This window comes from Rhodamnia argentea, chromosome 2 (assembly GCF_020921035.1).
Source record: "Rhodamnia argentea isolate NSW1041297 chromosome 2, ASM2092103v1, whole genome shotgun sequence".
Lineage (NCBI taxonomy): Eukaryota > Viridiplantae > Streptophyta > Magnoliopsida > Myrtales > Myrtaceae > Rhodamnia > Rhodamnia argentea.
In genome coordinates this window covers 32,501,572-32,627,031 of record NC_063151.1, presented here as the reverse complement: position 1 = coordinate 32,627,031, position 125,460 = coordinate 32,501,572, and the positions used below count along the sequence as shown (strand labels likewise).

At 40.1% G+C, this 125,460-nt stretch overlaps 13 protein-coding genes, 1 long non-coding RNA gene and 1 other non-coding gene across 33 annotated transcripts; 3 read left to right on the top strand and 12 right to left on the bottom strand.

Annotated features, from left to right (window-relative positions):
* Positions 1-7,012: 7,012 nt before the first annotated feature.
* On the top strand, positions 7,013-19,346 carry LOC115754671 (protein GIGANTEA). The gene is made up of 15 exons (XM_030693813.2): positions 7,013-7,231; positions 7,579-8,010; positions 9,138-9,209; positions 9,357-9,411; positions 9,524-9,666; positions 9,855-10,123; positions 10,632-10,687; positions 11,943-12,183; positions 12,279-12,429; positions 13,579-13,788; positions 13,924-15,465; positions 17,337-17,405; positions 18,055-18,273; positions 18,471-18,563; positions 18,804-19,346. The coding sequence occupies exons 2-15, from the start codon at positions 7,927-7,929 to the stop codon at positions 19,098-19,100; spliced, it is 3,501 nt and encodes a 1,166-aa protein (XP_030549673.1). The 5' UTR covers positions 7,013-7,231; positions 7,579-7,926; the 3' UTR covers positions 19,101-19,346.
* Positions 19,347-19,919: 573 nt separating this feature from the next.
* Positions 19,920-23,182, bottom strand: LOC115755054 (transcription termination factor MTERF4, chloroplastic). Of its 4 annotated transcripts, none has more exons than XR_004017051.2 (4): positions 21,295-23,182; positions 21,095-21,146; positions 20,852-20,957; positions 19,920-20,525 (listed from the first exon to the last, which is right to left on the bottom strand). XR_004017051.2 is itself a non-coding variant. In XM_030694466.2 (2 exons), exon 1 carries the CDS (start codon positions 22,857-22,859, stop codon positions 21,339-21,341), a length of 1,521 nt encoding a protein of 506 aa, XP_030550326.1. In that variant the 5' UTR covers positions 22,860-23,182; the 3' UTR covers positions 19,920-20,525; positions 21,298-21,338. The 4 variants fall into 4 exon arrangements, 1 of the variants encoding a protein (XP_030550326.1); XR_007197582.1 differs by having other exon boundaries at positions 20,852-20,958; positions 21,097-21,145; positions 21,298-23,182; XR_004017046.2 differs by lacking the exon at positions 21,095-21,146 and having other exon boundaries at positions 20,852-20,958; positions 21,298-23,182.
* A 7,162-nt stretch (positions 23,183-30,344) lies between these two features.
* On the bottom strand, positions 30,345-31,015 carry LOC115755383. Its single transcript, XM_030694792.2, has one exon. The coding sequence runs from the start codon at positions 30,915-30,917 to the stop codon at positions 30,654-30,656; it is 264 nt and encodes an 87-aa protein (XP_030550652.1). The 5' UTR covers positions 30,918-31,015; the 3' UTR covers positions 30,345-30,653.
* Positions 31,016-34,143: 3,128 nt separating this feature from the next.
* Positions 34,144-42,201, bottom strand: LOC115755214 (histone-lysine N-methyltransferase ASHH1). Its single transcript, XM_030694564.2, has 9 exons — positions 42,029-42,201; positions 40,124-40,280; positions 39,434-39,520; positions 38,978-39,062; positions 38,798-38,891; positions 38,422-38,620; positions 36,656-36,690; positions 35,565-36,042; positions 34,144-34,986 (listed from the first exon to the last, which is right to left on the bottom strand). Exons 1-9 carry the CDS (start codon positions 42,109-42,111, stop codon positions 34,705-34,707), a joined length of 1,500 nt encoding a protein of 499 aa, XP_030550424.1. The 5' UTR covers positions 42,112-42,201; the 3' UTR covers positions 34,144-34,704.
* A 9,140-nt stretch (positions 42,202-51,341) lies between these two features.
* Positions 51,342-53,588, bottom strand: LOC115755307 (ethylene-responsive transcription factor ABR1-like). The gene is made up of 2 exons (XM_030694683.2): positions 52,963-53,588; positions 51,342-52,459 (listed from the first exon to the last, which is right to left on the bottom strand). The coding sequence occupies exons 1-2, from the start codon at positions 53,585-53,587 to the stop codon at positions 51,603-51,605; spliced, it is 1,482 nt and encodes a 493-aa protein (XP_030550543.1). The 5' UTR covers position 53,588; the 3' UTR covers positions 51,342-51,602.
* A 16,763-nt stretch (positions 53,589-70,351) lies between these two features.
* Positions 70,352-71,083, top strand: LOC115737444. Its single transcript, XR_004015028.2, has 3 exons — positions 70,352-70,410; positions 70,505-70,541; positions 70,923-71,083. It is a non-coding gene; the product is annotated as an uncharacterized LOC115737444 (long non-coding RNA).
* Positions 71,084-75,274: 4,191 nt separating this feature from the next.
* On the top strand, positions 75,275-80,482 carry LOC115734367 (protein LIKE COV 2). The gene is made up of 7 exons (XM_030665118.2): positions 75,275-75,507; positions 76,271-76,323; positions 76,410-76,519; positions 77,593-77,760; positions 78,196-78,293; positions 79,375-79,501; positions 79,979-80,482. The coding sequence occupies exons 1-7, from the start codon at positions 75,358-75,360 to the stop codon at positions 80,077-80,079; spliced, it is 807 nt and encodes a 268-aa protein (XP_030520978.1). The 5' UTR covers positions 75,275-75,357; the 3' UTR covers positions 80,080-80,482.
* A 742-nt stretch (positions 80,483-81,224) lies between these two features.
* On the bottom strand, positions 81,225-85,373 carry LOC115734355 (methionyl-tRNA formyltransferase). Its single transcript, XM_030665107.2, has 11 exons — positions 85,148-85,373; positions 84,973-85,035; positions 84,477-84,611; positions 83,811-83,913; positions 83,569-83,639; positions 83,385-83,489; positions 82,676-82,709; positions 82,129-82,229; positions 81,945-82,004; positions 81,683-81,886; positions 81,225-81,475 (listed from the first exon to the last, which is right to left on the bottom strand). The coding sequence occupies exons 1-11, from the start codon at positions 85,277-85,279 to the stop codon at positions 81,386-81,388; spliced, it is 1,098 nt and encodes a 365-aa protein (XP_030520967.1). The 5' UTR covers positions 85,280-85,373; the 3' UTR covers positions 81,225-81,385.
* Positions 85,374-87,030: 1,657 nt separating this feature from the next.
* Positions 87,031-90,101, bottom strand: LOC115737985 (5-formyltetrahydrofolate cyclo-ligase-like protein COG0212). The gene is made up of 6 exons (XM_030670467.2): positions 89,592-90,101; positions 89,049-89,139; positions 88,688-88,914; positions 88,224-88,299; positions 87,539-87,664; positions 87,031-87,412 (listed from the first exon to the last, which is right to left on the bottom strand). Exons 1-6 carry the CDS (start codon positions 90,033-90,035, stop codon positions 87,249-87,251), a joined length of 1,128 nt encoding a protein of 375 aa, XP_030526327.1. The 5' UTR covers positions 90,036-90,101; the 3' UTR covers positions 87,031-87,248.
* A 950-nt stretch (positions 90,102-91,051) lies between these two features.
* LOC115746282 (polypyrimidine tract-binding protein homolog 3) lies at positions 91,052-101,982 on the bottom strand. 9 transcript variants are annotated; one of them, XM_048273664.1, is made up of 15 exons: positions 101,966-101,982; positions 96,783-96,853; positions 95,962-96,033; positions 95,788-95,864; positions 95,494-95,575; positions 94,051-94,174; positions 93,549-93,613; positions 93,402-93,451; positions 93,235-93,276; positions 93,096-93,147; positions 92,930-92,987; positions 92,653-92,675; positions 92,396-92,503; positions 92,134-92,277; positions 91,052-91,608 (listed from the first exon to the last, which is right to left on the bottom strand). In XM_048273664.1, exons 2-15 carry the CDS (start codon positions 96,837-96,839, stop codon positions 91,219-91,221), a joined length of 1,344 nt encoding a protein of 447 aa, XP_048129621.1. In that variant the 5' UTR covers positions 96,840-96,853; positions 101,966-101,982; the 3' UTR covers positions 91,052-91,218. The 9 variants fall into 9 exon arrangements, with proteins under 9 accessions (XP_048129621.1, XP_048129618.1, XP_048129616.1 ...); XM_048273661.1 differs by having other exon boundaries at positions 101,962-101,978; XM_048273659.1 differs by lacking the exon at positions 101,966-101,982 and adding an exon at positions 97,212-97,443 and having other exon boundaries at positions 96,783-96,858.
* LOC115750384 (60S ribosomal protein L3-1) lies at positions 98,550-102,111 on the bottom strand. 4 transcript variants are annotated; one of them, XM_030688110.2, is made up of 6 exons: positions 101,986-102,111; positions 101,202-101,296; positions 100,901-101,011; positions 99,845-100,149; positions 99,295-99,704; positions 98,550-99,005 (listed from the first exon to the last, which is right to left on the bottom strand). In XM_030688110.2, exons 2-6 carry the CDS (start codon positions 101,284-101,286, stop codon positions 98,747-98,749), a joined length of 1,170 nt encoding a protein of 389 aa, XP_030543970.1. In that variant the 5' UTR covers positions 101,287-101,296; positions 101,986-102,111; the 3' UTR covers positions 98,550-98,746. The 4 variants fall into 4 exon arrangements, with proteins under 4 accessions (XP_030543970.1, XP_030544741.1, XP_030547021.1 ...); XM_030688881.2 differs by having other exon boundaries at positions 101,202-101,304; positions 101,986-102,106; XM_030691161.2 differs by having other exon boundaries at positions 101,202-101,287; positions 101,986-102,055.
* A 1,285-nt stretch (positions 102,112-103,396) lies between these two features.
* Positions 103,397-103,486, bottom strand: TRNAY-GUA. Its single transcript is given in 2 exon segments — positions 103,397-103,432; positions 103,450-103,486. It is a non-coding gene; the product is annotated as a tRNA-Tyr (tRNA).
* A 2,056-nt stretch (positions 103,487-105,542) lies between these two features.
* On the bottom strand, positions 105,543-109,702 carry LOC115753348 (abscisic stress-ripening protein 3-like). 5 transcript variants are annotated; one of them, XM_048273673.1, is made up of 4 exons: positions 109,524-109,702; positions 106,589-106,649; positions 106,134-106,258; positions 105,543-105,970 (listed from the first exon to the last, which is right to left on the bottom strand). In XM_048273673.1, exons 1-4 carry the CDS (start codon positions 109,581-109,583, stop codon positions 105,788-105,790), a joined length of 429 nt encoding a protein of 142 aa, XP_048129630.1. In that variant the 5' UTR covers positions 109,584-109,702; the 3' UTR covers positions 105,543-105,787. The 5 variants fall into 5 exon arrangements, with proteins under 5 accessions (XP_048129630.1, XP_048129629.1, XP_048129628.1 ...); XM_048273672.1 differs by having other exon boundaries at positions 106,589-106,664; positions 109,539-109,694; XM_048273671.1 differs by lacking the exon at positions 109,524-109,702 and having other exon boundaries at positions 106,134-106,382; positions 106,454-106,729.
* Positions 109,703-111,152: 1,450 nt separating this feature from the next.
* Positions 111,153-114,840, bottom strand: LOC115737011 (protein SET DOMAIN GROUP 41). Its single transcript, XM_048273658.1, has 6 exons — positions 114,091-114,840; positions 113,956-113,995; positions 113,744-113,844; positions 113,108-113,206; positions 111,423-112,013; positions 111,153-111,316 (listed from the first exon to the last, which is right to left on the bottom strand). The coding sequence occupies exons 1-6, from the start codon at positions 114,808-114,810 to the stop codon at positions 111,287-111,289; spliced, it is 1,581 nt and encodes a 526-aa protein (XP_048129615.1). The 5' UTR covers positions 114,811-114,840; the 3' UTR covers positions 111,153-111,286.
* Positions 114,841-115,392: 552 nt separating this feature from the next.
* LOC115741465 (sterol 3-beta-glucosyltransferase UGT80B1) lies at positions 115,393-124,579 on the bottom strand. Its single transcript, XM_030675423.2, has 14 exons — positions 123,472-124,579; positions 122,351-122,496; positions 121,840-122,082; positions 121,033-121,144; positions 120,729-120,899; positions 119,709-119,772; positions 119,501-119,558; positions 119,225-119,402; positions 118,052-118,182; positions 117,425-117,527; positions 116,989-117,065; positions 116,648-116,695; positions 116,200-116,349; positions 115,393-115,885 (listed from the first exon to the last, which is right to left on the bottom strand). Exons 1-14 carry the CDS (start codon positions 123,707-123,709, stop codon positions 115,685-115,687), a joined length of 1,920 nt encoding a protein of 639 aa, XP_030531283.1. The 5' UTR covers positions 123,710-124,579; the 3' UTR covers positions 115,393-115,684.
* Between the last annotated feature and the right edge of the window lie 881 nt (positions 124,580-125,460).

Sequence of the window (125,460 nt, the reverse complement as noted above, 5' to 3'; positions counted from 1 at the left end):
GCATTTCGAAGGCCAACAATTGGCTCATGCGCTCAATCATGGTGCTTGGTGGGGGGCCCACACTGAGCTGCCACTTCTGTGCTGCCACGTGTCTCTTGGCTTTTACCATCACTTTACTGCATTTCATTTCATGGCTGTCTCAGTCTGCGTGTTACGGCAGTTAAACATCCGAAACCAATGCCCTCGCGACACATTCATTTCAATTAATTTTCGCCTCATTAACAAAAAAAAATGCAAAACCTTTAATAACATTTCGTCCGATGTCGGTACATCTTGGTTTTCAATGTCGGAACTACCGTCGTCCACATTAGATTCGTCTTCCGGTTCTTAGCCACCCGCGATAACATAACACGTTCTCATTTTAGCGCGATTTCTAATGGGATGCTAATGGACGGAAGATTTGGATTGAGGCACCGGTTTGTGATTTAATAAATGCTTCACGGAGTATCGATGTAGGATTTTCTCTTGTTTAGAAATTAAGTTCGCTCTTTTTCTCTCACAACAAGTAACCCGATCGCATTTGGGTAAATTCGAACCCGTAAAGCGCTTCAACAATTTCGTGATTAGATAAGACGGAGAATCAAATCTCTCGCCGGACATTTCAGGATGCGATTTGTATCCGAGGAAAAACTTCAGGTTAAGAAACTCGTTTTTTTTTTTTTTTCCTTTTAAAACTTCAAAGCGTGCACAATTTCTTCGACCGTGGACACGGCTTTCGGTAGCGAGTCAAATTATTTGAAATCCAAAAGATTAATTCGAGAAAAAAAAAGATTTCTTTCATCCCATCTTAATTTTCAACCGTGTTGGCTTTAATGTGTCGCTTTCGTAATGAACTCTTTACTGAAAATAATTTGCCCCTACCTGCTATGATCATCATCATCGTCATCATCACCGACGGAGAACGTGACCCAATTGATGTTTTCCCTCGAATTTTATAGTCCGAGTGCTCAACCGACTTCCACGTCATCGTTTGACTTCTCTCCACTAGCGAAGGAAAGCTTTACCAATGTCAGCTCTTTGGTTTCTGGATTCTTCTATTCGACCAGACTCTTACCCGAGTTTCGTATACATTCCGCTGCCAGCCCAAAAACGAGGTCCCGCAATTGTCGTGCAGCCGTTTTATATCGTTCTCTCCCGTGTATATCAAGGACGAATTAAAATTAGAGGGAGTACTGAAAATAACCTAAGCCATGGGATTATATCACTCGGCTTTATTTATTTTTGAATGATTTGAAAAATACTTTAAAAAAATTATCGATTATATCTCTTACAAAAATTGAATGGACGAAGGGTAAATTCACAATCGACGAAAATCCTCGGCTTCGAAGACGAGTGAATGAACAAATAGTACAAATTGAAATGGATAATCATTAAGACTTAATCCATGATTAAGGATGTCGCATAGTGGTGGTTTGGTGACTGTGAAACTCGGTGGACGTCACTTGTTTTCTTTCCAAGTAGCATCCCGCGGGGACTGAGAAAGTAAAGATAAGGTTTTCGGAAATGGACGGTAATCGTCTTCGACACGGCACTCCTCGGATGGCATATGCCATCGATGCGCATCATCATCATCATCATCATCATCATCATCATCATTAACATCGACTCGCGGGCCCCACAGCACTGGCCTCGGGGGCTGGGATGGTGGGGTGGGGGCCCACCCGCATCGCGGGGGCAAGTGGGAGGAAGAAGAGCGAAGAACGGGAGCTGGATCGGACGGTCGCGAGCCGCGGGATTTAAATCTCGCGCGAGGACGAGCCACGTGGGTGATGGGTGAGATTTCGGGAATATATCAAGAGCTCGTCTCTCATTGGTCGCGAAATATCTACTGGGGATATGCGCGTTTTGGCACGAGATATTTGTGCCCTTTGCCCCGCTGAGGCCTGCCCGTCGGTTCCAGCCACCCAACGCACCACGTGGCGGACGCGGGACGGGCCTGGTCCTTTTCGGGCAGTCGATCCGCTGCCCGTGGCCTCCGCTTTGAGCTGGTCTCTCTTTAGATTGGTGGAACCCGAATTTTGCTATGAACACGAGTTGCTTTTCTTTTTCTTCTTTTTTTTCTTTTTCCTTGTCGAATTTTAGATTAATATGTATAGTTCATAATTTTAATTGAGGGATTATTGGAACTTTTTTCATTTTATTGACTATATGGAAATGTAATTTTTGCGAATATAAATGGGCTTTTTTTTTTCCAAATGGCATCCTTACACCCCAAGATAGAAGTAAAGTAGTGATCATTGTTCCAAAGTTCTCAATAGGTACGATCAAAGGTTGGAGCATTAGGTTCTTGCGTGTCGCCATCGACTGTGGTGATATGGATATGTTTTTGCAACAAAGACTCGTCGCTGCCGTCGAAAGGCAGCAAAGTAGTTCTAAATTACAGGACTCACATTTGCTACCGCCATCGATGGCGGTGCTAATCAAAGTCGTACAACTTAGATTTACGAGAATCTAGGTCACATTCTCATATTTCTATTTCTTTCTTCGAGTTTGGGTTCTATATGGGCGAAGACTCGGCAACCCTTGTTAAAGTTAGGAAAAATTGTAAAAAAAGTCATAATTCAATTACAAGTATGCCAATTCAACCCTAATTTTTTTTGTTGATTCAGTCATAAACCTTTTGTAATCGCGCTAATTCGGTTCGTCCGGCGAATTTTGGTTAGTTGACGCTAACGTGGTCGCCAACGATCTAGTATTTTAGTAAATTGTTCAGAATTTTTTTTTTTTTTTGCTCTTTTCTTTTTTTTTTCCTTTCCATGTTCTACCTCTAGTAGATCACTAGACCTGGCGATTAGCTGGAGGATGACCGGTGAGGCTCTCGCCCGCCTCACCATGGCCGGGTGAGGCTTGATCTCACCGTGTGAAGGGGCAAAGGGGTGCCTAGCATCACTGGACACAGGGGGCAAGAGCACCAAGTTGGGCGGGAAGTCGACGTCACCATTCCCGGGCATCTCCATTTCCCGCCGCCAAGCCTTCACCCCCAAGTGCTTATCTAGCATGCTCACCATCTCGGGCACCATCATTGGCCGGCGCTTCTTCCCGCTCGACTTGTTGCTCTTGCATGTCGTGTCTAGATGCCAATCACCCCGCCACACGGCGAGATAGAGCCTCACTAGTTGCCCTCGAGCCGGTCAAGGAGGTTCGACAACCGGCTGGAGGTAGAACAATGAAGGGGAAGAAAAAAGTAAAAAAATTTAAAAAGCGGCCACGTCGGCGCCGGCTGTCAAAAATTCATCGGATGGATTGAGTCGGAATAGTTGTAAAAGGTTTATGACCGAATCGACAAAAAAAAAAGGGTTTATGACCGAATTAGTACAATTGCGATAAGTTAAGGATTTTTTATAATAATTTTCTTGCTAAAGTTGTACGACATAGAATCTAGGTCACATCATCATACTATGCTACAAAAATTCATATATCGGTGAAGTAATCTATATTAGTTAAAGGAAGGGAAGGGAGGGCTTGGCCAATCTTTTTCTTTTTCTTTTTTTTTAATCTTCGCTCCATACTTAATATAGCCGGGCATTTTGTACGAACTACTGAAAGTATAAAATGTCTCCAGTTTCATTGTCGATAACATAAAAGAGAGCAGACAAGTAGACAACCAATGCCAGGGCTCTCGGCGAGCAACGAGCATAACCGAAAAAGCACGTCGAGACGCTTCAAATTGTTCGGATGACTCGTGACTACTTGGCCCAAGGGTTGGGTCCCACTACAACAACTGCGTAAAGCGGGGAATGGAAGCCGTCCATCTTGCATCGCCAGATGATCGTGCTCGGGAGCACCGTCACAAACACAATCGGTTACTAATGGATGTTGGAAACCAAGACCAAAAAAGATTTTAAACCTATTGTAATTATGCTAATTTAATCATTAATCATTTCTTTTTTTGGCCAATTGAGTCCCGAACCTTTTGCAACCGTATCAATTCAATCCATTTGACCGGCCGAGATTGATGTGGCAAAATTTTAATATTTTTCAAATCTCCAACTATTTTTTTTTATAAATTTTTAGTAAATTTTCTGTCTTTTTTTTAAGGGTTTGGGTTGCGTGGCCGTTGGAAAAGGGCCTGCGAGCCCTCGCGCAACCACGATGTGGGTTGCGACCTTCGCTAGCCGTTAGGGCTGCGAGCCCTCGTCTAGGGACCGACGGAGGTTGCCGATCGGCCCAAACCCTACAAATAAAGAAAACAAAAGAAAGGAGAGGAAAAAAATCAAAAAAATATTATTAAATATTTGCCTTGTCGTTGCCCCGAACTAAATTGATATAATTGTAAAATGTTTAGGACTCAATTGGAAAATAAATTTAGAACTGGATGGGCATAGTTGCAATAAACTTAGGAATTTTTTGGTAATTTTATCAACCTTTTTCATTAAAAAAACTCAAGCATTTTTCATTAGGGATGATTGATTTCTGATCTCATTCGGTTCTCGGACAGTCCAATCATTGGACCAATCACTTCTTTCTTGTGATTTGTCGTCAAACTTTTCTTGTTAGCGGCATATTTACCGGATCACCTCTCACTAATTAAGTCTATTTGGCGGGCTGGCACTAATGTGACAAAATTTTAATATTTTTCAAATCTCTAGCTAATTTTCTTTATATATTTTTAGTAAATTTTCTGTCTTTTTTTAGGGTTTGGGTTGCCGGGCCGGGGGCTAGGGGTCACGAGCCCTTGCCCAACCGCGATGGGGGTTGCGACCTTCGCTAGCGGCCGGTGAGGGCCGCGAGCCTCTGTCTAAGGACCGACGGAGGTCGCCGATCGGCCCAAACCCTACAAATAAAGAAAAGAAAAGAAAATAGAGGAAAAAATAAAAAAAATATTATTAAATATTTGCCTTGTCGGTACCTTGAACTAAATTGATACAATTGTTAAAGGTTTATGACTCAAGTGAAAAAAAAATTAGAACCGAATGGGTATAATTGTAATAAACTCAAGACTTTTTTGATAATTTTACCAACCTTCTTCGTAAAAAAACTCAAGCATTTTTCACCGAGGATGATCGATTTTCGATTCCATTTGGTTCCCGGACAGTCCAATCATTAGACCGATCTCTTTTTTCTTGTGATTTGCAATCAAACTTTTCTTGTTAGCGACATATTCAACGGATCACCTCTCACTAATTGCATCGCAGTGTCTCTAAATCTATAAGTCATACTAAGCATCGTAAACATCATAGGTTTAAATTTAGGATTTTTTTTTATCAAAATATTATTCGGTCCGATCCGGTCCAACCCGGGTGGTCCTATTCTAGGTGAGAACGGGGAATTAGATCGGAGCCTCCGAGACTGGACCCAACCAGTTAGGTTCGGTCTTGGCCATTTCCGATTTCGTCGGTCAATTATGCTCAATCCTATTTTTCACAATTCTGGTCTTGTAAAAGGAAATTATAGAGTCTGTCCGATCTCTTCATCACGTGACGAATAAATATTGCTTATCGATACGAATAGTTACTTTTTCGGTCCCTCGATAATCTTGACCAGGTGCGTGCTCCACAACAAGTGGATTGCTGTATGCTGTCTACTTCAAATCCATTTCCGAAAGGAAAAAGATGCACCCAATCGCAACCGAGGCTTGCCCAAGTGGCTAAAACCCTAATTCGGTCAAAAACATTGCACGAGGTGGACAGACCCGATCGAACGTTTGTCACACGAAACTCCACCGAAAATATCTATCACAGTACTCGACATATCTATCCTTATTATAATTTCTTGGGCGCCACCATGTTCCCAACCATTTGACCTCCTAATTTCGCAATTTAAATATGACAATAATTCAACGTTAGTGCTCGTCCGAGTCACTCTTTCTCGACTTTATTCTCGTCTTCTAGGGTTTGACGAATTTCCACTAACGGCAGCCCACTGACCAAAAGTAAACGTTATTAAAATGTAAGTCTCATGACTTAGGGTGTTCCGATTCTTTTTCAAACTTCAAAGGGTTCGGAGGAGAAATTAAGGGGCATTGTTCGTTACAAGAAAAGAGAAAACTTCAAATTCTAAGAAAGTTTGGATGTTTATGCATCAGATATTCCGATTCTATCGTAACTTCAAAGGTTTCGAAATATAAATCGAGGGTCATAGCTAGTTACATAAAAGCAAGCTTCAAATTCTAGAAAAATTTCGATTGCTTATGCATTCGATATTCCGATTTTATCGTAACTTCAAGAGTTTCGGAGCGCTAATTAAGGGTTATAGTTCGTTACAAAATATCAAACTTCAAATTATAAGAAAATTCGGTTGTTTCATGGATCAAATTTGCGATATTGTGGTGGCTCGATTTTTTCAATTGTTTAATTTTCTTAATCATTTCAGGATTCATTTGTTTCGCGAAAAGAAATTACTTGGAAAGCATTTTTGAAGAGTGTAATTGGTCATATCTCTTAAAAATAACCAATGACAAATGTTTCAATCACCGACAATAGTTTATGCCCGAATAGTTTTATGAATGATAAAAATATCTATCTTTCTTTTATTTTATAACTAATACAGGTGACCGTTTTATGAAAAATATTTTTTAAATCATGAATTTTCCTCTTTTATGAAACATTAGCACTCGATTCTATGACTCCATTTGATTTGTGAAAAATCGATGATTTGAAAACTATTTTCCCGACAATGATCGTTTGTATCGCTCTAAATAATTAATCAATGAAAAATATTTTTATTATTAGCAACACTTTATATTTAAAAAAATTTCGTTGACAATAAAAGCGATACAAATTATTAGTGTTAAAAATTTCAAATCATTCATTTGTCGCTCATAATTTGACAAGATATATAATGAGATTGAAAGAGCAGGTGACATTACTATCATGCCCCTTGGTGAATGGAAAAAGGCCAGCGAATGGGGACCACGGGGGGCGTAGGACATGTACAATGCCATGGGGGCATGGGCATTGGCATGGGCATGGGTATGGACATGGACATGCACTGACATGATGTGGCACTAGGCCTCTCACGCGAGAGGAAAATATCCTTGCCACGTTCGCAGCGATCTCGAGCTCACAGGCTTGTAAAAGATCTTCTCGTTCTCTCTCTCCTCTGTCTCTCTCTTCACCACCAGAAAACTTCAGTAACCCCCCCACCCCTCCTCCTCCTGATAATGATGAATATTTCAACCTCCGCTCTCACTGCACGATACAGGAATTTCGGGTGAAGTACGCCTTCTCCTTTCCTGAAGAAGCACACGCTCTTGTTGAGAATTTCCTTCTTCGGAGCACGAGATTGCGAGGTCAGCTTATGCTGTGGCTGAATTTTTTTTTGCGTTTTTTTGGGGGTTCAGTTTTGGTGGTCTGGAGCTCGACCTATGCTGTTCAAGTCTACGTGTTTCGAGTGTTCTTAGGGGATTGAGCCGGAAAATTTTCGATTTTGGGTGAAGATGTGCTCTGGTTTGGTGTGAGGATTCGTAAGCGAAGAAGGGGGAAAAAATCTGATGGTTTTGGGGATATTTATTCTGGGCTGACGATTTTAGATTTCGTAGTCAGGCGGAAAAGGAATTTGTCGGTTCTGTGCTGATCTTGCGTTTGTTTGCATTTCTTCCGGCTGAACTTCGTGATGATTGACTGGTCTTTTCTGCAGGAACTTTTGCGTTTGATTTTGATTTGATTTCGGTGGTCTCTAGCTACCCAAGACCTGGAAGTTTGAGTGTTGGAGACTCGGAGCGGAGACCCACGCATACTGCGGAACATCAGTAATTATCTGGAATTGTTCCACCATCGATTCAGGTCATCTTTGCTGAATAGCTTGTTCGCTGATATTCTTTGTGGCTTACCATTCTATCCTCAATCGGGGATGTTGGATTACCTTGTCTTGATTCCTGGTTGGCAGCCCACAAATTGAAGACATGTTTTTTGCACTGGTTCAGTTTCGTGCTATCTCCTGCGGCTGAGGGTTGGTTGGTTTCCTTCAACGCTTTGTGACCTTCTAATGGCTGCATGTGAGAGGTGGATTGATGGCCTTCAGTACTCTTCTCTATTCTGGCCTCCTCCACAAGATATACTGCAAAAGAAGGTGCGAGATATCTCAAGATTTCCTTGTTTGGTTCTATAGAACTAAGTTCTGTAGGCAATACATGAGAAGGTAAAGCACTGGACACGTGGGCTGCATCATATAATAGTACATATACTGTATCAAGTCGAACAGACTGCTTTTATGCCCCTAGACCTGGGTGGCTTATCTTCCCATAACTGACTTGACATAAGCTTGGACCCAACTTTGTGCTTGCTTTAACTGCCAGAGGATTTTATGGTCCTCTTGCATGAATGGAAGTTACATGTCATAAGATAAATGTGTTGCAAGGACCTGGCCTCAATCTCATACATGTTAGTGAGTCCTAATCAGCTCTGTCCTGAAATGTCCTTGACATGTTTTGATGGTCTAATCCCAGTTGTCTGTCATACTGGATTCATGCCTCAGAAAACTTAATCTCATCTAATTCTGTTACAGTGAGATCCATCAATCATTTAGCTGAATCTGACATGTTAATAATTGTCACAGTGATCAACAATGGTAAGGATATTACAGAATTTTTAAAATTGCTTGAGGAGATTCCATCACGTGTGCCCGAGTCATGTTTGCAATTCCAGGAATCATACTTCCTGGTTTGGACAACCCTTTCTTTGACATTAAAAGAAGGGCAATTGTCGGAGATGGGTTAGAAACTTGTGTTGGTAGGGGCAGACTCCAGAGTTCCTTAGCAGATACATGATTGAAGTCTATTGAAGTTCCACTAATTGATACGACAACTTTGCTTAAATATTCAGATAATAAGTATAAGAAGCGAGATTTATTTAACATGTGGTGACTTTCTGGCCATGATTAGATGATTGTGCATTAAGTTGGCTGGATATGTGGGGCAAAATGCAACAACATGTCAAACAATAGCTTTGGGAAGTATTTTCCATGGATTTTTGTGGGGCACCAAACAAGAAATCCTTAAAAGTATAATACTAGTCTTTGACTTGTTGTATATAGCAGCAGAGGCAACTAAAATGATACTTAACAGTATCTCACGAACTCTTCAGTGTCAAACTTGGTTTTCTTCTAGCTTACCTGAAAGTAATCTACCAGTCTGTTAATTATTGTCTATTCTTCTTGGCTATCTTCCCCATTTAACTGTTATGCATCCTCATTTGCAGGCTCAGGTAAATGCTTATGTTGAGCTTTTTGGTCAGTTCACGTCGGAACAATTTCCTGATGATATTGCTGAGGTATGCCCTTGTCTGCTTAAACTCTATCGGGCTTCTCAATTTTTGAGATATGATGTATCACTTACTGTACTGATTATTATGTGTTCACCATTTTTCTCTTATTTGGAATTAATTAATCTTGCTAATTGACGTGTATTGTTGCAACAGCTTATCCGAAGCCGTTATCCATCGAAAGAAAAGTGCCTGTTCGACGACGTATTGGGTATTGATGCTATATAAGTTCGTTTGTGTAGTATCCACTACAACCATTAAGCATTAAATAGCATTGCTTACCTTTTGACAGAAATTTTGATATTGGTTTTTTCTATTGCCAGCAACATTTGTTCTTCACCATCCAGAACATGGTCACGCTGTTGTTCTTCCGATAATCTCCTGCATTATTGATGGTACACTGGTGTATAATAGGAATGAGCCTCCATTTGCCTCTTTCATTTCTTTGGTCTGTCCAAGTAGTGAGGTATGATACCATACCAAATACTTATTGCAGGCTTCATTTTCGTTCTTTTATGAGCCAGCATTAATCATTCTCGATCTTTAGTTTTATGAAACTATAGGTTGTTTCATTTCATTGGTCTGCTTCTTAACTTTATAGTCTCTAGATTGGATTTACAGACTTGAATGCTATATTTCTCCTTTTCATCACAGAATGAGTATTCTGAGCAGTGGGCTCTGGCATGTGGGGAGATTTTGAGAATGTTGACCCTCTACAATCGTCCGATATATAAATCGGAACATCAAAATGGTGAACCAGACAGAAGCAATAGCTGCGGCGGTGCCTCAACGAGCAAATCTACAATGGGACAATCTGTTCCTTTGGTTCAGCAGGAAAGGAGACCTACAAGGCCTCTATCTCCATGGATTACTGATATTTTGCTTGCCGCTCCTCTTGGAATCAGAAGCGACTACTTCCGATGGTGTGTACACTGTCTCTCACCGACAATTCCCTACCGTATCACAGAACTTGAGACAACATGTAGCTTTTTTTTTCATTAAATAATATAATTTTAATAGGAAATAATGTTTGGGACATGAGGAATGTACGCGCACATGTGTGTGAGAGAGAGAGAGAGAGAGAGAGAGAGAGAACTTCACAGAGGCTAGGCACAATACAATCGCTCAAAGCCATCTTCCTCAACATAGACTACTAGGCGGCAAGCCTTCACTGTTAGACAACTCATGCATGTTCATCACCTCCTTTCTTTGAACATTGTATCCAGTTGATTATTAAATTCTTGACAAGTTCCCTGGCCCAATTTGGTGTTATAATGGATAATATCTTGTTTCGGTGTAGCTGTCAACCCCATCCCTTTTCTTCGTACCCACCCTGCACATAAACAGAAATGAACTAGTCTTGTAGCAGAAATGTAATGTGCCAAGAAGACCCTTTCTACAGAACTAATGATTTATTTCATATAATTACAGGTGTGGTGGTGTTATGGGAAAGTATGCAGCCGGTGAACTTAAGCCTCCTATAACTTGTGAGTAATCTTATTTTGGTTTATACAACGTACTGTCACACTCAGTTGTGCAGCGCAGTGCATACCAAATGATATTACATAATCATGTAGGTAGTATGCTTTTTGGAGGTTTTCTTGTTTTCTATAACCTAGTGAGGGGGAACCTATTTAGCTGGTCTGATGCACTAAGTTTTCGAGAATTTGCAGAGAAAGGCTTGTCCAAACTTAAAAATGGTTTAGGCTCTTTCGTCCTTAGGATGTTGGATGCCACATTGCTTTAGCAATTTTAAGTTTAGGTAACTTTCACTTGTGGTCACTAACCTGGGTTTTTGTTCATTGAGGTTACTGAACCTCAGTTGTATTTACCTGACTCATTGAACTTTGATTTACTTCCAGTCATGCACTTTGACTGGTTTCCATTTAATTTTCTGGTGAAGAGGTGTTAAGTTGTCTTGTGTGGCAAAAACACTTAAAAAAAAAAAAAACATACATATCACAGCAACCTTAAACTTCAAAAACGGAAAAGGGGAAAGAACAATAGAGGCTGGGGAAGAGGTAGGAGACATTTCAAAGAAGTTAAGAGGTGCTGTGCTAGCATTTTTTAGATTGGGTACTAATTTGCAAGAAAATATGTAGATTAGAGGGGTAATTAAGAAAAAGTAAAAGAATCAAGGATGATTGTAGTTGATGGCACAACAAAAGGAAGCAATATTTTAACAAAACAACAAATTAAGACTGGTAATTTGAGCGAAACCAAAACAAATTTGGATCTATCATCTTAACAGTTTGGTGAAGTAGGATTCATATAGTCAACCCCATTTCATGAGATAAAGCTTGTTTAGGAAGTCTATTCTTGATCTTCAGTCTGCTATTTTGTTGGATAAATGAACTAAACTTTCTCATTACTTCTCTCTCTCTCTCTCTCTCTCTCTCTCTGTGATGCTTGGGTGTGCACATAAGACGGACACAGAGCTGATCACAAGCAAAGACGCTGAACACATCAAACTTTGTGCAGTGTGCTCCCACTTTATCGCTGTTAACCCCCTTTCTGCTTGATGTAGAGGTTCCTACGTAATGGGAAAAGAACAAGCATAGATATATCTTCCAGTACCTACTGTAACACAGGTCACACTAAGAATTTAGGCGTCTTCTGCATGTTTTTCATCAGTTTATTTCAGCTAGCTAATGGTGGATTTGCCAAGTGAATCTCACTTTTATTTAGTCAAGTGTAGCATACAACATTATGAAGATAATCTGACTTGGTTTCTATCATTAGCTACTTCTCGCGGATCTGGAAAGCACCCTCAACTCATGCCATCGACCCCAAGGTGGGCAGTTGCAAATGGTGCAGGTGTGATATTGAGCGTTTGTGATGAGGAAGTTGCTCGCTACGAAACTGCTACTTTAACAGCAGTTGCAGTTCCTGCACTATTACTCCCTCCTCCCACTACAGCTCTCGATGAGCATCTAGTTGCTGGCTTACCGGCTCTTGAGCCATATGCACGTTTATTTCATAGGTAGCTTTTGCAACTAAAGTCTTTAACAGGGTTTCTGTTTTTCCTGTTTTGTTGAATTCTTTATGAATGCTGATTCTTAAATCTGCATATGTTAGATATTACGCAATTGCTACGCCAAGTGCCACCCAAAGACTTCTTCTGGGACTTCTAGAGGCACCTCCATCATGGGCACCTGATGCACTTGATGCTGCTGTTCAACTTGTGGAACTTCTTCGTGCAGCTGAGGAGTACGCGTCTGGAATGAGGGTATGTTAGATATAGAGTTGGAATTGATGTGTTTGATTGGATATTTTCATAAAAGCTTATTGTTCTTTGGCATTCCACTACAACGCCACTTTAGTAGGAGCTCGTGAAGTTGAAGCTCGACATACCGATCTGGATTAGGAATACAAGCAAAAACTTATGAACATTTAGAAGTTGCAGGAAACTCTTATTCATCCTGGTATCTGTTGTACAAATGCTTTAACCAGGCCAAGTCCATCAATAGATTCTTTATTGAGGGGCATGAGGTTAGTAGAGGAGGATGGATCTTTATATTCGGTCAATCTGTTTACAGTGGTAGCAGGCAGCATTGCAAATGCTTTGTGGTGGCTATCTAAGAATCATGGATTTCATCTTGAGATATCCTTAGATTCCTAATTAACTGATGATAAAAAGTATAAGCCCATAGTTCTTCTAATTCGCTGTTTACTCTGTAGGATAAAGATCTTTAGCTTGTATTGATAGTCCTACTTTTGTATACGATGCCTACCATCTTAGGCTTCTCTCTCTCACTCTTCTTCTTCTTCTTCTTCTTCTTTTTTTAAATCGGAATCTTAGGCTTTGTTTGTCATGTGATGTCCCATCATATTGTGATGTCTTTGTTTACTGGTAGTTAGCGAGTTTCGTTTGTCAGTTCAATGTTTACCTTGTTCCCTTATTTTGAGTGAGGCATGCCTCTGACACCGTTACTTAATTAAAAAAGTTTTATGCCCCTATATTCTACGAATGGCTATTCAGAAAGCTAATTCTCCATGTAATGAGAGTTGAACGTGATATACTTGGAATCTTCTCGCTATTCGGTCATTTTCAAGTTGGGCATGTCTCTTTTTCCTTAAATATTTAAGTACTTATTTCCCTCATAGCTTATCTAGGACTATGAAGAAAGCTCACTCATGAATGTGACCTACTGGAAATTTATCACAGAAATCTGTGGCTTGTATCAAATTTATTCTGATCAATAGTCCACACAAGTTACTTTAATTGAACTATTCTATAGCTGAATTATCCACATAGGATGTATCATCCTAAGGTGATTTCTGTTGTAACTGATTTCATTGATTTACGGAACATAGTACATGCGGTTCTTGGTTTTCTGATTGACATATTTTTATGCATTTGTGTTTTTTAATGTAGCTTCCTAGGAACTGGATGCATTTGCATTTCCTGCGTGCAATTGGAACTGCAATGTCCATGAGAGCAGGTGTAGCTGCTGATGCTGCGGCTGCTCTTCTGTTTCGCATACTTTCTCAGCCTGCATTGCTTTTCCCTCCATTGAGGCAAGTTGAAGGGATCGAAGTCCAGTATGAACCTTTGGGTGGTCATGTCTCATCCTATATGAAGCAGGTGATTGTTGTTCATATCTTTTTTTTTTCTCGTCATGTTGGTTATTTGTTTCATTTACCTTTTGTGCGGATCTGCAATTTTCTTGAGAGAATGATCTATTGAACTAACTTTTGGCGTGATTTATACTTCAAACAGATAGAAGTACCTGCTGCTGAAGCAACCATAGAAGCTACTGCCCAAGGCATTGCATCAATGCTCTGTGCCCATGGCCCTGAAGTTGAATGGAGAATCTGCACCATCTGGGAAGCAGCTTATGGCCTGATCCCTCTAAGCTCTTCAGCAGTTGATCTTCCAGAAATCATAGTGGCAACGCCATTGCAATCTCCCATTCTGTCATGGAACCTCTACATACCTCTCCTTAAGGTCCTGGAATATCTCCCTAGAGGAAGTCCTTCGGAAGCATGTCTCATGAAGATATTTGTTGCTACAGTGGAAGCTATTCTTCAGAGAACTTTTCCGCCTAACAGATACCATGAGGAAACTGTACGGACACGGCATCTTTCTTCATTAGGGTCAGCATCCAAAAATTTGGCTGTGGCTGAGCTTCGAACTATGGTTCACTCGCTCTTTCTAGAATCTTGTGCCTCAGTAGAACTAGCTTCTCGCCTTCTTTTTGTAGTATTGACTGTATGTGTTAGCTATGAAGCTCAATCCAGTGGGAGCAAGAGACCGACGGGTGAGGCTTTCAGTACACAGAATGAAAGCTCTGAGGATTCTCAAGTCTCATTAGAAAATAGAAGAGGAAGGAAAGTTAGAAAGATGAAGAAGCAAGGGCCTGTAGCAGCATTTGATTCTTATGTTTTGGCTGCTGTATGTGCTCTTGCCTGTGAGCTGCAGCTGTTTCCCTTAATCTCAAGGGGGAGTAATAACTCAAACTGCAATAATATGGATGGTCTAGTCAAGCCTGCCAAGATAAATGGATCTACTATTGAACTTCAGAATAGTTTTGACTCAGCTATTCACCATACACACAGAATATTAGCAATTTTGGAGGCGCTTTTTTCCCTTAAACCATCATCAGTTGGAACATCATGGAGTTACAGTTCAAATGAAATTGTTGCAGCAGCTATGGTTGCGGCTCATGTCTCTGAACTGTTCAGGCGTTCAAAGGCTTGCATGCACGCTCTTTCTGTCTTAATGCGATGCAATTGGGACAGTGAAATTCACAGCAGGGCTTCGTCCCTCTACAACCTCATTGATATCCATGGTAAAGCTGTTGCATCCATTGTTAACAAGGCTGAGCCTCTTGAGGCGCATTTATTGCATGCCCCTGTTTGGAAGGATTCGTCTCTGTGTTTGGACAGAAAAACAAACAACTATGCAAGTAATAGCTGCTTTGAACTGGGGCAATCATCCGTCCCTATGCATGGAGAATCAGTCAATGCAAAGTGTTCAGTGAATTGTGGAAAAGCGTTGGATTCTAGTGATAGTTCTGCAAGTCCGCTGGGTAAAAGCATTGACAGTTTCCCTTTGGATGCTTCTGATTTGGCCCATTTCCTCACCAAGGACAGGCATATAGGATTCAATTGCAGTGCCCAAGTTCTTTTGAGATCAATCCTTGCAGAAAAACCTGAATCATGTTTTGCTGTTGTTTCACTACTGTGGCATAAATTGATTGCTGCTCCTGAAATGCAACCAAGTGCAGAAAGCACATCTGCTCAGCAAGGATGGAGACAGGTAGTCTCTTGTTTCTGAAATTTCATGCTTTTAGTTTTAACTCTTGATTAATTGTGTGGTAAATCTTACTCCTGATGCATAAGAAATGTCAATGACGTTATATATCTGGACCAACTGCTTCGTACATTGTCGCATATTTCTGTTGAAACTCCTAAAATAAAACTGGATCACTTATACCACACTTCTGGAGTACATGGAGAGTAATAACGAGGCCTTGACCTTACCAAAAAAAAAAAAAAAAATAACGAGGCCTTGCTATTATGTAAGGAGATCTGGCTGTCTAATTTCTGATAAGGACGAAGTTGACATCTGAACTTCCAAAAGTTACTGATGCATTAAGACATGGTGAGTCACGTCTGATGCTCTAGGAGATGATTATTGATTAAGGAATGAAGTCATGATGTTTTTCACTACGAATTTTGGATCTGTGATTGGGTGGTCAATTTGAGAGGCTACTATTTCATAGATAATATGGAGAATCATATAGACAACATAAGAAACCTTGAGATTTTAAAAGTCTACCAGGGGATTGACAAAGTACATGTGGAAAGGGGTGCTCATCAATTTGAGGATTATAGTAATATGGAGTGAGTTCTAACAAATGATATGTTGGTATTTGTAGAATGGAGAAAAATTTATTTTTGATGAACAATTGCTCAAAAACTGCTCTTCTAGTAGGATGGTATTTCGTGGGCAGTTGTGTTCAAAGAGTGATGAAATAGGTTCTTGGGGACTAAATAGTTTTGCTCTACATAAAAATAAGTTGCACATCAGAAGGAACTCTGAAGATTATTGTTATGTAAGTCAAAAAATGAAATATATGGAATATGCTTTAATAAATGAAGATTGGGGACCAAAAAGTACCAGAGGACAGTCTAGCAGTTCTGATACTTTGGCCCTAATTTTCAAGTTGGAGAGGTTAGGAGGAGATTCTAATCTAGGCAGAGTAAAGGAAGTGAGGAATTGTATTGGGAATAGATATACAAGATGAGTATGAGAGAAGCGAAGAGGCCCTTTAGAGGAGATATGACTAGAGATCAGTATATTTTTTAGACTTGTTGGTGCAACTATGATTGGGCTGAGCAGTCTTTGAGTTGGCTTTGACGATGAAAGATGATTTCTGGACGCAATAGGAAGACAATGCGTTTATGATTGGAGTGAAGGCTGGGTAGGGAAAGATCTACGACAGCACGTGTGAAGGCCTGAGTCCTTGAATCTTACTGAATATTCGTACTTGATACTTCATTTGCAGATTCTTTCAGATATGGCAGGTAGAACTAGAAAGTTCCTCTTAAATGGCTTTGAAACTAGTACTGGTAGAAATTACATTTGTAAGCAAAGCTTAGACACGTCAGGCTGAGATAATTCCATAAGATTTGTACAAAACTAGCTGCCATAATACGTAGTGCCAATACCTATTCTTCTAGCTAGAACATAGATTTACTTCTTATTCTTCGAGGATGCCTCTGCTTTAGTGAAACGAGTTGTCATAAATTTTGAATTACCTGTATGGTTTGCTAGCAAGCATCTTTTCTATTAGTCGCTTCTCCCATTCCCTCCTTTCTCTAAATAACTCACTGTTGTCGGTTGCCATTATGCCAGTGGCATAGAGATCACGGTTGTATTTGGAAAACCAGGAGGTGTGGTGTTGGATCCCCACAATTGGGTTGGGGGTAGGGGTTGAAAGGATATTTAGCCCAAAAAAACCATTATTACTGGATTTAACCACTGGCTGTTAGTATTAAACTCAAAATGCCTTTGTACTTGCCATATAGTATTGCCAACGATATGGTAGAACACCAGTTTATGCTGCTTTTTATTCTTGTCTATTCCTGAGATTGCCCTGATTTCTTCATGTCTGAATATGTTAGGTAGTTGATGCTATGTGCAACGTCGTATCAGCATCACCAACAAAAGCAGCTGCAGCCGTTGTTCTTCAGGTCCAAATTTTGCTTTACTTGTGAAGATGTTGCTTGATCTAATGTTTTTGCCGTTGCTAGTTGTTCGATGTTAAATGATATATATATAACTTACGTATTCAATAGATTGTGATTTTCAATTCTCTAAACATTATGAAGTAGTTGTTTGATGAAATTAACTATTAGGCATACTTATATTAGAAGAAATGAAACATTGAATCGATCCAAGTGATCCTTTCTTATGACTTTATATTGTTATGGGAGCGGAGCATACTTCTTTGATTTATCGAATTATTAAATAAAAGAATCACTATTTAAGTGAACTTTCTCATGAGAGACGCTAGTTCTATTGACAGTTGCAAATCTTGGTGTAGATTATATCAAGATAATATTCATGCACTAAACTCCACTGTAAATTTCTTTTCTGCGGTACGATTTATACTAAGATAGAATTAGTAATTTGATGAAAACCTTCCTTCATTCAATTTAATGGGAGATATTTTCTGGTTGTTCTATTCAACGACGAAGCTCCATCTTCCAAGTTTACTAGATATGCTTAGGCTAAATACAAACTTACATACACATTTTTGTTTATGGAATGTGCATATCACATTATATATGCCATGTAATTCAGCGGTTTAATCACTTTATGGCCATGTTTGCATGTCAGGCCGAGAGGGAATTGCAACCATGGATAGCTAAAGATGACGATCAAGGTCAGAAGATGTGGAGAATCAACCAGCGTATCATTAAACTGATAGTTGAGCTAATGAGAAATCACGAGAGGCCAGAATCATTGATGATCATCGCAAGTGCTTCAGATTTGCTTCTTCGTGCCACAGATGGGATGCTTATAGATGGAGAAGCTTGTACTTTACCACAACTTGAGGTAATACCTCGGAAAGCATTTGCTTTTGTCATTGAATGGTATGTAGAGATTCCTGTGACGGAGTGCTGCAGCTATGTATATATGTGATGCTTGCACTTTTAGCCTGCTCTATTTTTTTCACTCCATATGGGTCCAAAGTCTTTTTGGGTGAATCTTTTATGCAAGTACGTAATAACTAATCTCCTCAAATTGAGCAGTTACTTGAGGTGACGGCTAGAGCAGTGCAACTTATTCTGGAATGGGGTGAATCTGGGTTGGTTGTTGCAGATGGCCTTTCCAATCTTCTAAAGGTAAACTGAAAAATCAAAAATGTGTTTTATGATGCTTCTGTGTCTTCCTGGACATGTATGTGTGTACATGTAAGCGCACTCAATGGAAATTGCCGCATCCTTGTCTTGTGTCTTGCATGTAATACCACATATCTGTGAAACAGTAATCAAACCAAATATTTTCATGATATTGGATAAGCATTCCATTCCAGTTTGGATTCCATACTTTTCTCACTCGATCGACTGGTCTAACACATGCAGTGCCGTCTACCAGCTACCGTCACATGCCTTTCTCATCCAAGTGCGCATGTTCGTGCTTTGAGCACGTCCGTTCTTCGTGATATCATGCAGACTGGTTCAGTTGATTCTAGACAAAATCTAAGAGAGAGAAATGAAATTCATGGTCCTTACCAGTACTTTAATTTGGACGTCATCGAGTGGCAAGCCGATATCGAGAAATGTTTAAGATGGGAAGCTCATAGCCGGCTTGCAAGTGGAATGTCTATCCAGTTTCTTGACATCGCAGCGAAGGAATTAGGCTGTGCAATATCCTTATGACATAAACCGGCATTTTTTTTAAATATTAGGAGAAAAATGCTTATGAAGCCCATCTTACTTTCGGTTCTGTTTTTTACTAGCTGGGACTAGCTGATCATAGGAGTCATCATTTGGTTTGAAGATCTGGTGACTGAGAAGCATCAGTCTGTTGTAAATTGTAACCTCAACTTCTCATGACTGATCGTCCTTCGAGCAAGGATGTGTACAGTGAGAAAGTCAATGGCCATAATGAGGTTGATTGTTTAACGGCAGTTGGTTTTTTCATATTTCTTACTGCTTAAGCTTGAAATGTTAGTGCCATGGGAAAGTTTATTTTTCACTGTTTAGAAATTCTAGGGGGTTCCACGACGAAGCAACTATAGCTAAATTCACGTCTCTCTCTTTTGAACTAATCGTGGATCCTCTCTATGGTGTTACAATGCTTTTTGCTGCTGCTGTCCTAAATGCTGATGCCCAATCTCATCAGATAGGAGAAAGCTCAGCTTCTTGTTGGAGGATTGTGATGATGCTAGTTTCTCATGGTGAAATCTTTTCAATGGTGTAGGGAACAAAAGAATGTTGAAGCCAGCTCCCAAAAAAAACAAAAATGTGGAGAAATCAGGCTGACATTCATCGTCACTCTAGAATGGTTAATCGACGCAAATAAACAGAAAGCCCTGGACCTAAACGTGCAGTTTCTGATATTCTCCACAAATTCTTGGTAATTGTTGAAATTGCTTGAGGTGATACAGAACAGATGCTTTCCAATTCACATACATAATGCAAGTGAACATTAACCTCGTTAGACTAACAGAGGAAGTAAGTCACGAGTTTATTATGAACAAGTGAAATGAAATAATGACATTCCAGAGAGTATTTTCTTACAGCGATTCATTTTACCTCATTCTCCTTATGATCTACGTTATACAGAACACATAATGATTGACAGACAAGTACCACTAACAGTAACCCCCAATAAAACGGACAAGGCAACAATTACTTCAAGTTCTTGATGAACTCGCACCACCGCCAAAATCATGACCTCCGAGTTCTTCCATCCAAGCATTTCCAACAGGTTCCAGCAAGGAATCCATGCCAAATGGCTCACTTTCTTCGAACAGGAGTAGCTCCAGAAGTTCATCCTTTATCTGCTCATTTGGGCCGAGCTGCCCGTGCCATTCTTTGCTTTTCGTATTGATGGTACAAAAAGTCACGTCCATATGAACTCTGGCTGCAGGAATCCAGCAGACCCATTCCTTTCAAAATAACAGTTGCCCACCATGTGTTTGATCAAACCACGCTATGCCTATTATGCCTAACGTCCACAATTAGAAACTCTAGAGTCAGCCTGGGATCAATCTCCAGCAAAAAATCCTCCACAAGACATAAATCCACAAGTACTTGCAGTGACATCTCTAGCAATATTACTCGAGGGCATGATCATCCCTGCAAAAGTATCAGTAGAAAAGCAGAAATGAGTGGGGCCAACTATTTTGAACGACAACAGCTACTAATCATTAAGTAATTTAAGAAATCTTTAGCTTCAAACACGGATTGCATCAAAACTGAAAAATACAAGTGAATTTGGGAGAGGCCAGAATAAAGTGCGGAAGGAGATGGCGAATAATTGATGGTGGAAGAGGAGCATGACATAGATCACATTTTAGAGAATCCACTAATCAGGTATTCCTGTCCAGCCATAGACAGTATAGCTTCACTTTCCATGTCTGCCATAACAAATCCAAACATTCCACTGGTAGATGAGTCAATACCATGAACAACCAGGCCGCGAAAAAAATGTTGTCATTCTTGGAACTACAAGATCAAGGAACCCCAAAAACTTACATAAGACCTCGTCATAAGTGGTGACCTAGTTAACCCGCATGCATGTGCAGTTGCAATTTGTCAAGCCACACTTTAATATCTCGTAAAAAACTAGAAAATTCAATAGCCAATCAAGTACAAATAAATGCATAAATGACAAACTCACAATTCACAACACAATAATGAAGCAAACCTGGCCAAGATAGACCAGCATATAAGACTCTTAGAGCAAAAGCAAGCACCTCAAAAACATTTTAAATACCAGAGTTAAAGGCTTAAGCAGATTATCAGATCTTCAAAACAATGGCACATGCAGGTCAAGAAAAGTAAACTCAAATTTCAACTGCAAGACAAACAAGAGATAATCTAATATCTCAAGTTAAAAGGGAATAACCTCAAAAGGGACGCTCCTTTTTAGTCACACCAGACAAGATTTTAAAGAGAAACTGTTCTTCGGTAAAGTACTTCATCATCACTCTCAACTTCCTCATCTGAGACTATCTGACCCCCCGGTAGCTCTAGTTTTCCTCCAATACAAAAAGATGGGCCTTCAAAATCTCTTTCAATATATTGAGCCTGCATCCGCTCCTCAAATCTATGGTCACTGCAATTAAGAAACCAATTCAATGAAGATCTGATTCCCTTGCTTTGTAACCTCTGATACCTAGGCTTTATCCTAGATTCCAAGCTATAAGTGAAGTATTCAGGAAACTCGACGAGCTCTTTCAAAGGTCTCCCTATATCGCTCTTGAAGAAATAGTAACTGTTCTTCATGAGCTCAACCCGCAGGGCAACTAACTGAGGACACTTCACAATCATCTTTGCCACATCCTCAGAGGGTATTCCTCGGCCTAAAAGGAACTCTACAGGTTTCATGATGACATTTTGGTTAAGGCTAACTATTTGTGGCATCTTCTCTACTACTTCAGCAAATCCCTCTGGGTCAATCTTGAGCTTTAAAGTAAAGAAGTATTGCTGCGAAGACAATTTAGCTTTCAAAGGAAGCCCAAGAATTTGTGGGTATTGAGCAATAACCGATGCTAGAGATTCCCTTTTTATACCAAAGCTAATCAAACAATCAATATTAGGTTTAACTGTCTCTTCAAGATCATAGCCAAGTATATATGCTCGCTTCTCCAACATCCTTGCAACAATTTTCTTCGGCAAACCCAAAGAAACCAGGTAATCAACCAGAGGCTTAATCACCGTCCCAACTCTCATCCCCAGGAAATACGGATACTGGGTAACCATTGGACCGATATCTCTAGGACTAACTCCAATGCTGACAAGATAAGCAACCGAAGTACTCATCGTTCCCTCTAGCTTAAACCCCAATAGTTCCGGATATTTCTGCAGAACATAACCGATATCTTGTTTCTCCACATCAAGTCCTCGGAGAAACTTCACAACCGGAGCTAGCTCAACAACCACACTGGCATGTAACACCTGCGGGTAATTCTTCACAAATTCTCCAAGCCTCGGCCTCTGAATCCCAATCTTTTCGAGATAGCCAAGCACCGGTATCATATTTTTGCGCACACTACAACCAAGCATCAGAGGGTATTCATTTATGTCATCAACTGTCAAGCCCAACTTCTGCAGGAACTCAACACGCTCCCTCATTACCTCAACAGTCGAGGGCAGCTCCAGATTCTCCAATTCATCCGGAATTATCCCTATCCCCTTCAAGTAATCGCATATTATCACGCGCGAAACAAGCTTTTCTTTGCGGCCCTGCACAACACCCCAAGTCACGGAAGGCATTTCGTATTCAGGGTATTTCGACGACCGCGTCGAGAACGAAGGAGAGAAGCGCAAAAGCCCGGCACATCTCCGGAGAGTGTGATCGTGGGTGCATAGGGCTCGGGAGGTTTCAACAGAGACGAGTTTTGGGATGACAATGACAAGACCGGAAAGGGTCTTAATGGATTTCCTCGACGCCGAAAGGGGGCTCATTTCGGACGGGTACCAAGCTCAAGAAGTTTGACGAGTGGCAAGAAAATGAAGAGATCGTTGCGCTTGAGTACTGCGAGCAATGAGCTGCGACAAGTCGCTTACTTGGGAATCTGAATTTCGTACCCTACACGCCACTGTTCGAAATCCATGGACGGATCAGCAGGTCCAGCAGTTCCCTGGTCGCGTCCATTGCCTATCTCGCTTCGCTCGGGCCTCGCGAACGCAGACGCAGAGAAGGGGTTTAGGGTTTTAGTGCGAGCCATTTGGGGGGAAGAGAGAGAGAGAGAGAATCACAATACACAATCGACATGAATTAGGTCAAAGATTCCATTCCATTTTACTACGTTTGTGTCGTGTAATTCGATTAGCGCTATGCCAAAAATTTAGTCAATCGATCTCATTTTCCAGAATTATCAACTAGACAATTTTTATTTTTTTTTGGTTGGTTGGGTCAGAAACTAGAGAACTTAACTATAAAAACAAAAGAAATTGAGAGAAGATATAATTGCACCATAAGCAAAGTTAACCCATCAAAACCGAAATAAAAAACGAAATTAGAGCTTGAAAGAGAATTAAGGGTCTGTTTATTTGAATGAAAATTATTTCTGAAAATCTATTTTTATTTTCGAAGTATTTGGATGACGGAAATATAATTGATTTGGGATCCATCAACAAAATATGACAAGCCTAGATGATGAACAACAATTTCCTATTCTGGCAAGAAAGAAACCAACAAAAAAGGAAAAAAGTAACGATTTTTCTTGAAAATAATTTTTATGAAAAATATTTTCCTTTATCATGAAATTTTTTAGTCAAACAAATGCAAAATTAGAAAAGAGAAATAAATAATCAATGATAAAAAGGTATCTACTAAACTAGTTTTCTTGAAAACTTGAGACGCCGAAATCAAACATGAGTTGAACAATATTAGTTAGCTTTTTCCTTAAATTTACTTAAATTAAGTATTGAACATGTCATCACCCGACGATTATGCTATATAAAGCCAAACTATATATAAATTGCTGAATCTAGACTTAATACCATAATGTTTTCTTGAAAAGAATAATTTTACTTTTTTGGGTTCTTGGGACATGTCCTTTTGGAAAAGTACAGAAAAGTTTGGAGAGGGCCAAAATGAAAATCTTTCAATAATTATTGTTGTCGTGGATCAAGTTGTTTTCGAACCAGTCCGGCCCATTTATCTAGTTAGTATCGCGGGATAAAGAATAAATGGAAATTTGTACATGATATTTCTCGAAGGATGACAAAACTTCAAGGTGAAGTCATCAACAAGAGCCCCAAAGTTTTTCGACAAAGTCATCGATGTCGACAGTGAGCAATTGACACGAAGGACCCTTATGATTTCATTGTTTTGACTTAGATAACCGTTTGGTAGTTATATCTATATCTGTTAATTTAGAATTTGTGTAACTTCTTTTGAACAAGTGTTCGTGAAGAACTATTGGTAATTATTGAAAGAATTAAGGAATTGTGTAGCCGCCGTTTGTAACTGTCTAAAGAGGGTTATAAGTACCCTACGTACATTTTTGTAAACTCTTTGCCTAAGTCAATAATAGAACTCAACGTTCTCGCAAAATTATTTTCATCTTCCCCTCTTTCGCAGTTTAAATATCTTTCAATTCTCGTGCTTTAGTCGTAATTTCATATGTCTCATTGTTGATTAAATTCCGATGTGTATCTTAGTTGTAGTTTTCATATCTTTGTCATCGATTAAATTCTAATTTTGTATCTTTATCATCGCACTTTGTGGTCGATTAAATTCGAGCAAAGCTTTTTATGTCATCGGGCTTCATCGTTGCTTGAATTCCGTTGAAACATATTTGTTCCTTGTGTTTCATTCATACAACTCATGTTCGGCACATAACTTGTCTCAGTCTTAAAAAAAGTCTAAGAACAAATTTCGATGAAAGATACTTGTCGATGATCCAATTTCGGGGAAATATCTTTTTGGCACACCCGAGGGACAACTCATGGTTTGATTTAAGGAAATTCAATGCCAAGAATGAGGAATCATCCGGAGACCGACAATGTTGCGGGTAACAATCTCAATGGCAATGACAGGGCTGCATACTCTGAATCTTCAGCCGTTAACCGAGCGAAAGAAAAAAGTCAATGTGAGGGGGAAGAACTTCCCCAAGGTCTAACTGAACAACAATCAAGAGAAGATACACAAATCCTCATATGTTGGCCATAATGAAGAGATTGTTAGAAAAGTAATGGAATGATATGGCCAGTTACATTGTGAGTCACATGTTAGACATGATGATGCTGGCCCTCATTAATGTCATAAATGATGTTTTCTCGAGGCTAGGATTGTCCAAACAACCACTACTATCTATTCTAGTGGTAACATGGTAAATTCCTAGTCCCTCTTCATTTAATGACGCCAATAATGTGAATTAGAATAGTCACCCCCAATAAGAATGATGAATTAGTCAACCTCTATAAGAACTAAGGTCAAATTACGAAAAACCTCAAATTGGTACACCTTTTACAAAATTACCTCAAACTAATTTTTGGACTTAAAAAAAAATCCTGAACCGGTACGCTTGTGACAAATTTACTCTAAACTAATTTTTTAAGCACAAAAAATCTCGAATTGATACACATGTGACAAATTATCCAAACTAATTTTTTTACCATGAAAAACCCCAAACTTGTACACTTGTGACAAATTTACCCTACGTTATTTTTCGTTAAATTTTACTATCAAATTGTAGAGTTGGATGACTTATAGCAGTTGACAAATGTACTAGTTTGGAATTCTTAACCTCCGTTTATCACAAATATACTAGTTTGAGATTATGTGTGGTATTAATACAATTTAATGAATACTAACGGAGGGTAAATTTATCACAACTGTACCAATTTGAGGTTTTTGATGACCAAAAAATTAATTTAGGGTAAATCTATCACAAGTGTATCGGTTTGGAGTTTTTCGTGGTCAAAAAGTAAGTTTGGGGTAAATTTATAACACGTGTATCAATTCGAGATTTTTCAATATCAAATAATTAGTTTGGAGTAAATTTATTATAAGTGTACCAACTCAGAATATGTTTAGTTCAAAAAATTAGTATGGAGCAAATTTGTTAAAGGTGTACCAATTTATGATTTTTCGTGGTGTTAATCCTAAGAATCATGCAACCCAACCATCGGTGGCTGTGATGGTTTGAGTCCGGTTCCTTTCACGAGAGGTCCCGGGTTCGAAACTCGTAGGTGTCGGTGATTTAAGCGGAGGGTCGTGGTGGTGGGATGCTACGTTAGCCCCCTCGAGATATAGTCGTGCTCCACAGCTGGTTTGAGTCATAGCTCACCGGCTGCGCGGACACCTCGGTTACCAAAAAAAAAAAAAAAACCTAAGAATCATGCAAAGGCCTAAATCTTCGAACTAATGTCACAATGATGAGAATAATCATGCTAATGTTGGTCAAAATAACCAAATTTCTGACAATAATTTGGCAAATCAAACAGGTCAATAGGCCATTCAATTGCCGAATGTTGTAGATGTAAGGCCAGTTCCACCAAATGTTAATATTCCTATTAGGCTTAATATGCCGATTAACGTTCATAATCTGGCAAGACCAGCACTAACATTTGGAGGGCAAAATGGCCAACCAAATCCACAATTAAACCTAGCACAGTTTGTCGAAGAAGTTCGATAAGATTGGGATTAGCCAGGAGTGTTATCATGCCTATTTTTACGAAACCACATCCTAAATGGGTCAATAATCAACCTTTTTCAAGAACCTTTGGAATCCCTCAATTTGTCATTTTTATTGGTGAAGTTGAATAATTGGCCATTGAACACACTGGTCAATGTATAGCCCAACGCAAAGAAGAAGGGACAAATGAGTTTTTAAAACTTATGTTGTTTCTTTTATTTTTATCGAAAACTACTTTTACCTAATACATTGATTCACCACCTAATCTGGTGTATAATTCGGCATAAATGGAGAGACAATTCCATTCTAAATTTTATAGAATGATAACTGAGGTTTTGATTGATGATTTAGCCACACTCTATTAATACAATTATGAGTCTAGTAGATCAGTTGGTTGCTCAATTAAAAAATGTTAGAAATAGATGCCTTACTTCATTCTTAGAGAAAAAATTGCAAATTTGGCTTTTAATGGATTAAATTTAATCTTAAAGAAAAATTTGAAGGTCAAATTTTTGTCGATTTATTGCAAATGGCATTGAGGGTATCTAAGTATGAGCAACTATTTAAGGACGGTAATAGAGAGCCACATGAAGATTTTACACAAAGCTTGATTTTTGTGGAAAAACATGTGAGATGAGAAATCTGACCAAGATAAGAATTGACAATGAAAAATCAAATTTGGCAATGACAAGAGGGCGCATGACTCCTTATTATCTAATGTAAAAGAGCCGAATGAAAATCATTCGATTATTTTAAAAGGAGCATATGCTTACACAAAAAAAGGACTAACTTTTAGTTATTATCAACAAGTGATAGACTTAGTAGATGAAAACAGAGTTTGGTTAGTTATTAACAGAATTATCAATAACTTGAAAGAAATTGACAATTCGCCGATGAAGTCATTGACAACACAATATGAAGTTATCAACGAGAGTTTGGAAATTTCTCAACAAAGTCATGGATATCAACTGGGAGCAATCGACACGAGAAACCTTGTATTCTTTAATAAGAGATTACATTTTTTTTTCCCACTTCTATCATTTCGAAGAAGATAACTGTTAGGTGCTTATGTCCATTTCCTTTTCTGTCTGAAGAGGGTTATAACTACCCTAAATTCACTTTTTGTAAAATCAATCACACAACTCAACATTCTTGCGAATTATTTTTATCTTTCCTTTTTCGTAATTTAAATATCTTTTGATTTTCCTACTTTAGTTAAGTTTCAAATATCTCGTCATCGATTAGAGTCCGATATGTATCTTTATCATCGCACTTTATCTTCGATTAAATTCCGGCAAAGCTTTTTATGTTATCAATTCATCTTCTATTAAGTTATGTAGAAACGAATTTGTTCGTTGTGTTTCATTAATACAACTCATGTTTAGAATCGCCACAGAACCTGCCTCAATCACTTAAAAAAGTCGAAGAACAAATTTCGGTGGAAGATACTTCGTCGATGATCCAATTTCGGCGAAACAGACATCGAAGGAGTCGACTCGCTTTGATCAGCATCCTATTCTTGCTTTACTCTCCAAAGTCCTGCCGAATTCCTGAGGCAATGGATCCGCCGAGGCTACTCAGTTCTATTTTGGAGGCATTCGTCTTGCTCTATCATATCACGGTGGTAAAGGCTTTCCCAGCAGGGGCCCGTATGGTGCTACTTGATACCAAGTTTCTTGATTACCAATGTGTTTGCATTGGGATAGTTGAAACCACTCTCAATGCAGGAATAGTTTTGTAACGTTGTTTCCTAACTTCAGATCCTCATCTCCTTACAGCCTTAAAGGTTCAATTTCAAATTCCTGGACCTCCCGAGACTCCAGGCTACATTGCAGCAACCCTCGTACGAGATTCTGAACTAAGCCATAGAGCTGAAGAAGCCCTTTTCATCTCCATGGACAACAATTAAGCAAACTTTGTGTCCATATTCCGAGACAGATTTCTTGTTCAGAGTTAGTCAAGCTTCTCGGGGAAACTTAGGTGACGAACTATGAAAAACTCCATCAGAGTAGTCGGCTTACTCAACCTTCGAAGTCAAAGTCCACTAAAAAGAAAGACGACCGTGTGATTATCAAATTTGATCACTAACAGGACAAAGAAAAAAGTTCTTCTACGTTCCCTACCATTTTGAAGATGTAGCCATCCACGCCACAAGATGAAACGAAGGAGAAAGGCTTGAAATAGATTCTTTCAACTGTAAAGGACATGCTCTTGGGTGTTTCAGGGATCCCCATACGGGTCTTTGCCCTTGGGACTTAGATCGTGTTGGAAAATAATCGAAGAAGACGAAAATAAGATCAATTATCTAAGGCGTGCAAGCACTGTCCTTGAGGATAATTCTGCCCCTCAAAGTATAAAACTCGGTGCGACAGACTCTGGCGACTTTGCGCCTAGGATACAATGGACTTCCTCTTCATCCTAAACTGAATAATGAAAAGAACAGAAACAACCAAATCATATCTAAAACCCAGCAAAGAAATGGAAGGAGAAGAGAGAATTTTTCTTGTTGAGGTATATATTTTTTGGTTTGTAGTTCGGAGGTACTAATTGTGGGTAAATGAAAGAAAGAGTCCTCTTTCCTTCAAATTGATGGGTATCAAAACCGTCACTGAAAAATGGTTTCATTTTTATGGCTGTCATAACTTCTATCGAAGTCCTCACGCTACAATGGCTCTTAACTCTTCTCAGAACTGTTAGATTTATTCAACAGAATGCTTATGCAAACTTTATCTAGCCCCTGTAGAAGGAGAGGATGATAGACCTTCCGAGAGAAAAATGAAACCCCGCTCCACTGAGCATGAATTCTTTCAGGAATGGAAAGATGGTGATCCAACTATTGAACCCCCTTAAAGAAGATGGTGTTAAGTACCATTATCTGGTATCTTACTCAACAACCTGAACATTATACACTCCTTGAACTTTCTCCACCACCATCACCACCAAAACACAAACCAACTTCTCCACCAGCCAAACCCACCTCCTCCCTAAACCGGTTTTTCCTCATTTTCAAAATTGTGTTACTAAAACCCAACCTCCTCCTTTCCGATCTCCAGATTTTCCTCCACTGCGAGAAACTCGGGATAATTCATCCTTTCCTCCTCCAGAAGAACTTACTGTTACACAATCTGGATCCAAACGCATGTCAAAAGCGCCAAATCCAACTGGAGCGGAAGAGCATGGGAAAGCCAAAAAGATGAGCCCTGCCGAAGCAGTTCTCAAACTGGCAGACAGAAAATGCATTTGCCCAGAATGAAGTGCTCGTGTCGATGGATACAAAGCTATCTGCTGCATAGCTGCGACTTCATCGTGTCCACCGAAAAGCGGATCAAACAGCAGTAGCTACCAATGCTACCAAGGAGCTGCTTCTGAGTCCTACAGGATAGGCTCTAGAAGATAGAAACTGGGGTCATCTATATTGAACCGGCAAGTATTTTTATGAAGCGTGTGCAGTATGCAGCCTGCTCTAAAACTTATTACCGCCTAATTCTCAAATTTGCGGTATACCGTTCAAAATTCTCGGTTGGTACTGAGATTGTGGAAACAAGCAGGTCTTTCATGTGGTTATTTCAGTGATGACAAAAGGTTGAATCATTGGCCACTCAAACAAAGAGATGGGGATTCATTTGATCAGTTCGATCTGTGTATGTGCGGATCGTTTTCTCGCATGCTTCCAACAAAAGCAAAACACATATGGCTTAGTGAAACGATACAAAATTTGTCGGATCCGAGTTCACTCTGTGGTAGCCTGGTTTGGACATGAGAACCAAATGCTTTTCTTGTGCTTCCATTCTCAAACCAGAAATGGAAGAATTCCATATGATGGTTGACTGTACTGTGCATGGCATCAACACATTTACACATGCATATGCAAGTTCCAATTTCTTTTCTTTGGAGAAAAAAGATGCACAAACTAATATACTGCCCCAATACTCATATTTTCCATGCATGGTAGTGTTTTCTGATGGCGAAAGCTAGAGTTGTCCTCCGCATCACACTTTATAGAAAACCCCCCAAGAAAAAGAAGGAAAAGAACACAAGTTCTATACATGGAAATGTTGAAACAGCTCCAGATTGTTCGGATTAGAAGGTTTCCGTCGCCAAAATCCATCCATCACTCGCACACATCGTAGCGAACCTCGTTCAGCTTGCCCTTGATCCACTTGAAGCTGTTCCTGAGGCTGGACTTGAGCTTGCCTTCCGCGGCGAACACGTTGTAGGCCGCAATCCGCTTCTTCCTCTTCAGCTCCGGATCGCTGGACGCCACGAACCCATTGCCTTTCGGCCCGTTGAAGCTGTACGAGTTCGATCTCTCTTCGGTGTCGAATTCGCCTAAGTATGCAGCTGAGTATGCAGGGTAGGACTTGTTCTTCTCCATTCGTTCATAGGAGAGCTTTTTTTATCTTACTTTATGGATGACAAGGTAGAGAGCACAAACCCTTTCATGTCTCCAATGTCACATTTATATTGCCCCAAAGGGTGTGTAATGATAAAGGTGAAACTTTTTATGCAACGGATGCGTGGCTTTGTCAAGATTAATTTGATAATTAATATATGATTTTAAGATGAAAATCTAAACATTGAGGTTTTGTCGCTTTGGTCCCTCTGGGGTCACTTGTGAAAAGAAGTCCCAACTTGGAACCTAAGTGGAATACGTAAGAAACCAGATATTATTTCGTGAAGAACTGCTACACGGACATAGGAGGATGAAGGTCCTCTGTCTCCTGCTGGCGTCCTGACATTCTCAATTGTTGGTGTACTCCATCATACATCTCAAAGCAAATTATGTTCACCGCAATCGACGGTTCAGATGATTAAGACGAGTGAACGAATGGAGATAATCCTCATCCCGGATGAAATTTTCGACGGGATCGAATGATCAATACAGGGCATTCTAGTGACAATAGTAAGGGTGTGTGTAGAAGAGTAAGGTGGGTGGCATTCATATGACTGAATCAAACTCAAAAGTCCAGATGGTGGGTGATGTTGGTTGGAGGAGGATATGCCTGGTGCTGCTTCCTACTTTTTTTGTGCTTTTAATTTTTTATTCTTTTGCTTTGTGTGGGAATCATGAGAGCCACCGGTGGTGGTGGGGTGGTGGTGGTGGGTGGTGGTGGGGGCCATCCTATACGGCGGGGAAGGAGGTGGCCGAATTTATCAGTCAGTTCACTCGGGCCGTTGATCGGTCCTCTTCAGGAGGGTTGAGTTCTTAGTTCAGCACCAAGTGCGAGACGGGGCCAGGCATTAGACGAGCAGAACACGTGATGACCGCTCGGTCGGTGAGATCTCAAAGACTCGGGACAATCAGGCGCTTGAAGGATGGGAACCGGGCTTCGACGGGTCGTGTGTGCTTATGTGCAGTAACTTTGACAAAATTTCATTGAGCTAGATGCACAAATCCAGTAAGATGATCAAGAGAGACGCAAACTTGAGAGGTCAAAAGAAAATTTCTTTTTTACCTAGTAAAATGCGGATCCTTTTAACGGGACACCTTAGTTTACTGCAGCATGTACTTCTCGATATCATGTGCAAAATGGACCGAAAGAGAGGTCAATCGTAACAGATTGAAAGACGTGAAATTTTAGTCAGGTTAGTAACTTTACCTTTCATGGAAGTGGATGGAGATGGAGATGGAGATGGAGTCATCTTTCCACTTTGATGCTTCTGCTGCTGCTGGTGGCTCAGTGGAAAGTGGGCCTCTGGTGTCCAACTGTTGCACCTTATCTTGAGGCTTTTTCCCATTTATGTATGTGACCATTTCTATGTTCATGAACCACCCACGAAACTAAAGTAAAGAACAACTGGGTCCACCGAGGGCTCTAAAGAGATTGAGGCGTGTAGATTATGAATTACTTACAGTGTAACTGGCTTCTTAACATTTGCCCTTCATCCAGCCACAGGTTTGTAGTTAATCATTTCGATAAATCTGGTCTGACTGGGTAGGGCCATGTGAACACATGTCGCGCGCCGAGTGGACTCGTGTATAGCCGACTCAGCACAGATCGGGTAGCCAATATTTTCTCGATGGAGAAGGAGAGAATAAGAGGCCGAAACTGTGGTTGGGGCAATAAATAAAGATGAGCAGGGCCATTCCAGGGGTGATCCTAGCCTTGGACCAACCTGGCAAGAAGAGACCCACCAAACATGTTTGATATTCACAATCACAGGAAGCAGAATACTGTGTCTCCAAGCACGTTGGTGTTCCTTGTTTGATATTCACAATCACAGGAAGCAGAATGCTCTGTCTCCAAGCACGATAGTGCCGAGACAATAACACTCTCCTGAGCATTCTTGTCTAACTCACTAGACCATACACAAGAGACAATATTTCTGGTGCTTTTTTCTTCTACTTCTTTTCTTTTTTTTTGGCTTCATGTTGAGTTCCCGTTATCGTATTTCACGGTTGTGCTGCATCCAGCATATTATGTCACATAAAATCGATCGTACCTCATGTGGGAGAATCAAACAAAAGTCACTCGATTGGTAAATGGCATGTCTAAGATCCCTTGGTCACCGTCCGTCGACCCAATTTGTCATCCAATTCACTGGTTCGAATCACTGGATTAGAAGATCATCACATTCCTGCGTCTTATCATATCGCTTTACGTTCTGGCAATTAAAGGTCGCACCTTTTCAACACATGCTAGAGACAAGGATATCTCCATGCAGAAAGGCAAAGGGCAAGGGCGTGACTGGAATCTAGTCACTTCACTTCCCGTGCCAGAAAATTTCATAGTCACTAGCGATAGTGGGTTGGGTATGTGTCGGTCCCAGTTAATACTATGGAACACAATGATGACATTTACGGCGATGCAATCGTCGACTATTTCACTTTTGTTCAACCTGCAATGATGATGGTTGCTTCACTTTTCCAATTCGTTCCTCAAGATTCATGACCCTGAATTGGTCAAGAGGTGATTGATTACACAGTCCACTCGCAGCATCTGTTCTGCATTTTAAAACATTTAGTGTTTGGAATCATCTCAGATAAAAACCGATAAGTATTGTATTGTCCCACATCAATCAGATGCTTGTAAACAAGATTTCCCTCCTAATTACATGCATTTCAATCAACCACGCTTCAGAGAAGGAAAGGAAAAGAATAACCAGCGTGACATCCACAAATTGACAGGGTACGTATTAGCCTCTGAGAATAAGTCTACAGCCAATGCTGATGCATCTCTAATAAGCCTGGATAACCACTACTAAGCTCACGAAAAACGGATTTAGGATGAACATATGAGACTGAAAATAAATCTCTAATAAGCTTGGATAACCACTAATAAGCTCTTGAAAAACGCATTTAGGATGGACATATGAGACTGAAAATAAACAACTGTTGTCGCTAATAATAGCCTCTATCAGAGAATCATGACAGATACATCTCTCTCCACTCAGTTTCTTTCATCAATTTATCATGCTAAGGGTACACGCAGTTTGCTTGCTAATGTAACTAGAATAAGTTTCGCATACCATTAACCGTAAGCTCAACCAATTACTCCATTGCTAATAGCTCTTCACCAACATAAGAAAGAGGGTGTGACTAGTATCAGGAAAATCCACATACCATTTCGGATCCACTCAAACTTTTCACAGGCAACATGTACGAACAACGCAAACTGGACATTCCGGCTCAATCAAATTGGGATAACTGAAATTGTCAAATTAAACTACTGCCCCTATAATGCAAGTTTTACACCAACGTCAAACACAACATGCCAACGCACAGCCACTTGTGGCTTGAAATTCATGTAACAGTTGACAGCAGATTAATGAAGAGCTAAAAACTCACGACAACATCTACAGCAGAGCCTGAACATACCCTGTACTGCTGAAACAATTTCTATATATACATCCCGCATCCAAGGCTATAATCAGATCAGACTAAGGAATGTCCTGAATGACGTTCTGATACAGCGAACAACAGACTGAAAATCCGTAATCAGATGCACGTAAATTAACTTGTTTATCCTGTGAATTCGCTGAGTCAACTTTCAGATATTAACCTGCAACTCAAGGTGCAGTTGCAGTTGCCACAGGATCAGCTTTAGTTTGTTGGAAGTCGACTATTGACTTAAAAGCTTCAACTGGATTCCGCTATTGCCCCTTGGTATTCTGACTGTCCAGCTCCATCACCTTGTTGTTATATATTTACAAACGCAGAATTAGCTGGTGAGATTCTGCGGTATATCATATTCCAGAGTCTTCTGCTCGTGATTTTCGTCAACCTCCAATGGTTCGGCTTTCCGTGGTGTAAAGATTACATGTTTAATCAAAGACGAATAAAGGTCAAATTCAGCCTTCAGCTTCATACAGGAGGCTTCTATCCATTTTTCAGCTACACTAGTAGCTACACTATCTTGGCTGTCCCTCTCATGTTCTTCAATTGCTGGACGTATTTCATTATACAAGCAATCGAGCTGAGAATTGGCTTCATCTCTCCTTTCCTACAAAAGTGTTTTCCTGGGAACTTAGACGATATGTTTGTAGACAAGACAACTACGTTTTCATCATAAAAAAGCACAATCAAAGCATCTGAGCAGCAATGATTTCAAATTTTTTTCCCAGGCAGAACAGTGGATGATAATACTTCACTGATGCAGCTAGATGAGGCATTTCCTTCGGATATGTGAGATCTCACCATAAGAAATTTAAAACTTTATGGCAACAAAAACAACCAACTTTGGGCATTTCTCATACAATGTAGTGCAAGAAATATCTCTAGCATGGGATGATAATGTCACTATCCATCACTAATTCTGACAAAACTGTTATAATATCTTTCACTATATTATGTCAGTAGTGCAGTGATGAAGAAAGACACTACTTAATCATGTTAAAGTACATGCACATGCCACTCAGATGCTACATTTCAGCAACACCTCCATCAAACGTCCGGACAAAGACTGCACAATGGTTCAGCTGCAACTTATAAGACAAAAAGAAAAGGAACCTCAGCTTAGAAACAGATATAATCATGTCATGTTGCACAGACCAGTATAATACCAAAGAGGACAATTTATACCTCACACTTGAGAAGTTCTTGTGCTTCTTTTGAAGGTAAGTGTTGAGCAACCAATTTGGCATCATTGCCATTTGGCAGAAGATGCTTTGGCCTTCCATTCAATACCATCTGTGACCTTTTCTTTGAAAGAGGCCCAGGTCCAATGTGATAATTCCGGTATGTGCTATTACTCTTAATTCGAAATATCATTGCATTCTTCTGTGAGAATATCTTTTGCGAATCGTGAGGATAGAGTACAGCTTCTTCGCTTATTTCAGCTTTCACAACAGGTGATACCGCATCTTGAATTGGCACTAAATCTTGAGGTTTCACAAAAGGAGCAGTAGAATTGACCTGCTCATAATCATTAAACTGAACTGGGGTTTCAACTATTCCATTTGAGATGTACTCCAGATCCATTGGATCATGAGTCTTTTGGAGCTTAGAGGTAGGCTCATCCTCTGCAGAATCATATAGTGGAATGTTTTCAACGGAGTACCTGCAAAGAAACATGACTGAGCATTTCTATGAAAAAACTTTTACTGACATTCATTTAAAGATACGGACATAATTAAATGCCAGAGAAAAGAAAAGGTGCACAATGAAGTCCTCAAAGTAAAAACATGCCACTCTAACATAAATGAGTTTGAATCATACAAAGAAAGTATCAGCTCTATAAAGGACTATCAGAATATGACAAAGAAGAAGCTGCTTTGTGTCCTAAACCCATTGTGTCCTAGATGCGTTCTTCCTTAAGTTCAACTAATCCACACATATGGTTTGATCTTTCCACGTGAATCTCCACAAAATACATTCCCCAGATATCCATCATCTTATTGTTTGGTGCAAATTCCCCATCAACCAAGAGCGTGGCAGGACCTATAACATTTTCTCTTGATAAACATGGAAAGGAACATCAACAAACTCAGCAAATGCATGGTGCGGAAAAAACATACGAGATAGGTGGATCCCATGAGGAGGAGTGTGCGAAGATTATAAGAAGACGAGTAGCAATTGATAAGAGATTTAGTATCTAGATAACCAATCGAGAATTCAGATAACATCCAAAAATGATTAAAATGACTAGCAGCGAAATATAACAAAAAGAATACCTGTCATCATCATCTTCCCATAGATAAGTATCTTCCTGTAGAGAAAGGTATGATATCGGGGAAGAGAAACATCAGAGCTCATTCATGTGACATGGAGAAGGAAAAACAAGAAATGGAAAGAAGGTAGAGAAACATTACTAGTTGAATGCTATTATTTTGCACCTTTAATATTACAGGCAATCACTGGAACTATGAATAAAAACCTCAGATGGTTTGATGAATATACCTAACTAAACAAGTTCATAACTTGTGTAAAGTTTTTCAACTATTAAGCCCAGAGGGAGTCCTAACTTGTAGAACCCATTGCCGATTTCCATTGTTGACAGATTTTTTTCTCAGAGACTCATCATTGACTGGTTTCAAGATGCTAAATTCAGTGACTGCAGAGATATGGTACTTGCATCAGCAAATGCATTGGGTGATATTACCCACTGTTTGCTTTACAACGATATTGAGCGCCATTTTCATTATATTACGTTAGCGAGGATCTATGGGACTTCAAGACGATTTTTCTTTTCTTCAGTTTTTTAAGTGAGGTTGGGGCTTTGGTGGGTAGGCATTCCCTATAATTATCGCTCCTTCACTGCTTCAATAACATTCAGAATTCACTTTTGTCCAAGGGCCCTTTGGGCAGTCATCATGCTTGTGCCAAAAGACATCAACTACTGAGTTAATCAACTCCTAGTCAAAAACATCCCAAAGGGGCACAAAACTACCAATGCATCAGCTTGATCGATAGTCGAACTCAAGATTGTTCAGTATACAGCTAAACTCAAGATTATTGACAGCATGAACAATCTCAGGCAGCCGAGGTAACAAAGAATTTGAATCTCTGATCTGTTAGATAGCAATTCCATGAGGTGATGCTTCCACCCAGTAAACTCCTCCAGGCACATATCAGGGCCCAAAATTCCTCGGTCCAAAAGCAAAGCATCAGAGTATTCACAAACTTTTTTCTGCTCTTTTATATTTGTTGCAACAACATGGCCTCTCCTTTGAAGATAATCCAAACTTTATAACTTCGAACATGGACAGCATATAGAAGAAACCTCCAAATGGAGTTCACCTTTGAAAAGACAAAAACATGGCCTCTACTTTGAAGTTTGAAGATCCAAATTTAATGATTCCAAATGTGGACAGCGTATAGAGAAGCCTCCAAATGAAGTTCACCTTTGAAAAGGCAATCTTCATTTGTATGACCAAGACAGCCCCCTTTTATGGATAGGTGAAACAACTTTAAGAGCAGAATGACACAGATGGATTCTCAGCCAACCCAAGACAGCTTTTTGGGTAATAATATTTCCAAAACCAAAATAAGTTTTAAAAGCTCCCTCCATGTGTGCACAAGAAGAGACATGAGATGCACCCAATTAAAAAGTAACGCAACGCTGATAGTCAAATTAACGTTAGACAACCCCCAATAACCCCATCTTTCCCTTCAAATCAATCAAACAGTATAGAAGTAGCCCAAGAATCATCCTCCTTGGCTCAGCCAAAGTGACTCCAAACCAAACCACTCGCACAGCGTGCGAAATAAGGCCACATCTCTCACTCCTCGCCACACATAGAAACCCCATAATACTGGTCAAGTAGATCAAATGACTCCTTTAATAAAATCTGATTGCAACTCACCAGAAGAATACACAAGAAGAATGGAGATCAACGACTCAACGTATACGAATATTCCAAAAAGTAGCTAGGATAACATGCGCATATAACCATCAGGAAAAATAGAAACAGATTCATTACCGAGCCATAAAAATTACCTGGAAACCACGGGATTTTGCACCCAGGAAACCAGAACAGCTAGGTGCACCACAAAGACAACGAACCTTGGCTCCACCATACCACTCAAAATTGTAATCATATGACAATTCAGTTCCGGCAGGAATGTCTAGCTTGGCAAATATGCCAACTCTTATCTCCCCCAATACATTCCATTTCCTTGTCTCGCAATTTGGCTGGCTGTTTGAAAACAAGACGAATCAATCGATGATAAAGGATTAGCTGGCATCTGTTAGGGACATAGAAGCTATCTGTTGTTATACGAGCAGCATGTAGAAAAATTTGAAGTTCAATGGCTAACACTATTAAATGTACAGTTCTACCCATCCATAAAAGAGAAAAACTTATGTGGCTAACCATGAATGATTTATGAACCTAGCAAGGCTTCCCTTTTTAGTTGCATCAATGGACTCTGCGGCATTTAGATATATGATAAATGCATCCTTCAGACCTGCATCATAAAATAGGAAGTTGGAAAAAGCCTTTGGAGGGTAACAAAGATTGTGAATATTATATTAATCAGCTGTTATACATCACCTTGAGTTTCATAAGTTTGAGACCTTCGTTTTGCCTCTCTCCATGATATTACCTCTCCACAATATTCAATTATGAATTGCCCTGCCTGGATCAGGCCATACAACAGCTATTACTTTCAAGAAAAGCCTTTTATAGAAGACAATAGCTAATACGAATCTCATTATCAGGTATTTGCAAACTATACAAAAGTACAGTTGGAGGCCCATAATTTAATCACAGAAACCGTAGATTCCATTAAATCCTTTCAAGCTGACTATGAAGTCAACAATTAAGCACATATCGAGTGACAGAGGCGCACTGGATTGTCTATGGCTTCACTAAACCTGTGTGAGCTATGCAAAGTGCAGGAATATCTCATGTTGAAGCTCCTGATTAAAGTTTTACCTTATTGATTATCGATGAAGTGCACACAACCGGAAAGGAGATATATTATGGGAGAAACATGCTGATTCATACCTTAATGTCCTCATCAGCAAGAAGACCCCATCCTCGGCCATCTGTCTTAAACAATTTTGTTCTAGCATATTGACATTTTTGAAATCTCTGTCAACAATGATCACACAAGACATCAATAACTGATTACTCTGATACACACAAGTTTAGAAATCACATTCTTCAGCAATGCCCATTCCCATTATTTTGCGATATTGAACAAGCAAAAATTTAGCTTTGGGAATGGAGCAAACCGAAACCTGGCATTTTCAAGACAAGAAACAACCTCTAAACGTGCACATTCATGGGGACAGTGCATTGCACCCGCATATGCGAACCCACCAAACTCTAGAGTCTAGACCGTTGAAGAAATTGCAACTTCATGTCAACTATTGTTGGTTGATATATTTTGAAGCATGAACATCTAAGTTTAGGGAGAGTAGATGTGCTATACCATCAAGCTGCGAAAAATTTAGTTGCGGTTTCTCACAGGTATGTCTATGAGTTGAAGTATGGGTTTACAAAATTAAGCATCGTTGCAGAACAATCTCATCATACATACATACATACATGAATAAAGGAATAATAAGAACATTAGAGTAAGGAATTTACTACTATCGTGGACCAACAGTACAACTATGATGCCCAAATTTGCACAAGTGGAAGCACTTCAACATAAATATATACATATGAGAATGCATCATGTGGCTGTACCTGATTCCTACAATACAAACTGCAGGGGCAATATGTTGGAGTACACTCTGTGCTGGTTAGGACATTCAAGCATCTCTCTGCACAGGCACTGTCAGGATCACTTGGATTGAGCTTGCATTCACAAATAGCAATATCCTCTTCTTTCTGCTTCTTGTGCCTATTTAGCATTCAACCAAAGAACATATAATTTATAGACTCAAAAACAAGGATTCGAATGCTAGGTGGTATTTCAACTTTAGCATTCCTTCATGGGAATACAATTCAAGGTTCCAAATTGCAACAAACTCACTTAGTTCCAATAAATATAATCACAAACAAGTTAAGGAGAAACAACTATGCCTCAGTTATCAATCACCCAAATAAAAATTAAAAATCATTTCAAAATCAAGACAAACATCCCTATTCTTGCTTAATAATTAAAAGGATATGCACACAGGGCTCCAAAATTCAGCAGTTTTTTGGCAGTATCAAACCACCACTCCAAATGGAATCTAACTGCTGGACCATATGCCTGGGAAGTGCAGCATATTGTAGACTAATTCACAAGTTTGATAATTAAAAGCAGTCATTTCATTTTAAAAGCTTAAAAGCAACACTGATGGGGTAGTTTGGTCACTAAGCTTTTCAGAAACCACCACAGAGAAGTAACTTGTGTAGCGGAAAACTGACACAGAAGTAACGCGCTTGATCATCAAATAGACAGTCATTGTCATCAATTAGCAGATATTCTTATGAATCGGAGGTCACTTTTCAGTAAGTTCCTGAAGTGAAAATAGGGATAAAGGCACCAGAGGTCCATGAACTATTGCAAAATTTTCAATCAGGGTCCTCAACCTTTTTTTGTGCAATGGGATCCCTGATATACTTCTTTGTTCGAGTTGGTTCTTCCTTTAAAAGATAACTGGAGATTGCAGCAGCGAGGGTTGCTGGATCCTAACCAACACCTAGGTGGTGCCACACCAGCATCCCTTCCAAACTTCGCCCTATGGTTTTCTTTTTTTTCTTCATTTTTTTTGTTTTGTTATTTCTTTATAACAAGTCAACAATGAGTCAACGAAACGTGCTGATGTTTCATTGATGTCATCTGCCATGTCAGTGATGCCCAACTAGAACAAAAATTGTGTAGTTCAGGATCCGACTACACAAAAAAAAATCAGGAACTTGATTGAACATTTTGCAACATTTTGGGGACGTCCAGCACCTTTACCCCATGAAAATATATTTTCGATGGAATTTAACAAAGAGACAACACTATAATGTTTGAAAAACCAAATGACATGCCGGTCATCATCACAAAATGACAGAATCACAGCAACTATCTCCAGTGTACCTGCACTACGCCAATATTATAAACATTGCTCCTCGTTCTCGTAATTTCTTCACGTAGCAACTAATTCCTCCCGCAATGCTCCTCGTTATCGTAATTTCTTCACCCAAACCCTAATTTTTTTATTTATTTTTTTATAAACATTCCCAGTCTGGGAAGTGAGAAGAACTGTTCCTCTTGTGGTATTTCTAAGCCGAAAACTGGATGGAACTCGACTCTTTTGCAAGAAACAACGAAGTCATTCTACTTTCCGCACAAAATTCATGAAGTCCAGAACCGAATCAATGAACTATCCTAGACCTTTACTCCTCCCTATGTACGCGAAAATGTCACCTTGAGCCCATTCACCACGACGACTCTTCCACTCAATGTCACACCGCTCGCTAAACGCGACCAAAATCCGAAATTGCACAATCAAGAGCCACCTCCTGATTAGGCTTCACGCAAATCACATTGTCACATCACACGCACGCTCGACTCTGCTTCCATCGAATCATCCTTTCCGGACACAGAGCACCAAAACAGAGCAACGAGAGGGGAAAAAAAAAGGGTGCGGATAGAAGAGGCCGAAATCTTACCTTCTGTGGACAAACTCGTTCTGATTGATGTGGGCGTAATCAGCGAGTTCTTTGATGTGTTGATCTTTCAAGAAGATGGACATCTTCGTGAGCCTAATACGCGATTCAGCATCAGAAAATTCGCATCCGCATTCGCGGGGGGTGTGAATCGGGTAACGGTTTCGAATCAGGTCGCGACGATGAAGAGGATCGAAAAGGGTCAAGGCCCAAGCCCACTGCGAGAAATTAATCGGGGTCGGTTCCTAACGAACACGAACAAAATCGGTTCATTAGCGGATAATTGCAAGAATTATCCTCAAATTTGTCAGTCATATTCTAAAACCTACATTTTAACTTTTACGTCTCCTAAACCAAAAAGACCTATTTGCCCTCATGCATACGCAAAATCTACCCAAACCCCCTCGTCCACTATTTCCCCCATATCATTTCTCTCTCCTCACACCCAATCCATCACTCAACGCCACGACCCCGACCCCGATGTCTACAACGATACCCTCGCCCTCGCCTATCATTTGTGACCGCCCCCCGTCTCTCTGTTTATGGTGAGAGCGGCTCACGATGGCGAGGCCACATGAACTTGGCTCGAGCCTACAAATAATTTGCCGAATTATTTGGGAAATGTAAGCAGAACCCAAAACTATGCGCACCACGTTCATTTTGAAGAAAATCTTAGTAGTTTTTACCTTTTTGTTGGTGAGTACTTAACAGAAAAAGTACTATCCATAACTTTCTCTTCGAAGTTTGTAGATGTCGTCCTATCAATTTCTCTAGTTTCTCTCCGACTGTCAATATGCATATAATGTTGGACTCGAAAAACTGCATAAGGTGGCCAAAAGAAAAGGAAAAAAAGAGGGAAAAATGGTTCTCTCCATCTCGCAATGCGATATGACAACTTTACCCCCACTCTACTCAAGAGAATATTTTGTCTTATGGTATATTGAACAATTGGGGGATGGGTATCGATATCGAATTCAAAAGTTGGCATCAAGAACATTTTTTTTATGCTTAATAATGAAATTATTAAATCAACGTGGGTGAATATTTCACACGGGAAGCTGCTAAGCTGACTATCCCCCGCATACTTATGGTGGGACGATCAATTTTCTGCCACAAGTTTGTTTTAGCCACAAACTTAGTTTCATTTTCCATAACACGTTTGTCGCAGAAAGCTGACCGTTCCACTATGAGTTGGGGAACTGTTAGCCCAGCATTTTCCTTTCAATAATACTACTTCTAAAAAAATTAAGGATAATTGTTCAAGAGTCCCTTTGAACTTAGGCATCACCGTCCAATAGCACTCAAACTCTTTTTCTTTTTTCTTTTTGGGTTCTCATACTTAATTTTTTAGAAATAGTATTATTTGAAATGAAAATGCTGAGCTGACAGTTCCCCACAAACATACCGAAACTTCGAAAAAGTGCAAATTGCCCTCCTAAACTTTGGCAGCGTTGTACAATAGCCCCAAAAATTGGAAAAGTTACACATTATCTTCCTAGACTTTGATTTTTGTTTCAGACATTGGTTTTTCCATATGCATAACTTTTAAGTGTCGCGGAAAATGGGCTGACTCGTTAATATTTACCAAAATAATATTTATAACATGGAAATTGAAGTTATAAAAAAAAAAAAAAAGAGGGTGATGCATATTTAAAGAAGTTAAGAAATTTTAATAGAAGCTGATAAAATGATTGGGAGGTGGGGACGCTGGTATCATAAGTATAGGGTTCGACTCTCGCGCTCCGCTAAGAGGTAGGGTAAAAGTCAGAAAGAAGAGAGTTAGTGAATAGGACATACAAAAAAAAAGTATTTGCCAATTTAGTCATCAACATTTTGATGATATGCCAATTTAGTTATAAACATTTTGCTGATTTACTAATGTAATCCTATTGGCCTAGTATTCAAATTATAAGTTAGGACTAAATTGGCAAATCTTTAAAAGGTTTAAAGCTAAATTGACACAAAAAAAAAATATTCATGACATAATTAAAAGGTTTAGGATTGAATTGGCTGTCATACAATATGTTTGAGAAAATTGCAAAAAAATCCTAAACTTTTTATGCTTTTGCGAATTGAGCCATAAACCTTTTTATCTTTTGTCAATTCGGTCTTATTGGCCGAAAATCGATAAAATGTGAAAAAGTTAAGGACTGAATTGTCAAATTTAAAAGGTTTAGGACCAAATTAGCCAAAGTCTAAAAGGTTTAGGACTTTTTTTTTTTATAAATTTCCTCAATGAGTTTAGGAATTTTTTGGACAATTATCCCGAGGGAGTTATTCCCATTTTAGATAATACTTAATGATTAGGCAAACGGAAAAGCTAGTAGCGGTCAACAAAATTCAAAATTTATGGAGTAATTTATAGCTTTTCAAAGTATGCAGGCATCGCTTGATGGGGGGTTAATCCAAATTTGGGTGCTAATTATAAAAAGAGTGAATGACGAGCATTTCCATGACTAATCGAGCATTCCGATGAAATAATGTAACGAAAAGACTGATGATGAACATATCTAAGAAGGTAAAGGGATTATTATTTCGAGAGAAGAAGGTACGACACTGATTTTCAATCTCGAGCAAGAACATGGAGACCATTAATGACATGATCCGTTTTTTATCGTACGACATCATGCGCAAGAGTGTTTGCATAGAGCGATTCATGTGCCCAGCATCACTCGCGGCACATGATATGGTTGCACTTCTGCAATGTCTAAAGGCACCACTTCATGTGCAAATTTTGTCCCCATTCGTTCTAGTCAAATTGTGGGCACTCAAGGAGGGTTTGATCTTGGAAAAGAAACTTATTAGACCTGTGTTTTTTTCATCGTCGAAAGAAAGATTACATTCATTAATCAGAATGATGCTCAAGAAGTGCACAAAAGACGTTCAAATCTAATAAATTTCAAATAACTACAGAAAAAAGCAAATGTCATAAAACAAATAACAAAAGCACGTTTTATATCTAGAAACGCACTCTTATCTTTCAAGAATAGATTTGTCCCCGTAAACGTCCGGCGGCCAATCACCGGATTCGGTGATGAGCACATGCCGAGAACTCCTACACCATTTACAACGGATTGCGGTGCGCGTCTAGATTTGACGTCCTCATCACCGTCGCCAAACAGTAATACTCACATCAATATGTTGAAAAAAGCACAAATCAAATACCCGTAAAAAAAAAAAAATCTAAATCTATATCTATATCTAGATCTAGTTCAGCTTCTTTATCTGACCGAAATAAAGTAAAAACTTGAAAGACAGCAGATGGAAACCTAGAGAAAGAGTGAGGTTTTGTAGGTCTCGTTCAAAGGACTCGCAAAAAAAAAAAAAAAAGGAGATACACGTGAGTTTTTATTGGACATGCATTGATAATGCGACAAGAGCACATTAAGAACATGTCCAATTCAAAAAGCGATACGAAATTTAGGGTTCTCTCCTCTCCCTCTTATCTTTACACAACGATCTTCTTCGACTTTAATAAAGGAGAGGGTTTGAGTTAGATCTTTCTCTCCCCTCCTTTTTTCTTGTTCTTTTTCTTATTTCTTAGGCTAATTTGGTTCTTTTTTTTTTTTTTTGTATTTTCCTCTCATTTTAATGAGCTTTTTCTCTTCCGATCTAGTCTAGATCCGGAACATTCTCTATCCCGTTTCAGGGAGATTTCTATCCCAATCTAGGCTAGATTTGGAAACTTTTGTCTACATGATTTTAGGGTTTCGATTCTCTTGATTTTCGTTAGTGTACAAGTCTAGTTTTGAAGGATTTTCGTGAAGATTTCGCTATCATAGATGTTAGATTTGTGCTCGTTCAATCTTATTACTTTGAACAACGATGATATTACGGAAGTCGAACCTAGGCGTGCGCCGTCGGAAGGCGTAACCGTGGCAACAGTTGGAGATATAGTGTGTGGTTAGTACTTAAGACAAATTCGCTTATCGATAGCCAACTTCGATTTGAAGAAATTAGAGGATTGCTATTTAAGCGTATGACCCGTAACATTGTTCCGATCATTTATGTTACCTGGAGTTCTTTTCGTTTTGAAGTTATTTGGATTTGTCTTAATTTACAGTTGGACTGCGTTATTTCTCTCTTGTATTACAAAAATTCATGAAATATCTTCTCAATGTGCTTATTTCAGCAACCGTCATTAATTCTATGCGGGCATCTCGTACGAGTTCGACTTCCGAAACTACCCCTAATGCGGGTGGGATCGGCTTTCGTACGCCGAGAGATTCGCCAAACGCAGGCCTCACGAACAAACTGTCTCGTATGTTGAACTTTCGACCGATCGAGACGACCTGTCTAATACCACATGGAATGACTCATTCCACAAGCAAAGCCTATGAGAAATTCGTGCGTCTTAACTCGAATGGAGAATGATTGATCCAATCTGGAAATGTGGATCCTACCCCTTTTCAAGCTTTCGAACAACAGACGGACGCCAAACGTGGACCAAGAGAGAACCAACCGCGATTCACCAAACAAGGCTCCGTGGCCACGCAAGTTCTTCTCGATTAGGCACCAAACCTCCAATGCTTTGACAGGGTCCAGGCCCCAATTCCGCATCCACAGAGGGAAAGATAATAGACCTTTGGAATATGTTTGGATCTTGTCATTTCCAATTGACCGATGCCCGATCGAGAAAGAAGTTCTGGTTCCGCCGATTTCTTCCGGATGTCGGGAGATCGTCCATTTCGATTTCTCGAAGCAGCAATGCACAGTCTCGACCAAACCTCCCACGTGATTTGCTACTAGTGTGTCCGACGGACTCGGGACATGAACCCACCCCCGATTGCAACGGCATAGAACTCCTCGAACCGAACCCGATTCCCACTCGGTTTAAATTTTTTTAGGAATTTGCCGGTATAACAATTTTCAAGCGACTGTGAGAACAACAACATGTTGTGTATCACAAATCATTGAAGGAATAAGTGGACCTCATAATAATTTCTAGTTTATATATTTTTTGTCGTGGTCTAGAACATGTGGTTAATCTCCCAGCAGAGTAAGGATAGTGATATAATCATTTCTCAAATTCTTACGTGTCCTCGACATTGAAAAATCTTCATGTCCGGTTTTGCCGGGGGCCTTTCAATAGAGACGCGAGCTCGAATTAACGAATGTTTTTGTAGATTTAGTGGTTTGATAGGACAAATTAAATGTCCGATTGAAAAGAATATATTTCAGACGACCAAAATCATGGGGACAGACTAGACTTGGTTATGACACGAGTCGAACGTTCCGTAGCGGGTATCAAATTCTCATGGTAAGACCAAGACCTAGATAGTCACGTGCGGTGATTATCCTTTCTCACTCTTTTGTTAAACCGATAAAGCAAAAGTTTAACGCGGCAATCAAATCATATTTTAACGGTAAGAAAGAGGGTGTCTCACGTTAACTTTACCGCGTCATTCTTGATTTTTTTTTTTCAATTATAATCCTATTATTTAATTATTTATTTTGCGTATTTCATTTCCCTACGCGATCCTAACATTCCTTTATTCGCCAAATGTGCACTTGGCCTTACTTTTTACCTTGCGTCTCCTAATGGCAGGTGAACAAACCGGTAGCCCCGCCCCCTTCACGCAATTAGCATCCGTTCAAGTGTAGGGTGCTCCTTTGATCTTATTTAAATACCGAACTTGTGTTTGGCAGTCGCCAACCTCTCTCGTACGTTCACCTCGAGAACACGAGTTATATTCTTCCGTGACTACTCGATTTATCGATTTCGTGGTGGGTCGGTTTTCATCCCGTAATAGAGAATCAGATTGGTTGTCGGTATGTGGAATCGGGACCGATCATGTCCACTTGAGAACCGACGATGTTATTTATTTATCTTTTTTTTTTTATAGTTTCTTCTTTAAAAAAAAAACAAAACAAAACAGACGAACAAGGAATCGAAACCGGAGACATACTACTCGATCAATAATTTGTTTATTTTATGATTTCCAACATAGAAATGAAAATACTTATTCTGGGCTCAATTCCTCCCTAGAAACTAGCAATCGGACCGGTTATTCTCGGTTTCAAAAATTTGAAACCAAAAACTGGACCAATTCTCACAGGAACCACTCAAAACTGGCCGATCGTGTCCGATTCTCAAGCCGGAGCGAAACCGATGCACATCCCTATGTATATGAGATGTCCGTTATACATTATAAACCCTCAATTTAAAAACTTAAGCTAATAGGTTTGGGGAGACCGCACGTATAAGAATTGCATATAAACAAACGAGACAATTTTCTTAGATGAATCTTTGTTAGAAAGTTCAATTAAAAAGCCAATTAGGGTGGCCGCTCGCTAAAAATCAAAGTATATAAAAAATCGATGAAAAAATCTATGTTTCGAGAATGTAAACAATTGAGTGGGAAAATTTAACTTTCGAAAGACATATATTGGGTGCGCGTGACAACATTTCCGCTTTCGTGCAAAAGATGATCTAAAAGTAAAAAAATAAAATCGCGTAATCGAATGGATTGCCGTTCCAGAAGTGTTGTCATGCGCGCCTCCAACTACTGGAATTCGACATGAATAAAACCATTTTTTACGAGTTATAAGGGCATGAAATTTGCCATAAAACGATCTAATTTTCTGGAGCGGTCCCGACTCGGTTTTAGTTTTTATGGCGTAACATTGATCGTTCTCCGTCTTTGTCGTCTATAGAAGTCTTTACGACATTTGGATGTCTTCTACAGGAGTCGACGTGATATTATCGCCTATTAAAATAAATAGATAAACTATAAAAAAAAGTCTACCTTCAGCAATGAATTACTAATGAGATTACGTCATGCTCTATGCTTTACCGCGTCGGGTACCACACGTGGCTCCAGTGGGTCCCGCGTCGGCACTCTCGATCATGATCCGTCGATCATATCATCTTTAGAGCTTCGCGTCACGTGTGCCTCCACGTGGTCCATTACCTCAATCTGAGCAGAAGATCATCTCTGTGGGGTCAGAACCACCCGAGCCGACTCTATCTCATCCGTTGGACGACATGGGCCCCACGCCAGAACCCCTGATCTGACGGTGAAGATGGAGTGGAGCTCACGTGAGGTTAGGTGACGAGTTTATCTTTGTACATCGTGCCTCGTGCCGAGGCATGCCGCAGAGAGAGAGAGAGAGAGAGAGTTGAGGGGGACGAGGCTTCATCGAGACGTGACCATTGATCTCAAGCAACTCTCGGTCTTACATTGAATATCATTTCCGACGAGTTTAACGTGTTCAAATTATTGGAGTGCTTTGTTTGAATAACTAATTAATTATTGTACCGCCCATAATTGTATATGAACTTCGTACCGATCCACTCACCCTTCATTTATTTCTTTTATTTTTATTATAATTTAAATGCACGAAGTGAAGGTCCGATCTCCTACTGGCCCATGAAACATATTCCAGCTCACTTGAAGGATGTTGGGATGCGGTTCATATTTCCTATTGACAGGAAGGCATGTGGGTCCCACTCCACGCCGAGCCGGCGGGAGTCCGGAGGAGTCGTCCGAGGGTAGCGCCCCTTGGATAGTAAATAGTTTTTATAGTTTGAGCTTGTAATTTTTTCATTAGTAGTTTGAGCTTGTACCAATGAATAATTATTGTTATACATACTATTTTTCGTTTGTAATTGAGTGATATAGCCCGCAGTCCACCAAGAAGGGCCCCCCACTTAAGTCCGAGAAACGCGTTGGGAGAGTTTCGACCCCTCGAATATGGCTTACGCCGGCGCCAAAAAGTTTGATTCTCACCAAACATGTCATGCCCATAGTGGGTAATTGCATCAATAGTTTATTCTCTCTTTAATGTATAATTAGTGTATAAGGAATAATCTTCTGCACGATTGGTAAGTCATATCCCGAGTTTCATTTCGTGTCTTTCTGAATCTTCACAAGAGGGAACTATTTCGGAAAGCTCGAGCTACTCATTAAGAATTCATCAATGCGCTAAACGGAACTCTTATGGATTTGTGGATAGCAAATCCCCGAACAAAAATTTGTCCAGAGGGACACCTGAAAGACAGGAGTCGATTACATTATCTTTTTGTATTCCGAAAGAAAAGCGTGACTCGGAAAAAAAAAAAAACCAATTCTCTTTAATTTCCTAATTTCGAATGACTCGACAATCTTGTCATGAATTCTACAAAAGCGGGAAGAAAAATTAAACATATGACGAAGAAGGCTTGATCAAACTAATTGAGCCACTAATCAAGTCACGTATTTCAATCCTTTTCCTCATTTTTCCCTACATATATATTAGAAAATATGACAAACCAGGGTGTTGGAGTACGTCTCCCGTTGTATATGCTATTGCCAAAACTTTCGAAAGAGGATATTCTATGGTAAAAGAAAAAAATTTTACGGGCGACCTTTCTTGTTTAGATTTTGCATATCTTTTCTAGAGAAATGTCTTCGGAAAATCGATATCACCTTGCATATTTAGTAACATCAGGACCACAGTCTTCTTATTATTATCGGGTTCAACATTCAAATACTGCAAATCACACCCACCTAGTTGTGAAAAAATTAGAATTGGACACGAGATGAGACTAGGATCATTTCCTAGTCTATTTGAAAATCTTAATTTCGAATTGTCAAAAATACTATGAATCCTTGATTACTATCCAAAGTAAAATGACTTTACGCTCTTATCGTGAATTCTACGATAGCGGAAGAAAAATTAAAAATGTGACGAAGAAGACTTGATCAAACTAGTGGACCCCATAATCGAGTCCTGTATTTCTATCCTTTCTCCCATTTTCCTATATTATATATACAAAAAAAAAAAAATACAAGCAACCAAACTATTAAAGCATGTCTCTCACCACATATCTTCTTGCAAAAAAAAAAAAAAAGAGTTCTCGAAAGAGAAAATTCCTTTTTACAAAATCTTATTTCGGGCTATCTTTCATTTTTTAATTTCGCATAACTCTTCGAGAGCAATTTCCTTACGAAGTCGACGTCATCATCCTCGTACATATGTTCCGATATTTAAAAAAAAAAAAAACAAACAAAGTAACCCTAGAAATTTTTCTAACACCGCCAGTGCGAACGCCTGCTCCTGAAGATAAGATGAAAACCGCACCTACTGGCGACGATAAAGGAAGGTGACATACCATCGTCAATCCAAAGCAAATAACAAAATATTTTGTCACATAAAGGAAACAGCTTTCTTTCCTTTCAATAATAATTAAACAAAAAACAAAAAAAATTCACGAAAGAAGAAAACTTTTGGCTGTAAAGCAACGGGGAGACAACATCGAAAGAGACGACATGCTTCTTCTACATGTTTCGATTTGATGCTTTTGTATGGAGCTAAACGACATATCGTAATCAAATCACAACCTTAATTTCGACATTACCCTTTTTCTTAGTTTGTATTCTCCTGTTATATCCGTTCCTTGTCTTTCTGTCTTTTACAATACAATCTGCTATGAGAACAAGGAGCAAAAGATAACAAAACAGACAAAAAAAAAAGAGAGAGAGAGAGAAGATACAACAGGGGAGCCTAAAAACAATCGCCTAAAATTATTCTGTGACAAGAAATTTTTTTAGCTTTTTTGTTAATCAAAGAATCCAGTATATGATTAGGACCGTCACGAGCTGGGAGATGAAGGGTGTTGGCCCGAACCGGGCCATGGTGGTGGCGGGGGCGGGAAATCCGAGCCGCCGCGCCCACCCTGGTCTTGATTCTCCGGCGGCGGCAACGGTAGCTGCATCGAGTGGCTGCCTCGCTGATGCCGCCCGGAGTAAAGCAGAGGAAAAGTAGCAGGAGGTGCTGAACCGGAGGGCGCGAAAAACGACGGCGGCTGCAGCTGAGGCGGCGGCGGCGGCATCGGCGAGGAAGATGATAGCGAGGACGAGGATGATGGAGTGGAGAAGGAGACCGAGAATGACGATGGGGATGCGAATTCGGACGATTGAAGCTGGGAAGTGTACAGCATCTGCTCCAACAAGCTTGAAGGTTGTCCCTGAAGAAGCCTCGAATATTCCCAATAATCTCTGAACATATCGGTGCCCTGAACAGGTTGGTAGGCCGACCGCGATGGCAGCAGTGGCGGCTGCGGCGGCCGCGGAGGAGGCAATGGGGCTGCCGCCACTCTCGGAACGGCCCCCACTGGGCCTGCGAAGTTTTGTGGCATTGGCTGCGCTACTCGGGCGAGCTCAGGGAAGTTGAGCTTGGCCCGGTTCCCACGGAAGCGGAGGGCAGCTTCGTCGTAGGCCCGGGCGGCGGCCTCAGCTGTGTCGAAGGTCCCAAGCCACACTCGGGCGGCCTTGTGCGGGTCCCGAATCTCCGCCGCCCATTTGCCCCACGGCCTCTGCCTCACTCCCCTGTACTTTCTCCTCCTCTCTCCACTCTCGTCCTGTGCCGCCTGCTCGGTGGGCGTCGCCGGTGGTGCCGCTGTGACGGCGGCCGCGGCAGGCAGCATTACAACTGGCTTGGCTTCTTCGGCTGCACGAGCAATATACACGGTCATTCCATCGTTTGGAATGCAAAACATGTACAGATGCATACAACGGAAAACGGAAATCAAGAACGGCATTGTGTTGAAACTTAGAAAGTTAATTCCATAAACAATTTTTTTGACATAGCATGTAACATTGCACGTCGAATGCATTTGGTCTGAATAATTTTCAAAAATAAAGAAAACAACGCATTAAACATAATTACGGAGGAAAAAGAAATTGGTGTCTGACGTTTCTAGCTTGAGAGGGGCAATGCCAGAAGGCCATTAAAAAGGACTGTTCTATTAAAAACAAGAAGCATCCCGATTTTCCGACCAAAAAAAACAGCTCCACAAAAAAAAAAAAAAAATCTCATGGGAAATATCCGTCCTTGTAAAAATCATCTGTCCGAAAATGTAAAATAGAAAAATTTAGGAAAAGACTAATTTTTTTTATTTTTTTTTGTGTGGGGGGGTTGGTGGTTGGGGGTGGGGTTTAGGAAACACTAACCACCGAGAGCAGAAGAGGGCTCAGCTTGTTCCGACGAACCACCTCCAAAATCGCCATAAACCCTACAACTCCTCGGGATAGACTCCAGCAACTGATGACCCGACGAGGACGAGCTCTCCTCCTCGCGCCTCCTCTTTTGCCCCGCCCAAGTACCCGAACCCGATTCCCCCGAGATGGACGGACCCGGCGATGGAGCGAAAGGTAAATAAGTCGCGAAAGGTGACGAGGCCGAGGACGAGGCCGAAGATGACGGAACCGCAGCAGGAGCGAAAGCTTCCCCGAGCCCGCCGCTCCCGCGATGCCCCGCCGACACGACCTGACTCAGCGCCGACACTATCGCCGTCATCTCCGTCTCGTAAATCTGCGGCTCCAGCGCGAGCCGCCGCGGCACGGAGGAGGCGCCCCCTTGCTGACGCGTCGCCGCAGCTGGGGCGAACGCGAGCTGCTGCTGCGGTTGCGCCGCTTGCTGGGTCGGCAGCATCAAGGGCGTCTCGCGTGCATAACCGGCCAATTCGCCTCGGTCGTCATCACCGCCGCCATCGCTGCCGCCTTCATCGCCCGAAACATGTCTGCCCGCGTGGTCCCCGGACTCCCCCTGGTTAGCCACCTTCAGTAGTATGCACATGAAAGAGGGCACAAGAAAAGAAAAAAGAAAAACAAATCGGGACAAAGATGAAGAAGGGGGGGAGGGGGAAAAAACAAGGAAGAGAGTAAAAAGGCGGGTGGAAAAACGAGGATCGTGTATGCGAATACCACCGGAAGGTCTCTCAGGCTAAATACGAGCGACGCTTTCTGGGATTCTTTGATGATGACAAGGTGTGTTTTTTTATCGTCGATAGAGAATTCAAACTTGGACAGCCGCCATTGATATAGTAGTACTAGTGCCACCACGCACCACCATCGGGTAACCCCTGCTTTTTTTTTTTTTTTTTGACAGACGGCTTGCTTCTTCTGTTTTTATTTCGCTGCTAAGGAAAAAAAAAAGAGGAAAAAATAAAATATATTTTCTGGGGGAAATGAAACACATGCCGATACGCCGGTTTCACCTCCGCCGTTCACACGTACACGAACACGAACAACCAACGGCAATCCGAAGAGCACAACTCGAGAGAGAGAGAGAGGGGGGGAGGGTTCGTGTTGGATTTGATGTCTGTTGACCGACATGAAATTGGAGTGGGTTAGATCAATTTTTTTTTAATTAGTGCGCACGGTGACTAATCACTAATTTTGGGCTGGACTAACCTTTTTTTTATTCTTAATTTTTTTTTTCGGTACCAGCCCATGCTTAATCTGTGAAAATACCCAAAGTGTTGTTTTTGGGGGCTGGGGGAGGGTAGCTAGCAACTTGCTTAAAGCCGAACCCTGACCCTGCCTTATTTCAATTTCGTTGGTAATTCCGAGTGAGATCTTTTTTTTTTTTTTTTTCTAGGTTTGGCTGTTTAAGACTGTCGAAAAGGAAGGGAAGAAGTTTAGGACCGCACGATTCTCTCTGGCATTGAATGTTTGAACTCTTCGGGGATGGGGAGACGCGACAAAACATTAATAAGTTCGAGGGTGTGAAACAAGAAACTCTGCTCAATCTTGATCTTGACCACTTCCCCTTTTGGGATTTGGATAAAACTTTGACTCTTAATTTTCTAATGGAGGGGAGAGTTAGCCGCTCCCTTTTACTCAACGGCCCCACGACGGTTCAACGCTACAGCAACAAGATTAAAGGCTACTCTTGTAGCACACCCAGCGCATAATCCTCGTGAATCCTCTAATTTTCGATCGTACCGCCGAGTAGATCTGTCGCTTGATCTGTATATGATCGATTGAATTATTATATTGATTAATTATATTCAACAAATTAGTCTTAAATGAGTTTAAGCTTATTTAGTTTCAGTCTACCTTTATGGTAACTTATTTAATCTCGTGCTCGCTCATTTCGCACTCTTTCTTCAGTTTGGATATGAATTTTTTTTATAAGTGGATTAAAGAGAAAATTGTTTCGAAAATATGGACGGAGTAGAGTATAGGTAAATAGATTTACATTGCTATAAAATGAGTCATAAATGGATTAAATTAATCTATTTGGATAAGACTATCTATGATTCGATCCATCTATTTGACGGGTCTCTCGGCAAGCTTCAGATAATTACCACGCATTACCTCATTAGAGAATTGCGTGGAGACTAATCTAAAAAAAATTCAAAGTTTTTAAATAACCATCTAAGACCTCTCGAGCGAACAGGGTAATTCCCGGCGGCTAAGGAACTCTTGGTTTTAGTGTACTTCTCCACGTCGTACTTGGACTCGTTCTTGTCAAAAGAAACGACTTATCTTCGCGAACACAATATGTTGTCAGTGCCATGACCGAGAGAGATGCCATGCCGTCTTCGTCTCTCTCATGCGTATTGGAGTAGCTGCCGAACGATTCGGCCCGTGCATGGCCGTGTACGTCGACCGACTATAGTCGTCCGATGGAATCGACAACCATTTCGCCGACCGGCGTGCTCGGGTCGGGACGAACGTACGAGCTCGCTCTAGCTCCTTCGAGGCCAAGTCTTATCCTTAATTTCGACGAGGTTTAATCGGAGTTGTTATAGCTGGGGAAGCAATTTTGGACGTTTGTGGAATGCTTTAGGAGGAGGGGAAGGGATGGGATAGGGGACAGGTGGAATGGAACGCCTTATTCGTCGATTCGGTGCAAATTGTCCTTTCGTGACGACCCGACCCGATCCGATGGATCCCGAGAGCTCGAAACAGTCCCAAATGGAAGACGACAAGGAAAGAAAAAAAGAATTTGGAGGGAAAGAGATTGAGTTTACGTCAGCGTTGGACTCTGGTCAACCGCCTTTCTGGATCACGATTGCCCACCCACCACGCCCTTCTCTTTCTTCTTTGCTAATCTGGCTTTCTTATCTACGTGCTTCACAATCGACATGAAAATGACGATTCAAGAGGGAGCTCAACCTTGAGACTGGGAATTAATCATGTACCGCACGATTTTCGAAATCAGCATAATTAGTCAAAGAAAAGATACTGTGATTGCAATTAAGAAACGGGGTTTTGTATGTTAAAATTATACGAGACCCGTATTCGCGAGAAGCGGACTCCCGACAAAGCCGAGAGAACTATTCGGGTGCAACTCGGGATCGTCGTGCGGTATCGAATCACTTGATCGGGAGAGATTGTGGTGCAACACATTCGGACCGTCGAAATTTTGGCGGGGTCCACTTCGATGTTCAATGGGGTTGTTGGGTACAGGGACCCGACCCGACTGCCTTAATTGGGCAGTGATAATGAAGTTAGACGCGAACGGAGGGTTGATTTGGTTCTCTTGTTTGGATATGGATGAAAGGTACGGGGCTTAGGAATATCCTCCCTACCACCTATAATTACTACTAGTACTAGGGTAGGCTTACCGGCCATTTTGTTCCGGAAGAATTGACCCGTGAATTCGTACCCGCCATGATTAATCTTTCCTTAGTTTAATTAATTGCTCTGGAAATTTGTTAAACGTCCTCCCGTCAGATCAATCCACACTTTGGATATGGCAGAAGTACGATTTGATTGATAGAGAGATCTGCACCAGCCAATATAGTAAAATAAATAAATGAAATAAAGGAGCATTGTTTTCTTATTTGCATTCTTTTTTTTTATTAATTTTATTCTCATGGACACCAGCGAGAAAATGTAATTTCAGTGTGCTCATTGGTACGAAACGAGGGAAGATCCTATTCGAAACTTAGAATTCGCGGAGATATTTGACGGGATGGTTTCTCGATAAGTTACGAGACTTTATCTTGACAATGCATTGATATTTCGAAAACTTCCGTTCCATTTCGCGACTTTCGAACCTCGCGTGAAAATACAGGCGGGGGAAGATTTCACGAGTTTTGTTCGTCTTTGATGCACGAGCTTTCATACTTGGCGAGCGTTCCGTACCACGTGGCTGTCGAGGCGGTGACGGGTGAATTTATTCTGAAGACGCGTGGCTTTGAGGTGGCGCTAAGCGGCGCACGCTCTCCCTCTCTCCCTCTCTCTTAGCAAAAGGATCGAGATCAAGGATTCAAGGTGTAATTTTAATTTCATTGTACCTTACATAGTACAATAGCACTCCACCAATAGCCCGGCAAGATTATATCGTTTATAAGAAAACTGAGATTGGAGTGCTATTATACTACGGATATTACACTTATCACCCCCATAAAATTCGAAATAGTTGCAATTACACCCTTCTAGCCCAAAGTGGCGACACGCTTGCGAGAGATATGATGCTTCTTCCTGCCCACTTTTTTTTTTTTGCCACTTTTGGTTTTCCTCTTTTGCTAAATCTCCCTGCTTTTCTGGCGGGACAAGATTCCCCAGCAAGAGGACAAAAATTGCCGCACGGAAAGATTAATTATGTCACGGCAAAGGCGGTCGATGAATGATTCTCTTGAGCTGAAAAATTGCATGACATGTGATCACGAATTACTGCGATTTTCTTAATTGTGTCTTTTTCCTCGAACTCTTCATTTATTTATTTATTTATTTTTGCCGCCTTTGCTTTGCTTTGCTTTCGTGGCTTCTCTTGAACCCCTTTTCGTCTGCCGACTAATTGGAACTAAAAAAGGGCATATGAATTTATCAGAAAACCCTCTCGAAAATGGAGGTTAATACCGGCGTCCACGTCGATTACGGAAATGACTGATGACCAATTCATAAGTATGAAAAAGTCTCGTCCTTTGAACTAGCGAGCTTTTGAGAAATGAGAAGCTCAAGACGATCCAACACTAATATCAGAACCCAATTTATTAACAAATTTAGATTCAATAGTCACAAGGAAAACAATACGGATTGTTGCTACTCCGACACAAGGTCTTGACACAATCTGAATTCAATAGTCACACAGAAGAAAATACGGGCTCGACGTGTGAGGGGGAGATTGTTGGATTTATAAGTGCGAGGGGGCAAAAATTAAACGTGGGTTTTGCAAGCTCAATTGAGTATTGTCGGGAGCACATCCGATTCTCACCCCACAATAATAGGATTTTTTTTTTATTATAAATTTATTCTCTTTCGTTCAATATTCTAAAGGTGTAAATAGTATGTAAAGCTTCTCACGGGTGCACGAGTTAGGTCGAAAAAGGAGATAGCAAAGGTCCCACTTGGAGGAGTTCCCGCAGCAAAAGCCTTTTGTCGAGAATTTATCAGCTCGGAAAGAATGCCCTCTCGTAAACAATAATAACCATTAAAGAAAAGAAAAAGAGAGAGAGAGAGAGAGCAATTGCTTCGAACTTATTAGAAAAGTACAATTCGAGGAGGACATCATTCCCTTTTTTTTGTGTTTCTTAGGTGTGTAATGTAAAACAGCCGGAACTTAATGTCTGAACAAGAATAAGATGGGTTCAATGCATGTCATGTCAACTGTAAGTTATAAAATTAGGGTTAAGTAAAGGAGGAAGAGCATAGTTTTGTGCCGAATTTGCCCAATTTTGACCCAATACTGAGATAAAAGATGTGGGTTTCTTCTTATTTGCATGTTTGAATTAGAATACCATCTCTTATTTCGAAATTCAAACGCTGTTACTCGATGAAGTCCCAACACTTACGTTTTGCACCATTGAGTTTTGAACTCTCCTCCGCATTATTCCTTTAAGTGTCTTTCCATGGCGTTTAAACTTTAAAAGTTCACGGTTTGCATCATCTTTGTCATTCTTAAGAATCCGATGATGTTAACTTAGATAATTCCCTTTCGGAAAGAGGGAGAAGTATAGAGAGAAGCAATACTAAGAATCTTTAATGGAGTGATTGAGTGGTTGGGCACCGACGCCGATACGTCGGTTTCCTTTTTCAACGTTGTCCATTTAAAACAATCTCTTTGTCATGATCCGTAACAACATGACTGTACGTGGATAATGTGAGGTTACACGAGCCGAGATCACAAACTGATTCGACACATTCTTGTTAGTGCTAATATATGTTGATCACCCATCTAAAAATATCCACCGTCTTGCAAAATCAGTGTCGGTATACTTGCTGGGCCAATGTGAAAATAAGAATAAAAATGCTGAAAAACGAAGTCCAATTCACATGATGAGGGGATTCCAGTTGATCGAAAAGCAAGGTAAAGCGAGTGGCTACGCTTTGGCTTTCACCACTTGGAGGAAAATCTCTTCCCACTTGCGGTGAGGACACTTAGAAAATTTCCACTAGCGGCGAGGAGTTGCTTTTTCAAAGAGCAAATAAAAGGGTAAACTATAGTCTATCTTCTTTCTCACTGCTTTCCTAGATTGATGAGCATCACGTCCTGTCAAACTTAGAGCAACTCGATGGTGAAGGAAGCTAGGAAACTAACCAGGTGCATGAACTCAGCCAAGTTCTCCGCGTGTGCTAGCAAGAAGTGGATAACCACAAAAAGAGTGGGCCAATCGCCATACTTGAACTTTATCATTATTCTCTTACGACGAGGATTCACTCTCACTAGGCCTTCGTAAAAAAGAACTCGTGACCTATACGGTGTCCCGAGTTTTCGATAGTACGATGAACCTCACGGATCATGAACGTTCTACAGATATCAACGAATAGGGTCTCTTCATTTGTTTGGTTCGAACCTATTTCGGGGATGACCACAATCTCCCTTGACTTCTTTACGATAGTTAGAGATATGCTTCGTTTATGTCGGGAAAAATACTAAAAAACTTCCAAACACGGTTGTATTTATGACAATTCAATCCTAAACCTTTCAATTATACCAATTTAGTTCTAAAGTTTTTCATGCTTTGTCCATTGAGCCTTCTGACTAATTAAGGTCGAAAATTTCTAATATAGATGACAGTCTTCTTAAATTGCGAGGTCGGCGCCGACGTGGATAATTTTTGAAAATTTTCTTTTCTTTTCCTTAGCTTTTTTTTTTTTTTTTTGACCGAGGGCCGCCAAGGGTTGTCGAAATGGATCACCAACACAAGGCGAGGGGATTGCGGCCCTCGCCGGGCGCAAATCGGCGAGGGCATCATGGCCCTTGCCAGATTTGGGCGAGGGACCACGCGCTCTCTCTTTGGCCGACAAAGGCGTCGAGGCCTCGCTGTGGTCGGTGAGGGCATCAAGAGAGAGAGAGAGAGAGAGAGAGAGAGCCCTTGCCTAGTCACTGGCAAGGGTTACTAGCCCTCAATCCAAACAAAAAAAAAAAAATAAAGAAAAGAAAAGAATAAAAAATCATTAAAATTTTGTAAAATGATTACGTTAGTGTTGGTCGTGCCACGTAGAACCGTCGGGATTGATGTTAGTGATTTTTGGCCTTAATTTGCCGAATGGATTTGATTGGAAAAAGAATACAAAAATGTCTAGGACTAAATTGACATAAATGTATTAAGTTTATGGGTTTTTTGGTATATCTGTCGCATGCATGATTCTTCTTCTAACTTAAGTCTCCCACGTATACAATTGGTAGTTGTAGGGCAAGTTCTTAAAATTGCAATACTCTCTTTTCTAATCGCCCGTGCCCTTTTTATCGCTCATATCGCTTAAAATAATTGATCGATGAAAAAAAAAAGATGAATTATCGACGACAATTTATGCCTACATATTTTTGTGAACGATGAAAAAGTTTATTATTCATTCGTTTTTCGAAGCGATATAAGAGATCATTATTTAAAAAACGCTTCTCAAATTATTGCTTTTTCGCGATACGAAGGACGGAGTCTAAAAGCTAACTTCTCAAGAAAAAACTAAGGAGAGGGTCCGAAAGGGACATGTTAATTAGTTCATCACATGTTTAATTTGAGCAAATGATGGTTATTGGAAAATCATTGCCACCACGCTCCATCTCTTTTTCCTAGGCATGCTCGATGATGAACGAGCTCCAATCATCTTTCTCTTGTCGTTACCTGCTTAATCATGAATATTGAAAGAGAAGAAAAAAAAAATATTTGTGTTAATGTCGCGTGGATATGGAATGAAGAAAAGACCACTTCGTTTCTAATTTAGTTCGTGACGCAAAAAATTTCCACTTTCAACTATCGATCCAAGAAGACGACAAAAAAGAAAGAAAAAAAACAAAAAACCAAGATTTCTCCGTAGCAAATCTTATCTTTAACGTTCGTGCTTCGGTTTCATCATTGGATATTCTCGTACTCTGACGTCACCACTCTGTACCCATTTCAAATCTAAGAGCATGATGGAAGAAATTGGTTCGATTGCCACCCGGTCCCTCAACTTACCACGTTTCGATCCATCAAATTGTGCTTTTTTTTTCTTCTTCTTCTTTAAATTAAAGCTCTTGACTTTTCTAAATCTCCTTAATTTGTTTCCCGTGATACCTTAAGTTTCCACGTGACATCGCTAATGCGGCCTCGAAAAGAAACTCTAGGGGTCGGATTATAAGTTGAGGCGGACACTATAATTGTTTTTGAAAGGATCTTGTCCCAAATAATTTCCGAGGATATAGTTGTTTCACGACAGGTCCTTAGGATTTGAGCAATGCTTGGGGTGTTGAGATTGATTCAATTAAGCTGATATATTAAGAGTGATGTGGTAGGTCTTAAATGAATAATTAAATAAATGAGTCATATTCAATATCCAATAACAGTTTGTCGCATTATTTAAAAGCCAATTTCATAGTCCTGTCATAACAAGATATCATTTGTCCCGAAGAATTCTACAAAAGACAGATAGTTAAGGTTGAATGTGTACCCATGTCATGTGAAATATTTAGCAATTATAGCATGGACAACATAGAAATCTTGGACCATAATACTGGACCGGTGGTAAGGAACACTTCAAAAGCTGCTCAAATGCAGAAAATCAGGCCAGAAAAAGTGCATGGCTAGGGTTTGATGCATAGGCAACTTGATCAACTTTCATCCACAATAGTGATGCAACTCGTGGGACTTAGACAACGATAAGGAAAGGAAACGAAAACAGAAACTGAGGAGATTTATGGATATGAACTGTCGCGACCCTCCGAAATTTTCGATTAGTGAGAGTTAACGAGCCGATCCTTTTATATGTATAACCCCGGTTGTCGGGCGGGATTTTTTAGGATCGCGGGTCTCTCCCAAGACCCATTACTCGAATCGCGATGTAGAAAAAAAATTTCATCGAAATCGACCTTAGTGTGGTCGGATGACATGTGCAATGTGTACATACAATTGGAGTCGCCACCGATCAATTTATTGGAGGGTTTGATTGGAAAACCCTACCAAGCGGTCGGGAGAAACCGTTCGGTTCCGCGAAAACCAGAGATTTTTGGGTCCGGAGACTTGGTTACGCCGAGATTTTCATCGACGCCCTTTCGGTTACCGATGTTGAGTGATTTTCTAACCTAAGAGTTCATGCAGATGTGATATCGGGTGAGGTAGGTCTTAATAGTTCTAGGTATTCATGCGGATGGGAATTTTCTATCTTATCAATCACAATCATGAAGATTAAATGCGCAATCAATATAATCACAAGCAATCTAATCAATCAATCATACAGACATATCTAAAATGGCCCTATCGACCCACGTAAATATCGAGTTTGGGTTCCGGGGATGGTTCGGGAAAATTTGGGGCGAAAGGCCCAAAAGGGTAGAATGGTCATTTTTTGGGGTTCGGGACCCAAAAATCACAAAATTGGGGTCGGGCCAATTGAATGTGGCAATTTCCCATTTTTTGTGATTTTATGAAAATTTTCTAATTTTTCTAATTTTTTTGAATTTTTTTATTTATTTTCTAAAAATGTTGGGAATTTTCCGGATCGACACGGATCGACCCTCGAAGTCTCAAAATTTTTTATCCAGACTTTATGAGTCCCGAATCGATCTAGAAATTTTTAGAAATTTTTTGTGAAAATCTGGGAATTTTTATGAATTTTCTAAGTATTTTTGTAATTTTTTTTGGATTTTTGGAAATTTATTATTATTTATTATTATTATTTCTGGGCCGGGTCCACCCGGTCAACCGGGTCCGACCACTCGCAGACCCGTTCGACATCTAAAACGGCACCGTATACTATGTATTTATTTATTTTTTGATTTTCTAACATTAATTTCTAATATTCGAAATAAAAGAAAATGGGTGGACGGCCGAGATCAACCCCGGAATCGATCTCGGCCGTCGATCCTCGCTTAAATGAAACAGCGACGCTTCTGAAGCCTTAGACAAAACGACGTCGCATTACCCATTGGACGAACGGCCACGATCAAGCACAAGGCTCGATCCGAGCCGTTCGCTCATTCCTTAACGAAACGACATCGCACCACTTATCTAAACGGACGGTCAAGAACTAACCTAAATCTAATCTAAGCCGTTCGTTATATATCCGCCAAAACGACACCGTATCAAATATGTACACGGACGGCCACGATCTAACCTGGATTGAATCCGAGCCGCTCGTTCCCTACATGCTCTAAACGACGCCGCACCACCTATTTAAAACGGCACCGTTTTTATTTTTCATATTTTCTAACTAATAAACTAAGTATCCAAAAATACAAAAAGAGGATCCAACGATTGAGAATTAAATCCCTCGATTTATCTCGGCCGTTGGATCGGATCTGAGTCGGCTCGCTCGCGCCAACGGCCGAGCCGGCTCAGATCCGAGCTGGACCTATCGGCTCGTGACACCTCAGCCTTTTGACCGCTTGACCATGCCACGTCAGCCGTCTTCTTCCTCTCGACGACGCCTAAACGGACGGCCGAGAAAGTTCGGCGAGATCTAATGGTAAGATCTCGCCGGAATTGCACAAAACCACCACGAACCGACTCGCCTATTCCACTAGATCAATATATCTCAGAATCAGACATTTCTATCGGCTAAAACGCGAGTAATGAACTTTGCACAGAATGATATCGCGAAACTTAATCAAGCAATACAGAGCAATATAGACGAATTAAATCATAGGAAACACTCAAATAGAGTTCGAAAGCCTTACCCGCAGGTCGGATTGACCTGGTTTGGTCTAGGTTTACCTAGACAAGCTTCGACAGGAAACGGCAATGGAGGTTGGATTTTACGAACTCAATTGGAAGTATTTATACAAAATCAAAACAAAATGGACATGGAGAAGTGGTCAGCGACATTCGGAGATCAAAACGCACACACCAATTGCATTAATCATGTTTGTGAACTCGCAATGCCATGGATGCACAGAACGAAGCTTAGGACATCGACTCACCGATTTTGAAGGTCTTGAGCCGATCCGGTCGGTGCGATCACTTCCCGATGGCTCCGGCGAACTTCCCGTGGTGGTCCGGCGTTACGATTTGGCTTGGATTCGCCGGAATGAAGTTACAACACCTTCGTCCGCAACTCGAGCTCGAGCTTCGCACGGGAGCTCCTCTCTCTTCCTCTCTCGCTTTTTCTCTCTATTCGCGTATGTGTGCGAGCAAAATGAGCCTCTTTTGATCGAGAACCTTCCTCGGCCTTTTATAGTTGGATTCAAATTCCCGCGCGCATAAGTGTGAGCTGGCCGAGGTTGATTCATGTGCCATTCACGTGATTTTTCGCTCGCCGGATGGTGACGGAATCATTAGGATTCCGTCCAAGTCCGTTAGAGCTTCCGTCGAGCCAAAACGAGCATGTATTGCACTTAAACTCGAAAATGTTGACTTTTGGACGCCGGCGACTTTGACCGTCGATTTTGCCGCGCTCCAGCGGCCATTGGCCGTGCCGGTGATGGAAATCGACGCGTCTTCACCCGAGAAACAAAAGCCCCATGTTAATTAGCTCAATTAGGGTCGAATTGCCCTTCAATTTGATCATTGAAACTCGACGTTCAAAACTGCAAATCGCGCGGGTGAGAGGTTGAAGAAGACATCGTTTGGACCGGTTCGACCGGTCCGACCGGCGGTCAGACCGGTCCGAACCTGTTCAGATAGTGTTTTATGCACAATTTTTGAAATTAATTAAAATCGGTAAGGAATTTTTGAGATTAATCTTCAAAATTGGACTTAGGGGCTTGGATATTATCTAGAAATGCAATTTTGCCCAAAATTTTCTATCATTTGCACAAAAACCCCAAATTTTTCTAAGTTGGCAAATTGGGGAAAAGTTCAATTGAGTGTCAATTTGATCAAATTGGATCATGAGACCTATGCCAATTGATTCAGAGCATATGAAAACCTAGGGGGACAGTCCAATTTTACCATGATAGTCCCTAGGCTATGAATAATTTCAAAAATTGCCAATCCTAGGGACTAAATTGTAAACATTTTGGGGATTTTGCCTAATTCGCGCAATTCGTGCAATTGAGGGTGTAATTGATCAAATTGAAGTTCAAAGGGACTGCAATTGAATGTCTAGACCTAAAATTTGCAAGAATTTCAAATAAAAAGACTCAATTGGTATTTTTTATGCAAATTCAACTCTAGGTATTGTGAAGAAACACCTAAAATTGGATTCAATTTTCAATTTTTTATGAGGCCAATATGAAAAGGGAATTAAAATAAAAATATTGGACATTTTTATATATTTTTGTGACCTCGAAAGGTATTTTTTATGGATTTTCTAATATTTTCCTATTTTCCGAAAATATTAAAAAATGTGAAAAATATGAAAAATTATTTTTTGTTCCAAATTGGTTCCTTATGCTTGGCCAAGGCTTCCAATGTTGATTTTTAAATTTTTTGATTTTTTGTGAATTTTTAGTGGATTTTAGAAAATAAAACTAAAGAAAAATTGATTAAAAATCAGATGTCAACATGAACAAGCCTGAATCACAGAACCAAAATGCCACTAACTGCAAGTTGAAACTTGATCAAAAGCTCTCGATCCGCTACTTCTCTTCGCCATCATTGACTTAACCTGGATGATGCCGGCGGACTATCGATTGAAGTGTATCTAACTTTGTGGTGACCAGATTCACTACGAGGAACCGCGAGTCTAGAGATGGCTGCTGAAAGAGAGGAAAAGAAGATGGAAATTACATATTAACTTTTACCGGGAGATGTGTCCACAATCTCAACGATTAGGGATCGGATTCACAATCAAAATAATGGTTGGTGAAGAAGATGAAGGGGCTAACTTTCAAGTTAAGAAGCAAATTACCTCATCTTCCAGCACAAACGGTGCTCGAAACTGGAATTGTTCAAAGCTTGCATTGTTCATGAGAACCGTTCAACATAACACTTTTTTCTGTTTTTTTATACCTAGTATCAATACTCATTTCGAGGTGAAATGCCTATAAAAAAGACAAATCGTGGTCGGGAAGTTTATACAAATGGTGAAATGCCATTGGAATTTGTATTCTATACATCGGAAGAATCCGTTTTGTTATTAATAAGCTAGGAAAATGGAAAAGAATAACTGAAAGAAAGAAAATCAATTAGTTATTCATGAAAGTTTCATTTATTCGATGACAAGAATTAGACGCCAGGAAAATCATAATGCTCCAGTTCCCTATTGCATTTGGAGTACCTTAAGTTTTACGAAAGGAAGAAATCAACAATGACGGAAATTTGAGTGCGGCATTCCGGAAGACACTAGTTAGACAGACTATCCTCCGGCTAATATCGAGTGCATGACCACACTGAATTCTAAACTGGGGAAAATCAATCAAGAATAAACGAGACGCCTCGTGATGTTGTCGTAGAGAAATAGGTGTACACCTGCATCAGAGACACATTGCTCAGTGCAATGAAAGAGGCAGAACAATGAGATTTAGCAGAAGAACAAATAAAACGAGGGAAGCAATGTACGCACAATGATCGCTAGTGGAAAGTCGTACATGACGATGGTCATCACGGCACAGATGGTTCCGAAAGCAATTGTTTATCCTTCAGTCATTTTTGTGAATGCTTTCACTGATATACTTGATTGATTGGTTCCAAGTGAGGCACAATTTGTAATTTTGAAAGCAGAAATGGAGCAAGTGGCCAACAACTGCCGGGAGACGATGGTCTTCTTGGAGAACTCATTCAGGACGTCCAATGACAGATACTGGTTTCATTTCTCGACAAATGCAGGAAGAGGCTATCTATCGCCAGAGCAAGTGGCTTGGATGACGACGATGACGACAATTGAGCATTGCCATAGCAAGGGAAAGTGGTACCGGCTGCTACTGTAGCCATCGTGGGAAAGTTCCAGAACAATAAGATTTAGCAGAAAAACAAATAAAACAAGCGAAGCAGTATATGAATAAGGATGGCTAGTGGAAAGCCGTACATGGCCATGGTGATCCCGACATAGATGGTTTTGAAAGAGATTGTTCTATCTTTGGAGTGTTGCACTAAAAGCAAGAAGACCAAAAAATACACGGCGAAGAAAACTTCCGCGCAAAGCTAATAGGCCAACTTCTTCTACGTAAGGAAAAGGACTTGGGCATTAGTAATTCATTTCAATTCGACAGAATGGTAGTAAATAGTCGATCCGGATTTTATGCAATAAAAAGCTAGTTTCATAACACATGGTATATCTAATCCATATTGCTTTCGACATATAAGTTTGCAAACACGAAAAAATTATGTCGCTCTTTAACAAGATTTCAAAATAATTTAGCTATTTGCACTAAATCTATACGAGAGAACAAGGGTATAAGGAAAAATTCTCTCCCACCAAGGCTCAACATTACAAAATGCAGTAATAATACCAAACCTTTTTTTTTTAAACATCGAACCAAATTTTCAATAAATTGGGGTCACATACTTTCTATAAATGCAAAAATCGAGTAAATGGGACATCGGATGAAAAAATAACGTTCGGTCAAAGTTCCATCAAACTTATGTGAAGAAAAAAGTACACACATATTAGCTTTCAAAATCTTTCTGCTTTGCCCAATGCATTTGTTGTGCAGTGCAAATGAAAACCCCAGCCACTACAAAAAAAACAATGATTTAGCCACGGAAAATTAGCGACAAAAAAATTTGTCGCTAATTTGTGACGAAAAAATTCGTCACTAATTAGCGATGAAAATAGCAACGAAACTATATTCGTCGCTAATTGGCGATGAAAAAATATTCGTCTTTAAATTGGCAACAAAAATAACAACTAAAAAAACTTCGTCGCTAATTTACGACCAAATTAGCGACAAAAAAGTGATTCGTCGGTAAATCAACTTCTGTAATTTAGCAACGAAAAATTAGTTCATTGCTAAATTAGCGACGAAAATCAATTTCGTCGCCAAATTTGCAACGAAAGGGATTTTCATCGCTAAATTACAGATTTTTTTTTATTGTTAAAGTCCACCAACATCTTTTCTTCATTAATTTATACAATCAACGACGAAATTTACAATTCTCATTAGATTAACCACGTTCTACTATAAATAATTCAAGCAAATACTTGGGTAAGTGTTTTTGAAATGGTTATTTTTTTCAATTTCAAAGTAATTATCTTGTCACATACATAACTTAATTTTAGAATTATATGGTCTTAATTAAGAGTACTAAACATTAGATATGATATTTTAAATATTTTATAAATCTTTAATTCATATGCGGGCACAATGCAAAAAGATAGGGCTTGAATGTATAATAAGAACTTACCTGAACGTCAAGGATTGGCCGATGAGTTTCGTACTGGGTTGAAACAGTTTCCGGACTTTGCTCCCAATTATAAATTATTCTCAATTACATTGCTGTTATTGATCCTAATTACAAATCATTCTCTATTTTCAATTATCTTAGTCGATTTTTATGTTTCTGTATAATAAGATAGTGATTGTGCTCATTTCTATTTCTATGCTGATTGTTAGTGGCGATACATTTTAAGAAACTTCAGATTGTGACATCTACTTTTGATGCATTTAGGAGACCGATGCTGTTGTTTCTGTTCTTGGTGAGATGGAATATGGATAATTGTTAGCGAATGAGATCTTTTTTCGAGGCAAGGATGAGGTTTTTTTTCGATGAAAATTGTTTCGTTGCTAATTTAGCGAATTCTTTTGAATTCTATAGGATAGAATTCATTGCTAATTTTAAGAAGCTTCAGATTGTTTCCATTTTTCGTTGCTCATTTAGCGACGAAATTTCCAATAGGATAGAATTCCAAATTGGAATTATTTTGAATTCTATTTTTTTTTCAAAAATAAGAATAGAAAGAACATATTTAGTAATAAATAGAATAAATAAAAAATTTAATAAATTAATAAATTGAAAATATATGAAAATAGAATATGAATAAAAATAAAAAAAATAAAATATTCAAATTAGTGATGAATTCATTTTTTCGTCGCTAAATTAGCGACAAAAGAAAATTTCGTAGCTAATAGAATATGAATAAAAATAAAAAAGAATAGCGACGAATAAACTATTTCGTCGCTAAATTAGCGACGAAACAATTATTCATCTCTAAATTAGCGACGAAACAAATATTCGTCGCTAATTGAGCATGAATAAAAATAAACAAGAAAATATTCAAATTAGCGACGAATTATTTTTTTTGTCGCTAAATTATCGACGAAACAACAATTTCGTCACTAAATTAGCGACAATAGAGTGATTCGTCGCTAATATAATATGAAAAAAATGAAAAAGAAAATATTTAATTTAGTGACGAAAAAGTGCTTTGTCGCTAATTTAGAGACGGAAAGTTTATTCGTCGCTAATGGAATATGAATAAAAATAAATAAAAAATTCAAATTAGTGATGAATTCATTTTTTCGTCGCCAATTTAGCGACGAAAGAAAGATTCGTAGCTAATAGAATATGAATAAAAATAAAAAAGAATAGCAATGAATAAACTATTTTGAAACTATTTCGTCACTAAATTAGAGACGAAAAAAAGTATTCGTCGCTAAATTAGCGACAAAAAAAAATCATTCGTCGCTAAATTAACGATGAAAGAAATATTCATCGCTAATTGAATATGAATAAAAATAAAAAATAAAATATTCGAATTAGCGACGAATTAGTTTTTTCGTCGCTAAAGAGTGATTCGTCGCTAATATAATATGAAAAAAAGAAAATATTCAATTTAGCAACGAAAAAGTGGTTCGTCGCTAATTTAGTGATGGAAAGTTTATTCGTCACTAATGGAATATGAAGAAAAATAAAAAAGAAAATATTCAAATTAGCGACGAATCCATTTACTTGTCGCTAATTTAGCGACGAAAGATGTTGGTTGTCGCTAAATTAGTGACGTATTCTTTTTTTGTCGCTAATTTAGCAATGAATACGTATATTTGTCACTAAATTAGCAATGGATTGTTAATTTCGTCGCTAATTAGCGACAAAACCCACCCACCAAATCTTCCACAATTTTCATTTTCCAGACTTCCCGCTAGGTTTCTTCATTCGGAAAACCCTCATGCCCTCACCTCGCCCTCTTGTGGCCTGCAACTCGCGCTCTCGTCGCCCTATCGCGCTTCATTTGCCCTCACGCCACCCTCCCTTCACCCTCGCGCCACCCTCTCGTCGGTCAAGCCGCTCCACTTGGCAAGCAACCTGCTCATCCATCCCCTCTTGTTGTTCGGCGGGCTTGACAAGACGTTGGACACGCAAATCGTTCTCGCCACTGTGAGCGTTCTGGCGGCCATTGCTCTCTCTATTCCTCGGTCTCAAGGTAATGTGGCAGGGCATGTCGTGGTTGGTTTTTGGAACGCGTTGGGGTTTTAATGGATTGTGTTGAAATTGATTTGATGATGATGATGATGCAGGGCGATCCTATCCCTTGTGATCGATGAGCTGGCAATGGTACACTCTTTCTTTATTTGTTGTGCTTGGTTTGTCAGGAAATTCTTCTTGACAGGATCGGATTGGACTTGAATTGCTTTGAATGATTGAAATAGTTGGTTCATTGATCTGTGGCTTCCCCCTCTAATGTCTGATGTTGAAAGCACTATGGCCGACAATTTCAATTCCATGTTTTGCACTTGCCCCGTGATTGCCTCAACATACCTATGGCGAATGGCAAGGGAAGCAATGATCTTCTTTTTGCTATTTGGTGCTTGGTTATACCTATGTAAGCCCGAGGTTTTAGGGGTTGAATATGTCGGGAAGCTACGAATAAGCTTTAGTTTGTTAAGCTGCGGAGGGAAAAGGGTTGAAATGATTTATGTTCACTGATATGTGCAGGTGGCACAAAATGTGTTTTCTGCGAGAGTGGAAAGATGAAGCAGGAAACAGGCTTGGTTGACTGCAAAGTGTGCAAGGGAGCAGGTATCATTATAACTAAAGCATTCTTAGCCAAGGTCATATGCGTGTCTGAGCATGTTGCTCGAGCTGATTCACATCTTTTATGCAGCTGTTTGTCGCGTGTCCATATCCGTTGTGGGAATCAATTCCAATCTGCAGCTAGAACAAGCTCTTCACAACCCTCTGCTCTCTATTCTTCTCCTTCGCAAGCTAGAACAAGCTCTTCAGCTTGCCCTCTCGCTTGGCTCGCCTCAGCTTGGCTCAACATCAGTTCATGGTAATAGTTTCATGGTTTTTGGGGGTTCTTGTTCTTTTAGTCGATTTTTTTTTTTTAACTTGGTAATTTTGAGGTGTTACTCTGCTTTATTATTGAGAAATTGGATAAATCATGATGTTCCTTGTGAACAGAATCTGTATTGGCTGAATGATACAGGAAATGCTCCTATATCATTGGTGCGTGTTGCACGATCTGTGAATCTAGTAATTCCTATATCTTCCTTTCTTATTCTTAATCATTTTCCTATATGTTAGCTTATATATTGTTCAGATAAACTAGGTGCAAGGAATAATCTCGGATAAACAAAATAAAGAGCCGTTTATTGTCCATATGACTGCTTTTTTTTTTCTGTCAAGGAAACAAAATATGCTTTTCTTGAATATTGTCCCATGTTTGAGCAGTGTCTCTGAGTCTAATGGTTATTCCATCTGGTATTTTCAGAAACACCTTGCAATTTGTTTGAATAAAGCTCTGTTGAGATATTGAAACCAGAAAGCCTGCTTGAACTTCCCTTTGAAAATGTCGTGACTCTTGCACGTCATCTCCAGTACTTTATGAATTATGAGTACATAAAAGCGTTTTTCCTAGGGAAATATCCAAGGATTGAATTACGAGCATTGATTTTATCCAGTTACCACCTCTTAAATCAAACTTTAGTTTTAAGTTTGTTCTTGTTTGAATTGAAATTCAACTAAGTTTTCTTTTCTCATCTAGAGCTATGTGAAACTTAGTGTGTTCTATCATTTGCATAACCATCAACTTATTAGTTATCCTGGTATGTCTTCAGGCATCTAATGCTTACGTTCAGTTTTTGCTGGGGCCAGCAACAAACATGATGTTTGAATTTGTCAAACAAATGCCTCAACCTGAAACTGAATTGAGGCTGGACTTGTCTTCTCTTCCTGACACACTTTTCTTTACATGGGTTATCATCCAACTATTCCCTGTAAGTGGTTGTGATAGTGTACTCATATTTTCAAATGGATGCTTCTGTCTCTTTCTTAGCTTGACAAGTTGCAATTTAACTCGCACTACTACTTTAGTTAAGGGGCTCTTGAGCCACAACATGGAGAAGTATGGCGTTAGACAGACTGAGTAGAGGAAGCACTTAAGTGAAAGTTAACTCTTGTGATCATTTCTTTCTGCTGACTTATGTTTTGGAACTAGATATACAATTGTTTATCACTCTGGTTCCAAGTTTGCTTCCCTTCCTGATGCAACCTTAATAATCTGGTTTTTTTTTTTTTTTCCTTTTGTCCATAAATCCTACTATTAGACCCTCCTGTGAGTCCCAATGTCCATTGACATGTCAAACTTCAATTTTTAAGTGTGATTTGGCTCAAAGATATCTCGTTTTTCTATTTTGTGTTATTTGTGTCTGTCAGTTTATATGCTCCTGCTTATTTTCTTTCCATGTTCACCTTCAGGTTTATTGACTGGGCCCATGAAGTTCTCCCTTCCAATGAAGATGATGTCATGGCCCCGGAGTTGTTTCTTTAGAAGATCTGGTGTTGTCTGCTAGAGATGGCATTGTTGCAGTACTTAAGAATCTATGTTAAGTGAATGGTAGATGAATGGTATTTTGTTTCTTCATAAAACTCTCTCTTCCAATGAATGGTAGATGAATGTATTTTGTTTGTATATTATTATAATATTTAAATCTTGCTTTATCAATGTTAAATATTATGACCAAAAAAAAAATGTTAAATACAAATTCTAGAAATTAATTTTGTTTTAATTGTATTTAAAATTAAAAATTAAAATAAATTATTTTATTATACGATCACAAATTATAAAAGTTCGTTGCAAAATTCGTCCTATCCCTGGTTGTCGCAAAATTCATGGCTGAACAAATTTCGTCGCCAAATTTATCCCCGAACGATGTTTGTGGCAACAAAAATTTTCGTCGCAAATCGTCGAAATTAGTGACGAAATTCGTTCGTTGCAAATTAGCGACAAAAATATTCATCGCAAAGTAGCGACGACGAACGTTTTTCGTCTCTAATTTGCCCCGCACGTCTTCCGTCGCAAAGTGCGTTGATAATTTGCGACGAACAATTTCGTCGCTAATTTGCGACGGATATTTGTTTGTCACAAATTTTGTCGCAAATTGGCGATGAATTGTCAACTTTTCGTCGCTAAATTTGCGACGCCATATTAGCCACGAATTTTTTTTCATCGTAAAATCAATTAGCGATGAATTTTGCCAAATTTTTCGTGGCTAAAACCTTGTTTTTTTTTTGTAGTAAGCACTTTATCTTGTCAATGAGAATAACGGGCCTCGACCAAAAAAAAAAAAAAACAAATAGTATAAAGGGCAAAACGTAAATTACCATAGCCAACTCGTCGACGAGAACTGCATGCGTCCCCCTCCTTTGCCTTTGGTCGGCGAGGATCACCAGCCTCGCCACTGTATAAATCCTTGACACACATGATTGAGTAAGATCAATTTGAAGAGTACTATAAAAGAACTAGCAGAACAGAAGTATTATTGTATTTGAGATATCGGTATTAACTATTTAACTATTCGACAAAGTAGAAGGAAGCCCCAAACCTACAACTTGAAGATGAGGAGGAAGAAGATCCTCTATATGGCAGAGGCAGGACTGGAGCTGCTCCAGAGTTGATAGCATTATCTCTGGATACGTAGTATAAAGATACCGAGCAGCACCCCCAACACCATTTCCAACCTTGCAGGGTTGTTCAGTAATTGTTAGACTTGACTTCAAATTAAAAAGAAATGAAATTGAATCAAAATTCCATTCCAATTCCCATGTGATAGATGTCGAGCTTGATGGCCCCATAGCCCGATCACACACCGGCATTGAAGACAATGGTCACCGAGAGCCCAAATGGTATATATTCAATGCTACTATTACCTTTTTATGCCTTATATAAATGACAATGAGATTTAGCAAAAAAAAAAAAAATAAACGAGGGAAGCAGTATATGCGCTAGTGGAAAGCCGTACATGGCGATGGAGATCATGGCATAGATGTTTCCAAAAGCTATTGTTCTATCTTTGGAGTGGTGTACCAAAATCAAGAAGACAAAAAAAATACACGGCGAAGAAGGCGACTTCCGCGCCAAGCCAATAGCCTTGTTTCAAAGCCCCATTTGGTTTGATTTTCCTAAAGCTTGCTCATGTTAGTCGTCGAAGTCCTCGACTTCTCTCCACTCGCATATCCCATGTTAAGCACGAGGTGCGCCTATTCCGGTTTCTCTCATCCGTTGTTGTTTCGACCATCCAATGATCTCCATACCAAGAAGTCACTATCCGGTAATTTTAATTAAGATACGGGTTATGTATGGATTTAAAAAAGAAAAACACAAAAATATGATTTTTATTTGGGTTTTTTACAAACCCATTTTCAACTTATTTTTTTATCTATTTTCGGCCCTTGGCCTGCAGCTTCCCAAACACCCACTTGTAATTGGGCCTCGAGTATTAACTAAACTGCTTTTCATTTGATCTAGATGACGCAAGATAGATGATATATGCTTTCTTCCCATAGTTATTGCCATGACCAGGGCAATGCTTAAATAATTCGTGTAGACATACATGGTAGTTTTTGTAATTTTCGGTGTTGTCTTTCGTATTTTGCACCACCTTAAGGAGTATCGAAAATGAAGAATTGTTATAAAAAAAAACGGGGCGAGACGAGATGTTCATTAGCGACTCATCCGGATCAAGGAAAATTATGTACCGAAGTTCTTGAAAAATTGTCAAGGAACTAGATTGAAGATGAAGGGTAGTTAAGTAATTAACCCTTTTGGACCAAAAAAAAAAGTAATTAACCTTGCTGTTGTATCTTGAAAATCCCGAATTATTCCATTAAAGGTGCCGTGCCCACTCCGAAGCCGGATTATGTCCGCCCAAGACGTGGAACACGATATCCTTACAACCAAACAGAGCGTCATTTACCTCTCTCTTCCCGGAGGGAGAGCCCCCAACAAAAAAAAAAAAAAAATCTAAGGAAAAAGGAAAACGGCAGAACAGAGAAGCACAGGGAATTCGTAGACGGAAAAGCATCGGAATTTACCTCTTACTCGTTGCAGATCTCTCTCTCTGTGCGCGGTGGTGAAAGTGAAGCAGACATGGCGGACGACAAACAATCGACGTCGATTCCGTTGACCGAGCACTCGGGACACAGCAAGAGCAGCGGCGGAGGGAGTAATTCCTCTCTGCAAGACCCCGAGGACATCGACAAGTCTCCCCCGAGCTCCCCTAATTCCTCCACTCGCAAGGTGATTCCACTCGATTCTTCTCCTGAGGAGTCCTTCTTTTGATCCTTGAATCGTTTAGGTTCGCGTGAAGTCAGTATGTGTTGCTTGGAAGAGTTCCTCTGTGAGCTAACTGTAGATGTCAGCAGGGAGGTGTAATTTAGCAGTTTGGTGTGCGTAGGTAAGTTGATGTTTCGCTAGAATTCGGTATAGAACTCGTTTTGCAGTTTATTGTGATTGTGACGGAGCTTGGAGCTTAAAATTGAACTCTGTCTAAGCTTGATGTGAGCAGTAGGTAGGTTCATCCGCGTCGTGAACCCATGGAACTTTCTGTTGTCTTGGAGAAACTAAAATTCGCGCTATGTGCATCATAAATTAGGTGAATACTGTTGATAAGTTATTCCTCGAGTAAGGGGTAAACGAGGGTTGTTGCTATTCCTTGGCAATGCTGGCATCCTGATTGCGATTAATGGAATTGGAGAATTTTTCCTTTGAAAGGTAAAGGCTTTCAACCTGTGTAGCGCAATGACTTTGTATGCCATTGACTGCCTCCATAAAGATAAAGAAAAACAGCGTCCTTTCTTCTTGATCAGTTTTGGTGAAGTTATATTTTCTGTAAAATGCGGTCTTTTATTTCTGAAGGCTTCATCATGTGTTATGTGTTGTTTTGGTTTAATTCCTGCTGCAATAGTCCAGTTTGATTGAGTAAATTGTATTAGATTCAGTCCCTGCAGATAAAACTTGGATAACTTTTTCAATTTACATTGTCATGTGTTTTGTGCTGCAGGCTTTCTATGCTGTCCTTCAGAGTTGGGTCTCAAAGAAGTTCATGACTGGATGGTAATATGGTGAAAAGGATGTTGTGGGACAATAACTCCTGCCATGTAACATCCTTGAGATAACCTTTTGGTTTTTTGGAATTGCAGCGTTGTTCTCTTTCCAGTTGCTGTCACATTTTTTATCACTTGGTGGTTTGTTCAGTTTGTAGATGGGTTTTTCAGTCCAATTTATGAAAGACTTGGCATTGACATATTTGGTGAGATTCCACACCTCTTGTATAAGCTCTTGCTGTTGAAAGTTGAGCGACTTGATTACTTCTTATGCTCAAGCATGTCATATTATATGTTGACATGATGTTAGTGTTGTGATGCACATGAGCAATTAATAGTTGTAATGGTTGGAATGCTGTAGTACTAACATGTAATGATTTCTTCTCTGCATACTTGGCGCAAATAACTAAATCTTGTAAATATGAAGTATTCAAACGAGCCAGACTGGAAAATCTGGAAGTTACTTGACATGGTCCATAAATGAAACTTCTTAAGTTTGTAGAGGCTGTTCCTTTGAGTATCTTACTTCATGGGTTCAGTGAAGATGCTGTATTCGGACTCTCCACATTTATACTCTGCCTATAGTTCCAATCCTGTACGAGTTACATGTCTGAATTGTGATCAGAATTTTACAGACCTTATTAAGATTAAGAGTGCACAATCCAGAATAAGCTAGCACCATAAGATTCGCCTTGCTGCATTTAAGTTGCATGGGGATATGCTGGGGTATATATCACCAATTCATAGTGGATTTGTGCACCCAAATCGAAAACAGTAAGGGGTTATACCCAGTGTCATTGTCAAGTTATGGACTGACTGCACAGACTACAGACAACTCTTCAATGACATCATGTAGGAGGGTCTTTGCGCTTTGTGCAATGTTCTGTGACTTTGGATATCGGTCAAGGGAGAGTACTTTAAGTGGGCACTTGGGTACTTCTGTAAGATATGCTTACTGGATGAAAAAACCTCGGTGAAGATATTCTGGAAGGCAAATGCAACTTCCAATTGTCGCCCCTTTTATTAGAGTATCAAGATTGTATGTTACACTGCAGCATGTTATGAAGGTCCGAATTCATGCCGTTGTTGTTCTATTATCTAGATTGAGATGTATGAACACATGCATATGCTTTTAAAGGCTTGACATTTTACTTTAGCTCATACCATCTGAATTTTCTTCTTCTATCATTACCATTGGATCTAATGGATCTGTTTCCAACTCAATCACCATTTGAATTGAGGTGTAACCGACATTTAAGCAGGACCTTTTCTTTTGCAGGCCTTGGGTTCATGACATCGCTTATCTTTATATTCTTTGTCGGTTTATTTGCCTCGTCATGGATGGGAGCCACCGTATTCTGGCTTGGAGAGTGGTTCATTAAGAGAATGCCTTTCATGAAGCACATATATTCAGCTTCTAAGCAAATTAGTGCTGCTATATCTCCAGGTAAACGGTTTTTTTAATATGGTCTGGCTGTGAGGGAGGGAGGGAGGGAGGGAGGGAGGGTTTTTAATTGTCAACTTTTACATACTTCTCTTTGGTTCCAAGTTTTAGTGCAGATAGATGAACAGTATAATAAAGTCAAGTAAACTGGTAACTTCAGAATATCACAAGCATTTTGTAATAGCTATAGCCTGATAGCTATGTATATATGGACAATTTTGTTTTTTCCTAGTAGTGCCGACTTCCAACTACAAACATGATTATTAAACTACTTGATCTCTTATGATTCTGTGAAGTGTCAAAATACTGTAATGTGTGGTGTTGTGGACTAATAATTAGGTGGGTATGACCTTTTTTTTGGGTGTGCCATTAGACTGTATTTCTTTCTTTTGGAGAGACCATTAAACTGCAATAAGTCCACCTTTTTTTTTGTTACAGATCAAAATACAACAGCCTTTAAGGAGGTCGCAATCATTCGTCATCCTCGTCTAGGTGAATATGCATTTGGCTTCATAACATCGTCTGTTGTCCTCCAGGTAAAGTGAAGCATAAATTTGTAAGATGTCTAATTCTGGGTTTGCGATTCGTATGTTCTTCAAAACAGCATGTCTGCTTTTTATTTTCATGTAGCCTCTACACTTTTGGCAATGATAATCTCTCTCTTGGGACTCGATGGATCTGGATTTTTTCCTGGCTATGCTATCAAACGGAGATATGTTTGTGTCTTGGTTTGTAGTTTTCTATAATTCAAAAGGATACTGATCAAATCAAGGCATAAGAGAAAAGAGAAAGGGGCTTACAGAGATGAGATTTTTCAAATCAGTTAAGTGCGACTCAGAGAAAATTGCTGCCGGATCATCTACTGTCGTTTGGCAAGTATCTGGGTGATTTCGCTGTAACTTTTATATACAGACGAGGAAAGCAGGAATTTCTAATTAATGTTTCCACTTGAGAAGAACGTTTATTGGAATGGCATCTTTTATATCATTAAAAGCATTGGCTGATAATTGGAGCCTCAAAGGGATCTATGAGTCAATATCGGATGGTACTTGCTCTTTGCACGTATGTTGGCTGCTGGAGAACCAGATGAATGTGACGTGAGTCGTTAGGAAGGTGTTATATAGTGGAGCCAGATCTGTTAATGTATTGTAATTTTCTGTGAAAGGGGAAAAAGAGGGATGTGGTCACTAAACCACCATCAGCATACTTAGACGGGGTTTCCTCTTCCAGGGAACTTAGGCATGGAGCAGTCACTTTCTCAGTTAATGACATTGGTGTGATATTTGTCGTTCACAATGAATCTTTGGATTTTCCGCTATACTTAACGCATGCAAGTAAGATAGATTAAATTACTTTTTCATGATTTCTTCTGGTCTATCGTACTTCAGTTTTATACTGCTAAAGAAAGAAGAGGTCGACTGACCATCTTCAGCAGCCTTTCCTTGGCTGATTTTGGACTAAATTTATTCAAATGCCAAACTGGTGATAGGAATTGTCTTCCAACTATATGAGTTTGTTGTAGTGTTCATAAAGGCTACTTTTCTGAACAATTTCTAGTCACATTTAATAGTCAACTGTTTCTAGTCGTTAATGTGATTGTTGGATGTTCAATTGCAGAGAGATGATGGGGATGAGGAGTTATGCAGTGTTTACGTTCCTACCAATCATCTCTACATTGGCGATATATTTTTGGTGAATTCTAAAGAGATAATAAGACCTAACTTGTCTATTCGTGAAGGCATAGGTAAGTCGTTCCTCTTGCGTGTTATTAACGCGAGGTGCTTTGATGATGACCTTTCTGCTCCACATTTTGTGCAACGAGATTGTTCCCTTTCATGCTTTTTCTTCCACTTTGTCATCTGGTGCAAAAGTTAATGCAAAGAGAAATGTTAGTGGAAAGAAATAATGACCCTTGAGTTTGGTCTAGGTCCCATTGGGTTTTTAAATTGTCCAGATTGCGTCCTGAATTTGGTGCTTATGAATTGGTTACTCGGGATAACTTCTGCCGGTGATTAATAAGATAGCTCTTGTGGTTGTAAAGTCCATATGAGCTTGGTGCTAAAATATATTGTTTGAATGGTATGGAAATTGGAATGACATCAGGGTTATGCAAGAGTTAGCAGTTCAAGATCTCTCTTATAGAATGCGGTACACAGTTTAATATCCTGTCAGAGACTAGCATTATATTACATGAACGGTTATTTCCTTCTACTAATTGCAGAAATTATTGTCTCGGTTGGCATGACAATGCCGCAAGTGATATCTCCCATAGAAAGAGTTCCCTATCAGAGCAACAGGATGCCTCTCAACAGAATGACGTGAACGTGAAGGCAGAAATGTTGCTGATCCTGCATTTTTCAATCATCTGAAGACAGAAGTATACTTATTCTTCAGCTTTTAAGTTTTTGTATTTTCGAAATGTCCATGCTGTTAATGAGTTGAAAGGCTGGCTTCAGTACAGTGATTAGAGAAGTACCTCACGTGGTTATGATATGATATCATGCTCCCCGGGCATTGGTGGTCGAGGATAGTGGATCTCGTCCATGTTGTGTCTGCAAGTAGTTCTGGGATGGGGGTAGAAGTGCCCTTTGGCAATCTGAAATCTAAAGATGCTGTGATCTTTTTGCGAGTCTTTTATCTTCTGTTAGGCCACTGACTACACTACACATACCTCTTTTTGTTGTACCATATAGTTTTCATTGTAAGAAAGTGGGAATTCTCTCTCTCTCTCTCTCTCTCTCTCTCAAGTATCCAGTGGCATCTCTAGACATTTTTTTCAAGGCAATATTCATTGTCGACTTCCAGGCGAACTTCCCTGAAATGAAAAAGATGGAAGGTGCTTGTACATGTTTATAGTATTTGCACCTCAAATCCAACAATAATTTGGAGAATGGGAGTGAGGAAAGCTCTCGCCGCCTACAGCTGAAGTTTGACAAATCCATTGGAGCCCCGCATCGTGTGTGCACCTTTACGGGGAGGTGACAGTCTTCTAAACACAGTTACGATATTTTTCGAAGCTTAGAGTTGAGATGTGTTTAAGTTCACTTAATTAGTTGCAGCATTGTACACCGTCTCGACAGACTGGCTTTACCGACATGTGGAGCGTATGACATTGTTGACGTCTTTCATGCACTATAATTAGTCTTCTTTTGCAGAAAAGGCATGCTCGGATTCTGCTGGTGCTTTGGTAGCAACCAGAGCACCAAGTCGTGACCATTCTGACCGAGGGTTGGGCTCGTGCGGTTTCTCGCTAGTTAGCTTCTTTTAGTCTTATGCTGGCTGAGATCTTACCACATGGATGAAGCACTGAGGTTTTATCATAGGGACGGTCTTTCTATCTGTCACCATTGGCTTCCATTTGCTTTCTCTTGATTCCGTTCAAGGGTTTCTTTCATGGTTAAGTCTTCAAACACTTAGCCCCACCTATCCGGAGATGAAATGTCCTCCACTCTCAGACTCCAAAGACGAAAAAATATGGAAAGTAAAGTCTCTTTCCATCAGATATTTAAATATTAAAACATATCAATAATGATCAGAAGGATAAACAAATGTAATACCCCTGGCAAATCGGCTCGATACAATGTAACTCTGCTCTTTATGCATAGCCAAGCAGAAAAATCCTTTTGCGTCATAACCTCTTTAGGGTTTGACCTCGCAAACCATTCCAAAATGCAGCAGCATTGATCACTTTCTTACCTGGAAGTTGAACTTCCAATACCTGGTCAAGAAAAGTGACAAAATCATCTTTTTGCAAGATTTCTCCAATAACATCAAGAAGACAAAATGCCAATATCCTCAGAAAAGAAAATATTTTTTTTACAAAACTTCAATAGCGACAAAAGCATTGGGCTCTGAGGACAACCCATATATAAATTGCACATGACCAAATTCCATAATAAATTCTGATTGGAAGGAACAAGCATACCTCCAGTGCCGTGCCACCTCCACAAGGAACTAACATAGCACCCCTGGCGAAACTTATGCTATCCCCTTCACCAACTTCACTTCTGATCTCACCGCATACCCTCGTAGTGATGATTTTAAGCTCTATGACATTGTGCCGAACATTCTCTTTGTCCATCATGGCAAACTTGGCTCGGGTTCCTGGCCAACCTGCAAATGCACGGACCTAAAATGGTTGTATGTCATTCCACACGGTCCAACTCAGGGAAGAAAGGACCACTCACTTTATTATGAAGGGCCACAGCCTCCTCGTTGAAGCATAGCCATGACTCCTCGGAGGTTATCTGTGAGAAGCAGGAGAAGCTATTAAAGACGCTAACCTACAGTTTCAAATGGTTACTGGAATTAAGAAATTGCCAACTCAATCTATCACAGCCTGTTCTGGCACTTGTTATGTAAGAATAGTACCTTAGGAGCTAAGGTGGCTTTAGTCTCATCTTGTGGCTTGGCTTTTGCTTGAGCAGAGCCATCCAGTAGAGAGGGAAGTTCACGGATCAAAAGCTTAGATCCTGCAATAAAGAATATCTTCGTCAATAGGTAATTGTGCATATAACAAGTGGACATCACTGTCCGAATAAAGAATTTAGATACAGCAGAATAGACAACACTGCTTTGCATGTGAACAAGATCATATACTGCAATGATCCTAAGTTCAGATATTATATTTCCTCCTAATTAATTGGATCCTCAAAGTCCATCAAAAAGTATTGACAGTACCGAAATAAAAATGAATCTACCATACTGATAACAATAAATGATACGACAAAGATGAGGGATGATGTGTAAAATTAGAACGTAGAACCAAGTAGCCATTTTATTGTTAGATTCCAGCTTTACAGTATATAGATGTCATAACGTCGTCTGTGACGTCGTTTTCCCATTGGCAACGAATAAAATAAAACTCTACACATTCAGCCCACCAATAGACCAAAAAAGCATTAGAGAATTGGCACACCTTCAGAGAACAACAGGTCAAGTAAATCTGGCGCCTGCAACAAAACCAGCTTAAGAATGACAAATTTGATCCCAGTGAAGCTAACGAGCATGTAATTGACTCTGGAACTATTTTGTGAGTGTGTGGATCGGGGGGGGAGGCTGGAGGGGCTGTGGGAGATTGGTTAGTCAACGTCGGTACATAGAAGAAAATTCAATGATTCAATTTATTGAGCAATCACGCAAAAAAATCATTACATCAAACAAAATTATGAAAAACCCATTCACCAAACAATTGCACCTGTCTTGCCTATAGGTAAAATTGAGTCAAGCTACTCTTGAGTTACTCAGGCTATCTCGGAAACTACTCAGGCTCGAGTCAATCTATTCGATTACAAGTAGTTTCAGCAATGAATTGAGTTAAGCTCAAACTGAGAAGTACTTAACTAAAGTAGAAAAATCTAGTAGTTTTCATATATTTTGATCATAGAGAGTAATGTATCAAAACAAATAATAATTACAAAACCGAAGCTTGAGCTCCAGCTAGGTTAAGACTGAACTTTACTTTTCATAATTACATTGAGTCTAGTTTAGCTCAAATTCAAGTATAACTCAAGTTTAAAGGAAAAAACCTAACTATCTGCTTTGGAAACACCAATGGAACAAGTTATGGAAAATCAATTGAGAAAACAATCCATATCTGCATATTCTCTACCACGAACTCTCACTACCTTAATTCGATCATCAACTTCCCATCGCTGACTGGCAATCACAGGTCCTGCATCCAAAGCACGGACAGTGAATGCCAATGATACTCCGGTTTCCTTGACACCATCCTGATACATAACTCCACAAATGAGAATATCCTCCTTATTTAAACACATCTTTTGTAAGCATATGTTAACTTAAACCTACCTGAATTGCTCTTTGAACTGGAGCAGCGCCACGGTACAATGGTAGTAGGCTTGGGTGTATATTAACAGTCCCTGCAGTTAAGTAAACCGAACAAATGTTATTCATGCAGACTCGTGACTCCAAAATTGATCATTGATTGATCACATTAAACAAAAACAACAAGATCAATCATTGGTAAATCACATGATCTGGAAGATAAACATGCAGAGCACAATAAGAAGCTGGCACTGCATTTGACTAACCCAATGGAGGAATTTTAAGAAACTTGCTCGGTAGAATATTTCCATATGCTGCAGTGATGCAAATATCAGGATTTAAAGCTCTTAAAGTATACAGAAAGGAGTCCTGAAAGAAAAGCAGATAGAAAATCTTAGGCTTATCGAAAGTGTGTGCATTCTTTACAATGTCAAACTTTCTAGAGCACTATCCAAGCAACGAAGAACTATTGGAGGCATTTTGACTAAAAAAAATGTCGAAGTGGTAGATAAATCAAATGCATTGTCAACGACTTATCAGTAACTAATATTTCCAGTGAACTAAGTACTGAGCAACCGAAAAGACAACAAAGATATGTAGAGTTTGTCTCCATTAAGATGCAAGGGCAAACCATCAGACAACCTCTCTGACAGTTCCGATAGTTGTACATTAAGAAAAAGAGTAGCAAGCATGTCAAAACTTGGAGGGACGAGAAGGAACCACTTAGATTATTTAAGTAGCTACACAGCTAGTTGCAATCAAAACAAGCAGCTCCACATGTACAGAAAAAGATAGATGAGAAGTCCAAGCTCCGTGCAAGCCCAACTAACTAGAATACTTCTGCTAAAGACAGCGAATAAAACTAAAATCACTGAAACTGCAAAAAACGAAAAGCAATGGAGATAGAAAAGAAGGCACTTGATCTTCATTACCTCTCCTGCTCGTTCTGGTGTGAGAATAAGTTCAGGGGAGAATCCCCTGTCGAGTGCATACTGTGCCACCGGAGACGGCAGGATCTTTTTGCCCCTGTCTCTTCTAGCCGGTGGTTGAGTAACTATTGCTGCAACCTAAATCACACCATATCAGCGAAGCGCCACCAATGTGAGGTTGAAATCAGGCCATACTAATCAACAAATCCAACCACTTGCCCCCCTACTGTCGTGGGCTGACCATAATCTCTCCACACAACCCAACATTTGTCAACACAACAATCACATTTATCTTCAGCTCAACACGAAACTTCAAAATCAGTCATATACAGTGTCACATGCATTCATTGAACATATATCACACAAAAAGTACACCCACAAAAAAAAAAAAAAAAACAAGCGACCTTCCAAAACCAGGTAAAGCAATGAACGGGAACAGCACACAGAGCTCAGCGGATCAACGAAAGAGACCATAACACAACGAGGTTGGAGGCATTACCTCAAACGGGGAGTCTCGGGAGCTCGAGGCGTTGAAGAGGGCGTCAAGAACAGTGGCAGAGACCTGCCCAGTTGAGTAAAGGAAGGACCTTTAAAGACTACATCATGCAGATTCTCACAGGAAAGAACTGATACGAGTAAATACAGGCGCAACTAGAGAGAGAGAGAGAGAGGGCCTGAGGAGAGCCGAGGAAGACGAGGGGCTTCTTCTTGGCAGTAGGAGTGGATGATGAAGAAGATGTGGAGGGAGAGACGGTGGTGCTGAAGCAGCAGAAACGACGTAGCATCATTGCAGAGGAAGAACCCATTTGCCCTCCTCAACTCTGGACCTCCTGCCTATCTCCTCACCATCGCCATCTTCATAGATGAGGCGAAGAATTCTTTTCTTTTTCCTTTTCCGGATGTCTTAGCAAATGATATTTTACTCCCCCAAAAAGAAAATGTAATTCATTTAGTTTTCTAATACATAAAGTAACCTCTTGATACCCACAGGTAACTTTTCATAGTAGAAAAGTAAGTATGTAAGGGGTACTTTCTTTTTTAAATGTGCACTAGAAGTCACGAAATTTGTCACGAAACCGCAATTGAGTTAAAGTGCAATTAAGTCCTAAAAGTTGTCAAATTGATAAAATCAAGTCATTCCATTAACATCGTCAATTTAATTAACAAAAAATGGTGACTTGATATTTTTAAATTAATTTTTTATGCTATGTGGTTTTTTTTTCATTATTTTATTTAGATCAAATTTAAGTTATATTTAAAAAAATAGGAAATAAATATAATTGTTTATTTTAAAAAAAATTGAAAAAAAAAAAACAACAACAAAAGCAAGGCTCACTAGTAGGGATTGCCGCCACCGCCGTCCATCATCGAAGGCGCCGGCGACCTTCACCAAGCAAGGGTTAGGGTGGCTGGCGCTAGGCCGCAGTAAGGGCCCCCGGATCTAGGAGATGCCGGCCCTCACCTAGGGTCGGCAACCATTGCCCTCCCTAGGTGCGGCTATCCTCGCCTGAGGCCAGTGAGGCTTACCGAGGGTAGGCCTACCTTGGGCTAGGGGAGGCGGAGGTCGCCTAACTTTTCTTTTTTATTTTAAATATATTTTAAAATTGATTTGAATATAAAATAATAAACAATGTCACGTAGGAGAGAGAAATTAATTGAAAATGTCACATCAGCATTTTTCGTCGGTCCAATTAACGGTGTTAATGGAAGGGTTTGATTGCACCAATTTGATACAATTTTAAGGCTTCTAGCGCACATATTCCTTATTTATTTATTTTCCAAATTTGATTAGGGAGTTTTGCAAATGGTAAGTGATTTTCACTTACGAGAATCTGGTGACTTTTCAAAGTGGTTAATATGGTGAAATCAAGTGTCGTGAATGGTCTTAGCAATACACAATTTCATGTGACTAATAAATTTAATATTCTCTATACCAGCTAATTTACATTTGGTGAAATGACGCAAGCGATTCATTCCTGAAATTAAAAACCAACTCTCTTTTTATAACACCTCTACTTTTTAAAAAGCCTCGCAATTAATCTGTCAGTTAAATTTGACCGCCGGGGCATCAAGTTGATAGCTGAAAAGATAAGGTGGTAACCTGAGATCGCGCTTTTATTGCTACAAAAATTTCAATAGAAGGTCACAAAAAATTTAGAAAGGGGCACCAGGTGGCTGCAAGACCACTGCCGCCACGATGGTCCTGCCCGACCAGACAGTGAACACTGTCGTGGTGGCGGTCATCGCGTCTATCGCAAGATACCACTGAGATCTCGATCTTGTCTGCGAGGCAGCCATTGCGACGATGGTCCCGACTCCAGCAAAGACATGGAGAAAAGAGGGGAGGGAGGGTACCGATCCGGCACCACCACCGCGATGGTAGTCGGGCACATTTTCTAGTGACCCGGTGACATGAATCCGCTTAAGTGGCCAAGTCAATCAGCCTAAATGGCCAAGGTATGTGCTAGAATTGCCCTAAGCAGAAACTTATGCATCATCACTTCTGATAGCTGTAAGTAATCAAACACCAAAACATAATAACAATCTGCCTATCAGATTTTCAAATGAAACCTAATTGCTTCCCCTTTCATTCGCGGTAGCACACAGAGCTAACAATCATTTGAGAGCGAGACATAGGCGCCGACACCAATACAAAGGCAAAGCAAAGTAAAATGTAATGTTAACCAGCCGACGTGACAACCATCTGCTAGCTCGAAGCAGTATATTACACAAACTCTACAAATCCTAATGTTCTTCATCGTGGATCGGTCTTATTTATCTTGAGAATTCAGAGCGGCTCCGTTGAGCTGTTGGGGGTAATTTCTCTGATGGACCACAAGGAAGCTTTTGTCCAGTTTCCTGCTCAATTCTGCGCTTGAGCTCCCTCAGAATACGAATTTGACCCAGCTTCTCAGGGGAGAGTTTATCCCAGTAGATTCCTATGAAAGAAGCAGGAAGCAGCCTCTCTTAGTAAGTACAACTATATCACAAAAGATCAGATACCCGGTTATGCCAGAGAGAGAGAAAGATGACAGATTTGAAAGAGATATTGCTGTTTCACTAACCTTGGGGCTTTGGAATGGAAGTGTTAGTGAAAATGACCTGTGTAGGAGTGCATATCACATCCACTGGCACATCGTGGATTAACAATTTCTCTGCTGGAATGTCATCCACTAATTGACAGTCGTGCACTGCAAGAGCACGTTCACCAATTTTATGGTATGGTCAGCAAACAAATACTGCTATGGAAATTGGTAATGGAAAGGTTAGAGCATGCTTATGTTGATGTATGCTGCACCAGCAATAAAACACAAAGGCTTGAGACATCCTTCGTTAAGCAGATGCCCCTTAAAATGTCGAAACTCAAGACACATTGTTAGATAAGCGAGACTTGTCTTCAATTTCTCTTCAAATGACAAAGCAGAAATCCCATACCAAATATATAGAAAAAAAACTGTTCTTGCTTCCGAACAAGAATCCTGGAGTTCACTCATGACGACAGTATCAGACAGTAAGAAACATACCATTGAATCTTCCACACTAGTTAAGACTTAGTTGAGAGGATAATTCCCTATTGGACAATCAAAAGTTCACATGGACACGAGGATCTTTTCATGTCACCCATAGAATAATCAAGTGCTTGCGATTGTGGGAATATTGGCAAGTCCAGGATACTATTTTCAGCAGAATAACCTTCAGTTACTTGAACTGGGTGGGTGAAATATGGACAGAATTTATGAAACAACTCACCGGAGGTGAGGACTGGTGTCGAGTCATCAATAGCTCCCATATATTGTAGCATGCCATACTCGAGTTCTGCAAACCCCTGCTCCAAAATTTTAGTGAATGATTTGGGAACTCCAATAGCTTTTCAAGATTCATTGAATAGCAAGAGATCAATCTAAGATCTTGATTGTAGCCAGACATTTTGCTTTACCAGTATCAGGAATGCACAAGCAAAAGAAACTTCTAAAAGTGGATCTATAAGTTGCAAATATGTAGTAATGGTAGTAACAGCTAACAACTGATAGTACAATTCTGGAAATTAAACGAAACCACATTAGATGCCACTAAATCTTTGCAACCCGCAATTTTAGCCAATACACACAAAAATGAACCTGATTCAGAACCTTCTGAAGCAACCATACTTGTCCATGCAATCCCCATGGAAAAAACACAAAAACTGTTGCTAGCGACAGCATGTCTATAATTACCTCACCCTTCCCAAGCCGAGCACCGGTTCTAGGGTCAACTGCAACGGAACCAATCACAATCAGATCCACCTTTATCTTCTCATCCAATCCGATTGGCCTTCCATACTTGGCAACCCCCACAGAGGTACAAGCCTCATTGACGGTATGAGGGGCCAACATAGAGGACTGAAGAACAGAGAAAAAACCTGTCCTCAAACGGGGTTGAGGCGTCAGCAACTTCTTTCCATCTGCGCATGGAGGGGTACAATCTCTTACTTTTTTCAGAAAGTTAGCTCAACGTTGCTACACATTTTCCTTCTGAGGTTGAAAATAAACCAAATTAACTTAAGGTCACTTATTAGCTGGAAAAAATAAAACTGACCAGAGAGAGTGAGGAACCTGACTTGCTTCTGGGGTGAATCCGGATTAACCTTCACACACTCTGCAACTTGAAAAATTTCCAACTCGCTTAACTGCCAGAAGGCCCAAGTCAAACAGAGGGAAAAAATCACTGTTCTATTCAATTTTTTCACTAGGGAATCAGTAATGTAAATCAGTAGTTCTGCCTGAAATCCCATTACTTGTATCTAAGAGTCCATGATAACACTGGTTAATGAACAATGCCAATACTCTTACGAATCGAATGTTGCTAAGATTTGCCAATGACGTTAAAGGCTCTTATTCATTATCGAATCTTTCCCACTTATTCAAATCCCACGTACATAACATCACAAACCAGCCCCATTAACCATCCCTCGTTTCCCCAAGATCACTAGAAGAACTAAATTGAAAATCTTCCACACAATGATGTACAAGTACTAGCAAGTGCATCAAAGATGCAGTTATCGATTTTCCCGAGAGGCCACCAAACTGTTTTTAAAAATGAAAGTGAAAAAGTAATCAGATAAAGTCTGCATTTTTTCACCTTGCCAGCAGCTGCTGACGCACCGACGAAGTTGGGGATGCGGTGGTGAACGGGGCGGGGGTTCTGGGCCACGTTATTGGCCTCCATGAAATCCCACACCCTCTTCCGGATCACCCATTTCCACGCTCTCGGGTCCTCGGCTTCTTCCCGCTCCGACGTCTCCGCCATCAACTCCCGAGCCTCGGCGTCGAGCCGGAGCCGCTCGGCCTCGTAGGCGGCTTCGTCGAACGCAGCTCCGTCGAACGCAGCTCCCCTTTTGGCCCCGGCGCCGACTTCCAGCTTCGGTGGCTTCTTCCGGGGATTATTTCGAGAGGCAGAGGTTGACGACGATGAGAACGAGAGAGAGAATGCGTTGTGGTTGTGGGTTCGATGCGTCACGCGCAGAGAGCACTGTGCGATTCTTAATGGGGACGATAACCGGATTACACATGAATCCATGATCATTGTGAGGTTTTATCCGATGGTCTCTTCGTTGCTCTTTGGAGTGACACCAGGCATCATCTTATCTTTTCTTAAAAAGAAAAGGAATGGAGTAAGACAGCAGTGATCATTAGTATACTAATTATTACATCATAAGATATTTGTTTGTCCTATAAATCATCGCGCTCGAAAAAATTTAGTATTATCGATAACAATTTATTTTTAAATACATTTATGAAAGGTATAATTTCTCTTTATTTAGTTTTTGTAAGCGAAACGACACGAGTGACACGTTTTCTAAATCATTATTTTTTACGAAACAAACGCCACCAAAATTTTGAAATCGTGGATTCATTGCTGCCTGTTATGGCATCCGACATATGATGGACGTGGTATCGTTTGGCTTAAGGGCTAGACGCACATTGCATAGATACGGTAGCTTTGTTTACAGAGCCAACTATGCTTGCACTCATTTGACATAGCCTGACAGGGGAGTAGAAGTTTTGAGATATGGAAGCCATGGGAAATTCAATCCTTAGGCATATAGAGATTCTGCTAGCAAAACATTAGCTTTCGGACCATCAAGCGGACCATCAAGCCATGGCGGATCAAGAGAGACAGAGAAATAGATGATCTTTTCGGAGACACAATGCAACTTAAGTTTACATATGTGTCGCGACACTTATGAAGAAGAAGAAGATAGGTGGAGGAGGGCGGTGATATGAAGAAGACGATAGCAGCGAGGAGGAGGAGGAGGAGGAGGAGGAGGAGGAACAGAAGCTCTCAAAAGCCTAAAACATTCTTCATAACTAGCTCTTTATGCCAATTCAACAGGGAAGACAAAATGAACAGGATTACAGCAGAAGCGGCTACACTTAACCTGGATTTACTAGAATGATACAAGAGAAAAATGGAAAATAAGTCCCCTACCCATCCTTCAAAACTGTAGCCTATCTGCAAAGCAGGACAACTACCCATGAAAAACAAAAAAAGGACCTGATAGAATAACCGGCACAAGCATCAAAAGAATGAAGATACACAGAAAAGTAGAGGGCGTCGTTGATTATGAAGCAATCAAAATCTACATCAAAAGTTGAGACTTAGAAGACGGCCGCTCACATAAATAGAAAAAAAAAAAAATGGGTCCTAACTCCCACTATTTGAGCAAAAAGGTTTTACCATGCCATGCCTCCGACCATACAGCGACCTAAATCTCCTGCAACTGGGAGAAAGAAATCCGGATTACCGACCCAGCCAAAGAGCTAGCGTGCTTACACACTAGGGCTTCAGTGGCTTGTTCCTCGTTCTCGAAGAGAACCAGGGCCTGCTTTTTGCCGTTCATCTCGAAAACCTTTGTGTTTACGATAGGGCCATGTTCCTCCAGATGTTTTGCTATCTCCTCCTCTGTCGCATCCTGAGGGAGACTAGAGAGATGGATCATCTTGGTTGGTGAGCAACAGTAGCGGTAGTTCTTTGCAGCATTACGGTTGAAGCGGTTAAGATTTGAGTTCATGTAGTCATGCGTGTCAGCGCCTTGAGTTATGCTTGGATGCTTGGAGAAGTTGACCTCCAACCGCTTCCCAAAAAGCGCAGCTCCCTATAATCTCAAAATTGGAAAGCTGTAGTTACCACAAACAGAGAACATGCATGCTACACTTGATGCCAAATGATGCAAATAATTCAACAAGTATTGCTCAGAGCAATTGGCAAGCTAATCTGCATCGACTCCTATTAACTGCTGCTTGAATAACATAATGAGCAATTCTAGATGCCACGTAAAAGAGTGATGCATTCTTTCCAGATATTCGTAAATGCTTTCCAAGTCTAACAGGTGATACGTTATTGAAACCCAGTGAAAGAAAAGTCGATGGGATGTAACTCGATGACTATTCCAAAAATGCTTACATTGTTTCCGTCTTCAATAGTTGAGAATTTTTTCAAGTACAAACTAGATCTTCCCTCGAAAAGTTTTAAGGACTGACATTCCATCATATACTATGATATGAAACATGATACAAACATGAATGCTTTGAATTATAACGGAGCATAGCACAAAGAGAAACCATCTTCTTCTCACATACACACGGCAACATTCAAATTTTGATAAGTTTGTCACTGGTACCTTCAAAAAGTGTACAGCCAACTCAGCCTGAAATCCATCGCCCATCTCAACAAGTGCATGGTCTGGTTTATTCCGCAGGAGCTTGATCCTCAAAATGTTTCCATATAGAGAGAACAAATTGAAAAGCTTATCCTCATCTATTTTCTGAAAGGCAATATGTAGTCAAGTACAAATAATCAAAAAGTCCATCAAATTATGAACCAACAACCATCAAAAAGTCCATCAAAGTATGAACCAACAACAATGTATTTGCAATACTTACATCAGGATTTAAATTAGAGACAAGAACGGTACACCTGTCATTAGTTCCACTTATTCCAGGAGGCAAACCTCCTCCAAAGGCAGCTGCTATTGCAGCAGAATTACCCATCTACAAGAAAATTGAATAAAAGAAAAATTGATTAGCAAGGGAAATATAACCACAGAAGGAATAATCCAAAGACTAGCAAAGACTAAGAGAGTATTAAACATTATAAAAAATATCTCAGCAATAAGAAAGCAATAGGACCAATGACTCACCTGAGGAAATGCAACTGGAACACCAATAAAAGACAGAGAAAGAATAAGTCAGCAAAAATGGCAAAGGGAGCAAAGAAACTACAAGAGCAACTTATTGCCAGAAACAAAGTATGTGATATGTAATGATTTAGTATAACAAACAAATGGTACAGATATAGTTCATAGCAAGAGTAATAGAGTCACCATTAAAGAAAATGTAGACAAAGAACAGGATGTTATGGAAAAAAACCAACACATGAAGCATAAAGGCTAAGCCTTATTGCTCGCAAGAAAATACCTGCCCGTGCTCCACCAGCTTGGAGGGCATACATGCTTCCAGCATCCCCATACCCAGGCTATAAACATGACAAACAAGAGCATTTGATATGGAAGAGTAAACGAGTAAACAAAACAAAACCTCAGGCTGCAACTGGTAAAGCCAGAAGAGAAACAAGGTAGCATACCTGTGATGATCTACCTTTCTGTTCAGAAGGCAAATTCGGGTTTGTAAAATCCCTGCAGACAGACAGTATGAGAATATGTTCATCAACAGTACAATGCCACCTAAAACATGAAAATTCCATCCAAAAGCTATAGACTTACCTTGACCGCTCATTATTGTAGTTCACTTGTAGCTCATCAAGGCTGAATCACGAAAAGGAGATGTGATGAATTGCAACACCAGATTGGAGACAACAATAATAATAATGGATAGGCCAATAGATGCAGAAGCATGAAAAGAAAAAAGTTGGATAGGCATTCATACATACTTTGAAAACTGAATGTCCAGCTGACAGCAACCATCATAGATATTACGTCCCTAAAAGGATAAAAAGCATCCGTATCCAATTAGAAGACATGACCTATTGATGATGTTCAACATAATACTCTGCTAACTAAAGAAATTCAATCAGCACCTGAAGAGAAGTTCTTGCTGAAATTGCACTCTGGCGTGATTGGTATTGAATAAGAGCTTGAAATCCTAATTAGTCAAAACAGAGGAACAGACAAAAGTTAGGCTAAACAAGATTTTTGTAAAAAACATTGTACCATTATGTTTGATGTCACTGCATGACTTGAACTACTCTCGAGCTCTTTGGAGCACAGAGCTTAGGATATAGATGCCAAATAATTTTTGCGTAGAGAATTAGGAAACACAGCGACACCAATACTCAACACCTTATGGGCAGCCCGGTGCACAAAGCTTCCGCGTTTACACAGGGTCCGGGGAAGGGGAGAGCCCACATATAAGCATCAGGTGGGAGGAGGAGCCCAGGTGTGTGCGTAGGCACATCTGCACATGTGTAGTGCATGCACGCGCTGTGCAGACGCCACACACATGTGCAGACGCGTGCAAGCATGTGAAAGAGAGAAAGAGAGAGGGCAAGTGGGGCAGTTGGAGGAGGGGAGTGGGCTGACCGGCTGATTTTTGAAAAGTCACAATCTTCTCCACAAATCCATAAGGAGAAAACACTTGATGCAGCACCTCTACTGTTATAGGATACAGCATGTGGTGAATGGTAACCAGTAGAATCCGATTGGGCTGAATACACCAAAAACAGTTAGGAAAACGTCAGCATAAGAAGAGAAGCAGTATGACAAATAGGAACAGACAGGTACTTGTAGTTACACAATATGATCGATATATCTGACAGGAGATTATTTTCATGTTAAGAAATATGCTAGACACACAAATGACCCATTTCCTAACTACTTATCAACGTGTAATGATATCAAGAGTTCAATCCTGACACCCCCTCCAATTGTTATCCTCACGGTTCTCCTGTTACTATTTTCCAGTTCCTAATATCTCATCGATGTGGTCAAATCCACATCCAGTGTTTCGCATATAAGGACCAGCATACACCGAGGGAGTGTAAAAAGAACATTAGTGATCTCCTCATGGGTTAAACTTTTGGGGAAAAACGTTGGCGAATACATATAAATGCAAACGCAATGAAAATCAAAGCATTTATGATAGCATCTTCCTATTCTCTATTCCCTCTTCTTTATGGACAGAATTTACTTTCAAAGCTTGAGCGGAAAAGAACTGCAACTTTATTGGGTAAAAATGCAATAGGCATAAACTCAAGTAAAAAGCCAAAGTCAAGTATCACGACACTGCATTGTCCAATCTCACTCGGTTGAAGTAGCTTCCAACTCATATAATTTGATTTCAGGCATTTGAGTTCCAACAAATTTGAGAAACCACTGATGAGAAAAGGTCAAAGCACAAAAAGGTACAAAGGTTGAAAGCACAACCATTGTCAAAGTATAAAAACAAACTTAGAAGACATATCAGTTGCCTGCAAAAGCTGGAAAAGATGTAGCTGCAACAACATTTGAGAATGAATTACCACTAGAATTATTTTCATTGTGAGGTGTGTATGTTTGTGTGTAATTCTTGCACTCAAGTATTGATAAACAATGAATAAAGAACTTATCTTTGTAACAACTGTATAAAATCACTTCCACTAACCACATCCTTCTCTAAGAAAAATTGAAAAGACAGCCAGCCTCCGAGCCAAAACCACAAGTTGACTAGCAATTATGTTAGTCCACTAGCGGACTTCCAAATGACCTTATATGGTTTCAATTCAAAGTTATAACACAGGCATCAATTGCTGTATATTGTAGATTACACTGGTAAATATACTCGAAACAATAAGCCATGCTTCACTTTTCGGCTTCTCTACTAACTAATACAGGAAAGCTCATGACTTGTCCTGACCAACTGAGCTCAGCTGAACAGCCATCGTCCATTACCCACAGAAACTTGCAAAATTTCCTTCATTTTGTTGGTAAATTGCCAGGAATAATCAACAATCTGACACATCGACAAATCAAAAATAGACTACTAACCTCATCTCCTCTCCCTTGAGCATTCTGATCCACTGTGGTAAGCTCTTGATGTGATGAGAATTGGACATATACATTCCTACCCCTATATTAAGAGGAATGAAGATTGAAATAATTCAAAACACTCCTAAAAAAAAGCAGTCTGATGTCCAAAGTCTTCTGCCTATTAATTCTTGTCACAGTACTTGAAGATCACAATGGCATTTGCCAAGCCACCAATTGTTCCTTATCATGATAGTATTAAGATAAAGCCAAGATAACTACTGCTCACAGAAAAGATATCCACAAGCCTTTTACCTAATACTTGGCTGAACATTTGTGTAGAACTGCAAGGCATTAATTGCAGAAGGTATATCTTGCATTTGGAGAAGAGCCTGCACAACAACACGTTTTAACAACAATCACAAATCTCCCATCTGAATCTAACATAGAAAATAAACCATAAGAGATATCTAACAGCAGAAGACAGACCTGATTCTTTGCACGGAGCATTACAAGCTTCGTGATGACTCCAAATGGCTGAAATAGTTGAAGCAGATCATTCTACACACAAATCAACCAATTATTAGGTAACTCTGGCATTTATTGCAGAAATTTAATAATCCTCTGTCTTTTTCCGCGGGGGAGTGGGGTCTGGAAACGGACCATCATCGATGCTGTACATCTTAGGTCAACGGAATCCCAATACAGGATCATGGATTGTCATTTCCTAAGAAACGATCCAACAGCCTACCCGAGCTTACTAACTGTTTGATTAAAATGATATTCTGAAATTACCATAGAAAAAGAGTGTCGATAAGAAGTATGGCTCTGACAACTTGTTTTAGGGAAAAATGATCCTGCTATGGAAGCATTAGCTCCTGGGTAGCTTACAAATAAAACACAGCTACAAAGAGAACAAGAAAGGGAAAGAAAATGTGTTCCCTTCCAAATTGCAGATCGCCATGTGCCATTATTGCATTCCTTTATAATTGTGTTAATTAAACCTTAAAAATAAATCGTAAAACCCGTAGTTTGCACAATTTGAAAGTACAGATCATTGGATAAAACATCCAAAGTACAAGGATTGTCCGGAAAATTTACCCTAAACTATGTGTTTTTCCGCACCAGCATGGTACAGAAGGTAAAAGCTATCTCAACCTTAAGTTGCGAGCCCAGAAAGTAACTCCTTCCCTCCTTTGAAAATTATCACAGAAATGCCATATTCAGTCATCTTTCTTCAACTGTGGACTTATTCGTTTGTACGCCCAAAAGAATTTACTTAGGAGCAGAAGCTGCAAGAGAACATGTACCTCTGAAATTTCATGCCCAACGTTGCGGACGTGAATCACCTTGGATGGCTCAGTCATTTTCAGCAAACCTGGAAGAACACCATGATGAGCAGAACCACGCAATCCTCCAGCATCATACTTAATATCCTCAACAAACACTCTTTCATTCGAAAGTAACAGCCAACGCTTCACATTTTCGTATCACATGCCTAACTCGAACGACCATGAAAAACCGCATTGACAAAAGCATACACAACCAAAAACGCGCACAGTAAATTGAAAGCTCTGTTTTTTTTTTTTTTTTTTGGTAAGGAAACTGAAAGCTCTGTTCAGGTCGGAAAGATCCCAAAAATTTCACCTTTATACTTTTCGCTCGCGAATTCTAGTCTTTAACAACAAACCCACCGTAGAAATATCGCAATGAAATGCAAAGCTGAATCGAGAGCCGTCGAGAACAAGAAGAGGACTTGCCTCTGAGAGAGAGAGAGAGAGAGAGAGGGGTGAACAGAGTCAGAGTCGAGAGTGAATGGATCGACTGTTTGGGATGTTCATCGTCGTTATGAATGGAGCAGGAGGAGGAGCGAAACGGAACGAGGGCCCGATGTTCTGGAGTTGGGAGCTGGACGATACGATGGACCTGAAAAGCCTGAAATTTTGTCTTCTTCTTGCCCTAGATAGATTATGCCAAGCTCTACCGTCTTTTGTTTACGATAATTATGTACATTCCCAAATCATCATTCCACTATTATGTCCATTCACTGGCAAATTAGGCACTCACATTTCTTATCACCAAAAAAAGAAATCGCGCACGCGCTATGCGTGCCGTGCGTGCGTTAAACCTATCAAAAGGATAAGTCGAGTCGGATTTAAGTCGAATCGAAAATGATCCGATTCAAATCGACTCATTTAATTGATTTTGACTCATTTCTATGCAACACAAATTACAAAGAAATATCTTATATTAGACTTGAATTCATATGATCGTAAAAAGTCTCACGTGGCACCATTCGTTCATTGCCACGTCAGATCATTTGTCCGACATCGTCCACAAATGTCGCCACTTTTGATTTTTAACATATATTATGAGCTGAAGCCTAACAGGAAGGCCTTTATTAGTTACTGGCAAAAGTTTGGGATATTACCAAGACGAGCAAAAAAGTTTGAAGCATCAACGTCATGCAATGCAAAGTGACGGATTTGCTTACAAGATTACCTCAATAACGAATTGAAGTTATTAATAGGTATGCTTTTTTTCATTTAGGCTCAGGAAAAATATTTCTTTGAAAGAGATCGAATGTATCATTTATAAATTGAATAAGCAAAAAATATTTTAATCGCTTACGAAAATATTTATACATCATATATGACCAATAACAAAATTACTTTTTTATTGAGATGATCCTTTTAAAAAAAATCATTTTTCAAATTACATATTTTTCGCAAAACAACTAGATTCGGGAGATGATCACCATGTCCCCACTCGAACTTAATTATGGTTCTAGCTACAAATTGAACGGCGTCCCAAACTCAATACGGGCTTCTCCCAAAATAGATTCCCGAACCTTTTCAGATCAAGTACGAGAGAAGTCGACATGTTAATACGCACAGCTGTAGTTTTAAGAACCATCTCTAGGACCCAAATTTTCTCAATGTAATTCAAAGAAAGCAGAGGCAATCACCATGCAGCAGTAGCTAAGTCTGACGAAAATAGGTCAGCTCACATCCCCAGTGAAATTGCCGTAAGTCAGCCTACTCTTTTAAATACATAGTAAAAATGGCCAAAAATGATTTTCTCAAACGAACCATCCTTATCTCTATCCAAATCAGGAAACTACAATATGTAGAACAAAAATACCACACACTAAAACAAAATTTCATAGATTGGAAATCGATGTCGGAAAAAGGATTCCATATCATAAGAGACAACCAGAAGCCCTCTCCAAGCGATCCGTGACCAGGATAGTCGGACTTAATTATTTGCTTCATTAAGCCTTCAAGCGTCCATAATACTTCTGCTTCTCTTGCATTGTCTGGAATCGGCCATGTCCAAACTTAGAAGAGGTGTCGATGAACTTGAGCTTGATGTCCTCCAGAGCCACACGAGAGGTTTGCTTGAGCAAGGACTGTCGGAGTGTCACCACCCTTTTCTTGGGTCCAACACAGCCTCCCTTGATCATCACATAGTCATCTTTCACCAAGCCATAGTGCGGGAAGCCGCCCATTGGAGTAATGTCTTTCTCGGTCCTGGATTAAGACAAAGCAATGAGGCTTTAGAAGCACAAACAATAGAAAAACCTTCCTAGTTAGGCTTTGCTCCAATGAAGGATAAGAACTGCTATGCACTAAAGATAATTCATGAAAGCCTTTGATAATGAGGACTAGCAAATTTGCATTGTGTTACACCAAATAAATGGATAATCTAAGGAAAAAATCAAACAACAGATAAATAGCACCTAGTTGAAAGCAAACACGACAAAGGTAAAGCCCGCGCAGAAACCAAAGCAAAAATTGCAACTCATATACAGATTCTTACCTGTCAAACTCAGTAAGAGCAGTGTGGGACTCCTGACCAACCTTGCCAATTTTATAAACCTTCTTGTTCATCTCAGTGCGGTGGTGGTACCCGTTCTGACCAGCCCTAGCAACTGTGAACGAGACCCTAGCAGGATGCCACGCACCAATACAAGCAACCTTCCTTAGACCCCTGTGAGTCTTACGAGGAAGACGTGTTACACCCCACCGGGTGACAACACCTTCGTAACCTTTACCCTTTGTCACTCCGATTATGTCAATCATCTCATCCTTCTGGAACACAGCGTCAATGGGAACTTGCTTCTCAAAAAAGCCATATGCAAAGTCCACCTTTTGAGCAATAGTCCCACCATTGACCTGGATTTCCATCAAGTGTGCTTTCTTCTGCTTTAAACCCTTCATCTTTCTGATCTGTAGCAGATTAACCACAGAACACCACAAATGATATATTTAATCAGGTAACAAAATGGCCAGACTTTGAAAAACTCTTAAACACAAAAAGTTCAGACACAGGAGCTATGATATTGTTCTGGAGGCAAAGCGGGCCTTACCTGAGTGTGAGCCAAAACACGAACAACGGTTGCATATTTCTTAATTTTCTCAAGCTGAGCTTGTATGTTCTTCTTTCCGTCTTCAGTTTCATACTGCTTAGAGTATTTGGTGAATGCTTTCTTCTTAGATTTGCACCAGTTCTTGTAGAACCTGCGCCTCACTTCCTCACTCAAATGCTGAGCCCACACTGTGTTCAATGAGCGAAGGCCTCGAGGGGTCTTGACATAACCCACAACACCAACCACCACCATTGGAGGGGTTTCAATGACTGTCACTGCCTCACATGTTTCCTTCTTGTGAAGCTCTGCAAAGATACAAAAGCAGAGACATAAATTCCCAGAAAAGGGGCATTTAAGGGAATCACAACTCAGAACCAGAGACACCAGGACTTAAAGAAATATATAAGTCTAATTTCCTTATAGGCATGATTGTGATAGTTTCTATGACAGTAAGCTTCAATCACCATCAGCAAGTGAAGGGCATAGTGCAGTACCATATGAGTATCTTCAGTTGACAAGCATCTAGCTAAATTTTAGAAATCATCTTATCATACAATAGATGAAGAAGCATCTGCCACACCACATTCAGAACAAAATAAAAGAGAGCACATCAAGATGTGTCCTTTTCCAACTAGTTGTCTCTTATCTGCTAACAGTGAGAAGATAGTTCATCAACTCTCTACAGCTAAGCCGTAGTAACACCTGACAAAGAAAAAAGGAAGACGCCAGCTGAAGAAGCTGATAGGACTATATTCTCTCAACATAAAATGTTATACCAACCTGAGTGAAATTGTACAAAAACTTCACTAGTGAAGACAACATAAATTTGTTGTGGTTGGTGAACCGACCATTGTTTACATAAGAAATAGCCAAATGACTTATATATGTTATTGGCTAACTGACCACCATAACCGCAACAATGTGGTGTACGCTCAATACAGCGAAGCTTGCCAGTGACCATGTGACAGCAAATATTTATGAGAAGGAGCAAGTCTTAAAACTCTGTCTGAATAATAGGAAGAGTCATCAAAGAAAGAAAATGAGTTAAATTCTCACTTGATCCGGGCTTTTCGACCTCCCTGACAATGTGAGTCATCCCTGCCTTGTAGCCCAAGAAGGCAGTGAGCCTGCAAGGCTTGGTAGGATCATCCTTAGGAAAAGCCTTCACTGCAGAAGTCAGAGAATAATAATATTGATTAAGGCAGAGATAGAATAACTCTAGACCAAAAATGTCTAATAAGTATAATGACAAGGAAACAGCTAATGGCCTAAGGAATAAGAATCCATAGAAACTTGAAATGCTCGAAAAGTTTGACATTATATTGCAAACTGGAAAAAAGAAGAAGACCAATAGTACCTTTCCCTCTGTGACGGGATGCTCTCTTTCTCGGAAGAAATCCGAGTGATCCGTGCCTGGGATGCTCAAACTTCCGATGTGACATTCTTCAACCCCTAGTAATCTTAACCAATGTTAGAATATTGAAGCCAACACTTGAATGCAGTAGAAACTTGCAAATACCCTGTCTTTCCAAGTAAAAGAGGACTGACAAAGTAGCTGAAGTGAGACAAATGTCCAAGGACATGGCCTAATGAACTTAGTTCGGCGCCACATATCTCTCTAGGAAAAAGCCAAACTTGAAGAAAAGACATCAAAAGCACTGGCAAAAGATATGACAAAATGCAGCGATTCACAAGCAAAACAACCAGAGCAATTATAACAGAGAGCAAAAGAAACCACGATGCTTTATCACGCATCCATAGGGACCGATGTTTCTGTACACCTGCAACAGCGATTGATGCAATACGGCGACAAAAGATGCAATCTCAGCCAAAGAACAATTCGTTTGCAAGATCAAATCACACCGCAATGATCCTGCCTATTACTATTCGATTCGCCTGGACGAGACCACCAGATTCATAAATTCACAGGCAAATCAATGGCCAAAATGAGAATGGAACACGTTGATTTCAAACATCAAATGCATACTGATTGCTCGTTCAGGAACAGAGAAGCTTAAAATCTGGAGCCAAAATTGAAGTAAAAAAATGCAAACACTTTGAGGAAGCTAGAAAAAGCTTGAAAGTCGCACGCATTGAATGTAGAATTTCTTCATTGTAGAGAGAGAGAGAGAGAGAGAGACCTGCTGCTGCAGCGAGCTCCGAAAGCCTAAGGCGGTTCTGCGACCGCGACAAGACTGGCTCAAGGGCTTATAGGGAAAGAGAACCCTAGGCAAGGCAGAGAGGTTCTGTATTTTTCCAAATTTGCGCAAATTGCCCAATATTTTCTGTAATTCGTTGAAAACCCCAGGCCTAACTGAAAATTCAAAAATTAAGAAATAATCAACTCTTGTTGAGACTGAAATTAGGGAGTTCCTGCTCACATACACGTGAAGTTTAATTTTGATAGGTATCCGACCAAAAAAAAAAAAAGTTTTTTGATAGGTAAGATTGCGAGCTTATTAATTTAAGGGAAATACTTTTCTAGCAATACTTTAAGTGGCGGTTCAATCTCAACCGTAAATTCACACATCATCATTGTCTGTTTTGCACAAAGCATCCATTGATTGAAAGATCGTGCGATCAGAAATAATTGACGATCTTGTCGGACTATCAGGCTAATAACTCTCTTAATCTAAATAGTAAATATAACGAATCAGGTCTAAACTTCTTCCAAAATCAAAATCGAAGTATATACTAGAAAGTCCCGTACATGTGATCATGTGCGGTACAAACATTTATACATGTTCCCGCAATAATTTGGAAAATATTTTTCTAGTGAGTATCGGGATATTAAACATAGCGCACTTTTCGCCAACTTAGTCTTCAACATTTATACATATTCTCGCAAAATTTTCTCGAGCTCAGCTGCCAGTCAACGATTGAGGGCCACAAAGTCCCTACCGATAGCTGAAGCCGGGGTTCATTAGAGAGACAGGCACACAAAAATCTCATTCTCTCTATCAGTTCAGGCCCGCTGTATTTTCCAACTTAGCTTTCTTGCACTTTTGCATGCTAAGTAAAATGGGTTCAAAGCAGATTTTGTGTTGCTCCTCAGCTAGGCATTTATGTGATGCTGCTCTTCCGAAACAATGACAAATATCACTGAGCTCTCGAGGAGTTTTGGGTCTGCATATGTTCATCAATCTCTCTGAAGATGATTTGGGTCTTTTCATATATAGGTCACCGACACTTCCATTTCTTGATAATTTCATCTTCTTCAAAAGGAATGTTATATCTTTGATTGTGTTGACTGTTGCAGTGGTAAATTTTTCTTTTCAAGACAAACTAAGATCGATGACTCGATAATTGTGCTCCTGAGGACTTCATTTTGATTCTCGAGTTACCTATTTTGGTATCATCTCTTGCAATTTCGAGTGCAGTAGGGTACGGTCTCAAAGTACCCATATTTTTCCTAAATTCTCTGCATCGGGCAATCGGTTTTGTCGTACCATTGTTGTTTTGTCATGGAGAGAAGGATGGGAAGGATATGCTGTATCAAAACCAGGAAAGGAGAATATAAGGAAAAGGTGGGGAAAAAAATAGGAGAAGAAATCCGACCTGCCGGATTCGAACCAGCGACCTAAGGATCATTCTGCGAGTAACCACTACAGTCCTCCGCTCTACCAACTGAGCTAAGGTCGGACTTGTGAAAAAGACCTGATATATAATATACTTAAAATTCTTCACACAACTTCTGGTCGCAATGATAGTATCCTCACTCCACTTACCCATTTTTATATGAGATATGTTCACTGAAAGTTCTAAAAATTATCATGCAAGTATAATCAGATCCTAAAACTTATCGAATTGGTGCAATCAAGCCCTTCCGTTAACTCCATCAAAACTTGGCTAACAAAAAATATTGAAGTGGCTTTTTTAACATTTTATATCTCCTATGTGGCGATTACATGGCTAAAACTAAGTCGCTTTGATCAAAATCTAATTTTTAATATATTTTTTTATTTTAATTTAATTAAGAAATAAGCTGAAACTTAAATAAATAAAAAAGAAGAAGCAGTGGTGCGGTGGTGGCTAGGAAGCCCTCGCCGCCGCCCATCACCGCTGGCCCCTGGCCAAGGTCCGACGACTCCCTCCAACTAGTTCCCCACCACTGCTCTTCTTGGCGGTGGTGGGCGGCAACAACGAGGGGTTGCCCTCACCCCTTGCTGCCCGATCCTAGCTATTACTTCTTACTTTTTCTTTTTCTTTTTTTAATTTTAGTTTGTATGTTTCAATATAAAGATGCCGTTTTAGCCACGTAATCATCACATAAGGGAGAGGAAATATTTAAAAAAGTCATTTCAACATTTTTCATTAGTCAAATTGGATGGAGTTAACGGAATGACTCTATTGCACCAATTTAACAAATTTTGGAACTTGATTGCACTATTTACAAGTTTTAAAACTCAATTGCACTTTCGTGACAAGTTTTAGGACTTCTAATGCACATACCCTTTATTATAATACACAAGCTAATGTTGTGTTTGGTCATATGATTTCTAGTCATGATAGGACTAGGTGGGATATGATATGAAATCAATAGATTTTTCTACATTCTATCTACTATTTGGCAAATTGTAATAATAAAATCGAATATTTTCACATCTTATCATGTAGATTATTCGGTATAAATGACATAAGTGTAAATGAACTTAAAAATTGCACAAATGACGATGATAAGAATTTGTCACCACATCTTGCCTACTTTATTTTTATTTGCTTATTTTTTATTATTTTTTCTTCTCTTTTTTATTTCATTTCTTTCTTCCCCTTCCATTCCATTATTCTCTAAAAAAAAATTGTAAATAGTAAACTATACTAATATAACTAACCTACTAAAATACGTAAATATAAATACCGAATGTGTGTTTATGTTTGTACATATACATACATACACACATATACATATATATGCATATATACATTACATATATATATTGATTTCACATCATAAGATAAAAAGAAGTACGAATATATAGATAGAAATAGGAATAAATTAAAAAGAGATATGAATATGATTTCATTTTTTTGGATTTTTATAGTAGAATTCAAATATTATTTAAATTGCATTAATTTAATAAGCTTGTTATTCGAGAAAAATGAATCGTACATTATTAATATTGGAAACCATATTCATCTTTATCCCACATTTCATATGGGATAATTTTATCCAAAATATATTCCTCTTACGTCTGACTTTATCCTCTCTTGAGCGAGCACCAAACACATGATAGAATAACTTTTATTATATCTTGAATTTTATCGGGAAGATTACTATAAATTACCATTAATGTCACGAAACTCCTCCAATCTCCTTTGAAACTGGACTTGTACGTTAATAGAAGGGAGAGCTTGAGCTAAATCTCTCCTTGCTCTCCTCTCTTCGTTAACTGATTTAGCTCTCTATTCTTTTTTCTTGCTTTCCTCCCATTTTTTAAGCCGTTTTTCTTCCGATTTAATATAGATCTATAAGCTTTTCTCTCTTATTGCAAAAGAGTTTTCTTAGCGTATAATTTCGAAATCTCACTTCTCTTGAATTTCGGCAACGTAGGAGGAGAAAAATTATCGGATGGATCAATTTTCTGAGGGTAAAAAGCCCAAGCAATTAGACGATATAAGATTGTTTTCAATACTCAGCGGCTCAATCGAAAAGCAAATTCGCAAATAGTTCCGACATAGAGAGAGATGATATAAACCCGAGAAAGAAAACTCCATGGATTTCATTAAAACATAGCTGACTTGATCATAAGAGCCAGCGACCAAACAACAACATATTAATACGTTAGTGCCACAACTCGCGACACTCGTAAGGAAAAAGTGCATGCAACATTAAAAAATAAAAAAGTATTATTTTAACTTAGGAGGACAGACCAGACCAGCCTCTTCACGCCGATGATGAACACATCATACTGACGATCGACATATAAAGATTTTGACGTTGAATCAGAAGAGGTGGTGGTGCTTCCTTCCATGAGCCTCCTCCTCTTCCCTCTCCGTCTCCTTCTTCTCGTGATGCTCGTGGAAAGCGTAGCCGCCCCCTCCGACGGCCGCCGCGGCCCCTATTTCCTCCTCCATCCTGTGCCTGCGGGCGTGGTCGGGGTCGTTCTCCGCCCGGTGCTTCTCGTGCTGATTGATATGTAATAGATCCAATTACCAAAGCAGCCGCCCAAAAAAAAAAAAACAGAAGAATAATTAAAGGACAATATTCAAACTACTCGTTCAACTTGTTTTTTTCGTCACTACGAGATAACCAGAATTATCTCACGAAAATAGGTGGGGGGAATGTTACCAGGGCGTAAGCGCCGGCAGCCGTGGCGCCGAGTTCGCCGAGCTCCTCGAGGTGCTTGTGGTGCTTCTCCTCCTTCCGGTAATCGGTGCCCCCCAGGTCCGAACCCATCCCGGTCACCTGGTTGGCCTCATTGTAGCCGCCCCCGCTACCGTAGGTGGGGGCCGTCTCTTTGTAGCCGCCCCCGCCGCTACTACCATAGGTGCCGGCCGTCTTGTTGTAGCCGCCCCCGCCACTACTACCGTAGTTGCCGCCCATCTCGTTGTAGCCGCCCCCGCCACTACTCCCGTAGTTGTCGCCCCTGCCGCCTCTACCATAGGTGCCGCCAGTCTCGTTGTAGCCACCCCCGCCGCTACCGTAGTTACCCCCCGTGTCGTTGTAGCTGCCCCTGCCACTACCGTAGGTGCCGGCCGTGTCGTTGTAGCCGCCCCCACCACCGCTACCGTAGGTGCCGCCTGTCTCATTGTAGCCGCCCCCGGTGACACCACTACCGTAGTTGGGGGCCGTCTCGGAGTAGGCAGCGTCCTCGTCGTCGTTCTTGCGGTGGAAGAGGTGGTGGTGCTGCTTCCCCTCGGCCATGGTGGTGGGTAATCTGTTGGCGAAACGCGACAATTCAATCCAACCCAAAGAGAAAGTGAAGACAAGTTGGGAACTTCCGATTACTAATTCGTTGAATGCGATGGAGGGGCCAAGTGGGGACGAATCCACTTATATAGTGACGTCGGGGCCCTCGTTTTGGGGAGCCCAATCCAATCTCCTCCGACAACGTGGGAGGCAACGTGTACGAGATTGGACGGTTAAGAAACCGTGGAGCCCGAGTCAAATTGCTCGTGCGTTGATGATGAAAATCAGATTTTGGGGAGAGCCTTTAAGATCCCAGCCTATACCCCAGTTATATCCGACACTTGTTGCCACAACCCAAAAAGTCTTCCTAAAAAATCTCGCAATATCTCAACTCTGATCCACACGTTACAAAGTTGAAAGGACGTTTCATTTCGAAGGCGGCAAGAATGATTCGGCATTGGGCATCGCTAACAGAATCTAAAGATGGTTCTATCGCGACGGTAACTTCAATCGCACGTTTCGTGTTCACGATCGTTCCTAGACTTTGGACATGAACTAGCAACGAATGATGCACATTCGTTTGGTGCGGACATGATTAGATCGATAACGCGAGCGCAGCAACGACGAAGCGTGATGAAGATTAAGGATAGTGAATTTCTTCCAACCAAGTATTAACGGTTGGGTGGCTCCATGGGATTTGGTAGTTGGAGCCAAGCCCTCGTGTAAAATATAAAGGGTGATGTCGGCAAGAGCATCGATTCGTGCTTCGTTAGCTGCTTGTCCTCCACGTTTTGCTCCGAAAGCGATAAAGGTTATGTCACTGTTAATCTTTTTCCTTTGTTAAATGCTCTTGATCAATAATAGAATCCACTTTCTTTCCTTGTCATAAAATAGGTCGCGCTAACATGACAACGTGATAATTCAGAAAAAAGAGAAGAGGGCAATACCGTTACTTTTTGAAAAGTGATAATATCATAGATAGTTCGACAATTTAACGGTAGAACGCTAAGCATAATATCAGAGATGGGTTCCACCGTGACTGTTATATATTTTTTGTCATTCACAATACTTGTAGTTAAAATTGCACCGTTATACCAGCTTCTCAAATCCTTCATAAAATCCGTAGTATATGATAGGCTAGGGAAATCACCAAAAATTTTTAAATTTATTAAATTCTAAATCTCTTAATTTGGCTGACAATTTGATAATTTAATATTTTCGACCAATTTTGCCCATAAATTGTTAATGTGAACGCCAGGTGATCTACATGTCGCGATCGGCATTGTCATGCAATGCCAATGATCGACCATAGGCGTAGCAAAGTGACCTTGCCGGGCCCGCCGGGCCTCCAGTGAAGCTCGCCCTCATCATAGGTCTGCAAGGGCAACTTTTACCGGCCCTCGCTTGGCTATCTAGCAACCAACAAGAGGAAGAAGGGGAGAAAAAAACTAAACCCAACAATTAAACATTTACAAAAAAATATCCACGTCGGCGATTTGTGTTTTCTATGAAATTACCATAAGTCATATCCATTGTATTTATGTTAAGTACGTCTAAATCATTTGATAATTTTATCCGGGCTCTATCTTTCTTACATCCAATTTTATTCTATTTTGAACAGATACCAAACATATGATAAAATGAATTTTACTATATCCTGAATTTTATCAAAGAGGCAAGGGAGACTACCATAAACTACCATGAGAGGAGGAGGAGGAGGAGGAAGAGGAACTGCACATAAAGTCTGCGTGATGATGGAGACGAAGCCTTCTCTGCGCAGCTTTTGATTTTAATTAGTCAAAAATGCGAATGCCAATCTCGTGTTAATTTTACATGCCATGTCTAATGAAGGAGACAAATTATTGGTTCAGCCAATTTTCGACCATTACATCCTCGAGAAATGCAAAGTCAGTCCTTTCTTATTATGATATTAGATTATTTCTAACTTGACAGTCTGACAATATTAATTAATTATTTTTAATCAATAATCTCATAATCAATAAGTACTTTATGCAAAGTGAATTTACGGTTGATATTATAAAATTCCTGATAATATTGTCGGGAAAACATTTTCTTACTATAAAACCCGACAAATGAAAACTCTAGAGATTTCCATTAAACATAGCTGACTTGATCATAAGAGCCAGACACCACATACCAACATATCGAATGTGTTCTAGCCACAACTCGTAACACCCATAAGAAAGGTGCATGCAACATAAAGTATTATTTAACTATGACAGCATATATATATACGCACACCGGATCGGATATAACATCGAAAGAGAGATTCAACGTCAATCAGAAGAGATGGTGATGCTTCTTTCCATGATCCTCCTTTTCTTCCTTCTCTGTCTCCTTCTTCTCGTGATGCTCGTGGAAAGCGTAGCCGCCCCCTCCCACCGCCGCGGCCGCCGCTATTTCCTCCTCCACCTTGTGCTTGTGGGCGTGCTCGGGGTCTTTCTTCGACTGGTGCTTCTCGTGCTGATATACAATAGATCCAATTACCAAAGCCGCAAAAGGAAAAAGAGAAGAAGGAGCATAACTACTAAAGGACAATAAGTTCGCACGTTATTAGACGCGATACTCGTTCAAGTTAGCTGTTTTTGTTGATCTATCAACATGAAAAGTCCAAACAGAATTACCGCCTAAAAAGAGTGGGGAAAATGTTACCAGGGCGTAAGCGCCGGCAGCAGCGGCTTCCAGCTCGCCGAGCTCCTCGAGATGCTTGTGGTGTTTCTCCTCCTTCCGGTAATCGATGCCCCCTGGGCCCGAACCCATCCCGGTCACCTCCGAGGTCTCACTGCAGCCACCCCCGGGGACCTTGGTGGCATCCTCGTCATCCTTCTTGTGGTGGAAGAGGTGGTGGTGCTGCTCCCCCTCGGCCATGGCCGGCGAAATATGACAAATTCAATTCGACCAAAAGAAAGCGAAGAGAAAATATGAAACTTCTGATTACTACCAATTCGTTTTATGCGATGGAGGGCCAAGTGAGGATGAATCGATTTATATAGCGATGTCGGGCCTCTTTTTGGGGAGCCCAATCCAATCTCCTCCGACGACGTGGGAGGCAACGTGTAAAAGATTGGACGGTCAAGATTGTGCATGACGATGGAAAATCTGATGGAGAGAGCTTTTGAAGACCACTACCGAACTCTTGAGTTTTATCCGACACTTGTTGCCGCAACCCACGTAGCTGAGCTTCATTACAAAGTTGCAAGAAATTTCATTTTGAACTTTGCTTCATGGCCTGCCAGCATTGAAGGGGGCGGGAATGATTCGCCATTGGGGACGGCTAAAACTCCTGCAACAGCATCTAAAGTTGATCTTATCGTGACGGTACTTTAATCATATGTTTCGCAAGCGAGCGCATACATGATTGGATCTCGCCAATGCGAGCGCAACGGCGAAACATGATAAGGATAATAAATTTCTTCCATCGAAGTATTGACGGTTGGGTGTGTGTCCATAGGGTTGGTAGTTGGAGATCAGCCTTGTGTATATAAAAGGTGATGTCGGCAAGAGCATCAATTCATGCTTTGTTAGCTGCTTCTCCACGTTTTCTCCGAAAGCCGTAAGGTAATGTCACCGTTAATCTTTTCCTTTGTCAAATGCTCTTGGTCAACAATAGAATCCACATTCTTTCCTTGTCATAAAATCCAAAGGATGGGATACAAAGTGAACATCATCAATAAAATCCTAAACCTATTACACTCTTACTAATTTCTTGCAAGTTTTTAATTTTCGCCCTTGCCAAAGGTCAGCAAAAATGACCTTCGCTGGCATCGGCCAGCAACATGAGAAAGAAGCGTCGGCAATTTCCGGTCAAAATTAATCGAAAGGACTAAATTGATAATCGTCAAAAGGTTTAGAACTAAATTAGCCAAATTAAAAGATTTAGAATTAAATTGGCACAAATAAACAGTTTTATGACTTTTTTTTGGAAATTTCATAGGAAAAAGAATGTCATCCAAGGAGATTAACCAAAGGAGAAATGAAGAACTTGTGAGTGAATAGTTGAGGACACCTGTGGATGGATGAACCTGGACCCAACTCAAGGATTAATGTGAAGCCATTACGTGTCTATGGTAGGGTCATTATGCAATTCAACCAGACACCTGTGTGGCTGACCCAAAAACACACGATCAAGTCGAATGTCCAAACAGGAGCTTGATCCGTGCTGTCTTAGCTTAGAAAACAATTGAACATGTCTGTGGGCAAATCAGTGCCAGCTCAAGTAGATCTTCCCTGTCAACTTTATGTGATTGAATAAGTCCTCCTCTATCTGTTGCGGGTCTCTAATTGATCCAATGAACAATCCGTGACATCATTCTCATTAGACAAAATGCCGAGAATGCGAGGAGTCCGACCGTAGCATACACTCCAGAGCAGTCCTCCATACGTTAAGCAATGGACACCAAGCTGGAACAGGAGTCTCCTTTCGTGGTCATACGATGCATGCAATTTATATGTAGAAGCAATTTGGTCTCTCTCACAATGAGAATCTAAACCAGTGCCATCTAAATGGGCTCCAAAATTGTATTCCTTGAAGATTTCAACTGTCCTGAGCCACCCAAAATCAACAGGATCTTTTACTGCTTGCAAGAAACGACTACCATGAGCTAGGAAACCCCAAAGCATTTTTGTCAGATCAGCAATACAGCTCATGAAATCCCTGGATATGTTTTCAAAATCCGCATATAAAGCTTGACTCCACAAAGGCAGCACCTTAACTTCTTTCATCAAGGAGCACCTGCAGGACGGGGGCTTGGGAACTGATGAACGTGCAGCAGTCTGCGGTTTTTCTGAAAATATGCTCCACGCCGCGTTTCTGGAAATAGACAACAAGGACTCTCCTGCAGTTACCCAAAAGGTTGCTGCAGATGCCATTAGAGAAGATTCAGAGCGGAACAGATGATGGACTGCTCCTGCAAGAAGCAGCGAGTATGCTCCACTGATTCTGCTCAACTTCAAAGTTTCTGATACAAGAGCACCTGCTTGTATCTGTGGAGCAACTAATTGACTTGAACGGATGCTATAAGCGGAAGCCAATGTCATGTAGGCATTCAAGGAGAGATGGTGCAAGGGTTGCAGAAGAAACTTTTGCTTGAGTCCAGCCTTCGATGCAAAGTCCTCATCAAGGACCCTGTCTGTAAGCAAACTCTCGAGCTTCTCGCAGCAAGACTTTGGATCACTATCTGATAGATATTCAGATATAACATCATCCATTGATTCACTCAACCTTCTGGCAGCCTCATCCCTATAGATGCTGCAGTTGGCACTATCTTCACTGACATAGCCATAGGCAGCACGGAAATCCTGAAAGGTATGAGTGGTCTCAATATCTCGAAAATTCTCTTATCAGTGTCCTGTTTATCAATATCTTTCCTAGTGGCCGTCATGAATTTGATGCTGGCTTATCACTTTCAGACCAGAAAAGTGATGTACTAAATAGTAGGTAAAATGTGGCTCTACAACAACATCCACAACTTCATAGGTCAAAAAGCAGTTGTCAATATGGGGAGATATCAGAAATATTTCTTGAAGGATCTTGCATGCTCACCAACAAAGATTCTTCATGAACAGATAATGCATTATGCAACTAGCAGCAATACATGAACAAGATGAGATAAATTATCAAGAGATACGTAGACAGCTATGCAAAATAGTCTACCAACAAAACATTACAACTTTGCCAAAACCATTCAGGGACATGGGCTTAGTGTATAGCTTACACAAGATAGCCATACTACAAACAACAAATTCAAAGTATAGAAGTAAAACAGACACTTGAAAAAATCAATAGGAAACCAAATCACTGAAACCCCATCAACTGCAAACTTGGAGTGAAGTTGAACTATGAACATGCTAAGAGTCAGGAATTCTAGATGGGAACAACACCATATCATATACAAATTGTCAAACGATCACGAATATTATGCAGCAATGGAGACTGGAAGATAACAAAAGCTTCCTCCCTCCCTATATCTCATTTCTGGAGAGCTTTTCATGAAAAACTTAAAGCTTCCTATGGCCTGAAACTGCTTCAACTAACTGATATTATTTGGATTTCACAAGTCATACATTCCTAAGAAGTTGGGTAAGACTCACTTTGGTTAAAGAAAAAAGTTCTTTTGTAGGAACCTCAAAAGTTAAAAGTCCTTTAATTATTTTCCAGGACTAGGTTATGATGGAGGAACCTTTAGGTTAACAGAAGGAAAGAATTAAGTATGGCGGAGAATATTATCCCCTATTTGAGGATCATCCCATTCCGCAATTTGAGGTCACAAGTTGCAAAAACACGCATAAAAGCAGAGAAAAATCAAGAAAAGGAAAGAGTATATGGATTACCAAGAGTACTTAGTCCGAGGATATTATTTTGAGGAAAGAGTGTTAAAGTTCAGCTCTTTTACCTGCAAAGCATAATCCACATATCCTAAAGGTTCTGCATCACATCTTATACAGGAACAGTTAAACTGATACTTGGACTGTAGCTCAAACTGCCTAGCTGCCTGGAAGAAAGAAGAATAACATTACGTTATAAATGAGGTCAGGCACCAAACAGAGAATACAATTGAAAGCAAGAAAACTTGCAAACTCCAAAGAAGTGAAAGACCAAAGGGGAAGCTAGATTTGGAGAAAACAGAGAGAAAAAGAGAGCACTTGGGGATGCAAATCTAGTGATTGTGGGGGTGAGAGATCAACTCCTAAGATTAGAGAGCATCCTAACAATTTCAATAAGAAACACTCAGCTGTTATTCTCATTATGCTTGTTTGCTTTCTGTACTAAAAATGAGATGCAAGGATTGAAATCACAATAGTCATGCATAATTTCAGAATTGCTCACTTGAGAGATTAATATGGGATGACATACTTTTCAATTGATGATGTAAGATCCTAAGCAACAAAGTCACTAAGTCACTAACCTTCTGACAATAGTATTTGAACCACTGAACAAAACATTACTTTTTTCTCCGCAAAACTTAAAGAGTAAAATATCCGCTTAGGCATGAAAAGATCCTAAGTATTTCACAACTGAAAATGCGCACCTTAGGCTGCAATAAGTCAGTGTATGCGACACTCACCTCCTCCCCTTTCTTAACTGCCTTGATGCTACGAACTATTATTTTCGGCCCGTAATCTGCATAATCTTCATAGGAACTAATAATGTTTACAATGCTAGAAAGAAATTTGACAAAACTGTAACTCGTCAAATTATGTTCTTGCTACTGACCAAAAAAAGAAATTATGCTCTTGCTACCATTCCCAACTTCAGCATGTATGCAAGCAACACTGTCCACCTGCAACATCTATTCCCGATGAACACAAGTTAACTACAACTGGACCTTCATATGCAAGCACACGAATATGCATTCGAGTTTTTGCGTGTTTTTACTTGCGCTCGACCGCCATAAGGAACAATGCGAAGCCTCGATTCGTCCGGAGCCAGAGCACTAATCTCCGGTCCACTAAACTGAAACCGATAACAGGCATTGGCAGAGCAACTGTGATTGATCCACGAGAAGTCCGTACCATACACAGCAATCCCTAGCCCGCGACCGTCGACATCCTGGACCTCCACGGCGTTCGTAATCGTCGCGCACAGCGCCGCCTCCTCCAAAATGGCGTCGCCCTCAACATCCCCGCCGCCTAGGCCCAGCCTCCTCCTCGCCGCCGCCAGGGCCCTGGCACCGCTCCGGATCCTCTCCACAACCTCGCCGTCGCGGGAGTTCTCGCGGGACATCAGCTTCTCGCGGTTCGTCAGAAGGCCGCCTATCCTCCAGCTCGAGGCGTCGAGGCCTTGGGCGAGGAGGCGGAGGGCTGCGCGGAGGTCGGAGGTGTCGCCGGAGGCTGCGGTGGAGGGGGAGCGGAGGAGGAGCTCCTCGGTGGAGGAGAGGCGGGGGGAGGAGGCGGAGTAAGAGCAGCGAGAGGAGCAGTAGAGGAAGGAATGGGAGGGATCGGCGAGTGGAGATGGAGAAGGAGAGAGAGAGCAAAAGCAGGCGGCGCAGTGCGAGGGGAGGAAGGAGTCGTAGAGGGCGAGGGAGAGAGGAGCGAGCGGCGGCGTGACGTCTTCGCCGATGGCGATGTCCTCCGTCGCTCTCATCGCCATTTCCATCTTCTCAAAACAGCTCTGCTTAGCGTCACTGAGTTACGGTTGAACTTTAAAAGGGTGCGGTTAAGTTTACACGTCAAATTAGTAAAAAAATGTTAACCCAAGTGTCACAGATTTAGCTTGATACGATCAAAAATATAAAATAAAATTTCGACATCACTTATAAGTGATGCATAATTTTTCAACTGATCACTTGATTAAGTTACTCACTGGTTAAGATTTCAGATCGAAAGCCCAAAAGACTCGTAAGAATTGGCAAAGATTAAACGACATCACCGATGAGATTAAACATCGAAGGTTGAACCAGCTCTTTAAAATAGTAATGTTCAGGACTTAACCGAGCACGAATTACAATGCCCTTAGACCTTGAGAGGTAATTTTTTGGACCGAGTTAACCACTCGTTTAGGTTTAGGATCGAAAGCCCAAAAAACCCATAAGAATTTCCGACGATTACAAGTCGTCACCAACGATATTCGAAGTCGAAGCTTGAATCGGCTTTTTAAAAATGTTTAGGACTTAAACCGAGCACGAGTTAAAGTGGTTGAGACCCTGTAAGGTAATTCTACAATCCTCTGGCAAATGTACTCATCGAATGTGCATCTGAAATTCAACCTCGATCGATCTTATTACAACACAAGCGGCTAAAACGAAGCCTAAGGATGTTACACAAAGCAGTGGCAAAATCAATCTTATGCCATGTTGAATGAAATAGAATGGTCAGCCAAACCCCCGACAAGAATGAAATGAATGATTGAATAAAATTGGAAAAAAAAAATAATTATAACTAAGGGACCAAAAAAAAAAAAAAAACATAACAACAGGGAAGACATCTATCTATACACCCCACTCTCAATGTATCCAAAAGAAAGGCCGCCCCTACTTACTACATGCCGAGCAGCACCACTTCTCAATTTGGAGGAAGAGCCACTGGAAAGGGTTGGGAAGCTCCTCCTCGTCCGAAGACGCCCCCGGCAAGGGAAGCTCTCGGGGCAGGTGCCGATGGAACGCGTCGACCGCGGCCGCCACCCCGTCCTCGTTCTCTATCAGCTTCGCTATTTCTGTCGCCCGAGACTTCACCTGGAAGCATTGAGAATGCGCAGAGAAATATCACGAGACGGCTCGACGGCAATTTTCAAGTTCTGGAGAGAGTGAATCTGAGTGGTCTGTTATTCTGTTTTACAATTCTTTTACTTTGTTCAGCACACGATTCAGTATGCCAATCTGTGAGAGGCAGCCTCATTAAAAAGTAAAACTCGGTTTTATTTCATTGGATTTCTGCTATTCGACTTGCTTTGGTCAGGAAAAACTGCTGAAAATGTAATTCAACAATCAAGACATGCTTCATCGCATACATACGTAACGGAGTGAGCTCATCAACACATCAGAATTACCTCGGGTTGAAGCATAAATCTTATGGCGTCCGAAAGATTCTCGAAGCTGAGCTGGGAGATTGGTATGGGTGCAGGGCCGAGGCCTCTTTGGTGGACTCTATCGCCCCAGAAGAACTGATCTCCAAAAAAAGGAACTATGGTCGTAGGACACTGCAAGTCAAACTCTCGACATTAGTTATAAACAAAGCAATAAATAGACTCTCGACATTGGTTACAGATGAAGCATAAGGTAGACGCTTAAAGTTCTTTCGTATCAAAGAATCTGGAAGTGGCACCAAATCCTAGCCACCAGAGGATCTTGCCTTATCTCTTTTCTTGCGACACGCCACTTTCACGGCATATTTTTTCATCCAATCTTAAATGAAAAGAATCCAAAAGAAGCTTTACGACATATTTGCCATTAAGGTACCAAAAGCAAAATGCGAGGCTCCAATGTGTAAATTCTTACCCCAGCTTTCAGCCCCGTAGCTGTTGTTCCTGCACCACCATGATGAACCTGCATGTTGAGCAATATGGCTTCACCTGAATTGGGTCTCAGAAGCAGGAAGAAATGACGAAAAATTTGAACTAGCATTGATATTTTATGAAACCACACTTCATCATATCGAGCTATCAGAGTTCGCTAACAAAATGACAAACGACTAGATCATCTACCCATCAGGTTCTTGCAGTGAAGTTGATATAAAGTTCAACAAACATTCGTCCATGTAATAGACACGTGTCGCAACTTATGATCCCACAGTATGAAGCCAAATTGAGTACTCTCCTCTTTTAGTAGGACAAACTCACCACAGCTGAACACTGGGGAAACAGCCAATCATGAGGGCAGTCGTCCAAAAGGAAAACATTGTCTGGAACATCCAGAACTGCAAGAAACAGAGTTAATCAGAATAGAGCCAGTTACCATTTTATTACATGCAATTAAGGAAACCCATGCATATTCCAGTTCTTGACACTAATAAGACAAGATAACCAATCATAATTGAATCTGACAAGAAATCCTGTTAAGTTAACATCAGGTTCCAGTACTTTTGATTAAGAATTGAGGTTTTACTTCATAAATTAGTCTAGGTATTCCAAAACCAAGTGATATCTTAGTTCTAGAGATAGAAAACTGTGGGATTTTATTCAATGTAACAATTTAAATAAAAGGATAACACGTAGAAACTGATGGAAAAGTGTTCAAAAGAGGAAAGGTGGGAGAATTAAACAGCAAGATACTCACAGGTCCCGAGATCACCCCATCCTCGACCAACTATCCCTCTTTGTCCGGTATCCGTTAATGCCTTAATTATGATATCTGTAGTTTTCTTGGGATCTTCAAGAGGCTTCACAAGTAACCAATAAAATATTTAGCATCAAACTCTAATTATACTCATCTCTGAACAGGAAACAGCAAAATTCCAGAAAACTGGTTTTTCCTATAATCCAACAGCAAGTTTTCAGCATAATTTGGCAGAAATCAAGTCCTTAGTAGTGCTTCAGACAGCAAATGCCTGCTGATTCATGCATGCATTACGAATCATACATACTGGTTCATACCTAGACTCATTAGCATATTAAGGATGGAGTTTTTGATGGATACCAGAGTATATAGTCGACTAAACAGTTACTTCAAAAACTAGAAGGCATCCCCGAGATTACTAATCAATAGCTGGGTGAAACCCTAGCATAGGTGAAAAGAAGAAGAGATACACATCTAGCCAACTGTTGCTTTGCAAAAGAAAACTTTCCAAACTTCCTATCTGGTATGATCAAATAAATCAAGTATGTTGCTCATATCTATACTTCTATGTACAAGCAAAAGGGACTAGCAAGAAGAAAACTTTGAAGCACAAAGAAATAGCCATACCATGCTCCCAAACCCAATATATATAGGTTTTGGTCCCTTTCGAATCCATTCAAAAAATTCTTCCTGAGGTTTATACTTCGACCCGAGGTTAAGGAAACAATTGCCAACAACATCAACTAACGGTCCCCAATCTGCAGTTATTTAGGAACGATATCATGACACAAGATGTGATTCTCAAAATAAGGAATTTCAAAGTACGGTTTGCAGAAATACACATCAAGGCACAAGACCCAAAATTTAATTGCTGGTGTAGAATAACTAATTTCACACATAGCTACTACATCAAAGGCAAGTAAAAACATGACTCAAGGCAAAAAAAAAAAAAAAAAAATTCAAGCTTTTCTCTACTTAAGATGTCATGAAATTTCTTAGGAAGTGATGTGTAGCAAGATAGATGATGCATACCAGAAAAATTTCTGACAGAAACATTAGCTGCAAAGTCATGCCATCATAAGAGCTAGTTTTACTATCCCACAAGCAATTTTTCATGATAGCCCTTATGGTTTATTATGATTACGCCACACAAATGAAGGTACTAACTGCCAAGACAATGATAAGAGAAGTCGTGAAAAGTGAGGTACTCAACACAGTTAAGTTGCCTTATATTTATAATTCTCAAAGGTGAGGCTAGCGGGTGCAACGCAAGAATTGCCAATTGCTAGGAATTATACAGGTTGCTTTGAAACACAAGTATATGAAGGTGCCGATAAAGTACCTAGCATCAGATTACCAAAACTTAGGAGATACCTCAATACTTTATCTAAATGGAAATATTTCACATACGGAACAAACTCCAATGACAATGGGGATGTAGCAGCATTTGGATATTCCCTGGTCAGAGGAACCAGTGAAATTTTTTAATTTCTCAAAGCAATTCTCTTAATTGGTTCGGGTGTCTTCATGTCTATTATTCCGCCCCTTAAATTTTAGAGGTGGACAATTAGTTTCTATATGGGACCACCAGCATTTTCCAGCAGTCACACCCCTGCTAGACACATCACCAAAAACTAACTGAACAAGTGAAACACAACAAACACCAATTCTAACCCACGACTCCAAACAGCAGAGCTTGTTTCCCGCAGAGGGAGATTTTTGTCATAAAAAAGAACAGATCGAAATATTCTGGCAACAATGTCAATGATGAGCACTCTTGGCTAACTAGGGCTTCCTTACCACTCGGCTTAGGCACAAGATGAGGACTCCACATATATCCTGTTGGCAAATGAGATATCGATCCACGGTATGTACTAAAATATGCAATAGGAGGTAGCTTCAACTTCCTTTTCCTGAAGTCATTAATATAGCCTCTTATGCCCCACCATATCAGGAGATCGACGATTACATAAGAAAGCTGGATCCCGCAAAAAAGATTTACTTATCAGCACAACGAGTTTGAGGCAAACTCACTAGAAATTCTATAGTCGAAATGGGTGATATCGAAAAGCATACCCAGTTACCCGCACTTTGAGGCACACGTGCCAATGGATGAGGAAATTCATATGTTGGCCTGCCTATCCAAAAGATTAGTGTAAAGAAGCATCCTTTCACAGAAAATGTAACTCATTGCTAAACAAGAATTGTAACAAAATTTAAATTTAGCCCCAAAATACTTAAAAGAGGATTTAAGGTAAAATGTTTAACACAGTCAAATACTTACGTCCATGGCATGGTAAAGAAGATGTGAAGAGGTACACCAAGAGCTTCCGCGACATGTACATGTCCTGCAAACATAACCACATGAAAAAAGTTTCACAAACCCTATCCAGGATGACAGGTCATTGTAGCTTTCCTTTTTCTTGGCTGCCCTTCCGATCTGTTTAGTAACTAAGCATCTGTTGTACATTCAACCTGAACAGCAGTGATGCCCATACTCCTGTAGTTGTTGCTTTAATAATCATTTTTCATACTTTTACATCTTATTTTTCAAAGATTGTTTAGTATCCAATAAATGACAACAACAATGACGACACCCTTAACTACACTGTCATGTATCATCAAAGCACGAGAGAAGAAGAAGGTGCACGCAGAATTAAGCGTAGATGGAATATAATTAGGAACCGACTAAAGAAAACTATATACTGTATGAGAGAGAGAGAGAGAGTCTGAAGAACGAATTTTCTTTTTCAAGTCCTTAATATGTTTCTATAAGCAATCAGCTGCAGATGGGATTTCTTTAGACACTACATAGTGTTCTTTAGTCAATAAACTATAGTGTTCTTTAGTCAATAAACTAAGGGCTTGGATCCTCTCCAGCAATGACAAAAGATTAGGCCTCTAAAATCAAATTTTCTTCAAATTGGAGATTCATCCATTGAATGTTAACTATGGTATATATGAGTTGGCCATTTCCCGATTTATTTTATTTATTTTTTGGGATAATGATATGTTTAACATGATATTTGAGCACATTAGCTGGTTTCAAGCATGGTTCTCCCACTCTTTTTGTCAGTTTCCTGTCACTCATTATCTATTTGACGTGGTTACTTCCAAATCTCTTTTTTCGCATATGAGGTCCGACCTATGCAGGACTGTCAGTTTTAAGAGCTAGCTATACATACATAGTCCCCTTTCCTGACAATAGCTTTTGGGAGAAACAATATGCCTAACAACTATGTGGAGGAAAGTAACTTCTGGAAAATTCGAATCGCAACAGTGGATTTTTGCAGTGTGAACTCACCATAAGCAGGAGGATTTGCAATAATTGCCTGAGCTCTAAAAGGCAATCCAGTTTCTGTATCCGGTTCTGTGCAGGCTGGAAGAAGAGATTCAATTATAGCCTTCAGCTGTTTTCTCTGAATAGATATTTCTCCGGGCCCAGATGGGATGAAACCTTTATTTCTGGCCATATCTACAAATAACACATGAGCACCAGGCAACTTGAATTTGTCAAAAGAAAGACGCTAGAAACTAGACCAGAAAACTGAAGCTTAAGACAACATAACCAACATATCATTCAATTCAAGAGGAGATAAGGACCTTACATCCTGCTAAAACTCGAGGATCACCACCCAAAGGATAGAAGTCTACGCCAGCTGACCTCACAAAACTCTTGAAGTTGGCATGAGTAGCCAGCCTGACATAATGACCAAATTCCTGGAAGCAAGGCCCAAGGAAAAAAAAAGAAGGCAAAACTCAGCTCAATGTAATCATTTCTAGAATACTAAAATTCATGTAAGCCAAGGAACATTTGTTTATCTCCATAGTAGTGATTTCAGAGCACATAGCTTCAGTAACATTTAGTGAAGTAACCCAAGGGCATAGAGCAGGCGACCCCTGGAACCACAGACATCTAAGTATCATCCTTCCTCATGATTCTATGTTGAAGAAAAAATAAGGGCTTAAATGTGACTTACAGATAGAACAAAAAGATTTCCCTGAATTTTCATTGGAACCTTCAGAAATGACCAATTGCTTGAAACCAGAGAATAATTTATCTGATGTAGCAGAAGCGGTAGCACATTATTGATTTATAATCCAATTTCATCACCTACTAATAAAACCCCTGAGAAGCCAAGATAAGTCCTATTTTAATGGTTCTAACTTAAGAGTCTGCATTCAGCAGGCACTCCTAATTAGAGAAGACGAATCTATTCTTTCCAACACTACTACTCAGTTTGACAAGATAGAGAAGGCATACTCTATGAATTTTACAAGATGGACTGACAAACAAGAGTTTTCATCTGATAGTGCCGTACTAAGATAATATATTATTGGTAGCCTTTGATATTTAGGGAAATGACAAGTACAAATTTAGCAGGCATCCCAATAAGACAGACTCTTAAACTTGCCTGAAGTCTCTTGGCCATAGCCAAGAAAGGCTGCACATCTCCTCTTGTTCCAACAATAAGCATGGTAATTTTCAACCTTGGAACCGATTTGTTTGAGTCCAGGATAGAATCATCGACACTGAGAGGTGCTGATTCAACAGAATGGAGCTCCAGCAATTCTGAAGCCATACTGTCATTCTTGGTCAAATCAACTTCCACCGTGCCATCATTTTGAATTTTGACTAGCTCAATAATGAGCTTTTTCTGAAACAAGTACAGGAGAGAGAGTCATTAGTGAAGTGAAGAATCACATACAAAGCACCGTCAAATATTGCTTATCAGGCATTGCAATAGTAAAGAATTTTTTATGCATACATTAATGTATGATATGTCTAGGATTTCCACGAAGCTTCTAAACAACCATATAGCTTGGAAAGATAAGAGTAAAGAAGTCACATAATTCCCTTCAAGTTCAACTAGCCAATAATCACAAGATACTCAAAAGCCCAAAACATGTGCTTATCATACGCACCTTTTCACGTTCTGACAGCCTGTCAAACAAATTGTGCCTTGAAGTTTCCTTTCTCTCTGTCATGGATCTGTAAAATGTAATATCCTGACTATCATATTGAATATTTCTGCGATGTACGCTAGGAGCACTGATGCAATGATCCAAACCTGGGACAGCAAACATGGAATAAGCAAAGGCCAAATGAAAACAGATATAGATGAAGCACATTAAATTTTCTATTCGATCTGCTAAGAGGATAATTGGATATCTACACTCAAATATATGAGCATATTGACAAGGAACCAAACTATTTCATGAAGATGCTTCTGGTAATTTCCAAAATTGATTACAGTTAGAGAACATTGCTGAATAAGACGTTCTTCTCTATATTCACAGAATTTGGGATTGTTCTACATGAATCCTTGGGTAAACAACATAGCATAAATACATAGTGTTAATAATATGGTGAACACTCTAGCAAGTGAGAAAAGTTAGTCTCAAAATAGAGGCCCTAGAATTTCCTATTCTGGATGTTCTGGATACCAAGGAGCTACTTTTTCCTGCCTTTCTTTTTATCATGTTCCTCAACAGACTCAAATGGCAGAATTGACTATGCAGGGTTATCGTTTTTTCTCTTCACTTTCGGCAAGTCGAGGCACTTTCACCACAGGCTTGATAAACTCACAATGAAAAACACATTGCAGGAATTAGAACAGAAGGATACTGCTGGTATTTGTAGAGTTCTACAACCGCTCCACAAATGCAGAGAGACAACGATTGAAATCGTAGTTGTAACAAAAGTGTCATCAGAAATGAAAAGAACAACATGATGCCAAAATCCTCGATCAATCATATATATGCTCTATTTAAAAGTCAACTTCAACTCGCATACTTTCACGGATAATAATTTAACGACTGAACACATTTGGTAAGACCACCGAAACAAAGCCTAATGGCTTGTAGTCAATATTCCTGACGTAGTAGGATCAGCTCCTTTACTGAGCGTGTTCCTGCTGTAGTCTTTACCATTTTTCCCCTCAGTTTCTTCTATTTAACAACTATAATGTCCACATTCCTGCTATTGCTCAGTCATGCAAAACACTGCATTATATTAAGCTAAAGCTTGCAAAACATATGCTTACTTCTTTGAGCTGAAGAATTGGCGTTGGATTCTCCTGATCGAGAAATCTCCAAAACTGATGATGACCTCTCAGAACCAATCTTCCCGTCTTCTTGCTCGATAGAAGAGCCAGCATCTTGAAATGCCTCGGACTCATCACTACCACCTAATTGCAGCAAATCCGTGATCACTTCCTTGCCGCTGCCAATAATTCCCTCATCTGATTCTTCAAGCGAGTGATCCACCCCATTACTCCCCATATCACAAATTCAATTTCAACACAGAGAACTCTGAGTGCACCAAAACTCCAGTTATTTCTGAGACAGTCCAACTTCCCGAAATGCGAATGGTTCCATTAAAGCAGGAAAAAAAGGGACAAGACCCGCGATTGGGATACACAAGAAAAAGATTTCACGACGTGAATCTTCAAATCAACCCAAACAAGCACATAGACCCAGTTGACACCATAACCCAGAGCAAGTGCCGAAACTTGTCGCTTCAGCTTCTTCTCAGCAGTTTCTACAGTGCTAAAGAAAAAAAAGGTAAAAAAGAGATCCTACAACTCCGGAAACTTAAGAGGCTCAACTTCGTCGGACGTCAGATTCCAAAAAAGCAGAAACACTCTTGGAACTCTATGTTTGTAAGCAACAGCAATTGACTGTGGTTGACCAAAAGAACGAACAGACCAACCGGTCAATCACTCGTATGCGTAGAACGTCTGGTGAAGCAAACGATGCCGTTCGTTGGAATCTGAACTGAACCAAGGTGAAACTTCGGAAGATCAGACCACGACACGAGAATCACCAACTGGGGTGAAAAAATGACTTTTTGCTTCTGCATATGGAAGCAATTGAGCTCCTTGAGTAGACCCAGAAAAGCTCATCCAACACAGCCTCTTCCGAGGAAAAAAAAAAATCACAGGAATGGAGCAAACAATTCAATCACTTCTTCAGCAATCACCACTTAAGCAACTGAAAACTCTCAGGAAGCAAGATTTTCTTTGACCATTAGGGGGAAAGAAAAACTTTAAAAAGGAGCAAGGCGGAGAAGAACAGTGGGAACTTGGGAAGTTTCATGCGGCCATCTCAATCATGGACATATGTCCAAGAAACTTTCAGTGTGTCCGAGCAGCTAACGCCATCATTGAAACCTGAGAAACGAAGAATTGTCAAAGGTCGTAATCACTTATTACTGAATAAAATAACAGATTTTTGCCTAAAAACCTTTTCTTATCCTCTTTCCGGACAGATTTTGCCATAAAGCTGAAAGCTTTTTACAGTAAAGCTTAGTGGACCCGGAGCGACGCATGATGTTAGAAGTCCAAATTCGAAACAATCAGAGACCACCAGCGAGACAAATAGTTCCACCAGGATCCGATTGCCGATTGGGGCGGGAGGAACCCGTCTTAATTTCTTTGTTTTTGTTTCTCTCGAGCGTTTTCAAATTTTGTTCCTTCACCCAATAGATCGTTTGATGAAATTGCGGCTTCCTGCTTTGGATATCAAGACACGGAAGACTTCTCCGAGAAGAGATTAATTACTTTCTTGATAAGATTCGTCCCTTGTCTTTTTGGAATACATTGTCTACTGATTTTCCCCCATTAATATCCGATATTTCATTTAATTTGATATTGAAAAACTTGTCACGAAAATATAAGTAATTACTGAAATTTGTAAAAAGTGCACTCCAGTCTTAAAATTTGTCAAATCGGTTCTATAAGATCATTTCGTTAAGTCCATCCAATTTGGCTAGTAAAAAATGTTGGCATGATTTTTTTTAATTGTTTTCTTTATCCTACGTGACGATGATATGGCTAAAACTAAATCATTTATTTCCAAAATTGATTTTTGATACAGTTTTTATTTAAATCGAAATAGAAAAGGGGAGAAACCAAGAGGTGAGGAACCCCACTATAGAGTAAGGGTGGGGGATGGCTGGTGAGGGTCGTCGAGGCCCGGCCAGGCATTGGCAACCCTCGCCGACCGGCAGTGAGGATTGGCGAGGATCGATC

Coding starts and splice junctions, on each gene's coding strand:
- LOC115754671 (XM_030693813.2), top strand. CDS start 7,927: ATGGCTGCATGTGAGAGGTGGATTGATGGCCTTCAGTACTCTTCTCTA. Junction 9,667..9,854: donor TGGTCTGTCCAAGTAGTGAG/GTATGATACCAT, acceptor TTTTCATCACAG/AATGAGTATTCTGAGCAGTG. Junction 10,688..11,942: donor ACTTAAGCCTCCTATAACTT/GTGAGTAATCTT, acceptor TTCTATCATTAG/CTACTTCTCGCGGATCTGGA.
- LOC115737011 (XM_048273658.1), bottom strand. CDS start 114,810: ATGGAAATGGCGATGAGAGCGACGGAGGACATCGCCATCGGCGAAGAC. Junction 113,845..113,955: donor ACATGCTGAAGTTGGGAATG/GTAGCAAGAGCA, acceptor GTTCCTATGAAG/ATTATGCAGATTACGGGCCG. Junction 112,014..113,107: donor ATGTGGATTATGCTTTGCAG/GTAAAAGAGCTG, acceptor CATACCTTTCAG/GATTTCCGTGCTGCCTATGG.
- LOC115737985 (XM_030670467.2), bottom strand. CDS start 90,035: ATGATCATGGATTCATGTGTAATCCGGTTATCGTCCCCATTAAGAATC. Junction 89,140..89,591: donor CGTCAGCAGCTGCTGGCAAG/GTGAAAAAATGC, acceptor GCCTTCTGGCAG/TTAAGCGAGTTGGAAATTTT. Junction 88,300..88,687: donor CTCGGCTTGGGAAGGGTGAG/GTAATTATAGAC, acceptor ATTTTGGAGCAG/GGGTTTGCAGAACTCGAGTA.
- LOC115755214 (XM_030694564.2), bottom strand. CDS start 42,111: ATGTCCATCTTCTTGAAAGATCAACACATCAAAGAACTCGCTGATTAC. Junction 40,281..42,028: donor AACGAGTTTGTCCACAGAAG/GTAAGATTTCGG, acceptor AATGCTAAATAG/GCACAAGAAGCAGAAAGAAG. Junction 39,063..39,433: donor TTGCTGATGAGGACATTAAG/GTATGAATCAGC, acceptor GGCCTGATCCAG/GCAGGGCAATTCATAATTGA.
- LOC115734355 (XM_030665107.2), bottom strand. CDS start 85,279: ATGGGTTCTTCCTCTGCAATGATGCTACGTCGTTTCTGCTGCTTCAGC. Junction 82,230..82,675: donor TGACCTGTTGTTCTCTGAAG/GTGTGCCAATTC, acceptor TCTTTATTGCAG/GATCTAAGCTTTTGATCCGT. Junction 81,887..81,944: donor CTGTGGCCCTTCATAATAAA/GTGAGTGGTCCT, acceptor CAACCATTTTAG/GTCCGTGCATTTGCAGGTTG.
- LOC115755383 (XM_030694792.2), bottom strand. CDS start 30,917: ATGGAGAAGAACAAGTCCTACCCTGCATACTCAGCTGCATACTTAGGC.
- LOC115734367 (XM_030665118.2), top strand. CDS start 75,358: ATGGCGGACGACAAACAATCGACGTCGATTCCGTTGACCGAGCACTCG. Junction 76,324..76,409: donor AAGAAGTTCATGACTGGATG/GTAATATGGTGA, acceptor TTGGAATTGCAG/CGTTGTTCTCTTTCCAGTTG. Junction 78,294..79,374: donor CATCGTCTGTTGTCCTCCAG/GTAAAGTGAAGC, acceptor GTTCAATTGCAG/AGAGATGATGGGGATGAGGA.
- LOC115753348 (XM_048273671.1), bottom strand. CDS start 106,594: ATGAGACAGGCGGCACCTACGGTAGCGGTGGTGGGGGCGGCTACAACG. Junction 106,383..106,453: donor TGGCTACAACGAGACTGGCG/GCACCTATGGTA, acceptor AACGAGATGGGC/GGCAACTACGGTAGTAGTGG. Junction 105,971..106,133: donor CTGCCGGCGCTTACGCCCTG/GTAACATTCCCC, acceptor CATATCAATCAG/CACGAGAAGCACCGGGCGGA.
- LOC115741465 (XM_030675423.2), bottom strand. CDS start 123,709: ATGGGGAGTAATGGGGTGGATCACTCGCTTGAAGAATCAGATGAGGGA. Junction 118,183..119,224: donor TCTTGTGCCTAAGCCGAGTG/GTAAGGAAGCCC, acceptor AAATAACTGCAG/ATTGGGGACCGTTAGTTGAT. Junction 116,350..116,647: donor CTACGGGGCTGAAAGCTGGG/GTAAGAATTTAC, acceptor TTTGACTTGCAG/TGTCCTACGACCATAGTTCC.
- LOC115750384 (XM_030688110.2), bottom strand. CDS start 101,286: ATGTCACATCGGAAGTTTGAGCATCCCAGGCACGGATCACTCGGATTT. Junction 99,705..99,844: donor GTGTTTTGGCTCACACTCAG/GTAAGGCCCGCT, acceptor AATCTGCTACAG/ATCAGAAAGATGAAGGGTTT. Junction 99,006..99,294: donor GCTCTTACTGAGTTTGACAG/GTAAGAATCTGT, acceptor GTCTTAATCCAG/GACCGAGAAAGACATTACTC.
- LOC115755054 (XM_030694466.2), bottom strand. CDS start 22,859: ATGAGCCCCCTTTCGGCGTCGAGGAAATCCATTAAGACCCTTTCCGGT.
- LOC115755307 (XM_030694683.2), bottom strand. CDS start 53,587: ATGTGCATACTACTGAAGGTGGCTAACCAGGGGGAGTCCGGGGACCAC. Junction 52,460..52,962: donor GCCCTCTTCTGCTCTCGGTG/GTTAGTGTTTCC, acceptor TTGCTCGTGCAG/CCGAAGAAGCCAAGCCAGTT.
- LOC115746282 (XM_048273664.1), bottom strand. CDS start 96,839: ATGACTGAGCCATCCAAGGTGATTCACGTCCGCAACGTTGGGCATGAA. Junction 95,576..95,787: donor AATGTTCAGCCAAGTATTAG/GTAAAAGGCTTG, acceptor CTCTTAATATAG/GGGTAGGAATGTATATGTCC. Junction 93,614..94,050: donor GACTTTTCAAAAATCAGCCG/GTCAGCCCACTC, acceptor TTGACTAATTAG/GATTTCAAGCTCTTATTCAA.